Consider the following 144179-nt stretch of genomic DNA (forward strand, 5'->3'; position numbering starts at 1 on the left):
ATCCTTAGACATTTACTTCTTTGTGACATCTTCCCAGTTACCCGAGCTCACAAACTAGGCGTCATTCTGAGCTCTCATCCTTCCTCTCTCTATATTCGGTTGTTAATCTTGTTGATTTAACCTTTGTAGCATCTCTCTTAAATGCCCCTTCTCTCCTTTTACACAGCCACCACCACCCTGGTTCAGGTTCTCCTTGTCTCATGACCAGCCTGTTGCAAGGCCTGCTGGTTATTCTGTCTGTCACTTCACTATTCACTCCAGGTTATCCTTCGCTCAGCTGTCAAACCGACCTTCCTAAAGCACAAGACTGACCCTATCGTTCCTCCTTCCTCTGTGTAATCAGTGCCAGTGGCTGGTGGCTCTGGTATCCCCAGAGCTTGGTATGGTACCTGGCATGTGGCAGTTGTTTATTAACTGTTAGGTGCCTGACTAAGGAAGGATAGTAATTGGAGTTACAAAAATCTTCAGTAACTAACAGATTCCTCATACTGGAGCATAGATTCAGAAGTAATGGATCTTAGAAGTCATTGAGTCTAATCTTCTTATTTTACAGATGAGATACTGTATTTCACCACATAATCATTGCAGATTTTCTGTCAAAAAAATTTTTTTGCACAAAAGTGGGGTGTGATCATTACGTGAAGCTTTTAAAAATGTGCCAATATTACTAAAAATCGTTTATTACTACGCTGTATTGCTGACAAATGAACTGTGCAGTTTAGTTAGCCCGGGAAGATGCAAGTCTTACTGTATCATGTGACTCACTCATGGCTCTTCATTGGGTTGAGTGACAATACAGTTCGTACTGCCGCACTCTAAACAAGCCATGCAAGTTGGCTTTCGGAAATATATTGACGATGCATACGTGCTGAGAATTCTAGCCTTGTAGCTCATAATGGGCGAGAGATAAAATACATATCTATATGCTACTGGTGCACATGCTATGTGCTGTAGGTACCTTTTAAGCAGCATAACAAACAGAATTTATACTGTGCAAAGATTATGCAATGAAAGGTTATAAACTAATTTTTGAACTGAAAAAACAGGGCACAACTATGATGCAGTGGTGATGACTATGTGGCAAAATACAGTAACCGAGGCACAGAGAGGTTATGTGACTTGTTCAGTAGCTATCTGAGGCAGGATTTGAACCCAGGTCTTCCTGGCTCAAAGTCTAGTGCCCTATCCATTATGCTATGTTCTTCTTATATACATAATGGGAAGGACTACAGTAGCCAAAGATAAGACTTTATGGAATATATTGTGGAAATCACAACTAATTTGGTTCTAATGTAAGGATCCTTGGGTTGAGGAAGCATGCACCAGAGAGTGAGAATTGTAATGACTGTTTAGGAGCTTCTGTGACTTGTTTATGCTGTTTTGCATTTTCTGAGAGCTGTCCTATATTTTATATGCATTGTTATTTTGGGTTGTTGCATGGGAACTGGGAACCCTTTTAGCTTTAGTAGAGATCTAGACATAAGCTATAATTTGAGAGTCCCAGAAGAAATTATGTATGGAAGAAATCAAATCAGCCGACAGGCATTTAAGTCCTTATGTGCTAAATATTATGCTAAGCTCTGTGGCTGTAAAGAAATACGGATAAAAAAGTTCTTTCCCTCAAGGAGCTTACATTTTAACGAGGGAGACAAAATATACACAAATAATAAATATTCACACAAAGGAGAAACAAGGTAACCTCAGTGGGAAGGCTCTAAAATGGAGAAACTGGGAAAGACTTCCTTCAAAACGTAACACTTGAGTTGAGTCTTCAAGGAAGCCAGAAATTTTAAGGGTTGGAGATGAAAAGAGCATTCCTAGCATGGTGGATGGTCAGTGCAAATTCATAGAGATTCATATGAGGAAAACAGGAGGCCAGTATGGTTTGAACATAAAATAAGTATAAGGGAGAAATGTATAAGAAGGCTAGAAAGAGAGGAAGGGGCAACCTATGAACATTTTAAACAAAGGAATTTATATTTGATTCAAGAGATGATAGGTGGACCCATTGAAGCTTATTGGATAGGAAGATGAGATGATCAGCCTTGTGCTTTTAAGAAAATCACCTGGGGGCAGCTAGGTGGCACAGTGAGTAGAGTACCGGCCCTGAAATCAGGAGGACCTGAGTTCAAATCCAGCCTCAGACACTTCACACACTAGCTGTGTGACCTTGGGCAAGTCACTTAACCCCAATTGCCCTGCCTTCCCCCCTGGAAACAAAACAAAACAGAAAATCACCTTGTTGGCTGTGTGGAGGATGGATTGGAGTGGGGAAAAACAATGCAAGGAGACCAATTAGAAGGCTCTTACAATCCATAAAGGAAGTACAGAGATACTGAATTAGAATGTTAGTTGTGTGAATGGAAAGAAGAGGACTTGTAGGAGAAATGTTGTAGAAATAGAAATGGCAAGATTTGCCAACTTATTATATATATATGGTGAGGCAGAGGGAAAACACATGTATGACATTGAGGTTGTAAATCTGGGTGACTAGTAGAATGGAATTAGGGAAATTTAGAAGTGGAGTAGATGAATATTAAGGGAATGTGAGTTGAGAAGAGGAAAACGGGAGGTTTATGGCAAATGGCCTGGATTTTTTGGGTCAAGTATAAGGTGAGGTTCTCAACTGAAAATGTAGGAGAACTGTGGAAAGCATCAGGAGAGAAGATAAAGTTAGCAATAGCTGCTGGGGTGAATCAGATAATGAACCCATAGGAAAATAGTAGGAAAAATAGAAATCTGTAATGGACACAGGCAACAAAATGTTGAGACTTCCTCTACCTCTTTTCAGCAGAATTTAAGTAGGAACAAAGAAGACAGATGATGGGTAGTAATCCAGTGTTGGAATTTGGCAAGGCATGAATGGTAATAGGACAAAGGATTAAGGGTTTTGAGGGTGGAGGATAACGGAGGGTTGATCTGGTACCCCAAGGGTTCAACATTGGGAAGGATGTAAAGCATAGTCAGAACAGGGACTTAGTAAAGTCCTGAAGGGACTTTGGAATGCATCCTAATAAAGAAGAATATGTTTAAGAATAGTAAGGGGTACAGAGAAATGTAATGACAAAAGATAATGATTGGATAAAGGCATTTCAGAGTTTTTGAACTCGGAAGTGGAATTGTGAGTGGTGGCAAGATCAGGGGAATGATCATCTTTGTGTGTGACGGAAATGGAATAGAAGAGTAGATTATGGGAGCTAAGTAATTCAAGGAACTGGAAAATTGCAACATATATGTTGAAATTGTTACTATGAAGTCAGAAATCTGAGTAAAGAGGAAAATGGTAGGTCAGGCCCTGAATTTAAGAAAAGAGGAAGAATATCCAGAGTTGGGGTGGGGGTGGGGAGGTCAGTAGATAATTGTTGCCAGGACCTGAATTGGGTCAGAAATTTGGATAAAATGAACCTTTATTCAAAGGCCTGGAAAGAGAAGATGGAATGTCTCATATGGCAAAAAGCTAACAGCATAATTTAACTGCAATTTAATGTTATTAACTTCTATTCTGATGTCTCAATGTGATGTGCAGGTGACCCTGGGATCTCAATGATACTCCATTGGAATACAAACTCTGGTTAGTGCAAACCGGAGGGACTCCAAGAACATCTAACTTAAAGCTTAGCTAAGCTTAGGACGTTCATCATCTGATTGTAGTGTGACAAATTTTTTGGCTCTGTCAAGGAAGACAGAGATTGTGATCTACATTAGTATATAAAGCACCAATGAAACCACAGACCCTTGGAGTTTTAAAATAAGTGTCACATAATGCATGTTTATATTACCAAAATAGAAGGGTTAACCCTTACATGTAGATTAAGCATCCTCATAAAATTTTTATAAAACTGAATAAGTAGTAATGTAGACCAATAACATTTTTTTGGAGGGGGTAAGGCCAGGCAATTGGGGTTAAGTGACTCGCTCAAGGTCACACAGAGTAAGTGTGTCAAGTGTCTGAGGCTGGATTTGAACTCAGGTCCTCCTGACTCCAGGGCTGGTGCTCTACTCACTGTGCCACCTAGCTGCCCCTCAGAACAATAATTTTTGATATTTTCTTTGTAATTTTTTTTTCAGAGGGAAGAGATCTTTGATCTTCTCCAGTTTGGGGGAATAGTCTAAAATTTGTATTGTCATTATCATGGATTTCCTTTGTATATATTTAATCTCATCTAGCCTCTTTTTTCAACTTCATCTTAAATACCATTGTAATATCCTAACGTCATGAATTAGGCACCGAGGTAGCAGAGTCCAAATGGTATGATTTCACTATCACTAATGTTGAGAATGGAGGACTATTGAAATATTGGTAAATCTGTTACATTTCCTGTTCTCTTTTTTCTTCATTAAGATCCATCTCTCATTATACTCGTTAAACCTGGTCTCACTTCAAGCTTCCTAGGTTTTTTCCTTTCCTTTCCTTTTTGCTATTTTGTGATAAATCGTGTCTGATGTTTTTATTTTCCTGTTTTTCAGATAAAAATTTTATTCATGTTATCTTGAAATGTCAGTTTTCAATAACTTCCTATTCCACTTCCAGCAGAACAAGATGTACATATAAAAGTAAATGTAAACCATATACAAATCAATACAAGATAATTGGGGGTGTATAGGAGATGAGGCATTAAGAATTATAGGATTCAGGAAAAGCCTCCTCAAACCTCTGTAGTCACAGCCAGTCACTGCCTCGATCAGAATTCTAATTGTTTTCCTTTACAGTATTGTGATTATTGGGTAAATTCTCCTGGTTTTCTTTATACTTCATCAGTTAATGTAAATCTTCCAAAGTTTCTCCAATTCCTCATATTAATCATTTTTATAGTATAATTACATTTTGTTATTTTCTTATAAAAATCTTTTTTCTCTCTAAAGCCTTTCTCTCTGTCATTGACTTAATGGTCAAACAGGTATGTACAATTTAGTAACATCATTAGTACAAGTCCACTTATTTTCTAGAATGATTGGACCAAATCATGATACTATCAATAGTGCATGAGTATGCCTGTCTTCCCACAATCCATCCGATATTTACCTTTTCATTTCTATCTTTTTTCATTTTCACCAATCTTATGTGTGATATGAAACTCACTCATAAGTGTTTTAATTTTAATTTATCTAATTATTAGTGTTTTGGAATATTTTCTAATTTGGTTTTGATGGTTCTCATTTCTTCTTTTGAAACTATTTGGTCACATCTTTTGACCACTTGAAATAGTTCAAGACCATTTATATATTTCTAAGAATTCTCTATACATTTTGATATAATACCTCTATTAAAAATAAATGCTATGAAAATTTTGGGGAGATAATTAAAAGTTTCCCTTTTATTAAGTTTTATTCATAGAAAAGTTTTTAAATTTCATGTAATCACAATTGTCTACTTCATCTTTTGCGATCACCTCCATTTCTAGCTTCATTTGGTTAAAAAAATTCTCTTAGTCATTATTGTGCCAGGCACCTTTGACCATTTGCCTCTGTTTTAAAAAACTGATGTGACATTCTATAATTAGTTCCTGTATATATTTGCAGCTAATTCACATAGGTGACACATTCTTTTGGAATTACTTTCTGCCAAGCTACTTTCTAATTTTTAATTGGTTCTTGTTGAATAGGTAGTCCTTGATGAAATAAGCAAACTGAATGATTCTTGGATTTATCAAGTACTGGGCAATTATATTTGATTTCTTCTGGATGTTGTTTACCTGGTTTGTTCCATTGATCAACATTTGCTATTTTTTAATCAGTGTCAAATAGTTTTGATGATTGTTATCTTATAGTATATTTTGAGATCTAGTAATGCTAGGCCTCCCATATTTCTATGTTTTAATTATTTTCCTTGAGATTCTCAATCTTTCGTTGCTTCAGATGGTTTTTCTTGCTATTTTGTCTAGTCCTATACAGTAACTTCTTGGGAGTTTGATTGACAGGGCATTAAATTTGTAAAACAATTTAGGTGCTATTATTTATTATTATTAATGAGCATTAAATATCTTGTTAATTATTTGTATACATTTGTTTCTCCGAAGAGTTGCTTTCATATAGATCCTAGTATCTTAAATCCCAAATGTTTCGTCTGGTAGTTGTTTTGAATGGATTTTTTTCTGTCTCCTCCTTCTTGATTTTACTGGTAATATTCACAAAATTGATGATTTTGTGAATTTTTTACAACTTGTTCTTTTACTGAAATTATCAATTATTTAATTTAATTATATTTTGTAACTGGACCTCTTTGATTAGCTAAGTAAGCCATCATTACACCTCTAAATAGACATAACTTTGCCTATGTGAAATTCCTCAATTTCTTTCTTGTCTTACTGATATAGCTAAAAATTTAAAATGACATAAAGTAATATTGATGACAATGTACATCATTGCTTTACTTATGATCTTATTGCAAAAGCTTCAAATACTTCTCAATTACAAATAGTGCTCACTTTTGGTTTTAGATAGATAATATTTACAATTAAGGAAAGTGTCATATTTCTATGACTTTTAATATTTTAAACATAAATTAGTGCTATATTTTGTTGTTTTATTTATTGATACAATCATTCAATTTGTATTATTTTTACTATTAATATGATATATAAAGCTTATTGTTTTCTTAAATCTAAACTAGTCTTGTATTCTTGCAATAAATCTAGCCTAATCACAGAGAATATACACACAAATACACATATTAGTTATAGCCATGTTTCTAATATTCAATATTTTTCAACAATATTCATTAATAATATTAGTCTATAGTTTTGTCTCTCTCTTTGATTATAAATACCATAGCAAAAGTTGGTAAGGGGATTTTTTATCTCAATTTTAAAAATTACTCAATATAGAAGTTAGTTGGTTTTTAAAAGCTTGATAGAATTTATGATTCCACTTGGCCCAGAATTAAAAAACATTTTTTTGGTAGTTCATTTGACTTCTCTTTTGGAGATCAAGTTATTTAAAATCTCTATTGTTCTGTTAAATATGGATATTTTATATTTATGCAGATATTCACCTATTTCATTTAAATTTTCCTTTTCTTTCATTTAATTCAAAATATTAGGCTCTGACAATTTCTTTCATTTTATCTTCCTATGTTATAAATTCTCTATATACAGTTTTGATTTTGGTAAGTTAGTTTCTCTTTGTCTCTCAAATTAATTACTTTTTACTATTTTTTTTGGTCTTTAAAAGTAGTTTTTTGTTTTATCATCTCACTATTTTTTTTCTTGGGGTGGATTTCAAATTTTATTTATCTCAATCAACAAGCATTAAGTGATATACAGTTTCAGTTAGTATATATACAAAGTCAATCATTTAACAAGTATTTATTAAGGGCTAGCTGCTGCTCACTAAGGGTGAGGGCAGGATATAACATATTCACTGAGAAGTAATGATAGGCTATATGGGCAGTTTACAGTAATGGCAGTATTGTATGGTGATCAGCTGTGAATTACTTAGTGATTTTCAGCAATACAATGATACAAAACAATTCTGAAGCCTTATGATGAAAAATGCTATATACTGCTAGAGAAGGAACTGGTGGAGTCTGAATGCAGATCAAAGCATATTTTTTTTTTACTTTATTATTGTTGGAGTTTTTTGGTCCACATTTTCTTTTGAAACATGGCTGCACATGTATAATCTATACCAAATTACTTGCCTTCTCAATGAGGGGCAAGGGAAGGAGAAAGGAAAAGAATATGGAACTAAAAATTTTAAAAAATGAGCTAAAATTTTTTTGTTTACATGTAATTAAGAAAAAATAAAATAAAAATTAAAAGTAAAAAAAGAATATCTATTTTAAGACTATCTACTTTATTTATGAAGGATTGGAGACAAGAGAGACAGGTGGAGGACAACCAATTAGCTTGTGCTGAAACTTGTCAAAGTTCTTCCAAAATGTGTTGTCCAGCACTGAATAGATGTGGCCTGACTGGAAGCAAAGGCAGGGATTCCACAAGCATTTTTTAATTGCCTACATTTGACAGGCATTGTGTTAAGTGCTAGGGGTGCCCAAAAAAGGACAATCCCCCAACAAACCAGTTTCTGCTTTCAAGGAGATCATAGTCGATTGGAGGAGACCACATACAAACAACTCTGTCGAAACCAGATATGGAAATAATCATAGTACCAGAGAGAAGGTACTAGCATTAATGGGGATCAGAATTGGTGCAACTAAATGACTACCTCCTTTGTGATGGACACAGTTTCTACTAATAGCCCTAATATCAGGTGAACTTTGCTGGTCTCCATGCCATGAGGCTGACTTATTTGAGTTTGCACTCTAGTAAACTGTCCAAATCTTTTTTCACATGAGGCACATGTTCCTTATTCTTTATTTGTTCAGCTTACTTCAAATTAAGAGCCTCCTCTAGTCACCCATTGTCTTCCTAGTTTCTCTGGTTCTGTAGTAAGGCTTGTTTAAATCCTAATACTATCTCTGGAGTTCATCTTCACTTTTAAGGTGAATTAGCTTCCCAAAATGCTATCTTATGACATAAGTTGCTAAGAAAAGTCAATGTTGATAGATGTTCCTGGAAGTTAGAATCAAGAGCCAAGATTGAGTTCTCTGAAAATTCATCAGGCAATATTCTTAATTTTCTAAAAATAAGTTTTTCATACCCATTTTCCTTGCTAGCTAATAAGTAGTACCATCTGGCAACCATAGATGAAAAGATAAGATTTATGTGTTAAAGAATATAATTTCTTAAAATTCACAATTTTCTCCTAAGGGAAACCAGTTAGGGAACAGCCAAGGAAATGATTCCATTTGAATATGAGAGGAAGTGTTGAGAATCTATTGAATTGTTCGTTAGTCTGTTTCTATTTTTTGTCCTTTTACTCAATCTGCTCTCATATTACTTCCTTTTATATACTCTATGCTTCAGCCAAACTGGGCTAATCTCCATTCCCCAAAGTTGTCCCACCCTTTCCTGACTGTGTCTTTGCTTACAATGTCTGCTAAGCCTGGGATGTACTTTCCTTCTATTTTCACCATCTGTAATCCCCTGCCCCCTTTAAGACCTCTTTTTTTGCTCAGTTTCCACCTCCCTATGAAGCCCTTCTAGATTCTCCTAGCTGGAATCTTGCTACCTTCTGGATCCTCTTAGCTCATACACTTCTCAGAGTCTATTTTTGCATTACAGTTATTTGTACCTCTGTCTCACCTTCCCCACTGGATTTTAAATATATTAAGAACAGGGATCTCATCTCATTGTATCACACACAGCACCTTGCACAATTCCTAACACATAGAAGGTGCTAAATAAATGTTTGCTGGCTTCAGTAGATTAGCAAATGGTGTAAAGGAGCTGTAATCATAGTCCTGTTTACTCTCACTGAGACCAAAGCTATACCAGAGACTGGTAACAAAGGGAGTGCTCTGAAAAGAAGTGAACTAGTCTGCTATGTGATCTGCAGAGCACAATCCCAGCCTCCTGTCTCCCTCCTCTTCCCCCCACCCCAGCACCGACTCTGCTTTTTGGGGCTTCTTTTGCATATTAGAGAGCCCCTGCGCAGTCCTTTCACCTCCTGCCTACTTTTGGAGGTCCAGGCTCCAAGGTATGGGTACATACCTGTTCGTCCTTCATTTCCGAAGAAGATCCATGACATCACAGGGTGATGCCTTGACTTGTGCATGAATTTGATTTAAATGAGGCAGAGTTGCACAAAGTTGTCAGCCTCACTTTCTCCTCCAGAATCATCAAAGTCCAGTGGCAGGACAAAAGTCAGGACAACTGATGCTGGCCCAGGATGCAGTGGGTGACCTTGGCTTCTTCAATGTCTGACCAAGCTCCAAGCACTCCAAAGCACCTGCTTCAGGCACCTTCATCACCCCTGGAACAAATTATTCTCATACACCCATTCCACCGGGGCAAGTCTTCACCGGCTTGGGATAGATACCTCCCTAACTCATAGACCAGGTTTGTGGTCTATTGTTGGTTACCCTCAACTAAGTTTAGCCAGTCTGCTGAGAGAGTTTACTGGGGTATGACTGCTGCATAGGCTTTAGCTTCTTGAAGGCCCAGGTGAGAGTTGAGTGCCAGGTGGACACAAAGGTAGATGAGCAGCCCTGAAAAGGGCTCAACAAGTCTTCACACCAGAGGTTCTAGTCCCCTTGGAGCAGCCATATACTCCTGGGGTACATAAATAGATGATATAGAACCAATACAATCTTGGATTTGAAAGACCTTAGAAGTGTACTAATTGGGGATGTATTAGTCAATTCTGCCTCCATCTGCTTCTGTCCACTCACATGTCCCACTCTAGCTTAGGCCCTTATCACCTGGACTACTGTAATAGATATCTTCCTACTCAATTTTCATTTAGGTACCAAAATCATCTTGATAAATACAGGTCTGACCATGTCTCTCTTTTGCTCAAGAAGCTTGAATGGCTTTGCCTCTAGGATAAAATTCAAACCCTTTTGCCTGGCACTTAAAGTCCTTTATAATCTGTCTATATTCTACTCTTCCAAACTGATTCACAATACTCTTTCAAAAACTCTGTATTCTGGCCCAACTTGTCTATTTGCTATTTCTCAAACCTGACATTCCATCTCCTAATTCTATATCTTAGCATAGACTGTTGTGGAAATGCCCTCCCTCCTTGCCTTAACTGCCTAGAATCCTTAGTTTTCTTCAAGGCCTGTCTCAGCTGCTACTTCCTAAAGGAAGGCTTTCTTGAATCTCTTAGGTGTTAGTACTTTCTCCTATCTCAAGTTATATTGTATTTACTTATCAGTACTAATGTTAGATATTCCCAGGAGAATATTTGCACCTTGAGGGCCAAGACTATTTTTCAGTTGGTTGATAAATATTTATTAACCCCTGTTATGTGCTAGGCTTTCAAAGAAAGGTAAAAGACAGTCTCTGCTGTTAAGGACCTCACAGTCTAATATGGAAAACAACATTTAAACAACTATGTACAAACAAACTATATTACAGGACAAATTGGAAATAATTAATAGAAGGAAGGCATTATTAGCATTAAGAGGGATTTAGAGAGGCTTCCTGTAGAAGGTGGGATTTTGGCTGGTGCTTGGAGGAAGCCAGGGAAGCCAGGAGGTGGGGATGAGGAGGGAGAACATTCTAGGCATGGGGGACAGCCAGCAAAAAGACCCAGAATCAGAAGATGGAGTGTTTTCTTTGAGGAACAGCAAGGAAGCCAGTGTTATGGGACTGCAGAGTATGTGAGGGAAGTGGGTATAAGGTATAAGAAAACTGGAAAAATGATGAATTCAGTTTTGCTCATGTTGAGTTTAAGACGACTACATGACATCCAGCTCAAGATGTCAAATAGGCATCTGGAGATATGAGACTGGAGGTCAGCAGAGAGGTTAGGGCTGAATGAGTAGATTTGAAAATCATCAGCCTAGACATGATAACTGAAGACACAGGAGCTGATGAGATTACCAAGTAAAATAGCATAGATCCAGTGGTTCTCAATCTTGGACTTGTGTAGTGGATACTATCAGATTCCTATGTCTGAGGAAGAGAAGGAAAAGACTGTTTTTACCTGTCTAGGGACTCATAAGTTAGCCAACCCATGGAAAGGTAACCCACACAAAGTTATTGAGAGACTGGGCAACTTGCCTGTTTACAAAATAGCCCCACTGAATGGAGGAGGTCCCATCAGTACTATTGACTGCAACCACCTATTTCCCATGGAAGAATTAGTTGGACTTTCCAATTAGCAGGAAGAGAGAACTGATTGAAACTCACATAGAAAAAGTCTAAGAAAAAAAGAGACAGTCCACCTGCTGTACAAAGACTTTGGACCCAGATATGGGAAGATGAAAGTGATGCCTCCAGTGAAGAAAACTCTGTGTATTACTATAGGGTGGGAGAACTAAACACAAAGGCCACTCCTTTCCTGCCCAAAACTGCTACAGAGACTGCTAGGGTAGGGATTCAACCCACAGAATTAGAAAATACTGATAGCCAACCTGGAATGGTTGACATCCCAGGTGTAAACATATGAGTTTGTAATGATTCTGATGATTAGTCCGTACCAACTGTTAGCTCTAGCACAGGAACAGAGAGATCAATCCGTAACAGGAGAACTAGGCCTATTAGACTAGTCAGCAGGCTAAGTTAGGATGTTATAGGTCAATCTGAAGATACAGGCAACAGTACCAGAGATTGTCTATATGAAAAGTGTTTTACATGTAACTGCATATGTTTACTGTGGTAGATGTGAAATATTTCATGTTTGGGCATGCGTATTTTTAATTTTGCTATTAATCTTCATTATGTTTTAAATTCTGTTCATGCTATAGCAATATCTGTTAATCGTTGTGCCTACGTGCTTTTGTTTACAGTTAAGTTGTGATATATACATATATATGTTTGTTGTCGGCATTTACATATAAACGCTTTTCCATAGTATTGTTGCAACTAGCTGGCTTTGCTTTGTTAGTTAGCAATGCTTATTGTTTTTGACTGATTGCTGTATATTATGCATATGCATGTGCCTTCAGAATGTAAATGTGCTATGTCTTTTATGTAGTTAGGCTTACTGTCACTGTAGTATCCTCCCAGGTGATGCTCTGTATATTACCATGTTACCATATGTAATGTTAATGGGCATTTATTTCAGTTTCAACAGTACTTAAAGTCATTTACTTGGGATGCCAGGAAAATCATCTTTGTTGTTTTAAAGCACTGATGGCTGTGTTTATATTGTATATTTACAAGTTTTGAACTTAGCCCGATTTATTTTTGCAAGGGACTGCAAAGAGTGTCAGCCCAGGGGAGGTATGTCACCCTGGTTCCAAAGTCCACTGGTATGGGATTCTTTCCTTATTGGGGTACATCAATGCTCTGTACCTATGTGAAGGGTGGAATGAAGTTGGCAAGAATGGAAGAGAGGAGAGCTCTTCACTCTTCTTTGAGTTGCTGAGTCTCTTCAGACTTCGGGTGCTTCTAACTTCAAGAGAGAAAATGGAAGATGCTAACCTCACTTCAGGTTGTTGAAGGAAAAGACTAGGGGAAGAAGCTGAAATGAGAAGAGGTGGCTCCATCATGTCCCTATCCCCAGCTGGCTACACTAGAGACTCCAGGGAATTTCCTTTTAAATAAGACCTGGGACTTTCTCTCTCGATTGAGCCAAGTTACCTCACTCCCAAAGGGAGAGCTCCTTCATTCTGTTTTCTGATATATACTCTCCTATCTATACTTTGATTTATTTTTTCCCTATGATTTGGATTTTTTTTTGCATTTGCCATATGTGTATTCATTATGGAATGAGTATTTAGTGTGAAAGGGGTCAAGCCTTGGATATAAAACTTGGGGTCCTACTTTCCCCAACTAATAAAACAATGATGAGAAGTTAAACATCTCCTACACTAATAATATTTAAGGGAGCACACAGGTATTATTCTAGTCTGTTGCCCCTTCTCTCTGAGGAGAGCAGAGTGGTGGCCTTTGGTCCCAACTTTTTGCTCCCCATCTTGACAAGAATTAAAGTCTCCATTGGAGGGGAGTTGGGGAGAGAAGAGGCTAGAGAAGTCTATTATGCTTGTATGCAAGCCATACAATGACATCCCCATGCTATACATGGGGTACAGCACTCAATACACATTGAGTCCTTGCAACGGAAGGAGAAGAGAAGAGGGCCCAGGCCAGAGGCTTGTGGGATGTCCATGTTTATCAGTCATGACTTAGATGAAGATCAACTGAACAAGAAAGAACAGTCATATAGGCAGGAGAACCAGGAGTGTCACAAAAGCCTAGAGAGAAGAGAGCATTAAGTAGAAGAGGATGATTGGTGGCATAGAAGGCTGCAGAGAGAATGAAAACCAAGAAGTTGATGTTAGGTGTATCAATTAAGAAATCATTCCTAATGTTAGAAAGAGTAGTTTTGGTGGAATGAGGTTGGAATCCAGAATGGAGTTAAGAAGAGAGTAAGAGGAAAGGAAGTGGAAGGACTAAATTGTAGATGGCCTTCTCAAGAAATGTAGCCAACCATAAATGTGGACATCTTGGGGTCAAGTCAAGAGGCATTTATTAAACTCCTACCACGTGTGAGACACGGTGCTCAGCACTGATAGATAGACAAGGAAAAACATCCAGCTCTTGATGAACTTACAGTCGAATGCGATGGACAGCAGGCAAAAAACCATGCTCAAGGAAGATACGTTATGTGTAAACATAGTGATTGAGGACAGTGTTTCAGAGTAGGAAACTGTTTTAATGGGCCTGACTCATTAAAGACTGTGAAGAGATTGCCCCTGGAATAGAGCGGGCTAGATAGATCCACTTCTAGATACTTTTAGGACCTCGCTAGCTTCGCTTCCTGGTAAGATCAACCAATTTTCTTTGGCTCTGTCTATGGTGCTTCTTGATGGCCCTGGCATTTAATCAAGTCACCTAGCCATGATCTCCTGCTTGATTCTATATAGATCTCATCTTGTGGCTTCGCTTCTTTTGCCTTACATTTTTTTTCTCTGGAGCGAGTGACCTCTTTCTGTATTGACCACACTTGGGTCTCCCAGAGAACCAAACCCACTCTCCACTGATGGCATGGTATCCCAGGATCTCAGAGTTAGAAGGAGGCATAGATATCTTCCAGTCCAACTTGGGCCTGAATAAGAATCTCCTCTCCAACATCTCTGAAAGGTGGTTATCTAGTCTCCATTTGAAAGACCTCCAATGATAAGGAAGAGAGCAAGCATACAAGTGACTACTGTGCACCATGCAATACGCCAAGTGCTTTAAAAATATTATCTCTTTTGATCCTTACAATAACTCTGTGAGGGAGATCCTATTATTTCCATTTCATAGCTGAGGAAACAGAGACCGAGGTTAAGTGATTGCTTAGGGTTACACGGGTAGTAAGTGTCTGAGGCTGGATTTGAACCCGGATTTTCCAGGCCCAGCATTCTAACTACTTATTGAGGCACCAAGTACACCTACTATGTGCTACACACTATGCTAATCACTGGAGATACAAAGAAAAACAAAAGACACTTCTTGACCCTGAGAAGCTCACAACTGAATGGAGGAGACAACATACAAATAAGCTATATATGGAGGATAGATTGGAGCTAATCAGCTGAGGGAGGGCACTGGAATTAAGTGGGATTGAGACAGGTTTCCTGTAGCTGAAGAACACAAGAAGCTCTCCAGCACTTACAAATCAGATGATACATCATGAGCTTAAAAGATGTGCATCATAACAATTATCAATAGCAACCATTCTAGAATCAAAAGACAGGAAATAAGTTCCTCATGGGCAGGAGCTTCATTTAAAAAAAATTGTGTTTTCCCAGCAGATAGCATAGTTTAGAAAGCGGATAAATATTTGTCAAATTGAAAATGTTTATTGTGTTGCTCAATGGATCCCTGAGTAGTCACTTGAATAACGCTCTCACAATCTAAAGTCCCTCTGTGTACACACATGACCCTGAGTTTTCAAAAATCACGTCAATGGAGCAAAATCTCTCATTGACCTTATTAATGCTGAAAGGCTTCAAGTATGGTTTGAGTGATGGCCTGTCTGTCTATCTTTCAGAAAAGGGTGTTTCAACAATCCAGCTAGCAGCTTCCGTGGGGGTGTAAGATCCACCCATAGCCAGCACCCAGAAAGCTGCCAACAGCACAGGTTCTTTTGATCTGCCTTAATAAGGAAAGCAAGGTGAAGGGGTTGACAAGTTTACTTTAATCCAGCATACAGACAGCATTCACTTAGTTCAGGGGAAAAACCCAGCACCCTGAACTTCAGAACAAAATACAAACAAAGTAGAAACATCAACAGACAGACCCAATACAATTCATAGTTACCAACATCTAGGTTTAGCCCAGGAGCTCAGAACAAGGGCTGGCCCACAGTCATGCGCCACCACTGTTGCAGCAAAGAGCTCCAAAGAACAGACACCCAACCCCTGGTTTTTATATCTTTTTCAGCGTCAGGCATGAGTCACACATGTGACTCACCTATGTGACTTAGAATCGTCACAAAGAGGCGGACTTAAACCCATGTGGTTTAAAAGCCTCTGCTGTCCCAGACATGTAAACTAGGCCCTCCCTGGAGTTAGCTCCACCTTGGGCCCCACCTTAGTTGCCAATCCACACCCACTAAGGTTTTACACCCAATAGGGGTTTGGGCCTGGGGCTTAGCACCTAGCAAGGCTCAATGAATTACTCAAAGGGAACAAAAGCCAAACTATTCAAGGGCACTTGCTGAACTAAGTGCTAAGAAGCCCATTTTTGGTTACCAACACAAAGGGCCAGCCTAGCTAATTTCAGAGATGCTCATCATTATGTGATTGTACACCAGGTAACAATGATTTTGGTCAGGGCGCTCATGAATCATGGAAGTATTCTCACTTGCCTTGCTAAAGGAGAGTGCCTTTGAAATCAACGAAAGCATGGGAGAGGACCAAGACTCTTGGCTGATGGATCGTTACCTTGAAGAGTGAAGAAAGTGGTAGAAAATTTGTAGTTTTGAATGGTGATACATATTCCTTTAATTTCTTTTTCTTACCTTGTTAGTATTGCTAAAATGCCTAAAACTATATTAAACAGAAGTGATGAGACTGGACATCCTAATTTAAAATCTGTTTTTCAGAGAATGCTTCGAGGATTTCTCAACCGTATTTATATTAGCACTTGGTTTCCAACATATGTCAAGTCATGTGCAACAGTATTTGCTAATCCCCAACTCCCTGTTTTCCAGTAGTCAAATGATGCAAAGAGCAGATTTGTTTTTTTAATTGTGTGCTTTATTTTAAATCTGTATAAATAAATACAAAATGACAAAGAGGTTTATGTTTACTAAACATTGCATTTGATTGTATGACGTTACACAGTGTGTCACAATACTTCAACTTGTAATTGTGTCCTTTAGCTGTTGGTGCATAATTCTATAACTTGTAGGATACAATGAGTCCAGAAGCTGTATCCGACCACCCTTTAGTGGAACCCCTGAGTGCTTACAACTGCAAAAGTGTGTTTGGGGAGCCATTGAGCCACACTGGCCAAAGTCTGGGAATTTCTTGAGACATCTGAGACACAGCAAAGGAAAATAGAGTGGAGAAGGGCTTCTCTAGAAAGAAAACATTCAAGTAAATGCAATGCTTAAAATATTTTTACTTTTGCAGATCCACAACCCCCAACCTTTAACAATGAAAAGGGGAAAAAACCCAAACCCTAAAGAAATTAAAAGCAAATGGATGAGTTCGATTTCATTCTATTGTTCCATTTCCATTATCTCTTCTCATGGTCATGTAAAGTCTCCAGTTGCTAATATTGTACTTCCTATTCCTAATATAAAAACTGGGGTGTGTGTGTGTGTGTGTGTCTGTGTGTGTGTGTGTGTACAGAATTTATTCAGCAGTACCCAGTCTTCTAAAATTCATTATTATTACCCATAGAAGGTCAACTGGCAAGGCCCAATAAGTATCAAATAAGAAAACATATGTACAATGCTTTGTAAACACCAAAGAGCTATATTTAAATGCTAGCTATTATTGTTTTCTTCATTTTTACTCAGGGACACTTTGCATTTGTCATTACTAAGGTGGTACTAAGGTGGTAGAGTGTTTTTGACTAATGTAAGAAACAGAATGGTCCTATCCCAAATAGTGTCACAGAATCCTTACACTTCATATTAGTAATGAAAAACACAATTGATATCCATGAATTCCTTGGGTCCTGATGTTTGCTGATTGAATCCTGCAGCATTCATGCAAGCATGCTGTCTAGATATCCTTGTCTACTTTGTAAAGATGGGTATTAGTTGCAGTTGATTCTATAATATTCTTTAGATAGGTATGTATGAACACATTGACTTAAGCTCAGTGACCCAAAGGGGGATAGCCTTATATTAATGTGGACAATGGTAGTCCCTTAGAAATGAAGAATTCTACCCAAGTGATGGCACGTTGGTTCAATACCCTATTCCACGAAAGAGAAGTGAGGTTGATTGGATTATCCAAAGATCCATCTGGTAAAACCAGGTAACTCACTTGAATCATAACTTTCTCATCCCTCACTCTCCTCTAATTTTTAAAAAATCTAGACAATACTGTTTCAAATTTACCAAATAAAAATTATTTCCCCCTTCAATATCCCAATCTGAGACTTTGCACTTAGGGAGCATTTTCTGAGCCTCCCTTCAGCTCACCAGCCAACCAGGAATGGAATATGGATCAAAACACACTGCAATGAGGTAAACAGTTTATTTTTTATGGCCAAACCCTGTTGACCTTTCCCAGCAGCAACACAGAGCTGGCTATCTCCTGTACTGAATGCCAGCAAAAGCTAAATGCCGTATGAGGCACACAGTATAAAAGAGAGATTCAACTTTCCCCCATCAGAGGGATGGAAAGAAGGAACCTGATGAAAGATGTAGCAAGATCACCTTTTCTGAAACATTTTCCTAAAATGTAAGGACACTTAAGCGGAAGAAAGCCCACTTTTAAAAAGTTGTTTACGTGGTTTAATTTGTCTATGAAAGAACAAAAGAGGGAAGTTAAGAGTGTTTTCTCCTGTCAAAAATGGTGTACCAGCTCTAAAGTGCTTGATGACTTTGCTTGGGGAACCTGGAGCATCCTTCTGTTCCTAATATAAATAAATGCTTAAGTGATGCAATTCTCCCTCACCCCTCCAACTTCCATCAGTTGAAACAAGAGTCTCTCTTCAGAAATTAAAGTGAAATAATTTCTTATAAAATATATTCATATAAATGTAATGAATACACATAGTTCTTCACTTCTGTGGAAACCTTTTTCCACAATTGAATATGAATTATTGGAAATCGAGTCATTCAATTTCTTTCCACTCATAACTAGGGTATTTCTTTTTTGGAAAGGGAGATGTTGATATTTATAGAGAGGCAGTATCGTACAGTGGATAGGGATCTCCTCTCAGAGTCAGGAAGATTTGTGTCCAAAGTCTGGCTCTAATATGTACTCATGATGTATGTGACCACTGGAAAATCAATTAACATCATAGTACCCCAGACTTAGAGAAGACTCTAAGATGTAGAGAAGATGGCAATCTGCATTGGTAGAGGGAGTTCCCTTACTGGGACTTCCCTATATCAAGGAAATCACAGGGATTGTTCTCCCCCATCCCTTCCCACTCCTATGCTTATATGTAAAGCACTGCATGGAGAAAAAACAAAACTCTAAGAAACAGATTAGCCCCACTGTATGCTCCTCACTAAAAAATTCTTTCAATTTTCAATGAATACGACAGATGGACAGCTAAAACACAAATGAACTCTCCAAGTTATTTGAAGCCTCATACTCAATACTGACTACTACGGACTGCATTTTCTCTCTGGTTTTTTGTTTTGTTTTGTTTTTTAGCATTGATGGTTTGATTAAAAAATTAGCCTATGTCCCTGACCTTGTTTTTCTTTGTATAGATGTCCACTAAATGAGATGAAGTGTGGGAAAGGCCATTGATGATTCTTTAAAGAAATGTAACCATTTTCTTTCTTTTTCTTGGTGATCTGATTTTAGTTTCCATGGAAATAGGCTAAGTGAGGACTTCAGCACACAGGAGAAAGAGGAAGACTTCTTTGTTGTTCCAAATTGTCAGATTATCTAAACTCAGAACTACTGTGGCAAAATATAAAGATATGCAAAGACTTATACAGGAAAATGAAAGTTCTAATTTAGTACCTGTAACCCAAATCTAAATTTGGTTTTGGTTTTCTGCAACCATATACATTGTGTCTCCATTCAATTAAATATGTAGATGGGTTAAATGACATCTTTGGCCTTGGGGGAAAAAAGCATACTAATCCTTAGTGTTTGCAATTATGCCTTCCATAAATACTTCTGTCATTTCTTCCCCAATAACATGCAAGCTGTGATGCCTAACAAATATGCCCAGTCCTCTCCCACAAGTGCAAATGGATGTGGAAGCCCAAGGAAGAGGGAACCAAAAGGACTATTGCTGATTTCCTTTAGCTGTGTGTGCATACACCCTATTAGGCAAAGAATTTTCTTGCAACCTTCATGACCATATGTTGAACCAACCCCGAAACCCCACATTTGTATAGTACTTTGCAATTTACAAAGCACTTTCCCTCAAAACAACCCTGTGAGGTAGGTAGTACAAGTGCCCTCCGTTACAAAGGAGACTCAAAAGAGACAGAAGGATGTGCCAACTCTCAGTCGGTTGGTGAGAATTTGAACTCAAATGTCTACATCTCACAACCACATCCTCCAGATCGAGGTATTAAAATGAGGGCTGAGAAGCTGAATAACACAAAAAGCTTATGGAAGTATTGTGCAAATAAAAGAAAAGTAGGGATATAAGGCAAGTGGACAAACTTGAGTGTTGGAAGTCTTGGGGATATCTCCTACAAGAGGTAGGAGGCTCAACCTTCCAGATTACACATTTGGAAACAGGGAAGAAAGAAAATGTTCATTGTTGACAAAGCACATGGCTTTTGAATAAACTGAATAATAATCAAAGAGAGATACTCTACATTTCCCTAACTATAACAACATTACTAAAGTCACATTAAAAATATTACTCAGACCCAATGCCATTAAAAAAAGTCTGTTAGTGGATTAGAAAACAGGATGAAAAAGTGTCTGAAGTAAGATTGAAGTCTTCTTTACTATTGAAATTTGACATCAAGATAGAAGTCTTTTGCATTCTATGCAAAAGAAGAACTCCTAGTGTACTTGACATTTACAATTTTCAATGCTGATATAATAAGGAAACTGGAGGTTTTTATGGTATATAAAACCCTCTTTAGAGAGGAATTTTGGCCCAATGCTTACTAGATCACTAGTCACCATTGAGATTCTGCCTTACATTGTGTGCGTGCGTTTGTGTGTGTATGTGTGCATGCACACACACACCTGCATGCAGTTGAGAGAGACAGACATTTAGGAAAACAGTAAGCTTACCTGGTGCAAAATATCTAGTTTTGAGGTGATAATTTCAATATTGTTATTTTTGCTACAAATTTGTATGGTTTTATTCCATAGATGATATTCAATCTTTAAAGTGGTATTTGAAATTAGTTATGTTCACATTCTGGCCTAATTAGCCTAATAGATTTCTTTCCCATATAAATGTTTTAACTCATTGTGGAAAATTGTTTTACCCAAGTTTTCTCTCAATTTCACCTAAGTACGTGCCCTTCTATACCTGTTAGGGTTGTCTAGCTGACCTATTGTCAGTAGGGTGAGTAGTTGGAGTTGCTTTGTGGTTAGCACCTGTCCTGAAATTTGCTACTTTGAACTCACTGCCTACCTTGGTACATGCGATTCCATTCATAATTTATTGCTTTCTGACTCCTTATTTTCCTAGTCAATAGGAATCCATTTAAATTAATGGTAAATGTAGATGACATCAAATTTGTTTCCAGAAAACAAACCATAAAATTCTTGAACACTGCCATATTGTTTACTCTATTATCAACAAGCTCGGTAGTCTTATGGTTTATTTACCTTTGAAACAATTTAAATATACATCATGATGACAGCAGAATATCACATATTAAAAAAGCAAACGTAGGTACCTCTTTAAGTATAGATTACAATGAGGAAGGAGTAGTATTTTTAGGTTTCAAATTCTGTTATTTCAAGGTTCAATACCATGATTTTGAAAGAACTATTATGTGTACTTTTCTTCTTTTTCCTTCCCCTGAAAATTAATTGAGAAAGCATCATTTCAAAAGCTAATAATTAATTCAACAATTATTTATTAACCCCCCCCCCCATTTGCCAGGTCCAATGCCAGGCTAATAACATAAAGACAAATGTAATATAGTCCTTGTCCTCAAGGAACTTACATTCTGTTTAATATTGGTAAAAAGTGCTTATCTCAGTACCTGACACAGTGCTGAGGCCTTGTATAAATGCTTACTCCCTCCTTCCCTGCTAAGAATAAGAAGTTCTAGTAAGGGGAGGGTGTTAAAAAGTTAAATTAGTTCAATTACTGCCTAATAATCCTTTTTTAAGTTTTGAAATATTTGCATGCTGATAAGAATGGGGTTGGCTAAAGGACTTCAGAAGTTAGACTGAAAATTACCTAGTTTGATCCTGGCAGTCAGTAATACTGGTCTCTGCTTCCAACCTAGACTATAAAAACATAGTAAATGATTGGCAACTGAATTATGGGTTCATACATAAGAGCAACAGACCCTGGGTGTTTTCTGAAGTGACCAAATTTCTGAGGTGGAATTATAGGTCAGTAATTCAAAATATGTTTTAGCTCATACAAAAAATGTTCAAGTCCTATTAACTCTCCCTTACGTGAATCTCCAAATATACTCACTATCTTTTAAGCCTCCTTTTTCACCTTCAACCTCTTTTCATAACTGGACATTCCTTCAACTTTCTACCAATTTTTGCCATCTAGCTTATTTTTTTCCCCTTCAGTGACTGTACTTGCTCTTCACTTACTTAGGTTCTTTAGAAGCCTGCTTGTCCTTCTCCCATGGAGGAGGAGTGCCAGGTATCTCCTCAACCCCCTTCCTACCCCCACCTCCTCTTCCTATTCATTTGTGTGCTTTTGTGGTTTACTTGGGCAGATTTTCCATCAGAAGGATTTTCTCCATCTCCTTGCTTTCCTAAGTTCTTTCCCTGAGGTAGCTGGAAGTGCATTTAGTGTTACTATCAAACACATGATAGTGATAAATGAGGTTTGTGGCTGTTTCTGCAGACAGCTAGCTAGAAAGGTAGGATGCCAGCCTACAAGGAGACTAGTCAAATTCCCATGAGGCCCTGCCAATGGGAGAATTTCTGGAGGTTAAAGGTAACTACTCCTGTAACTTGGAAATGTAAAGAAAGTGCTTTATATCCCACAGGCAACTAAGAAAATACATAATAGTGTGATATCCAACTGTATTTACTTAATAAGGCGAGAAGATTTTTGCATGCAATATGGCTAAATATGAACTGGAAATTCTGTAGTATGCCTTTTACTCTGGCATTTTCCAGCCTGTAATGATGGCATAGGCCAGCTAGGTGGCACAGTGGATAGTGCTGAGTCTGAAGTCAGAAAGACATCTTCTTGAGCTCAAATCCAGTTTCAGACACTTACTAGCTGTGTGACTCTGGGCAAGTCACTTAACCGTGTTGTCGTCAGTTTCCTCATCTGTAAAATTAGCTGAAGAAGGAAATGGCAAGCCACTCTATTATCTCTGCCAATAGAATCCCAAATGGATTCACAAAGAGTTGGACATGACTGAAAATGCCAGAACAACGAAAGCGATGGCATATGTATAGATCTATTCTAACACCTTTGGCTGACTTTATACATACAATACACACCGGATGGAAAGAGGACACACTTTGGTGCCTTCTTGAAAGGAATCTATCGAGGCTGAAGAAGTGGTCCTCTCACACAACACTGCAGCAGTTGTATCAATTATCATAGACACTCAGGACTAGGTCTTCAAAGAAAGTGATCAGGCTGTGAACAGGTAATTTTATAACAATGGAAAACGGAGCCTTCAGCAGTGCTGTTGCTTTGGTGGGCTCCTAACACCCACCTCCACTACACTGATGAATGTGAGAAAAGCTGGTCATTTTTGGGTTTGTTTTTTGATAACTTTTTCAAAATGTCTTGGACATCTGCAAAACAATTCCATTCCTATCCGAAATTTACCTTAAAATGAACAATTTTGAGAAATGGGAGTTTCTCAGGAAGCAACAGTTAAGTGGAAGATTACAAGTCATTGCTGTCTTAGTCAGAAACTAATGAGCACAGTGCAAAGAGGTTACCAGATTGCTGGTTCTCTGTTCTCCTTTTGAACTGATGAAACACTGGGAATGAGAAAGCACACAGAAGGCTTGATTTCCCTGTGATAACCACTGACACTCATGTTCTAGATCTCACAGAATTATTCTAGGAGAAGAAACGATGACCAGGCACTGCCCCCCTCTCCATTAGGGCTTTCAGCAGTATCATATTTAGGCGCGCTTACCTCACAGCCATCATTCTCAGTCTCTTTCTTCTCCTCTTTTTTGGATGCTGAGTCTTGTGGCCGCTCAGTGGTCTGATGCATACAGAAGCTTGCTTTGTTTCTGACCTAGGTCAGTGCACCCTTCTCCAAATGGCGGTGGCTACCTGCTGGCTTCCCTACTCTCCAGGGTTCACTCTATTGCTTTGGCCTCTGTGTCATCACTTAATCAGCTTTAGCCACATTGTAGCCCAGAAGCATCAAGTCCAAGTGACCCAGTAGCCTCAGCTTCCCCCAGTAGCAGAATTCACAGGCATGTACCATCTTGTTTGTCTTGCAGTTATTCTCAGTGGCTTTGCATTTAAGTTAATCCACTATTCATTTTCACCATCCTACTGCCCTTTATGGGGTACTTTAGGGTGGACAAGAAAAAAGAGGAGAAGCAGGCTTAATGAAAATTTGATTTCTATGTCAGCTTTTGTGATTGAGACAGCAAGCTCTATACGTAGAGCACAACTGTGGCTGAAAGACAAGACACCTGGGTTTATGCTTGCCATTAAGAGAACTGGAGCCCAGCCAAGGCAGGTTACTGTGGTTGTAAGGGTGCATAAGAGTGCTTAGCAATATACCTTTATATGAAGGGGTAGATGGGGGCTTATCTTTGGGAAGGATTGCCCTGCTTGGGATGTGGTGTACACTGCCATCATTTGGTGTTGTTTTTTCAGTTGAAGTGCATGGAAGCCATGTGATCCCTGAAAGAGGTTATGGCCTGGGACACAGGGATACACTTGCCCTCACCCCTAGTAATATCTCGAGGGACTTTCTTCAATGACACCTGTAAAGGACACTGAGGTATTCTGCTGTAAAGGAGAAAAAGAAGTTCTGAGTGCAATGAACATAACTTTTTTTGGTGTATTTCCCATTGTAGCAATGGAAATTGAGAAGACAAGAAGCAGCATTATAGCATTCTCCCTGACATAAAGAATTTGTTCCAGGACTCATCCTCTCTGTTTGGGACTTGAAGGAGAGGACCAACATCAAGAAACATTTTCAGCAGGTTTTATCATGTAGCTCCCTAGCTCAAGAAGCATCTAGGGCTACCTACTGTGTATAAAAATACAAACTTGCCAGCTTGACATTTAAAGCTCTTTATTACTCAGGCTACCTTTCCAGACTTACTTCATGTTGCTCAATTCCACGGACCCTATGATCCAGTCAAATTGGCCCCTTGCCCTTTACTTAAATTCACCATTTTACAGGGTGTGCCTAAAGTCTGAACACATGGGCAATGTGGAGTTACTGCATCTAGTTCATGTGAATCTTGCAAAGCACATCAACCTTTGCATCACAAAGGATGGAATCATATTGAAGATGTTATTTGTTAATATTCCAATTAAATAAAATGTTGTTGAAAATTTCATTCATTTCATTTCTTGAAAATATGCATTTTTGCCTATTTAGACTTCAGGAACACCCCATATTGCTCGGTCCTGTGCCTTCAAATGGCCAGTATTCCATATTTGGAATGCCCTCCCCTCATTCATCCCTTGACTTCCATCAGGCATCAGTTTAAACACTGCCTCCTAAGAAAGCCTTTTCTAACCCCTCAAGTTGTTAGAATTCTGCCCTCCTCAAATTATTTCATGGTCATTTATATGTTTACATGGATCTGTTGTATTGCCCAGAAGGACATAGACTTTCTGAGGGCAGGGACTGATTTTCTTTTCTTTCTTTCTTTCTTTGTTGTCTCTGTGTCACCACACCTGATAATACCAATAGGCACTATATACTATAAATTCTAATTAAACTGAATGTTTGTTGGTGATGTCATGCATATGTGTAATTACTTCATTAGCCAGAATGAGGACACTTGAATAAGACATTTAATGTTTACAATTTGACTAGAAAATTGAATTCTAACAGTGTGTGAACCTGGGCTATCAGTTAACAGTATTGAGCTCTTGCGACACAACCTGGATTCTAGTCATTGACCGTCCTCATCTATTTAAAAAAAGAGTGGGGAGATCATCCAGACCCCCTTCAGTTCTGCCATTCTATTATTTGGAACAATGACGTAGAAGCTGGCGTGTTTCACAGGAACATCCACTCATGTCAGCATGGGGCAAGGCTGTGTGCCTTTCCTCCTTTATACTTGTAAAGCAAGCTTGTTTTCCATGCCAGGAAGGCTTCTCCATGCTCTCACAGCGCTAATTTTAATCTGACTAGAAAATCCTCTCAGAGGGCAATTCTCTGGTGCTATACTTTTCCTGACTAGAAAGGAGCTCTAAGGGACATCAAAGGGACTTCAAAGAGAACACCTGGGGGAAAGGGGGAAACAGTGAGAGAAAAACTGGGGAGAAAAATCTGACACTGGCCATTCATACCAACAGTGAAATGATTCTAGCTCATTCAGGCTTCCTTCTTTCATTCTCCTGGAATGGCATGAAATAGAAACAAACAGTTGTAACCACCACAGGGAGTATTGCTGCAATGTCCTGGCTGCTCTCATTCAGATTTCTTTTCCTGTGGATTCAGAAGTATTAATGTTATATTATCATTTTGAAGGTCTGATTTCTCCCCTGCCCTTAAATCTGTGCTCTTCAAATAACAGTAGAAAAGCATATTTTATTTAGTACTGATTAAAGACTAAGTTTTACAGGGAATTTTCCTCAGATAAGGACTGTGAAATTGATGCTTGCAAAACTGTCTATCTCCACCAAGCCAAGCCTATCCACAATCTTTGGTCCATTCAGATGACTATCCTTTGTCCCCTTCCTAAGTCTTTCTTGAAGCTATCAATTAAGCTGTCTGCATTTTAAAAGGAGCCTCTAGAAGATGGAAAATGCTTCAAGATTTAAAGGACTATGTCTATGACATTAAACTAATTGGCCATAAGGTCAGTATTATTGAGTAAGGCTGAATGAGGTTCCTTCAAATCACAACCCCTACAAGGTCTCCTGTCTCATATTTGTTAAGATTTGCCACTACATAGGCTTGTCACTACATCTGGATTTAAAAACATATACATATACGTATATGTGTGTATGTGTATATAGTTTATATATGTATGTATATACGTGTGTGTATACACACACATACATGTCTGTTAGATGTGCAAAAAATATGGAATATTCTTGAGGGTTGAGAGAACCAGGCAACTTTATTTTCCATAACTGCACTTGAGCATTCTTAAGCTACACTGTAGTAAACATGGCCAGATGCATTCTGCTTATGTTAGAGAGCAAAAGGGCTATGCCATATACTGGTAGGAATAGTTCATGAATAGCTCATTGAGGCAATGCTTTAAATGAGGATCTCAAAACAATTATGTCAGATAGATACTGTACAATTAAATTAGAAACAGATTAAATATAGTCAAAGGTAATATAGTGCTCCCAGGATGCCTTGAGACAATTAGGTGGTATAAAAATCCAAGGATGGTCTAGCAAATGAAAAATCCATCTAAAGGATAATTTATTTAAAGCATTACAAAAGTGAGTGTCTTTTTCAGAAGTGGATATGAAATATGGATACACTATGGATACTCAATGGAGACACTGAGCGTCTCACACAGAGCACACAGAAGACATTTGAGTGAGAGCTGAGGAGACAGAAGACTGGCAGAGGTTGATGGACAATCTCATTTAATATGAAACATTGGAGAAAAAGTCTTTGGAGCTTTTCCTGTTGGTTTTTTCCCCCCCACAAAAACAAAATGTAATATTTTGTTTTCTTGGTCTGGGAAATTCAGATACCATTTAAATTGGAGAAGTGTTTCACAACAGGGCATGAATGCCCTACTTCCATTATAATTCTGCCCTGCTTCTATCCCCCAGTCTCTGGTGAGTTCATGGTATCTTCTGTTGTATATTACCAGATAAACCATCACCTTGATGAATTCTCTCCCCCTGCTCCCTTTACGAGGCCTTAACATCAAATAGTTACACAGCTGAGGAAAGAAATATATTTGAAGAGCAGAATATTTTCTTTGGCAAAAAAACCAAACCAAACCCAATGTTGGCTCTCTCCACCCCAACCAAAAAACAATGACAAAGTTTCTTTGGTTAAACTGAAATAGCAAAATTTCAGATGGAATCTGAACTTAAAAAATTTGTAAGCATTTCTAGGAATCTATTTTTCCCCTCCGTGTAACAATCTAATGCATAAAATTTCAAAAACTGAAAGCTAGTAAGTATTCTCAGTTTTGTAAGAGTGTGATTCTGAATAACGGTTAAGGAAACCTTCTCTGTGGAGCTTAATCATTTCACAAATTAAAGCCTATTCAATAATCTCAGAATATAAATTTCCATGCCTAGATGGAGCCATTCCACAGGTCACCTAAAATACCAGCCAGAGGTTTGTAAGCCTTGATTTTAGGTGATGATTAGAATGGTTGAAAAGTCTTAAAATGCCCTTTATTTCCAAATAAATATAGCTCCCAAAGGTACAGGGACTCAATACAGTTAGAGGAACATTTGTCATAAAATAATGCTCCATAAAAAGTCATTTTGGTTGACCAAATCGAATGATTAATTCTCAACAAAATCCATTTAATTGGTTTGGCTGTTGTGTCAGTTTTGTTGGGTCCTTTTAGCCACATTACTTCATGTTAGCAACACTAAATCAATTGCTGATTTAGAACATCCTGTTCAGAAAACGATTCAGTAATGCAGGATTTAAAAAATCAAACCAATTCCCTCTTTGCACTGTTTTATAAATACTGACTTCTTACAAACCCCTTGGAGAGATAATTGATCTCAATTCCATTATGCAACCTGCCCTTTTCTTAGGGCCAAACTCTCATATTAAGACCCATTATCTTCTGCTCAAGTGCATAAATGTATGGCCTATTGCTTAGTATGTCTGCACAATGAACTAAGGGAATGAGTTGTGCGTTAGAAGAAATCACTGATTTATTTCTTTAGACTATGTCTACACAGATGAATGAAATATTGGGGAAGCTCATCAATTTAGAATGGATAGGGACCTTAGAGGTAATGAAGTTGAACTCCCTTATGTTACAGATGAGGAAATTGAGGCACAGTGAGATTATATGACTTGACCAGGGTCATACAGTTAGTAAGTGTCTGAGATTCCACACTCAACACTCTACCCACTGCACCACCTACCTAACTCAAGGAATATGAGTTTATCCAATATATCTTTGTGTGGAAATTACCTGAACTTCCAGGAAATTTTTACTAAGTGGCATCTTTTGAATGTACTTGGGCCAACTTAATTACAAAGGTGCTTCTGGCACAAGTTTCTATGAGATGGTCACTGAAGCTTATAAACAAAATCCAAGAAAATTTCCTATAGATGTAGATAGAAAGGATAATAGCATTCCAGTGAAACCATGTTAAAAAGATAAAGATGAAGGGAAAATTTCCATTTGAAACTTTGTCAGAAGAGTAAGCAGCTTGGTCTGTTGAGATAAAAAGTGAGTAAATAAAATGTTTGCTGAGTAAGACATATTTGGAAGATGCTCACCAGTGTTGATATCTACTCAGGATAACATCTACATAAGGGACTTGCATTGCAATATTTTTCTCAAACTTTCCTTGGCCTCTACTTTTATTTCTACAGAGTCAAAGAAAAACAGGACCTGGGAACCAAACACAATTCGTGAGCACGACTATTTTTAGATCAGACCAATTTTGACTAGATCTGTTAACAATTCCTCTTCATCCAACCTTTGGTCAACAGCACAAAAACCCAGGAGTGTCAACACAAGTAAAGGTCTTGTCCAACAGTCTGGGAAAAACAGGATCCAGGAACCACCCACAATTTATAAGCACAGCTATTTTCAGAGCAAAACAATTCTTACTCGATTCATTAACAATTTTTCTTCATTCAGCCTTTGGTCAACTGCACCCAAACCCAGGAATGCCAACATATGGGAAGGTATTGTCATTAAGAGGAGGGACACTAAAGAGAGATGGGCCAGAGAGATGGAAAAGAATATCACTTAGAAATGGAATGAAAGTTCCAAAGAACAGGGGAAAGCTGATAGAGGCCATCAATTGCTTTGTGTTTATAACTCATTGAGCTGCCTTCTACATCCTGTTTGCCCCTTTCCCACCCTGTAATGCTACAGCATTTGCCCTTTCCAGGCTCAATTGTTGGGCTAAGCCCCTTTCTGTCCCTAGTCTCTCCTCTTTTGGCATACAATATTGAAACTAACAGTTAAAGCATGACAATGCCTAATAGGCAAGGTAGGTTGGCACCATAAACTGGAAACTATTGCAAGTAATCACTTAGTTTTTCCTCCTTAGCAATGGATCTCCCCCCCCACCCCTTTCCCCAATATTCCTAAGACCAACAGAATGAACTGTTATGACCATGCTACAAACAACTTCAGCACTGTCCCTTCCCAAAATGGAATGCCGCTGAAATGTGGATGCAGCCTCAGTGGCAGTCTCTGTGAATGGAGAAATGCATAAACATTTGGGTTTTGCACTGTTATTGACAGACAATGGTTACTTGCAAAGTGGTAATTGATAGATCTCTCTCATGAGAAGCTACTAAACATTCTAGAGCAGAATGACACAGATTTCAGAATGCTGAAGACAATCAAATTCAAAAAACATACACTGATCAAAATACAAGTTATTAAAAATATTGGCAAGGATACAAATTACCTTTTAGAAAACAAATTTACCTCATTCAAGTAATTTTTTTGGGGGGGTAGGGAAATACATTCTAACTTAGCAAATGAGAGATGGCATTTCTAGCTTGTTTTTGTTGGGGGGAAAGTTTCATAAACTTTTCCATTGAAGGAAAAAATAAAAATTATACACAATGGCTAAGATCTCAAATAGCTGACTCACTGACTTGAATTATTGCTCTGCAGAAAGTTGGTAAAGCTAAACTACTCCAGCCTTGACAGTTGACCTTTCAATCAGTGGGGCTCAGTCACAACACAACAGTGGCAGCTATGGCATAAAGTAGGATCCTGCTTCCTAATGCATTTCCCCTTATTAGATATTATTTTAGGGACTAAAAGTCGTGTGTGTGTGTGTGTGTGTGCGCGCGCGTGCATTTGTGTGTGTGCGTGCATGGTGAGTCTTTGTGCATGTGGTATTTGGAGGTGTGTGTGTGTGTGTATGTGTGTATTAATTCTTTCTGATCACATCCCTTTATTTTAGAGACAGACAACATGACATACTCATTTTCCCTTTCCCTCCACTGTTTTAGATCTACCTATTTCTGAGAGAGAGAGAGACAGACAGAGACAGAGGGACAGAGAGAAAGAGAGAGAGGGAGACAGAGAGACAGAGAGATATGGAAGGGGTGTCAGAGAAAGAGAGAGAGAGAGAGGAGAGAGGAGAGAGGAAAGAGAGAGAGAGAGAGAGAGAGAGAGAGAGAGAGAGAGAGAGAGAGAGAGAGAGAGAGAACAAACTAATCATTTCACCAACATAATCTCTTTGCTCTCAATAAGACCTAGGGTGAAAAAGCAAAAAAATAGCCACAGTCAGACTGTTGTAATTTGGTCAACCACTCGGGTACTATCCATATCCACCATTTCGACACACTCAATTTCCTCCCGATTTTCGGGATTTTTCTTCTCTTTCCTTTTTTTCTTGGAGGGTGGTAGGAAAGTCAGTATCACAGGTAAAATGGCAAAGCAGTGAAAGAAGGTGACAAATGCTATTAAAAATAAGCACCTGAACAGTGTACAGGTCAGATTTGAAGGCACAGCTGCAAGAGGAATCAGACCAACAATATAGCAGAGGTAACTCTGTAAAATAGCTACCCCATGCATTTCCAGGGCATTTTTTACCCATTTAGTTCTTGTGAAATCCTTGCCCAGGACAAATGTTGATAACAGTGGAGCACAGTTGTCAATTGTGTGGTTAATTCCATATATTAAGCACAGCATCGAAATGCAGTCCAGTTCTACTTTCCACAATGTCATGAAGCCTATAACTCCAAACTCAACCGACGCAACGGTTAGAGTGATCCAGACATTAATGAGGGAGTCCGCCACCAGGAACGCAGAGAAGAAGAGCAAGAATAAAGCACTAATGCAGGAGTTCTGCAAGGGGGCTCCCAGAGAGGAAGAATACCGGTCCATGAACACAAAGGATGGATTGAACACTATGAATTTCACCTTGGAGGTGACAGAAAGTCTTCTTAGGGTCTCTAAGAGATCATAGAGCTCTTCTCTGTTGGTTTCCATGGTCTTGGCTACCAGGAACATCCTGGAAGCCACGACATCAACCTCATTGTTAAACTTTTTGGAGAAGATGATGTCCTCTGAAAAATGTGAGAACTGGGGGGCTTTCAGGAAGGAATTTCTCAACATGTCTGTAAAATTTTTCTTGGGCAAGCCAGTGGATGCATTGAGTTTCCTAAGATAATTCAAGTAGCTTTCAAACCATGATATTCTCACAAACCCCTTGGTATACTCTAGCACGTCTTCTTGGACACTCGTATTCCAGTATTCTATCGACTCATAGATATAAAACCCAATCACCGGGCTGTAGTTACTAAAATACTTTTGCTGGGCAGTAGTGAACTCAATGGTTCTTGTCGCCGTTGCTACGATGTTACTAAGGTCTGACCCTTCCCTGACCTGCAGGTAGCCCATTAAGGCAAAGGAAATATAAATAAGGTAAAAGAGCACTACAAAAGGCTTAACGTAAGTGTTGGTTATCCAGTCACAGTAATAGCGTTTGAGGAAACATACCAACAGGTGACTTTCATACGTGTTCGCTTCCTCTCCATCCGCCGTATCCTCGCTGAATCTGGCCGTCAGAAGAAACCTGTACCACGCAGGCTTCTCTTGCAACACCTCTGGCTTTGGGACTTTTCTGCAGAAGAGACTATGCTGGTAATTGTTTTCTATGTAGCCAGTAAACACCAGGCTGGAACCATAAAATGAGAGTACATAGAGGTAGTTGAAGAAGATTGCAATACAGGAATTACAGCAGAAAATTCTGGCTGCTTCAATGTTAGTGAAAGGGCTGGCACCGATCCCAAAGGTGACCAGGTACATGGCAGTGGTGAGAGAAAAGGAGAGCATGGAGTCTGCATAGACAGCTGCAGTTCTCTCTTTAACATGTTGGTCTTCTCTAGTTTTCCTCCAGGAGGATAACATTTCAAAAGTCCCGTATAATCCATGACCTGGGGGGTGCAAAAAAGATCAAAGGGAGAGTTTAAGGTATTTATCCTTGGAGTGTGGAATGAGCTGACTTGAACATTGGGAGAGGACAAGGCAAAAGCAAATAAGGATACCTGACTTTAAGAGTGAGAGGTTCAAACAGTGGAGATTTCTGCAAAGGGATTTAGTAAATTATAACACTTCTATAAGTTATGAGAATCAAAGGGGGGGTATGGAGCTAATATTTTCACTTTGGTACTTTATTCTGCCAAAAAGAACAGCAGCAACTTTAATGAGAGTTGGGAAAGCTATCCCTTTAGGGGCCCAGAAGGATTTTCATAATCAATACCAACCATTAGATTATTTGCACAGTATAGATGATATTTAAGTTTCTCTCATATTTCAGGATGTCCACGTTAGAGCATGGTCTGACTTTACTACCCTGTGCATTATCCCTGCAGGTTAGCAAGCAGGATAGAAATGGGCAGAATCTTTTGGGTTAGTATTCACGTGATCTCTTATTGAAAATTGCCTTAGGACTGGACTTCACTGGGAAACAAGTCCCTAGATTTCATAAGCTCTTGATAGATAACCTACTTTCCAACCCCTTTTGTTCCTCTTCAACTACCAAGAAGCAGGAAACTATAAATCAAAAATGCTGAGGAAGTAAAATAAGTCCAAACAAATGCACTCAAAATTAAAAGGTGGAATTGGCAAAAAGGGTAAGATTCAGAATGTGAAATTTTATTTGTATTTAAAATGAAATAGTCTGAAGCCATTTTCATCTTTGTGTTAACAAATATAAAGCAAAGTGAAGCAGCTATGATTTCATCAGTGTGGGGGAAGCTCCTGGGGTGTGTGAGAACTCCCGCTACCAATGCATTTGGGATCCTGTTTATGAATGAATAAATCAGTCTTGAGGGATTTGCTTGAAGTTACTAAATATCAAACCCGGTGTACTTGATTTCAAGCTGAGCACACTCTCCACTGTGCCATGTGACCTCTGAGTGTGTGCTTTTGCAACTGTGTCTATGTTTTACTGTGGCACCTTTTAATAGACTTGTACAAAAAGAATTTTCTTTTGGAGAGGACCTCTGATTTCAGTGCCATAAGGAACACCCAATGAGAAAACTCCCTGGATCAAAACAGATCCACCCCTGGCCTAGTCCTCCTGCACACCTGCATTAGTCCATTCATCGTGGCAGAACATTGCTTGGGGTATAGAGGAATTACAGTGACTTAACCAGAGACTTAACCAGCAGTTGAACTGAGGTCATCCTGATTTGGAGGCCAACTCTCTTCTCCATACTGGCTCTCTTAATAAAAAATGATACTTATTTAAATGATATACTAAGATACAGAATGATAATTACTTACATATACTTTCCATATAATTTAATTACTATAATAATAGTAATAATAAAAATTATGTTTTCATAGCACTTTAGGGCTCCCAAAGTGCTTTTGTTACAACAGTTTTGTGAGCCAGGAAATGTACTTACATAAATGTTTGGTTTTTGTATCCCATTTTAAAAGATTTTTAAAAAAAACAAGGTCTAATTACCCACAGATTCTATATTGGACAGGCAATACCATGCTGAGCTTCTCTTCGTGCTTGGCAATGGAACCTGACCCAATGATGGTTAAGCCCAAGGCAAGAGTTCATTAAATTCTTTGCCATTCTCATTAGTCCATCGGCAATATCGGGAAGGTGGCATTTGGTGTAGCCACTGCTTCCTTTCTACTCTTGAACCTGAGTTTTCTTCCTGCCCCTTCAATCTTACTCAAGAGTCTTGTCACCGCCACCCCAGTGACCTGATCCAGTAGGAAGTAACCCTCAGTCTTTGCACGAGGATCAACAGATCTAATTTTATGCTTCCATGCCTTGGGATATTCAATCCCATTATTGAGGATAATAAAATCTTTACCCTGTGGTACAATAGTCTTGTTTTTAAAAAGGAATTTCAAATCTTCAGCCAAGCAGAGTGTGGAGCGGAATGAGTCATCACCTTCCGTGTACAATAACAAAGTTTGAGTCTGCCCCTCATGCCCAGGACAGTATTTATATCCTGACTGTGAAGTTCTGACTAAAACACCAACACCCGTTTTACAGTAATGACACAGACTTGTTTCTGCAGAGGAATTTGGCATTTATCTTAATTTACCCAGCACTGTTTTATAGCAGCTTTCTGGGGGCAGGTCAAGAGCATCAATTTGATAACTAGCACTGTGCCCTCTATTAAAACAGATGCGTCGCAACTCCCCAGACAGAAAGTAAAAACTACAATCAGGGAATGACATTCTGTTGTTAATTATGTTTTAAATAGTTATGTTCTCTAGTCTCAGTGGGAAAACTATTAAGCTTGTTTCAGATGTGGCCTTCTGAAAAGACAGAGTGACCTTTGTTTAAAAATAAATGATCGTGAGCTGAAGGAAAGGCTTAGGCTCCGTAGTGCCTCCAAGTTGTGGAGATGGGAAGCAATTGCGTATGAAGCCAGTGTCCGGCAAATAAAACAGTCGAAGGAAGGTTTACTTAAAAGCAAATAACTTTTCACCACGAGCATTTTTTTTAACTAAAATATGACCCCAAGACAGTTTGAGCCATTAAATATAGGAGAGGGATAGGAACTGAACCCGTGAGTATAATAAAAAAGCTACATTCATTTATCAGGTTTTATGATTCTTAATTCAATGTAGTTAATTTATTAATGGTGTTCATCTATTTTTATTGATGTAATTTTTTTGGATAATGGCTTTAATTGATATTGCTTCTTGTTTTCCTGAGTACCTCGCATATACTATAACCTATTAAACTCTAAGGAAAATACAACCAAACCCTTAAGGACTAATTTCTTGCTTTGCTGTTGTACAATTTTAGAAGCTAATCTGAAAAAGGAAATTTGTACTAACTGAACTATTACATGAAATGAGTGGGGGCACGTAATAATACCCATCCTGCTCAAGAAAGGTGGTGGTAGGTTATTATCTTGTTTCCACTAAATCTTTATTGCAGCATACTAAGTACCCTGCACTTCCACAGGCATCAGATAATTGTCTTCAGTTTTGAAAATCTTTTGAGTATAAGTTGTGCATGTGCTAATAGAAAAGAGGCAGTCAAGGAATAAACTGAACTTATAAGTCTTGGGGCTGAATTTGGTTTTTTCTTGCCTCCATCAATAGGAGCTCATTGAAAAAAAATTAAGGAGAAAGAAGAAAGTCTGTCCCCAAAACCTTTTATATCATATGTTGCTTTGTTTTTGGTAATGAACACAGGAAGGCTGAAGGGAGGTGGTGAAAATGAACTTGAGCTATTACTTGGGCCTGTTATTTTGATAGTCTGTTCTCCAAGGTCCCTTTACCACTATTCTTTTGCTTCTCCAATGTATTAGTCTTCCAATGATCCAAACCCAAGTTTCTTAAGTTCCTGTTTCCATAAAGAGTTTCTAGGCCCTTAGACTCCTCAGATAGGGCCTTTAGGGTCTTCCTGGCACTTGGTGATATCAGAGGGGGAGCTTACTTTCTGGAGCTCAGTCTTGGTAAAGGAAAAAAGAAAAGACGATGCAGGTTTTGCTGCTAATGAAGCACTAGCAATGCAGGCTTGTAGACCCATATTTCCTGTTTACAAATTTGGCAGCATAATATATTAGAAAGAATAGTGCAATTGGAGTGTACAAGTATGGAAGAGGCCACGTCTCATTTAAACTAGATTATCTTCTCAGGCTAAGCACAGCGCTTTACTGAATGCTATTATACCCAGGTACTCATACACGTGTTACACAGATATATAGTGTGCACACTCACACAAAGTATAGATATACATACACATGCATGGTTCCCAGTGTGCCACAGGGCCTCTGTGTGTATATATGTGTATGTGTATACACACAGAAAAATCATGGGTCTTGGATAAACACACATTACCTGGAGATGTATACATATATAAAATATAGATATATATGAGACATATACAGACATTTCCTTCCCAAATGGTCACATGGACTATTTGTGCCCAGCCTGTGGTAGAGCCAAATTGGTTTGATCAGCCACAGCTGGACACACTGCACACTGACTCTGACATCGTGATGTCATTTTGGTCCTTTTCGAGCAGGAAGGACAAACAACGACAACTATGATAATACCACACGCACATATGTGTGTATTTGTGTGTGTGTGTGTGTGTGTGTGTGTGTGTGTCTGTGTGTCTTATTTAAACTAAATTACCTCCTCAGACTAAGCACGGTGCTCTGCTGAATACTACTACATACACACATATATACAATGCTACACGAATATGTCCATCCATCCATGTAATGTGTGCATATACTACACACACACACACACACACACACACACATATGCACTATGTGTATATGCAATACATATTCAAATTGTACCACAGGGCTGTGCTTATGTACAAACATGCACGTGTGTGTGTATGTATATCTATATCTGTATCTGTATCTGTATCTGTATCTGTATATGTGTATGTGCATAGGTCTGGACAAATACATACTACATACAAATAGATATATGATCTAGATCTAGATACAGATATTTCCAGACATAGATTCTAGCTATCTATCTAGCTAACATTACACACGCATACATATATGTGTGCTTTCATTGGTACAGGAAAATCCCAGTGAGAAAACTCACTCTCTCAGTGGTGTCACAACCATGCAAGGAGGGAGAGTCTTAATAATCTGAAGTGACTTTCCTAAGGTCATACAGCAAATGACAGAGTTAGAACTTGAACACGGACACTCTGTCTCAAGGTTCGGCCCATTCAGCCACATTGCCTCTTTACTGTCCCCAAATAACACATGAGAAAACTGAACCTCAGAAAGGGGGAGCTAATTTGGCCAAATTCACACAATCACAACTTCACTCCAGGTAGTCTGCCTCCATGTCCAGTGCCCATTATATTAACGTCACAGTAGCCTTGACAGAACAGAAATGAGATGGGCAAATTTCCCTATTTAATCTTGTTAAGGGGCCTTTGCCCTGGACATAAAACATGATCTCTATGCTGCAGAGTTCCTATCTCCATTCAAATGACCTCATGCTGAAAATTCTGCTAACTTGGATGCTAACACCTCCTTAATAAGCTTCGTACTATGCTTAGGACTTAGTGAAAAATGATAAATTCCAGAAAGAAATGAAACATCACCTCCTCTTCAGATCTCCATACTTTGGTCAGTGACCTAGAATAACTCAGTAATGGTCTTATGAAGTGACTCCTTCTCTGATATCCACAGGTAAACAAGGACAAAGAGTTGCTAAACTGAACTCAGAAGCATAGACTCACATTACCAAATTCTTTTTTTTTTTGGGAGGGAGAGGGCAGGGCAGTTGGGGTTGAGTGACTTGCCCAGGGTCACACAGCTATAAGTGTGTCAAGCATCTGAGGTCGGATTTGACATGACTAAAGTCTAATGAATAGGTAGTTTAACAAAATTCATAGGGTATCCGCAAGATCCAAATCTGGATACCTGCATATCTGTCAGTCTATAGCAAGAATTGGCAAACTACTGCTCACAGGACAAATCCAATCCACTGCATTTAAAAATGTAAAAACCATTCTTAGCTCATGGGACATCTAAAAAAAAAAACAAAACCAAAACCCTAAACAGGCAGCAGGCCAGATCTGGCCTACAGGACATAGTTTGCCAATCTCTATAAGTCAATACTGAGCCAACTCTCACTTGGGTCAATGTGTTATTTTCTTCAGTATGTTGGGATCTCTCCTCAGCCAGGCCCTGAGGAGCAATTTGGTTCAGTGGAAAAAGTGTTAGATTCTGAGTTAGAGGACTTGGGTTCAAATCCTAGCTGTCCCACCACCTACCTGGGTAAGCTGTGCAAGTGATAACTTCCTCCCTGAGGGAGTTAGGTTGAAACGGCCTCTAAGATTTCACTCAACTCTAAATGGCTGATTGTTGGCTCCTCTAGGGAATGAGAGAGGGGTCACCCAAACACTGAGAATATCTAAGCGCCAACTGAGGGGGCATTTGTGATCATATTCTAGCGGCAAATAAAAAAGGAACTGACAGATTATCCAATTATTGAAATTATTAAGCTTTCTTTGATGAGGATAAGGAGTTAATGGTGTGAAAGAATGAGATTATTAAGAGATGAAAAGGGTCCTAGCAGTTATCTGGTTCAGCCCCCAATAATTTTACAGAGGAGCTAACTGAGGCCAGGAGAGGTTAAGTGACTTAATGAGTCTCTATCCAAATGCCTCCTCTTAGTCATGCCACGGATTACAGAATTAGAGCCGGATGAAAGGCCTACTCCTTCCTCTTACAGAAGAGCCAGCTAAGGCCAAGAGAAGTTGAGGTTACATAAGTAGTAAATGGGAGAGCTGGTATTTGTATGCGGATTCTCTGACTCAAAATCTAGCATTAAACTTTCCCCTGAATCATACTCTTTCCACTGAACTACTCTCAAGGTCTGGCTGAGGAGAGATCCCAAGATATAGCAGAAAATCTATATTTATATTAACAAGAGCTGGCTTACTATAGACCTGTAGCTATATTTAGCCACATCTAGCCAGGCTGGCCCTTGGATGATGGGCATATATAGTCTGTCACTGGCCCCTTAATAAAAACCTTTCCAGGGGGGCGGAGCCAAGATGGCAGCTGGTAAGCAGGGACTAGAGTGAGCTCCGTTACCGAGACCCTCCAAAAACCTATAAAAAATGGCTCTGAACCAATTCTAGAACAGCAGAACCCACAGAACAGCAGAGGGAAGCAGGGCTCCAGCCCAGGACAGCCTGGATGGTCTCTGGGTGAGGTCTATTCCACACGGAGCTGGGAGCTGGGAGCTGGGAACGGAGTGGAGCAGAGCCCAGCCTGAGCGGCGTGGAACAACCAAACTTGGAGTTGGGTGGATGGGGCCCCTAGCGCCCTGAATATGTGAGCTGCGGCAGTTACCAGACCCCTCGACCCAGAAACACCAAAGACTGCGGAGAAGGTTAGTGGGAAAAGCTGCGGGAGTGGAAGGAGTTCGCGGTTCAGCTTCCAGCCCTGGGGGCAGCTACAGCTGTTGTTACTTCCGGCTCCAGGCCCACCTGGTGGGAGGAATTAAGTGGCGGATCAGAGCAGGGGTGCACAGCCTGCTGAAGATCTAAGCCCAGTTCGGGTTGGGGGTTCTTGGGGAAGGAGCAGTGCGGGTCTGACAGAGCTGGCACCTCCCCCCCAAACGTGGAACATAGAACTCGTTAGTCTACAAGCAGTCATACCCCACTGAAAAACTCAAGGGTCAAGTTAGTTGGTTGGGAATATGGCCAGGCAGCGAAAACGCGCCCAGATTCAGTTTCAGACTTTGGATTCTTTCTTTGGTGACAAAGAAGACCGAAACATACAGCCTAAAGAAGACAACAAAGTCATAGAGCCTACAACAAAAGCCTCCAAGAAAAACATGAATTGGCCCCAGGCCATAGAAGAACTCAAAAAGGAGTTGGAAAAGCAAGTTAGAGAAGTAGAGGAAAAATTGGGAAGAGAAATGAGAAGGATGCGAGAAAACCATGAAAAACAAGTCAATGACTTGCTAAAGGAGACCCAAAAAAATACTGAAAAATACACTGAAGAAAACAACACCTTAAAAAACAGACTAACTCAAATGGCAAAAGAGCTCCAAAAAGCCAATGAGGAGAAGAATGCCTTGAAAGGCAGAATTAGCCAAATGGAAAAGGAGGTCCAAAAGACCACTGAAGAAAATACTACTTTAAAAATTAGATTGGAGCAAGTGGAAGCTAGTGACTTTATGAGAAATCAGGATATTATAAAACAGAAACAAAGGAATGAAAAAATGGAAGACAATGTGAAATATCTCCTTGGAAAAACCACTGACCTGGAAAATAGATCCAGGAGAGAGAATTTAAAAATTATTGGACTACCTGAAAGCCATGATCAAAAAAAGAGCCTAGATACCATCTTTCAGGAAATTATCAAGGAGAACTGCCCTGATATTCTAGAGCCACAGGGCAAAATAGAAATTGAAAGAATCCATCGATCACCTCCTCAAATAGATCCCAAAAAGAAATCTCCTAGGAATATTGTCGCCAAATTCCAGAGCTCCCAGATCAAGGAGAAAATATTGCAAGCATCCAGAAAGAAACAATTTAAGTATTGTGGAAACCCAATCAGAATAACCCAAGATCTGGCAGCTTCTACATTAAGAGATCGAAGGGCTTGGAATGCGATATTCCGAAGGTCAATGGAGCTAGGATTAAAACCTAGAATCACCTACCCAGCAAAACTGAGTATCATGTTCCAAGGCAAAATATGGATTTTCAATAAAACAGAGGACTTTCAAGCTTTCTCAGTGAAAAGACCAGAACTGAATAGAAAATTTGACTTTCAAACACAACAATCAAGAGAAGCATGTAAAGGTAATCAAGAAACAGAAATTGCAAGGGACTTACTAAAGTTGAACTGTTTTGTTTACATTCCTACATGGAAAGATGATGTGCATGATTCATGAGACCTCAGTATTAGGGTAGTTGAAGGGAATATGCATATATATATGTATATGTTTATGTATATGTATAAGTGAATGTGTATGTATGTATATATCTATGTGTATATGTATGTATGTGTATGTACGTGTATATATATATGTCTGTTTATATATATATATGTAAAAGAAAGAGAGCAGACACAGGGTGAGTTGAAGATGAAGGGAAGATATCTAAAAGAAATAAAATGAAATTAAGGGATGAAAGAGTAACATACTGAGAGAGGGAGAGAGGGAGAGATAGAATGGGGTGGATTATCTCGCGTAAAGGTGGCAAGAGGAAGCAGTTCTGTGGGAGGAGGGGAGAGGGCAGGTGAGGGGGGGAATGAGTGAACCTTGCTCTCATCAGATTTGGCCTGAGGGGGAATACCATAATACTCAGTTGGGTATCTTACCCCACAGGAAAGAAGAGGGAGGAAGATAAAAAAAAATAAAAGGGGGGGGATGTTGGAGGGGAGGGCAGATGGGGGTGTAGGTAATCAAAACAAACACTTTGGAAAGGGGACAGGGTCAAGGGAGAAAATTCAATAAAGCGGGATGGGTTGAAAAGGAGCAAAATGTAGTTAGCCTTTCACAACATGAGTATTGTGGAAGGGTTATACATAATGATACATGTGTGGCCTAGGTTGAATTGCTCAACTTCTTAGGGAGGGTGGGTGGGAAGGGAAGAGAGGAGAGAATTTGGAACTCAAAGTTTTAAAATCAGATGTTCAAAAAAAAAGTTTTTGCATGCAACTAAAAAATAAGATACACAGGCAATGGGGCGTAGAAATTTATCTTGCCCTACAAGAAAGGAAGGGTAAAGGGGATGAGAGGAGAGGGGGGTGATAGAGGGGAGGGCTGACTGGGGAACAGGGCAACCAGAGTATAAGCCATCTTGGAGTGGGGGGGAGGGTAGAAATGGGGAGAAAATTTGTAATTCAAACTGTTGTGAAAATCAATGCTGAAAACCAAATATGTTAAATAAATAAATTTAAATTAAATTAAAAAAAAAAAACCTTTCCACCTACGTAGGACCTTCCAGGGTCATCTTCATTCCACAGTGAGGCATCAGAGTATAGGGCTTTAGCAAAAGAGGATATATTGGATTATCCAGAATCACCTTAATAAAAATATTTGCATCATATTTTATACCTTACAAAGAGTCTTCACATATAATCCTCTCAATAACGCTGTGGGGCAAAGACGGCGGGTATTATTTTACTAATTTCACAGAAAAGGAACTTGTGATTTCGAGAAGTCAACCAATGTCTCTAATATTACTCTGCTCATCGACAATGCAGCCAGAATACATATCCAAACTTTCTGGAACCAAGCCCACTGAAAATAGAATGGGGCTAGGAGTCACGGAGCCTGGCTTTTAAAGCTAATTCATCCACCAATTAGCTGGGTTGCTTTGGGAAAGTCAGAAATATTTTTGGCCAGAGAATTTAATAATGGCCGCCTTGTTCAATAAAGTCAAACAACTCCCTATTACCTCTAGGATCAACTAGAAAATGCTCTATCTGGCTTTATAACTTAGATCCTTTCTCTCTTTCTACTCTTCTCCTATTTTGCTTTCTTTTTATCCAGCAGTACTGGCCTCCTTCCTGTTCCTTGGGTAAGGCATTTCATTTCCTGACTTTTCATTGGCAGTCCCCCCACCTGGATTCCTCTCCCTCCTCATCTCTGCCTTCCCTGGCTTCCTTCAAGTCTTATCTAAAATCCCACCTTCTACAAGAAACCATTCCCGGTGCTTCTCAATGCTAATGCCTTTATTAGACCATCTCCAGTTTCTCTTGTATATGTCTTGTTTGCACATGGTGTCTCCCCCCCGCCATCAGATTGTGAGCCCCTTGAGGGAAGGGCCTGTTTTTAGGTTACTTCATATCCCCAAGTTTTAGCATAGTGTCTGGCACATGGTAAGCAGTTAATAAATAAATGCTTCCTGACTTGACATTACCCTTACGAAATAGAGGGGTGGTGATCCGCATTTGGAGAGGAGGGTACACATTACTGTGCTCACATAGAGGCGGTCAATGAACATTTATTAAGTGCCTGCTCTGTTCCAGGCCCTGTCTAAGTGTTGAGGACAGATAAATAGGCAAAGATAGTCCCTCCTGTCATGGAGCTAACAATGTGATGGGAGAAACAGCATGAAAACAGTGATGTACAAACAAGACAAAAGGGAGGTGATCAGGAGAGGGAAGGCGCTAGCATTAGGGAGGATCAGGAAAGGTTTCTTGTAGAAGATGAAATTTTAGCTGCAATTTGAAGGAAACCAAATAAATCAGGAGATGGAGATGAGGAGGGAAAATATTTCAGGCATGAGGATTAGCATGAGAAATAAATATGACTATTCATCCACAGTGATGAATACATTTGTGCCAGGCATGTGATCTGAAGAGAATGCTGATTTTATTCATTTTACTACTGGTAGACTCAGAAAGGTAGCTGGGTGGCACAGTGGACAGCGCACTGGACGTGAAATCAAGAAGATCTGAGTCCTAATCCAGCCTCAGACACTCACTAGCTGTGTGACCCTGGCCAAGTCACCTAACCCTCCTTATCTCAATTTTCTCATCTATAAAATAAGCTAGAGAAGGAGATGGCAAACCATTCCAGGATCTTTGCCAAGAAAACTCCAGAAGGGGTCACAAGGAATCAGACATGACTGAAACGAATGAACAACAAAGCCTCAGAAGGCGTGAAGAATAGCAATGCATATGTATATGATATGAATATGTGTATATAAATATATATTAATATAATGTTGACTATAATTTATTCTTTTTTCTCCAAGGATTTGTGGCATATGGACACATATTCTCTCAAGCTAATGGGAGGAAGAAGAGGCATGGAATACTAAGGGGAAAAAATCCTCTGGAACTCGCTCAGATAAACATGCTCGTTCTGAGCCAGCCCTGATCTTGCCCCATCTGGATTTAGTCCCATTCCTAGTGGTTTGGAACCCGGATGGGTAGCACTGGGAAGGTAGCATTAGGCTATATATTCTCTGACGCAGGAAACAAACTCTGAAATAACCAAGTATTAACAATACATACAGCTACAACATTTTAGTTCATACAATAAATTGGCACCAATTTTTTTTGTAACTCGAATTTTTGTAGATGGTGCTATATTTTAAAATATGATATAAAATGCATGAATTTCTAAAGTAAAGGAATTCTGTGCTCTTGTGAAGTGAAACATTTTTTACGATCCCCGGTTTGTCAATCCAGGTTTCCCCAGAGCCAAGTACACCTGCGGAACGTACACAGACACCAAGAGCCACTGCCCAGATACTTAGAGCCTTGATGGTTTTCCTGCTTTCTTAGCCCTCACAACACAGATGATGAAGGGTTTACAAAATGGGAAGAAGAAATGGAACGGTTTGGCAATGGATCACACTTTCAGTTTCAGTGAGAAAATATTTAATAAAGAAAAACAAATAAACCCATTTACAGGAAGCCAGAGCACAGTCAGATTTCATATGGGAAGACAGAATTACTAAATTCTCCCAGAAAACTAATAGAATTCAATGTAATTTATGTGAGCCAAATCAGCTTAAAACTCATTTTTCTTCTCACCGAGTAGCTGATGTTTACAAAGTGCTTTCCTTTCAATGACCTCAACATAACATCCTGCATCCTTATAAATCTAATTAATTCAAAGATTTTTCTTTAGAGGCAGCTAGGTGGCATACTGGACATTTGGCAGTACAGCGGATAGAGCACCAGGCCTGGACTGAGTTCAAATACAGCTTTAGACACTAACTAGCTATGTGACCCTGGGCAAATCACTTACCTCTTTTTGCCTCAGTTCCCTCATCTGTAAAATGAGCTGAAGAAGGAGGTGGCAAACCGCTCTAGCACCTTTGCCAAGAAGACCCCACTTGGAGTCACAAAGCATAGGACACGGCTGAACAATGACTAACAAGGAGAGACAATCTACGTGAAGCTCACAGGTTTGCATTCTTTGCCACATCTGTTTCTTGCCACAGAATAACCCTCAGTTACAGAATTCTCAGCAACCTCCCTAAGGTGACAAAGTATCCCTCACCCAAGAGCTACAACAATTGCCCCACGTGACGGACTTTGCGAATCACTTTTCCGTGCTTGTTTCGGCTGTGAGATCTACGCACCTGTTCTGAACCCTCGCAGCATCTGTGTGGGATAGATTAGAAGCTGACATACACACACATGTACATACACACACGTGTACATACACACACATGTATATTCTCTCAGTGTGCTTTAAGGTTTGCCAAGCACCACACACGTTGTCTTATTGGAACAACAACTTTGTGTAGTTGGTGGCACTTTTATCTCAATTTTACAGATGAAGAAGCTAAAGGTAAGAAAGGTTAAGTAATCTGCCCAGGGTCACACAGTAAGCGTCTGGGGAAAGATCTGAACACAGCTCTTTATGACTGCACATCCAACACCATACCCACTGTTCCAACCGGCTGGAACAAAAAAGGAAACAGGTTCCCACTCCACGGTCTCATCTAGTATATCACAGTCCTTCCATATAAATTACTCAATTGTCCGACTCTTTGTGACCCCATTTGGAGTTTTCTTGGCAAAGATACTGGAATAGTTTGCCATTTCCTTCTCCAGTTCATTTTACAGATGAGGAAACTGAGGCAAAGTGTTAAGTGACTTGTCCAGGGTCACACAGCTGGTATATCTGAGGCTGGATTTGAACTCAGGTCTTCCTAACTCCAGGCCAGCACTCTGTCCATAAAGAACACTTTTTTTTAGTAAGATTAAAACCTCAAAGTTTTGGGGAGTTTGCATATATTTAGTATTTACTTATCTATTTTTTTGTAATCTCCTTGAAGGCTGGGCCTATCCCATTTTGGTCTTTCTATCTCTAGCTCCTGAGACATGGCAGGTTCTTCATAAATGCCTGTTGAGTTTCAGGTCACAGGGGAGCTTTACCCTTTCTATTTCATTTTGGTATCACGCTTTGAGAATCAATGGGTTTGGCTGTGAAGTTCTGACTCTGAACCACCCTCAGTCTGGGCACGTCTGTCTTTATGAGCATATTAAGCACCCATTCTATTGTGCGTGGTATTTGTTGTAAATGGCCCTAAACTACCAAAACGTGTACCATCGCTCTGTATTGTGACTCAGTAATTTGAGATCTGCTTAAGCTGGGAAATGTACAGAAAGGTGCCACACTGATTTTCAGCAGGGAAAACGGCTATCGAATCGATGAATGCAGCATTCTTCACAAATTGCAAATGAGGGAGTATGAGGCCCCCGCAGGGCTCTGCTTCTTATTGCAACTGCCAGATTTCTCGTGACTGGAAGGCTGACAGTAGTCACCAGCTCAGTGCTTCCCAAACTGCTTAGAGCTGTGGCAAATGACAGTTTGATTTTATTTTAATATCCCTCCCCTTCCTACTTAAGAAAATGCTAAGTAAAAGATACTCATTATTACGCAATTCTTCTTATGATTAATCAGTAAATAAACATTTATTAAGCACCTACTATGTGCTGGGTACTCTGTTAAGCACTAGGGACACAAAAAAAGGAAAAAGGCAGTCGCCTCAAGGATGATCAAGTGTTTAAAAAGATTCCACAGATTGGGATTTTTAAGGACTTCTTGTGGATTGCCCTTTTGTTCTTCTGGTCACTGGTTATGTCATAGAGTGTTTTCTAGGTGGGGTTGACATTCCTCGGTCTTGTTATGGAGGCATGGGTTTAGAATCAGATGGTTTGGGCTAAAATCTTGTCTGTGCTACCAGTATAACTTTGGGCAAATCATCTCTCCTATTCGGGCCTCAGTTTCCTAATATGTAAAATGAAGACCAGATGGTCTTTAAGGTCTCTTCCACCTCTAAATTTACGATCCTATGATCCCATGATCTCTAGGGTCCCTTTCAGCTCCAAATCTTGTAATTCTATTCCTAAAAGGCACATTGCCCTCATTGGACGACTTTATTCTTTCCCCTTATCCTCCTACTAACTGCCCCCTTTTTATTTATCTTATAAATTCCCAAATTGAGGCAGCTAGGTGGTGCAGTGGATAGAACACCAGGCCTAGAGTTAGGAAGACCTGAGTTCAAATCCAGCCTTGGATACTTCCCCGCTGTGTGACCCTCGTTAAGTCACTTGAGCCTGTTTGCCTCAGTTTCCTCATCTGTAAAATGAGCTAGAGAAGGAAATGGCAAACCACTCCAGTATCTCCGCCAAGCAAACCCCAAATGAGATGATGAAGAGTCAGATATGGCTGAAATGACTGAACCACAACAATTTCTATGGAAGTGACTTAAGATTGGGAAATATATTTAATAGATGAACTCTATTATGCTATTACTAAAGTTATGCTATCACTTTTCCTGAAGGACAGATTGTTGTTTCCTCTTTACAAGTTAGTTATTGGATCTAGAAAGAAAGGAAGGCTGTGTGTGCATGTGTGTGTGGGCATCTGTGTTGGTTAAACTCATCTGGTAAATTCTTATACTTTGCAACCCCACCAGAGTAATCCTTGCAAAAGCTTCAATTGTGTTGTACGTGACTTGACCAGACCTAAACTTCTGCAGGGGCAGAATCTAATTCTGGTACCTTGCAGTCCCGCCAGCATGCCTATCGTTAAACCATAACACATAATGGAAAGTAATTTCCAATGCCACCATGACATACAGGGCATAAGGCATGCTAATGAGACAAGATGCAGTGATTTTTTCAGTCCACTAAAAATGCTGCTTCGTCCATCATGATGGTATCAGATTCCAAATGACATTTTAATTTTTCCAAAGGAAGTATTGAAATGGGGGGGGGGAAGCAAACCCATTCTTTCTAAATCCTAGGTCCTGGGGAAAGCTACACTGAGCAGTCTAGCTTCTATACCATGCTTTCTTGGTTACCAGAGAGCCAACGCATCCTATCAGACAATATTACTGGAAAGGACCATGATGATATGGATATTTCTATAGAATCTTAGAGATGTAAGGGACCTTAGAAATCATCTAAGCTGATCCAATCTAAATTAATCCAACACTAACAAATATTAATTACCTATTATGTTCAAGACAAGAAGCAGCATTACATGGTGAATAGAGATCTGGTCTCATATCAGGAAGACCTGAGTTCATCTTCTGCCTTTGACATACATGGGGTAAGTGATCTGAGGTATCATTGAATCTGTCAGTGCTCCAGGCTAGTGCTCAAACTCAGCTAGAAAGAGGGACCACTGAACTGTATGTGAGGATCCCCGTGGGCTGCATCTTGACTTAGAAAAACACATATTAATATTATCTGCGTTTTATTGTATTTTTATTTATTTTCTAAAATATTTCCCAATTACATTTTAATCTGGTTTGGGTTGTTCTCAGGAGTGCCATGGGCTGTATATGGCCCATAGGCCACGTTTGACATCATGTTCTAGAGGCAACTCTCTAAGGCCCTACTGTGCAGATCTGTACAGAGAGAGGGAGTTATTTATACCAGTGAAATCATAGGATGGGAGCCCGTTCCTTCCCTTTACTCCCTCCCTACAATGTGCAAAATACTCTACTAGGTACTGGAGATACAAAGATGAAATAAGGCAGAGTTCTTACCTTAAAGAACTTACACTGTTACAGTTAAAGAACTAACAGAGGGGATATAACAGACCCCCAAGTAACCATGAGCAAAATGTAATATGTCTGAGAATCAATTGAAAGAACAAGAGACACTTTATTTTGAGAAGTCCCGGGAGGGAAATGGTAGCTGCCTCCAAGTGTGTGAAGGACTGTCATATGTAAGAAAAATTAGATCCAACAGGATTTAAGCTACTTGAGGGCAAGGACTGGTCCATTTTTATCTTTGTACCCACAGTGCCTAGCATAGTATCCGGCACATAGTAGGTGCTTAATAAATCTTGTTGATTGGTTGGTTGGTTATTTTGCTTGACTCTGAAGCACAAAACTAAGAACAGTAGGTAAAAGTTACAGACATGTAGAATTCAAATCACATAAGGAAAAACCCCCTAATAGAGCTGTCCAAAAGTGGCCTGGGCTGTTTTGGGAATCTGAAATGCCTATCAAGAAAGGTCTTAAAGCAGTTGGGATTCTCCTTTACAGGGAAGTTATATAGGGGATATTTACTTAAGTATACATTAGACAGTCTCTAAGGACATTTCCAATTCTATGATCATTATATAATCATAGATCATATAAGAGGTGTAAGGCATACCCTTAAAAATCTGAATAGGTAGAGCTCATTATTAACTGGAGGAAGTGGGGGAAGGATCAGGAATGGTTTTATGAAAAAGCTGGGCCTAGAAGGGAAGAATTTGAATAAGTGGATATATGTATGTCTCTAGGGGTAGGGGAGTAAAGGGGAAACCAATTCAAGGCAAGGGAGAAAGCATGAGCAAAGACATGGAGGTAAGAAAGGCACGAGGACTGGAGAATAGTCTAGTTTGGGTGAAATAAAGCTTGAAAGGCAGGTGAGAACCAGTTTGTGAATAACTAATTGAGACTTTATTTGCTATGTAAATGGGATGTTACCGAAGATTTCTGAGTAAAGAAATGCAATCATATAGCCAGAACTAAAACCCATATCATCTGGCTGCTAGCCTAAGACCCTTCCACTAAATCATACCATTTTTTGTGGAGCTCAAGTGCCAGACACATTCTTGAGTAAATGGAATTGATCCCAGTGCATCACTGAGCTCTGCTTGGAAATACCTGCCGTCTTCGGGAATGAATAAACTCTGAACGTACTGTCACTATAATAAATTTAAATTGGTTAATAAGGAGGATTAGGATTACAACACCACCTTGAATTTATTTACACTTTTAATTTTCAAAGCACTTTTATATCTACCATCTCATTTTATCTGATCCTTATAACAACTCTGTGACTCGAAAAGGAAAATACTATTTCTCTTCATTTTATAAATGGGGAACTTGAAGCATAGAACAGTTTAGTATTTTTCTGAATGTCAAGCAACACTTGGGGGAAAAGGCAGGATTAAAATTTGGGTCCGCTAACTCCTACCTCAAGGTTCCTTCTATTAGACTTCTTATTGAGTATAATTGACATGTGATAAAACTGGCATATCCTAGGGCACAGGAGCAAAATTGGGCTGCTTCATGTGAAAAGGAGACTTGAGAGGAAAACACATACACACACACACACTCTCTCTCTTTCTCTCTCTGTCTCTTTCTCTCTCTCTGTCTCTCTCAGTCTCTCCCTCTGTCTCTATCTCTCCCTCCCTCTCTCTCTCTCTCTCTCTCTCTGTCTCTCCAACTCTCATTCCTGAAAGAAGCTATTCACAACCACTGCAAGAAGGATAAAGAGAAAGAAAGAATTATAATTACCTAGCATGACGAAGGGGACTCCCAGGAAGGTGGAATTATATTTCCCACCAGTCAGATTGATGATCCCGGCTGCAGTTAGTGTGGCCAGGCTTACTGTGACCAATCCAAGGAGGCCCAGCCAGGGTTTGCTGCGGACACAGTCCTGCATGGAGCAACAGAGGACAGCCATAGTGACCATTAGGACCAGGCTCGTGATCAGGTAACGTTCAGATACGCGGCTGGTCTTCTGAAAGTCTTCCCTCAGTGTCGAGGATGTGTAAGGGTACATTTTGATTTTCCCGTTAGATTTCTGGAAAAGTTTGACTGTGTCACAAAAGTTGGACTCCCACCTCTCTGCCACCATGTCGTTTAGAGAGTTGAGTGTCTGCAGATAATAGGTGAGCTGGACGGCTTGTGCGGATTTGACCTGATCTTTGCTGTGCACGGTGACACCACCCAGCTGGTGTCCGTTATACACTTCCCTCCCATCTTTTAAGTGAGTGATGGGGTATGTGATTGCAAAGTTGGTCCGGTTGGTGGCACGAGCAGTCTTTAATTCCTCCAGGACATGCACTATGTCATCCACTATGCAAGTCTTATCGTTATTCAGGATACATATATGAGCGAATGTGTAATTAAAACCAGGCCTTTGTACTTGCATCCTGGTCACAGCAGAGTGCAGCTATGGGGGGAGAAAGGACAGTCATTACTGCTGATCAAAGTCTATATCACAACAGGCACACAGACATTAGCTTTGCTGACTCAGTCTTCATTATTTGTTCACCCATTTGGTTTAAGTGGAAAAAAGTTCTGATTAATGCTCTGATACAAAATCACGAGTGATAGAAAGCATGCCTTAAATACTGCTGTGGCTCCCCAAATGTACTTTACTCATAACTCAATTAGGCTTTGATTTATGGAAATGGCGTATCCACCGCTCTTCAATTCCCCTCTAGTATAAAAATAGTCTAGTGAGCTACGGTGCTTCATTTCCAAATGACCGGCTGAAAGTGCGAAGGACTTCTGTAGATCAGTCCTGTACAGGCAATTCACGGAGAAGCAGAATGGCTAAATGGTCAGCCCATCGGCTTAAATCATTTTAGATCATAAAAGTAATGAAATGTTCACCTTGTTGCTAGTACAATTCATGGTCTGTTCTTAATGTCTGGGCAAGTGAAAGGAGGCTATAGAGATAATAGCTTTAAATGTTACTAAGCATCAGGGAACATTGGCATTATTCAAAAGCCATGTTAGCAATGATGTGTCTAATATTCAAATAAACTCTTGGTGTCCAAGATTTTCCTGTACTTCACCACAGTGTCCCAGAAACAAAGTTATACACATAGACTCATTGATGTAGAACTGAGAGGGACTTTCAGAGGTCTTTTAGCCCAACTCACTTTACAAATGAGTAAACTGAGTCCTGGAGAAGTTTTCATGCCTCCCACTCCTATGTCTCCTTCCCAGTAGTACGTAAGCTCCTTGAGGTCAGAAACGATTTTGTTTTGGTCTTTGCATTGCTAGTGCCTGGCACATAATAGGCACTTAATAGATGCTATTTAGCAGCAGCTAGGTGGTGCCATAGTGCACAGAGCATAAGGCCTGGAGTCAAGAAGACTCATCTTTCTGAGTTTAAATCTGGCCTCAGACACTTACTAGCTGTGTGACCCTGGGCAAGTCACTATACCCTGTTTGCCCAAGTTTCCTCATCTGTAAAATGAACTGGAGAAGGAAATGGCAAACCATTCTGGTATCTTTGCCAAGAAAACCCCAAACGGGGTCACAAAGAGTGGGGCACGACCGAAAACGACTAAACAACAAAGATGCTAGTTAACTGAATTGCCCAGGGTCACACATAGTCATAGAGCCAAGATACACATTCAGGTTTTTTGCTTTCAGATCTAGGGCTTTTTCTACTAGGGCATGCACAATGGCTTTAAGGTTGCTGACAGCAAAAATTTCTGCATTTGAGTTCTCGTGGCTCTAGCTCTAAACTCTGCAAAGGTTCAAGTTGAGACTCATACTCCTTGATTCACTTGGTACTCGGTCTGTGCTTACAAAGGCTCTCCTTATTTAACTCTTCTCATAGAACTGATCGGCCACTTAACTCAAGCAAACCAGAAGTCGGAATCCTTTTTACTGTTTTTTGTTTAAGGGAATTTTCAGTTGTTTTGGTATAAAGTTTGAATGTGTAAGGCATTGTGCTGGCCATCATAAGGGAAGCAAAGATATGATTTCTACACACAAAGAGCTTGAAATGTAGTGCTTTGTACAGTTCCGAATTGACTTCTGAAATAATTTTTAAACCCATAATGAGATGTGTGATTAACTGTTTAGAGTAAAAAAAAAGGTAAAAACTGGAAAATCTGGTTCATACCATCTACAGTTAGACTTGTAAAATCAGCACCTAGAAATTTACTTTTTGAGTTGTTTCAGTTGTGTCCCACTCTCCATGACGCCAACTGGGGTTTTCTTGGCCAAGATAGTGGAATGGTGTTGCCATTTCCTTCTCTAGTTCACTTTGTCCGGGGTCAAACAGGTAGTAAGTGTCTGAGGCTGGATTTGAACTCAGGTTCTCCTGTCTCTAGGCCCAGTACTCTGTCCACTGCACCACCTAGCTGCTGGGTTAGTATTATGAAAGGTACACTAACTTTTACTGGATTTCAATTTTCCATATATCTATTTCACAGAATTACAGATTTCTAGTTTGAAGGGAAGTTAGAAGCTATTGGACAAGAATCCTCTCTACAGCGTAATCAAACAAGTGGTCATCTAGCCTCTGCTTGAAGATGTCCAGTGTATGAAAACCCACCACCTCTCGGGGCTTTTGGATAGCTTGGTTAGGAAGTTCTTTACATCGAGGCAGAATCTGCCTTTTTCCACCTTCAATACCTTGTTCCTTGTTCTGCCCTCTGGGGCCGTGCAGAATAAGCTGGATCACACAGGTAATGCAACAGCCTTTAAATATTTAGAGCCACTAGTTCAGCTCTGGAAGGGACCTCAGAAGCTATCTCAAACCACTCATTTTACAGGTGAGGAAACAGAGTTCCACAGAGGTGAAGTCATTTGCCCAAAGTCATACCAGTGGCAGAGCCAGGTCCTCTGGCTCCAAATACAGTGCTCTGAACAGTGCTACTTAGCGATAATGATCATGCCCCTCCCTCCCCTTCTCCCCACCCCGCCAAGTCTCCTCTTCTCCAAGCTAAACAGCTTATGTTCCAGAGATACTTCCTTATTCAGCCTTATCTCAAGGCCCTTCACCAACCCCTAGATGCTTTCCAGCTTATTAATGTCCTTCCTAAAATGTTTTAATCCAATCTGAAAACAATACTCCAGATCTGGTCTGACTGTATCAGTTCCATTTTGTCCTCAGTGTCCAGACCACAGCAGATATTTAAGTTTGTTGAACCGAATTAATTTCTTTCTTAAAAAGGACATGTAGCAGTCACTGTCTCACTAAAACAGAAAGGAAAGATATTTAATGTGTAAAATAAAGTACAAAGTCTGCACAGTTGGGAATATTGCAGTCTTAGTGTTCCATGCTCTGTGATTTTTAAGCACAGATTCCCCTGCCCCTTATACCCTGGCTTGGCAGTTTGGGAAGAAATTTTGCTTTATGTGTATCAGTGTGAGTGTGACATTTATAACTGCCTTTCAAGAAGTCAGGAGGCAGGAGTTGCCAAGGTTTGTGCCAGCCTATAGGAAACCTGGAGCTAGGAATGTTAGCGCCCGTTCTTCCATGCTGCTTGGCCCATGGACTCCAGGCTCCTACGTCGGCGAGAACCCCGCTAGTTTATTACGCTATTTAGAATTCCTCACTCCCCCGAGTCTCACGGAGGCGCGTCCTCCTCACCCCTCTTCAGAATGAGCTAGGAGACCATTCCTTGCAGAAGTCTAACCATATGCTAAATTTTTGTTTGGATTAGTGATGAGCAAAATGTCTTCAATGTTTTTAAGCTGTGACAGTGTATTTATATCCAATCTTCTGCAACTCAGAGAAACGACTGGGTGGATTTTCATTAAAAATAACAACACACACACACACACACACACACACACACACACACACACACACACACCCCTTTCCAAAATATAAAAGGCTATTTTGAGGGCAGAGAATAATAAAAAGCAAATTTAAGGAAAAATTTTTTGGTGAGAAGTAAAAATTCTGAAGGTGAGAAGTGACAGTGGAAGGCAGAGTGACAGAGGAGGAGAGTGTGGCTGATAGCACAGATAGAAATATTTGGTGTGGTTTTTTGTGACCATATATATTTTAATAGATGATAAGCTATAGGTTTGAAATCCATTATGGGATGGGGACTTTTTCATTAATCCTCTGGGGCCATGAGGATGTTCTGCCAAAGGTGGTCCTGGGGAAGGGAACGGCTTTAAAATGCTTAGTGAGGCACCTATTTTGGATAGATACCGATGAATAGGGAACCGTGATTTACAGGACCACATGTTTGGGGAAATAAGCCATATGTTCACTTCACTACCATGGGTCTGTGCTAGTTCATAGAAGGTAAACTGAATACATGAGAATGGCAGACCTCACTGAAGTCTGAGAGAGAGGCCTCCACCTCCTTAGTAAAACACGCAGCTATTTTGAATTTCTCACAGAGAAGTGGGGAGATCATATGTCATTCTTGCTGGTGGGTGGCAGGGAAAGCAATCCCAGAAGGGCTGGTCTCTTAGGACACCTGGCAAGGGAGGTGAGGATGGTCCGATTTATCTATAGTAGCTGCAGCTTTATTGTAGGAGAAGAAGATGGGATGATATGATGAAGGTCATGGAAAAGAGAAGGCAGATGAAAGTCCTGTTTCCTGAAAAGCAGCAGCCATGATGCTTGAGAATTACATTATGAATTACTTGCTTAAAGAGAAAAGTGTTTACTTTGCACACCTAGTAAACTTTTTATTATGTACACTAACATAGTAGTTAGTTGGGAAGTAGGAGTTAGTTTGGGAATGCAATAAATAATGTATTTTCCTAATGATTCTTCCTGTACTTAAGATAAGGTTAACGAACATTTCTTGAAGCCAAAGTGGGGCCTTGAAGCATACTTATGGCTAAGAGAAGAGAACCTGAGAGGGAAAAAACAAACAAACAAGAAGCCATCGTGGTGGATAATCCATCCAATGGATGCTCTTTTTTCCATAAAGGACACTCAACTCAGTTAAAGAAGAAACCCTTGATTTCTCTTGCTGACCTCTATTCATAGAAGTGGGGAGAAGAAAGAGGAAAAATAGAAAAAAGAAAACTTCGTAAAGTAGGAGAGGTCACAAAAATACTATAGAAAAAATATAAGGTAAACATGAAAGAAAATTGTGTCATATTTTTCCTTCAGTAATAGAAAAACAAATGTGTGGACGGGTGGACATAACAGCTAGCTTTAATAGGTCATTTAACTTACATGAGAGGCAGAGTAACACCATGGAAAGAGTGTCAGAGGATGTGGATTTTTTTTTAAATTTTTTTAATTTTTTGAGGGGGGAAGGCAGGGCAATTGGGGTTAAGTGACTTGCCCAAGGTCACACAGCTAATAAGTCTGTCAAGTGTCTGAGGCTGGATTTGAACTCCGGTCCTCCTAATTCCAGGGTTGGTGCTCTACTCACTGCACCATGTAGATGCCCCAAGGATGTGGATTCTAATCTCGGCTTTGCTACTAACTATTTGTGTGACTCTCAGCCAGCTACTTATGTCTCTGTGTCTCAGCTTCCTCACCTTCAAAATGAGGGGTTTGGGACTATATGGTCTCCTGAGTTCCCTTCTAGCTCTGTATCTACAATTCTATGATCTGGACTTTAATTTCCTCATCTGTAAACAAACAAAAACCCCACAGAGTTGGAAAGGATAATCTCTTAGGTCATGTTCACTAATATTTTATGACTTTATAGGCCTGGACCTTAATAAAGTTATCAGTCTGCCACAGAATCATAAGATCATGGAATTAGGGCTGAAATGGACCTTTCAGGGTACTAAATCAAATTCCCTCATTTTACAAGTGAGGAAACTGAGGCCCAGGTGAGGTGAAGTGATTGGCCCAACAAATAGCAGTGATTGATAGATCTTAGATTTGCCTCCTGACTCTTTCGGGGACCTTGGACTCCAGGTTAAGAATCCCTGACCTCTAAGATCCCTTCCAGCACTGTAGCCTCATGAATAATAGAAAGTAACTAAATATACATATCTCAAGATTCATTTACATCTGTTTGAAGTATATCAAGTTCTGATTTTTAAAAAAGATTGATAATAAATCTATTGGTGCATTAAAAACCAGAAAGAGGCAGTATAGGTCAGTATGATTGACTAGATAGACAGGGGGAAAACAGTCATCATTTTTTGAAGCATTTCACATTCTGGGAAGCCACACACTGGTTCTTAATAAACACACACACACACACACACACACACACACACACACACACACACACGATATCCTCTTCTGTCACAGAAACTTGAAACAAAGCCATATAGAGGTTGTTAATACAGTTTGTGGCTACCCTTCACTACAGGTTAGATTCTAATTTCCTCTTTCCATCTCCCTGGCACACACAGATCTTCCTTTGAAAACAACAGGAGTTCCACACATAAGAGAGATAGGATGATGTTAGTGCATTCCTTCAGATACATGACATAAATGACTATTTTCTGTGCAATCTGCATATCTCCTCTAGCATATTTTAGTTTCCACTCCCTGTGTAAGTTTCTTCTAATTTTAATTTAAAAAGGAAAGAAAATAAGTAGTTTCCATTCTAATTTTAAGTATTTGCTTTTCACTCCCAAATATCCTCCTCGAAGAGACACCTAATCTAAACATTTTTAAGTGCTTTCAAGGAATACTTGTGTTTAATTACAGAATGAAAAAGAAACTGTTAGATTTTACTGAGTTAAAACCAGATTTCTATAAATAGTACAAATTATTTTGTATCAACAGGCACACAGTTGTTCAGCGCTCAGTATTAACTTGCATGCCATTTGCAACCATCATGGGAACACACTTTGAGTTGGACGGGTTTGTCTTCCTAAACTTCACAAAGTACAATAAATTCCCTCTGTTATGATCTGCCTTTGCATGTTAATTGCTTTCTCTCTTTCCCTTTCTTTTAATAGAAGTGCATTACATGAGGACTCTAATAGTCACAAATCAGGGAATGCTTCCATGATTCATTTCTAGTGTAGCCACAAAGCAAGTTAGTCATGCCTTACTTAATAGGTGAACAAAAATATAATACTGTCTTTAAACATTATATTTTCACATTATACTAAACTAAATTTGGGATCAAGTCAATTAAGAGAGTACCTATCGATTTCTTCTTGATGTATCTGCTCCCTGTGTCCGTGAGTTCACTTTAGTGACAAAAAAATCATTCCACTGGTTAGCGCTGTGGAAATAGTGCAATTTTGGGAGGAAGGACCAAGCTTATTTTAGCTGAGGTCCCTTGCATAGTTTAAGAAGAAAAGAAAACTACAAAACCCACTAATCTCAAATGGCAGAATTTTTATGGAAGATGATGATGTTAAGAGGCAGGAAAAGCCACCACCACACTGTAATTTTCCAATCAATCTTAGTTTGACTTTGAAGCCCTGGCTGAAGAAAAAAGCAGCTTTGGACCTGAAGGGAGTAAATTTGAGATGGAAATAGAAGCTGTGGATTGAAAGTAAGTATGGAACTCTAATACTACTGTTTCTTGGCTACATAAGAATGAACAGTTTGAAAGCAAAAGGGAAACTAGTTGAGCATCGAGAAAAAGAATGTGCTTCTTTCAAATAAACAGGGACAAATCTGATCTGGTCTGGTTTCTATTGTCGCTGCTGTTGTTGGGGGTGTTAGGTGGCACAGTGGATAGAGCGCCAGACCTCAGGAAGTCTCACCTCCTTGAGTTCAAATCCGGACTCAGACACTTACTAGCTGTGTCTGAGTTCAAATGTGACTTCAGACATTTACTAGCTATGGGTACCTGGGCAAGTCACTTAAATCTATTTATCTAGTTTCTCATGAGCCAGAGAAGGAAATGGCAAAGCATTCTAGGATCTTTGCCAAGAAAACCCCAAATGGGGTCAGGAAGAGTCAGGTGTGATTGAAAAATGGCTAAACAACAACAAGAACCAGGAACTTGTAAATCTGAACTTATCGGCCAGAGTAGTTGTTTTTAAGTTTATCCAATACTAGGTTCATCTCCAGAGTCAGAGTTAAGTCTTGTGTCGCTGAGAGCTCCTATGAGTGATGTCTTGCCTGATAGCTTTAAAAAGGTAACCAGCAGATTTTAATGAAATTTACAGACAGCATCAAATGGGGAAGTGTCATAGTTGAGACTGCAAAATACTGAAGACATGGGCAGCACAGACAGGTGTTATGATGGAAATTTGTTAGGAAACATATAAGCAACTATGCTGGAGATTGCAGAAGAAAACAATAATGCTTCAAGAGGCACTGAGAAATAAAGTTAGAGCTGGGGCATGCTTCTCTTTGCAGTGAAAACTACAAAGAGGCAGTGAAGACACCTTCAACCCAAATGGATCTCCTGATCCTTCCTTAAATGCATCCCTTATCTTGAGGGTGGTTTTTTAGTGACGTTGATGTCTGCATGATTGCAATAACCTCGTGGTTGGCTGTCCTGCTTCAAATTTCTCCCCATTCCTGTCCATCCTTCACTCAGTTGTCAAGGTGATATTCTTAAAGCAGATGTCTGACTATATTGCCCTCTGATTAAAAAAAAATGTCAGAGGTTCCCTATTACCTCTAGGATCAAAAATAAAATCCCCTATTTGATGTTTAAAGGCCCTTCCTCACTTGCCCCTTTCCTACTTCTCCAGTCTTCCTACACCTTTTTTTCCTCCACATACTCTATGATCCAGTGAGGTTAGCCTCCTTGTTCTTCCAGCTCTGCACCTTTTCACTGGCTTGTTTCTTAAGCCTGAGATTCTACCTCCCCTCTTCTGTATCTACTGGCTTTTCTGGCTTCCTTCAAGTTCCAGCTAAACTCCGACCTTTTACAAAAAGTTTTTCTCCCTTAATTCTAGTGCCTTCCCTCTATTGATTACCTCTGATCTATCCCCTATATATCTTGTTTGTACATGGTTGTTTACGTGTTACCTCCCTCATTAGACTGTGAGTTCCTTGAGGGCAGGGACTGTTTTTCCTTTTTTTTTTGTATCTTCAGAGCTTAGCACAATGCCTGGCACATAGTAGGTGCTTGACTGAATACTACTAGAAATACAAGAGTAACTGCTTGGGGCCCAAGAGATAACCTGTATGGCAGCACCATTTGGTGCTTGTAACAGATCTTGGAATGCACCAAATATCTTACCGTATTTTCATTGTTTATGAGTCATTGGTGTTACCTACGGAAGCTGTTGTTTTATTGTATATTAAATTGCATGCATACTTAAAAAATACAGTATAACTCCCAACATCAAGGTCACACAACCTTTTCAAAACAGCCTGGGGAAATTTCCTATGATGGCAGGACATGACAGAACATTTGTTTGGCGATGCTGAACTACTTTTTAAAAAATTCTTTAATACTAGAGATGACTTTTTAGGTAAGAAAGGGGGAAGGGATATGCTTGGAAATGAAGGTGATGTAAATACAAAAGATAATAAATTTTTTTGAAAATATTTGCCGAACTGAACTGTTCACATTAGGAAAGGCAGCATTCAAGATACGTTATCTTGAGTATGACTGAATTGCAAAATCTGAGAGTTGGAAGGGACTTTAGATATCTAGTGTGACTTGTATCTGAACAAGAATTCATTCAACAGCAGCAACCCCCAGCCCCAATATAATAATCCAGCCTTTAATTGAAGACTACCAGTGAGGAAGGAATGCACTACCACCCAGAACAGTCCATTCCACTTTTGGACTGGTTTTTTGGCGTCTTTTGGTATCCCCAGTGCTTAGCACAGTGCCTGGTACACAGCAGGTACATAATAAATGCTTACTGACTATTGGCTGACTAAGTATTTTGTTAAATTCTGTTATTCTAATTGTTAAGTTCTTGAAGTTCTAGCTATTCTTGAAGTTCTAATTGTTAAGAAGTTTTTCCTGACACCAAACCCACATCTACCTCCATCACTTCTTCCCAGTCCTACTAGTTCTGTCTTCTGGAACCAAGTGGAACAAGTCTACCATATCTTCCATGTGATAGCTCTTCAGATACTTAAGGAGAATCATCACATTTCCCCAAGATTTTTCTTTTTTAGGCTAAATATTTCTAATTCACTCAGCTAGTTTTCATATGGTAGCTTTCACCATTGTGGTCACCCTCTTCTTTACTTATAAGCTTAATGTCCTTACTAAAATGTGAACCCTAGAACTGAACATGATATTCTAGATGTGTTCTAACCGGGGAATAAAATAAAACAGTAGGACTACAACCTTCCAGTCTGGGATACTATACTTCTCTTAACATAATCTACAATTGCATTCACTTTCTCAACTAACATAGCACATAATTCACTTCAAATGGGCACGTAGTCCATTAAAACCCCCAGACTTTTTTTTTCAGAACTGCTAACTAGGTACTCCTTCCTCATCTTTTAAATTTGACTTTTTGAAACCAAAAATGACTTTATGTTCATCTCTGTTACATTTCATCTTACTAGACATAACCCAATGTTCTAGCTTGGCATAATCTTTTTAGATCCTATCATCTGACATATTACCTAGTTTCCCTTATCTTGGGTCATTAGAAAATCTGACAAATATACCATCTACAAAGCCAAGGACAATTCCTTGGTAAACTCTACTAAACATAACCTTTACTTGACATTCCATTAAGACTACTCTTTGGATCTGGTCATTAAACCAGTCCCAAACCATGCGATTGCTAAAATATAGGCGAAGTGTATCTACACCATTCCCTTACACACCACACACGCACACACACACACTCCAGATCCGTTAATTCATTGACTTTCAGTGGGAAACTCTTTACCAGCATAGCTCTAAAACTATTCTACAGCTTAAAGTTCTCAACTGGGCTTAGAAAGTTACCTGGGGGCACCAAGATGTTAGGTAAGTTGCCCAGGATCATAGAATCAGCATATGTCAAAGGTGACTGGCTCCAAGGCTGGCTCTCTATGCACTATTTCATTCTATCTCTGACAGCACATGAACCCTGCTAAAAATGAAATGTTTAGTCTGTCATGACATCTTCTTTAATACTCCATTTCACCTCTTGGTGTCCACCATTTGCTTTTTCCAAATGCTCAATAACCATTCTTTTAGTAATATGTCAAATCATTTTGCCAGGCCAGTTATCTGTTTCCTGAACTCCTTATCTATTTCTCTTTCTGTCCAGGGAGTCTACAGTACACTGCAATGATAATGTGCCTTCCTTTTTAGTTTCCATTTAGTTTCCAAAGGTCTTCACCATGTTTTCTCTCTTTGGTTTCTGGATATTCTTACACTAGTATATCTTCTTAAAATACCATCCTACTAGGAACTCTCCCTATTATCTTATTACCTACTCTAAAGAGTTAAGAATACGATTTCAGTAATGCTCTAGTCATGACTCCCATCCTACCAATTCTCAGCGATCCCCATAAAGTCAAATTTGCTTCTTGCATCCAAATCTCTAGTTAAGCTTGCTAAATATCCATATTTTATACATCTGTGCAGACGTAATGGTAAGACATCTGAGATTTTATTGCTAGATCCTTTCTTTTTCCTATTTAGTTACTGATGCTATCTATGGGACTTGAATTTGTAGATATACATAGGCATTTAAAAAAAGCCTTTTTGATCAGATGCATAGGACTCCAGACAAACATATCTTTACCATTTCTTGTTGGATGTATGCCATCCCTGACCAGGAGTACATCATTATTTTAAAACTTTGGTTCCCAATATGATTTTCAGACACCACCTTCTTAACCAGCTGTTCACTTTCCATGTCTGTTTTTCTTTTCCAAAGCTCCTGCCTTAAACTGTCAGCAGTGATGAAACAACTCCTAAGGTCTTCAATTTCTTTCCTGGGGCTACATAATCTTTGGCAATACTTACTAAATTTCTTATGGCAATGTCATTTGTTTCTACTTAAATCATTAAAAGAAAGTAATGTTCATCAAGTTTGATAATCTTAAGAACCTCTCCAAACTCTCTCTTAAGGGCAGCAAGGTGGCCTAAAACCAGAAAGACTCATCTTCATGAGTTCAAATCCAGCCTCAGGTACTTACTAGCTGTGTGACCCTGGGCAAGCCATTTAGCCCTGTTTGCCTCAGATTACTCATCTATAAAATGAGATGAAGGAAATGGTGAACCACTCCAGTATCTTTGTCAAGAAAATCCCAAATGGGGTCATGGAGGGTTGGATATGACTGAACAAAAATGACTTAACAGAAAGAAGCTCTCTATCTATCCCAGACACATGCCTAACGAGAGACTTCTATTCGGTCAACAAATAGTTATGTCAGACCCCATTCAGTGGGGAGTAAACAACCACGAATATTTGTCTTTTCTTCTTCTAACCTTTATTGGATATTCTATTTCCTGATGGCACCTATGGAGCTACAACATCATTATTTGGAGTGCAAACAGTTATCTTCTCTTTTCTTCCCTTTATGGGAAGAATCCTCTATCTATTATTTATGTCCAAGCATTCATTTGCTTTTGAGCCTGGCACAGTGCAAAGAATGGTAGCTTTGGAGAAGTCCCATCTCTGACACTTGCCACCTGTGTGACCTTGGGCCATAGTTTCCTCAACTGTAAAATGGGGAGTTTGGATCTGGTTTTCCCTTCCATCTGTAGACCTACAATCTTTTCCTTTACATCCTTCCATTCTGCAATAGTTTGACAGAAACCAGGATTCTCTTCCATGTCTTCAGATCCTCTTTCTTATTTGTTTTTACCTAGAAGACATTTTTCCCCCAAAAGTACTTTATTCTTTCTGATAGCATGGAGGAAGGAGAGGTCTTTGTGGAGTCCTTTTATGTTGTCTTCCTGGAGGGAGACCAGTCTGTACTTTGAGCACAGATAACAAATGCTTCCCTGTTTCAGAAAGATAAACCTTGCACACACTCTAAGCAAGTCACTGCACGTTTATCCCTACTTTCCAAACTTGGGAGCAAAATCCTTTGTTCTTTGTTATTCTTGCTAATCATGCTGAGAAATGTTTTTAATACTTTCTCATGCAATTTGAGATATGTGAAAACTTGGGACAAAATGAATTCATGTATTCAACTATTTGCTTATGCAAAGCTAAGTGTTTATATTATTATCTTTATTCACTAAACAGATATTTAAAATACTTAATAATATGAACCATAAATATTTATAAAATGAGCAAAATGTTTTATTTCATGTGCTATTTCAAAAATTTTTTGTGTGAATAAACTGGGCAAATATGTAATGGAGCCTGGGTTTGAAAGCAATGGAAATTATAACTTATAACAGAATGAAATAAAAGGAAGCTCTACTTAATGCTATCTTGACAGATATTCTGAATGATGAAAGATGAACCTCATAAGTTTGAATTTTTCACATAATTCAGAAAAGACTTTAGTGCAGTGCAAGTATTACCAACTAGAACATTTCTGAAGTCAGAGAATTGTTCACTAGCTCTTTTATTTTCTAGGCTCCTCAGTAGTTCTTTTCAGTCATTCAATAAGTGTGTGTAGAGCACCATGAAAGGTAGCATCATTGCAATTAAGACTGGAAAGAATCTTGCAGATTATCAGAGATATATGTGTTCCATTCCCTCATGGAGCTTACATATAGTAGAAGGATAAGGCCCTAATACAGATGACTATAATACATAACATGACACTGTGTTTGAATTAGAGAGTTATAAAATGAAGCACTATACGAAGTCTAGGAAGGAAAGTAGTTACCGATTATGGGATTCAGGGAAAACTTCATGGTGAACGTGACAGGAATGAAGTCTGAAGGAAGGTAGGGACTGAATGAGCAAAGAGCCGTTCCAGAGTAATGGAAGAGTGTGAATATAGACTATAGAAGAGGAGGTTCCGTGGTCAAAAGAACATTTTAGAGAAAACACAGCACATGTGACGGATAATACGACATAAAATTAGAAAGGCGGGCGTTGCTAGATCACGGTGGGCCTTGGGTAAAAAAACTGTTCTGAGTTTTACTTGAGAAACAGGATGGCAATGGAAGTTTTTTGAGCACAGAAGTTACACGAACAGTTGCTGTCGCTCAGGCTTTTCAGTCACGGTCAACTCTTTGTGACCACGTTTGGGGTTTTTCTTAGCAAAGATACTGGAGCGGTTTGCCAATTCCTTCTCTGGCTCATTTTGTAGATGAGGAAAACTGAGGCAAAGAGGGTTAAGTGACTTGCCCAGGGTCACACAGCTAGGAAGTGTTTGAAGTCAGATTTGGACTCAAGTCTTCCTGACTGCAGGCTATCTATCTCTCTATCTATCTATATTCTGGACATAGTAAAAAGGACAGATTGGAGCAGAGAATACGGAGAAGAGAAAAGCTCTATCATCAGGTTATTACAATAGACCAGGTCGGGGTTGAATGAGTCTGCATACAGGGACTGTGGCAGTGGGAACAGGGAGGAAATGAAGGATGCAAGAGATGTTGTAAAAGCAGAACTAAGAGCATTTGGCTATTGATGGGATATGAGTGGGAAGAAGAAGCGGATTTATACAGCACCTCCTCTGGGTTAGACACAGTGCTGAGGGCTTTATGAAAATTATCTCATTTGACCCTCAGAACCCTGAAAGGCAGGCGCTGTTATTATTCCTGGTTTACAGCTGAAAATATGACTGAAGTTAAATGATTTTGCCAAGGTCACACAACTAGTATGTCTTTGAGGTTGGATTTGAACTAAGGTCTTCCTGACCCCAGCCCCTGCTCTCTCTCCGCTGAGCCACCTAGTGGCCTAGAGGTAAAAGGGAAGCAAGAGTCAAAGATATTTGGTCAGTGACTGTCTCTCAATTCACAAGAAATTCCCCAAAGTCGTACTTTTCTTCTCAATCAATCTAGAGGCCTCTAGCCTAAAAGACTATAAAATTCAGAGGTGCTAATCTTCAGGATCCAGTAACAAATTCCCCAGAACTTTTAGACATAAAAGAAACTTGTTGGAGAGGAAGCAATACTTGTTACTATTTTCTACTCATCTCCTCTAAATTTACTTTTACCCATCCCTTATAAAAGAGCAATATTCAAATGTAAATGCAACATTGTTTTGCATATATTACAGAATCACAGAATTTCAGAGCGGGGAGCCACCTTAGAGGCCTGCTGCTTCCTCAAGCAACCCATTCTACCTTGGGAGAGTTCTAATTTTTAGACATCTTTTCTTGGGATCAAGGCTAACCTTTCATCCTTGCAATATCAACATTCATTCATTCATTCAGCAAACATTTATGGGAATCCTACCCACTGTTCCTTGTTCTATCTTCTGGGGCAAAGGAGACAAGTCTAACAACCTCTCTTCTACGTGAAACACAGCAAATACTGAAAGACGGTTAAGTATTCCCTAGATCTTTTGTTCTCCAGGCAAAACATTCTCTGTTCCTTCAACTGCACCTCCTATGGCCTAGCCTTGTCGTCTCTGGACACAATCTAACTTATCAATGTCCTTCCTAAAATGTGCCATCGAGAACCAACACAATAGTACGGATGTGGTCTTACTTGCCTAGAGAACAGGAAGGTAATCACCTCCTTATTTTTGCACCTTATTTATGCCTGCCCCTTTTAAGGAAGCCTAGGATTCCCATTAGTTATTTTGGTTGACCTGCAGGACACTAAAAGCCCTAGGCATTGTATTCTTTATGGCTCAATTTCAGGGCGTAACTGATTCTAATTATATTTGCCAATTCAGATATATTTATGATAAGAATTAAATAATTCCTAATAACTGGTTCTCTTTAATTTCAAATATAGCCCCCCCCTGTTTGGAAATCTAACTGAATTCATTAATACTAAATGTAAGTCTCAGTATCATTTTGAGTATTCGTGTGCCTCAATCTCTGGAAATATAACAGCATTTACTCCTTCAAGAAATCAGCCCATGCTACAAAATACCCCTTATTTCATAGAAATAAAAGTTCACTACAAGTTATCTGCAAAATCTGCATTTAGATCGAATATTTCAAGTAGGCAAGAGGATCTGATTATTTGAGGAATCCGATCAGTAATCCCTTCATACAGTGAACACTAATACTCTAACTGAAAGTTTGGAAAGATGGGTATATATACACACACACACACACACACACACACACACACACACACACACACGCATATGTGTGTGTGTGTGTGTATAGTGTGTGTTTGTATACATATGTAAATACACACACATTTATGTATCTTAAAACAAGGCGTGCCGATTAAAACAGACTGGTTAGAAGCAGCAAGAAAAAGAAGCAATTCACAGTTATCCATTGTGAAGAAAAGAGATTTCCTAGCAAAACAATGCAAGAGAACAGGAGGTTGCAATTGAGCAGTCCAGAGGTAACTATCTTAGCAGAAAGCACTGAAAACACTAAATTTATCCGATAATGAAAGCAGGATTCTGCAGCAAACACTGCAACCTCCCACACAATCAAAGTCTGAAACATATGAAATACCTAATAATAGGAACGTGACTCAATGAGCAGGACTGGTTCCATTATGAATAACTCAAAACAATGTAAAGGGCTGAGAAATGAATGAACTAGCATTTCTTCATGGTTACAAATAGTACAAGATGCATATTTCTTACCCCGTCAAAACACATGCATTTAGAATAATGACATATTTTTGGAACTGGACATTTGCAGAGTTTAGTCAGAGTTAGGCAGAGAAGAGGTAATGAAGAGTTCAGGTCCCCAATTTTCCCCCAACCAAAAAAAAAACTAGTTGAAAGCCTAACTCTTGTTCCTTATTTCAGCTGGTGTTATGGAATGATTTTATATGCAAACCCAGGGACACTGGATATTCTCTATATGATGGATTTTGCCCAGTCATTTAACAATCTACCAAGAAATGACTGTTCTCATTGGACAGATGGATACATCTGGATGGACCACAGTGTAATTAGAAAAGTAAAGATACAAATTAGGAAGTGAGATCTAGCCCTTAAACACAGACAATGACAGTAGTTGTGTGCTATTAACAATAAGGGTAGACTGACTTTATCATATGTATTTCAGAATTCTTCTTCTGTTAATGTTATCTCTTCTAGGTGAGAGACTGATGAGAACTGACCAGTCCCTTCCACAACAAACGTGTGAAAAACTGTCCTTTCGTTTGTTTACTACTCTTCGTGGGGTCTGATACATTATTTGTAGAACTGCCTCTTCATCTTAGAGGTTACAAGGAAAAGGGATCAAAAATAACCATCTCATGTTTCATGCCAAGTTATTATTCTCTCTGCTGCTTGCTATTCCCTCACTTTCCACAACTAGGCCATTCTGTAAGATGCAGTCCATTACACAAACATGCTTTACTCTCTACAATTGATCGGGAAATGAACCTAGCGCACCTTTATGACATCTTATCTGCCTGCCCTCAGTACAACTGCTCCATTTAAGCTGACAGATTGCTGCTACCTGTGAAGCTGGCTTCTGGAAATGTCCTACCCAGCACAGCTGTATCATTGGCCACCATACTGGCAGACAACGTCCTTTAATAGTCACAAAGTCTTCATGGAAATTTTAAAGAACATCTCTGTCTGTCTGTCTGTCTACCTATCTATCTGTGGCGGGTTAGGTCAAATTGTAGGTCAAAGTATTTATTAAAAGCTTAACATGTGTCAGGCACCATGCTAGGTGCTGGAAATACAAATAAAAGCAAAAATAAAGACAGTATCTGCCCTCAAGGAGTTTACATTCAAATGGAGGAAGATAACCCATAAAATGGAGCTAAAAAGCAAGGGGGGGCTGGGGAGAGAGGTCCAGAGAGTTAGGAGTGGATCTGGGAGAGAAATGAAGGAGTGAGAATGTGTCTTAGGTACTTCTTCATAATTGAGGTTATGGGAGGAACCCATCAATTAGAAGAAGAAGCTGTAGGGTGGAGGAATCTTCTAGAGTGAGAAGGCCTCAAGAAACAGTGAGAAAGCTGTTGGGACCTGGTGGGAAAGTCAGGTCAGGATTGGAGTCAGGTGAGGATGAAGGGAATGAGGACAGTTGGACTGGGCATTTCATAAAAACGGAGGTTCTGGGAGACACTCATCAATTGGAGGGAAGAAGGGAATATCTAGGATTCGAAAGTAGCCGGGAAATAGAGAAGTCTGGAGAGTCAGGAGAGGAGAGAAGGAGTGAACATAGCTGTCCTACGTATGTCAGCTCCAATGTTTTTGGTCGCAGGACAGGTTGGACACTGCCAGAACTCATGGTCCTTTAGTTTTGTTTGGAGTCTCTTAAAGCAGTATTTTGAAACACTTATTTTTTCCTAATTTGGCTGAAAAGACATATTTGAACTCTTTGATGCTCATCCCATGATACCCAGGGAGCTATGTAGGTAACAGAATCTAGTGACAAATTCTACACTGTACCATTAATGAAATGGGTTGGCTGAATTTGCCCAGTGTAGGTCTTAATATTACCTCAGTCACACTTAGGTTTCTAGTTAGACCACAGAGCTTTGTTAACTTTGTCAATCTTTGATATTTCATTTTTTAAAAAAGTACGTTTCTAGAGGTAGTCATACAAGTGCAGAAGCTCCTGGCTGATTGCTTCAATCACTTTTAATAATGCTTAAGGCCTTTTGAATTAGAAGAATATCCTGGAGGTCCTAATACAGTCTATCACCAGCTTCCAGATTCCTTGCTGTGTTTTCAAACATGACTATTAGAGAGTAAAAGCCAGCCTTATTACTTAACACTGAATTTTGTTCTACTGTTGAGAGAGAATGGAGCAGATGTGGGATCATTAACTGTGGCATAACCAGTCATATATCATCAGGCAGTAATATTAAGATCTCATGAACTTCTCTAAACATTCACATCAGCTGATGGATTTCAGGTTGCCTTGATGGTACCAAATCTTGTAAATGTAAACCCTACAGAAGTGTTTGTTGATTTGTAAGTATGCTGTATCCCATGTTTCACATCTGATAAGCCATAATGTGACCCTGCCCTGCAATTCTAGGTTTGAGATATACTCCTAACAACGATGCTTAACAGCCTACTCTGAAAGGACAACCCACCTTGTCTGCAATGGAAGGACCAGAGAGATGGTGTGATCATTGCTCCAGTCCTATCTTTCACCTTTCAACTTGCTTCACTAACAGCATTGCCCTCTTTAATACTGGATGATATTTATTTGGCACTCGATATATTGAGGAAAAAGCTTAGGTGATAATTTTAATTGCTTATACCTTTACCCTCTTTTTTCTTAAAAGCCTCAATAAGTATACTATCAGGTCTGGGTCTTACATTCTTTCCTTTTGCTGCAAATGTTGGAGGAGTTTCAAAATTGGAATGAAGTCCACATCTTCATATCTCTGAGGGTTTCATCTTTGAAGGTAACCAGTGTGTAAATACTCGCTGAAAACGTTAAGCACCAGTAAAATTCCTTTCCAGTTTATGACAAGGTATCTTTAGGAGTGATGCCCCGATGGTATTTTTTGATCTACATAGATTCTCTATGTTTTGACGTTAAAAAGTCATTTTGCCTCTACTTTGGTTTCCTCATAAAGCAAAATGAAGGAGTCTGACTACAATGATCTCTAAAGTCCTAATTCTAACATTCTATATGCATCAAGCTTTTCTTTTCTTTTTTAATCTATGGTTTCATTGGCAAAGGAATGACCAGTCATCTCTCAAAGCAGATCAGTGCTTTAACTGTCACTATGGCTTAGATAGTTGCCTGGTGCATTGAGAAGTTAACTGGTTTGGGCATGTTCACACACTGAGGCACGTATCAGAAGCAGGCCTAGAACCCAAATCTTTCTGACTCCATTCTGATTCTCTTGATTCAGTAAATGCATTAAGAAGTTCCTCATGATAACTGTTATAAGGATGTCAGTTACTGCTGCTTCCAATTTGTTTGTCAGGATTCTATAGCCCTTCTTCTCTCTCTATCCTTTCCTATCTTCTAGCCCATATCATCTGTTTTACTTGTAGGGTCCTCCGAATATCCATTAGTGCCTCTTGGTAATTCACAAGCTTTTAATCAAATTATTCTGCTTACAAATATGGCTGTGAAGTACCATCCCTCTAAAGAGGGACTATCTCTCAGTAAGAAATTGTAATTGACACCATTTCCTTTGAGCTGTTCTTCCTAAGAATCCTCCTTGGAACAATTGTGATTTCCTATGAGAACAGCTTACATCGCTTCTAGCGCCATCATTATTTCTAGGTGGCTGGTTTGGTTACTGTCACATGGCAATGTTGTTCCATGATATGATGTGGTATTATGGTTATAGTCCACTCTATTCTTTGTGTGAAAGCGGTGCTTCCTTCTGATGTTAAAGATTAAGTCCATAAGATGTGATAGTCTGTTTTTCATTTTGTGTGAAACAGATAGGGCCAAATTCCTGGAACTTAGGAACTGAGGATTTTTCTATTTTCATCTCTACTTGATGGTGTTTTTAAATAGGACTATCTTGATTCTGAGAATGTTGCTGCGTGGAGCTTCCTATTGCACAACCTAAGAACCAATATTCCAGACCACTTCAGTGGGTAAGACATTGGATTTGAGGCATCCCACTAGCAGTGTAACAAAATCCAGCTCTTTCTTTAGGAGGCTGGACCGCATGTTTTGGGAAACTCAACCCAATCTTATCTAGCACTCTTGTCATCAATAAGATGCACCCCAAACCAGCTTCAAGTAACATCCTTCTCCTTGACTTCTCAGACACGAACCTCACTCTCTGGAATGCCTTGTAACTTGTTATAAAATGAAAGTTGATTAAATACAAGCATTAGCTCTCAAGGACACAGAACAACTGACAGATCAGAACATCCGAATATATAAGCAAAGGTAATTTTAAAATATGCATGTGTCAATATATTTGCCAAAGTGAAAAGGCTGAAGCAATTTTTAAAAAATTGCCAATACTTTTTAGTCTATACATATAAGATACACAAGAGACAAATATTTATTTATGAGGGCCTGGACGGAACATGGAACTAAAGGGGAAAAGGGAGAGAGAGAGACTTTTTACCCTTTGGTCTTGTTTATTCACCTTTCTCATTCCAATTTGAAGCACCTTTGTCAGAAGCAATAACCAACCTATAGATAACATTTCATTATAAAATAATACAAACTAAGATGGCTAAGGTGTTACATAGTCAATTTGTAACAAATCTAGTAGAAGAATACGATGTTACAACATAGTAAATAAAACAGCAAAAAACTGAAATATGAGACCATGACTGAGAACAGATAGCTGAACCTAATCAATAAATCAACTAATTAATATTTACTAAATGTTTATGATGTTTCAAGCACTGGGGATACAAAGATAAAAATGAAATAGTTCCCGACTTAAAGGAGCTAACATCTTAATGATTTAAAATCGTTTTCACTGTTTATTATGTACTTACGTACAATTATATGTGATACAAGATGGACCTTGTAACTAGGAGATGTCAGCAATTTTTGTACACTGCAATAAAAAAACATTCCTAAAATTCAAGGAATCACAGGAGATATAAATACCCAAATGCATTCTGTGCTAAACTGGAAAGATCTATACAGTTTTTTGAACATAGCCCATCTTCCTCAGAAAAGGAGTTCCCATAAATGTCAAGTCTCCATGGGGAAATCCCAGATCCATCTTTAATGAAATGGGACCTTGAGGTAGTAAGAAGGGACAATCTAACTAGCTTTGGTAGGACACAAAAGAAGAGACGATCCATCAGCCACTTCTCCTGTGCACGACTGAAGATGTCTAAATAAATCTTAAATTGAATTTGAGGGCTTATCAGCAGCCAGAGCAGGCTACAAAGGCCTGGCACTTCTGGCTCCTTTGCCCTGACACGAAGGAGTAACAAGCATTTCCATTCTGCATCTTCTGTGGATTCTAGATTAATTTCAAGGAAAAGTCCATGTCGGAGTGAATTACATCTTAAGTCTAGTGGCAGTAGGAGGATGATCCACCGCCCTGCGGTCAGCAGAACAGATGGGTATTCAAGATAATATGGAAGTGGTAATAACAAAACCAAAGAATGTCACCCACATCCTCAATCCTAGACTTCTGGAGAGTTTTTAAATGCTCCAAATATTTCAGAATTTGAGGTTACATTAAAGGTGTGTATGTGTACGTACGTATGCGTAACCATAAAGTATTTTAGGAATCAGATAATTTATTTTGCCCTAATATTCTCCCCCTGATATGTTTGTTTTTGCTTCAGTAGGATTTCTGGCAGGTACCCAGACTCAAAGAAAGTGGACTGACGTATTTTTAGCTAGACAACATGGTCTAGTGTTAGAACTGCCTCAGCAAGAATGTTTAATCATTGGTCATTCTAAACAAATTATCTTGGTTATAGCTCTACCTTCAGCAGGGGTGTGCCTTAATTTCATCTGAAGTGATGCTTATTTATTATCTCCCTTGGAAAATTGGCCATTTTATTTTTACAACCTCTACAGAAAATTGTGAATGAAAATCCTTTCTCTTTCAGATCAAGACCTTTTACTTGAACCTGTTTTTTTCCCCCTCAGAGAAAACGGACAAAATCTATTCTCTATCCTTTGTATTGTTTTCCCACGAGCTTGAAGCAGTTTTAAACTTACTTCTTTGCCTTTCTTTTTCATGGACATATCATATAATCAGTAGGCTGGCAGGGACCTTGAGGAGCCACTTCATCCATACTTTCACCTAAACCAGTCTCAAATAGGATATAGCTTGCTTATACCTAATATTATTCAATGATGAGTATACATCAGCCTCTTCTGCTAAGTCTTCCCCAAAATGTTGGAAATTCTTTTTATGTCTAAGATGCTTCCACCTGAAGTGACAGAATATTTTCTTTTATTCTGCCCCAATAGTGTGAAAAACAAACAAATAAAACATCAGCTGGTCAGAGATCTACTGAATTGTATCTTTATTTACTTAACGGATGGAAAGTTACATAGAAAACTCTTCATCATTATCTTAAAACAATATGAATTCCAATCATCTCTTTCATAAAAAATAAAGGTAATCTCCATTCTTAGTATTTGTGAGTTGAACATTTTTTTTAGTGTTAGGAGGCAAGGAAATGATACAAGTTCCAGCAGCAGTAGCAGAGAAACACCAAGGCTTTATGACAGCGACTCAGAGAGTCTCTGAAATACCTCCAGGCTATTCTATACATTGATGCAAGTAAAGTAAAAAGGGAAAAAGTAACTTGAAAACTAAGATTTTCAAGTTTTTAAAAATGGCAACTCCAATGCAGGCACTGATTATCTGACTTTATATCATTTTGATCTAATAGTAAGGAAAAAAATCCACTATCGCTTCCAAAGGGGTTTCATTTAAAACAAGCAAGTAGTGAGAATATATTGGTTTAGGGATGTTGGATTAATATGTACAAGGAAATGATCAACTTCAGAATCCAGAAGCACTTCTAAGAGAAACAGCATGGAAAGAAATGGTGTTGCCACTGCAAGTGGGTAATACCATTAATAGGTCACGTTTATGTAGTACTTTAAAGCTCACAAAGCCCATTTCTCCACAGCTACCCTGTAAGATAGGGAATGTATTATATTCCCCTTTTACTGGTAGAGGAATTAAGACTTAGGAAGGCTGAATGACTTACCTAGTGTTTGACAGCAAGATTCAAACCCAGCTCTTCTGATGCCAGGCTGCATACTCTTTCTACTAGATACTGTTAAACTGTGGGTTTCTTGAGGCCAGAGACTGTTTTTGCCTTTCTTTGTAAACCCAGGGCTTACTACAATACTTGGCACAGTTGGTACTTAATAAGTACTTGGGACTTTGTCTGGACAATACTTCAAAGGTTTGGTTTAGAAAAGTGAGCAACTTCAGGGAGCTGCCAGTCCAAATTGAGTGGATGACAAACACCTCGAAATTCTAGCACAAGTCTTTACAGCTTTCAACATCCCTCCAAATCCCTAGGCACTGCCTTTTCTTACCCATTAAACAGAGATGGGGGTGAAGAGGTGAAGCAAACATAGTATTTCACAGTCTTACAAGGCTGTTTAAGGCAAAGCTCTACATACTATAATAAAAATGAAATAAAGAGATAGAGTTGTCAGTAAGCAGAAATTAATGGCACACACCTGAGGAACAATTTGAAGATGATCACTGTAAATCATTTTAAAAATATTATTATGTCAATGACAGTGATCAATGGGAGGGCACAAAGCAATGATTTGATAACATAAAATGACTGCTTATTCCATGACAAGCCAATTAACATTTCTTAAGCATGTATTTTGTACCAGTCACTGAGCCAGTTGCTGGGAATACAAACGTAAGCAAAAAGAAAAACAGTTTCTGCCCTCAAGAAGCTTACCTTCCAATGGGGGAGGAAAACCCATGGGTGGGGAACTGTGTGCAATTTACCTCTCCCAACTTGAACATTCCTTTCTGATTCTCTTTCTCTCTGCCTGTATTGAACCCTATCCCATTCTCTAAGGAGCCCTACACAAATATGTGCCTGCCATCATCTTGCTAACTATCCGGCATCACTGGCTTCCAGTGCTGACATGGTGGGTGACTTCCCATGTTGATATTTTTTTTTTGTACTGAAATTACTTTCTGAGAGGTTACCATCAGTCTCTTAATTTCTCCATCTAATGAGCTTTTCATAGTTCTCATTTTTTTTAACCCCCGTGCTGCATTTGAAATTGTTGGCTGGCTCCCTTCTGGATATGCTATCCTCTAGCATTTAGCACAATTCCTGGAACATAGCAGACATTTAATAAAGGCTTGTTGATTTGGCTCCCTGAGTTTTCATGACACTTTTCTTTCCTGGTTCTTCTGTCAGTCTGGCTGCTCCTCAGTGTTCTTTGCTATGTCATTATCCATGTCCTACCCCCCCTAAATGGGTGTGATCCAGGGCTCTTTCCTAGGCATTGTGCGCTTTTTTTCTCTCCTCTCCTTTTCTTTTTGTCACCTCAACTCTCCTCTCCTCTTTCCTCCCAAATCCCCCCTCTCCTTTCCCCTCCTCTTCTCTTCATATTCTCATTCTTGGCGATCTCATGAATTCTCAGGGGACCAATTATTATACAAATACCTAGCTCCCATATCATTCTTGAGCTCTAGTTTCACAGCTGCTGGACATCTTCATCAGAATTTCTTATAGACCACTCAAACTAAACATGTCTGAAACATAACTCATTATCCGGCCCCTTTAGATCCTTGTTCCACAACTTGCTTATTTCTGTTGAGATTCTCACTACTCTTCGAGTCATTCAGATTTCCAGTCTCAGACTTATCCTTGACTATTTAGTTTTCCTCACTTCTTATAGCCAATTAGTTGCCGCATCTCCTATTTTCCTCTCTAGAACAGAGATGATTAATCAAGGAGCCACGAATTTTTTTAAAATACATTTCGATATAGTTTTCTTTGTAATCCTATGCATTTTATTTTATGCATTTAAAAACATCGTTTCAAGACTGGACACACAGGCTTTACTAGAGTACTGGTGGCGTCTATGATACCTGAAAGGTTAAGAATCCCTGCTTTGGAATCTCTCGTGTCCACCCCTTCTCTGCTAGCACAGTTCAAGGATCACTAGCGCAGTTCAGTCCCTCATCACCTGGAGCTGGGTAGCATCTTCTACTTGTTGGTCAACTGTCCTAAAGTGAAACTCTATTTTTTGATTTCTGATTACCCCAATGTGCACTACAGCACAATGGCAATAAAATCATGCCAGGTATTGTTACAATGCAAAAAAAAAAGCAAAGAGCTTGTCTACCTATCTAGAAGCTAGACTATGGTAAATTTTCACCTCATGTTACTTGTAAGAGTTTAAATATAGACAGTTGGGCAGGTTGTGTGTGTTCAGTAAGTTGTGTCTGACTTTTTGTGATCCCCTTTGGTGTTTTCTTGGCAAAGATACTGGAGTGGTTTGTGTTTCCTTCTCCAGATCATTTTATATATGAAGAAACTGAGGCAAACGGGTTAAGTGACTTGCTCAGGATCACACAGCTAGTAAGTGTCTGAGGCCACATTTGAACTCATGAAAAGAAGTTTTCTTGATTCCAAGCCCAGTGCTCCATCCACTAAACTCCCTAGCTTCCTCTTTGGGTGGGTAGTACGAGAACTATTTTTTTTTAGTGGGGGAATCTTAGGCCTAATTATCTCTGGTTTATGATCCGAGGGAATGCTCCCTGGCACACCAGATCATTGCCAGATTCAGCAATATTAGCATAACACTTCCAGGTTTCAAAGGACCACAGTTATCACTCTACCCAGTTCTCCTGATCTCGGACAATCTTTACCACTCCCTTCTCTTTGAAGTACCTGCAGTTCTAATTACGTTGGAAAGATTTCCCAAAAGGAAACACTGTTCTAATAGAAATTAAGTGGGAGAGGAGCTTGATACAGCTCTTTCATGTAATTTGCGGGAGAATTCCTTTTTTCAGCCTGATACAACAGAACCAAATAGAACTTGGACATACTAGGACAGGCTAACTGAGCGCTTTTAATTCCAAAAAATGCTTCTTTGTACTGAAAGTAGACAGTTTCTGTTGCAAAGCTCCATCAAGCATGGAGATTGGATTCTAAACCATTAGAAACCATCCTGGTGAGAGGGGATGCAACTCACCCACCATCACGGCCATGAAGAACTTTCAGTAAGGATGGAGCTGCATGCTCAGCAGCAGGATGAGACCAATAGACTCTAATAGCTCAGATGTAGTCGTTAAAGACTAACAAATAGCTACTCTGTGAATTGAGGATATAAGTTGAGCACCCATTATGGCCTGCTGGATCTAAAAATGCCTATATATACACGTATTTACTCAATAGGCTATAATGACTGAAGGAGTGGTTCCAAAGAGTAAATAATTGGCATTTTCCAAATAAATGAGAAGGGACCATCAAATAAATCTCTGTTCAAATTGGTTATTTGCCAGAATGGTATACTTGAAAACAAAAACAGAGCCCAGTATTGATTAAGTGCCTATGTAAGAGGCATTCTGATAAGCACTGAAGCTACTTCCCCTTCTCTCCCCAAAATTACAACCCTAAGAATTGGGAGGATTTAAAAACTAAAAAACTCCACAAAATTATTATTACCCATTAGGGACCATTTAGACTTTGCCCCCCCCCAAATATCTTCATTGGTCTAAATTCCTGCCTTCCTTTAAGGGTCCAATTTAGGTGTCATTTCCTTCATGAAGCCTTCCATGATCTCCTCAGCTGAAAGTGGCCTTGCTTTCCTCAAATTTCTGAGTACCACGTTGTCCGGATCTTTCTGTTGCATTTACCTTATTTTTCTTTGTATCCTAGTTTTTAGGTACATGCTTTATTTATCAAGTTTGAGTCTAACTTCCTTAATAAAGGAATTATTTTGTCTTCATATCTCTAGCATCTAGCCAAAGAACGGACATTGATCAGCTATTTATTGAATTAAAAACTTCTACATGAGTCCTGAATCTGTCACTTACTACCTCTGTGTCTTTAGAGAACTCATTTAACCTTCTCAATACATAGTTTTCTTATCTGTCAAGTGAAGATGTTGAACTGGGGGATTTCTCATATCTCATCCACTCTATTGATTCTGTAGTCTGTACAGTCTCATACAGAAAAGAAAGAAACTGACGAATGTCAGTCAGTGTAGCCTGTTAAGTAAATACATGTGTAAATACATGAAGATTGTCTTTTTATCCCTAGATCTAGAGTACAGTATTTTTCATTAACCTTTTCCACTATTTTTGTATAGAAGAAAAATACTGAATAATGTTTCTCTCCAGTGAAGCAATTCAAAAATTTTAAATGAACCGCTAAATATTTTGCCACTTACACAACAATCGTTTTTCCAATGCAAATTCTGGTGGTGGTGGCTACCTAAGAGCAAGTATGAGTTAGGTTCTCTTACCATATTGGCAATATGGTGAAGCGATAGAAATTAATAAAAGAAAGGGCTAATAGGTTTATTATGAACATTGTTTTAATGAGAAAATAGAAAGAATAACATGGCTTAAAGTTACTGGTGAGATTTCTTCCTATTTTGTGTCAATGTCATTTTTGAAGTTCAAATAATATCATGGTTCACTTAGTAACCAATCCAATGCTAAAATGAACCAGTCTGAGCACAACACACAAAACTGGCATTAATGGAGGTAAATTTAAGTAGTCTAAGAAGCAGATAGTCTCTAGATTGCCTTCATTTTGTTTTAAAAATATTTATGTTGACCTTTTGGTGTGCCACATTCTAGTTCTCTTGGAGCCAAACAGGAAAGTCATTCTGGGAAGACCTTATTTAATAGAAACTGGGAAGCTGTTCATTTTCCCTTTTTTTTTTCATTGATCATCTCAGACTCTCCCTGGCAGAGGAAATTATTGAAAAGTCTCCTGAAGATTTCATTATTTTTTTTTAATCTGGACTTATGATTTCATTGGTATGAGGGTAACTATTTAGTAAGCAAACTGTCCACACAGATCGGCAATAATTCACCAGTAACTTAGGGTCTTAGAGAGTTTTCTGGAGGCCCTGGGAAGATAAATGACTTCTCATAGTCACACAGCTAGTTGGTGATAGAGTCAGAGCTTGAATCCAGGTCTTTCTGACTCCAAAGATTGGCCTCTATCCACTATACAATGATTTTCCTCAAGAATGTCCTTATATGTAAATACGAGTTAAGATGTCCACAAACCTTTAACATAAATTGCATGTTGCCAGCAAGTCTGAAATCAAGATTTACCAAAGAAGTTATTCAATTAAGACAATTAAGAATTACCTGTATTTGGGAGTAATGGGCTTACTTATAATAGGCTATTTCTTCCAGGGTGCAAAATAAAAAGTCTATAATAACCATTTAATAATGGATCCAGATTGGATTCTGGTTAATTTTTCTGGCACTCTGCTATCAGACAGAGGTTTGACCGGGATGTTTATATAGAATGAGCAGTAAAGAACAGTCTTCATCTGATAGTCACCTACATTTAACTAATGAACAAGTTATTTGTTAAGTGTTTACTATATGCATGACACTCTGCTAGGCTAAACCCTGTGGGGGACATGGATATAAGGCATCATCCCAGTCCTCAAGGAGATTTAATTTAGTTAGTGAATCACACCTAACATGTAGGAAACAAATAGCATCCAATTCAAAGCTATGAATCAAGTGTGAAGTTGTTTGCTATCGTGCCATATATAAATTCTAAGTATTGTAGGAGAGGGAGTTGGGGAAGAATTCATGAAGTAGGTGATACTCAAATAGATCCTAGGAATGGATATAGGATCTGCATAAGTGGAATTGAGAGAAGAGGATATTCCAAATGAGGTGGAAATGATCATGACATATTTCTGTGGCAGAAGAGAAATCCGTATGATTAAAAATCATTAGCAAAATTCACCTTATGTTACCTTGGTAATAGGAAAGGGTGGTTAGAGATATATGACTCAACTTGGGGGTGGAGGAGGGCAGGGAGGAGAGAGTAAGGGACAATTATAAGCCAAGAGCACCATGAACATCTGCTTGTGTGACGAGAATACCCAGGACTATGTCCAGGCTGACCAATGAAAGCTAGGGCCCACCTTGGGATAATCTTCAACAGAGCTGAAAAGTAAAGTGAAAGGTGATAGTTTGTTGAAATTGGAACTTTTCTATGCCGTGTAATTATTTAGAAACAAAATAATCTATGATTACAGGCATCATGATATTTGTGTGGTTGCTCGATTTGCTTTGACTGTAGTTGAAACTTACCAATCGGGTCTTTAAAACCATACTGTACCATATCCCTGGGAAGATTTTTCTTAGAAGAGGAAAATTATAGTTTGTTATATATCACAGGCTCTGACTGTGCAAAGTAGAAATCCTAATGTTTATATATGTGGTAGATCATAGAGTGTGCCCCATAATAAATAAGGACAGATAATGTTTTCCTAGTTTTTTCCTTTCATTGCAAAGGGCGGTTGGCACTTCTGCTAATCATTAAATAAATCAATATTGGCTTTTATTAAAGGATGACAGGAATCTAAGAAAATTCCATGGTTGTCAGCATGCACAAGAAATGCTAAGTTTTAGTTGGGGTGATACCAAGAAGTTGCCAATTCATTTTAAAGGTCTGCCACAACCTATCCCATAGTAGTATATAGCGCCAAACACTTATTTAGTCTATTATACAGATTAATCCATTTAGTCTAGTGTAAATATAAGAGTTGGATAGCACATCCTAAAAGGCCATGAATAAAAAGGCAAGTGTCCTAATGTATTTTTTCTCCTGTGACACAAAATGGAGCAGTCTCCTTTTTGAATCATTCTATTTGTTTGCCTTTTCCTTATTTTTTTAAAAACAACTACCAAGTAAGATGCCTGGCATACTAAAATGGAGATTATAATGCTCCATTATCCATCAAATACTCTATTTCTTCACTGGGCCTGGAGTCAAGAAGACCGGATTTCAGATCCAGCCTCTGACACTTACTAGCTGTGTGATCCTGGGGAAGTCACTTAACTTCCTTTTGCCTCAGTTTCTCCAATTATAAAATGGGGATAACAGCATCTACCTTGCAGGGTTGTTGCGAAGACCAAATGAGATATTTGCAAAGCACCTAGCACATAGTAGGCCCTATATGAATGCTGATTTCTTTCCCCCTTCTCAAGTCCTAATGTACCAATTTTTGAAATTTTTTGGACCTAATTTGATATAGATTATGATAAAATGACATAAGACATTAAGGAGGAGTTTACCTCATCTACTGGTTTAAATTACAATTTTCATTTTAATGAGCAATTCTAGTAAACGTTTTCCCAAATTGGGAAATCTACATGCAAAAAAATTGGTTATGCATATGAGTTGCCAGTCACATAACTGCATTGTGCTCCAGAGTCAGATGCCAGTTCAGCATGGAATTGTGCCTGGCACATTTGGATGTAACTCACAGTCTTCATAAAAAAGAAAACCTATTCCTTCTAAATGCCTCCTTGAATTACTCCTGAAATGTGAATAAAGTGCAAGTAGAAATTGGCTTGGGGCTGAAAAAGTTACAGGCTTAGAAAGCCTGGGCTGAATTCTTTCTCTTGGCTCCACTAATATGTCTCCCTGATTAACTCAGCTCAAAGGAACATCACTGCTAAAGGAGTTACAACATTTGTCACCAGATAGTGCATCATAAGGTCCTTGGATGCAAACTCTTTTTTGGTGACGCTGGGAAGAAAACAAAACTTATCCACCTGTCTCCTCGACTGGTTACACTATTGTTGGCTGGCAAACAACTTGTTGTCATCCAGTTGACCAAGGCGGGTAATGATTTATGCTGTGTGGCTCATAAAGCATGTTGTGTGTGTGTGTGTGTGTGTGTGTGTGTGTACATATATACACACACATATTTGGCAATTCTGAAAGGGATTCTCAAAGGACACTTCAGTTCAGCACTTTTCCCTTTCATTCTGTTAAACTAGATCCAGTTTTCAAGGTGGGTTGGTTGTTTTAGATGACTGTGGTACCACCATACTTAGAAGACAAAGGAGAAAGCTATAGAATAGAGAAAAAAGTAACGGCATTCTGGGAAATGTCTCCTGAAAAACCGGACACTGTCCAACAGGCCAACAGAGCAATATTGTCAAAGGGCCCATAACACTCGTATTGTAGACAACACTTTATAAGCACAATTATTGTACTTTTAGGGTAAGAAGAGCTGGGGGTGAGGGAGACATAAAGCAAAATAAAGCAATAGATAATGTCTCTATTATAGGTTGTTCTCCAGCACTAGTTGTCTATCACCAAAAACCAAAAAAAAAAAAAAAAACCCAACAAATTTTGAATGAACTACAGTTGCAGTAAGGATGAAGGATACTAGAGTAGGTTGGTCCCTTAATCTTTGTAATAAGGGCTGATATGATAAGTGGAAAATAACTAAGATCTTTAGATAATTTCTTACTACCTACTGTGACTTAGTGACCCTGGCAAGCATGTAAGTGTTCTTTTAAAGACGGATCCTGGCAACTCATATTGGAATATTTGTCTTTGAATTTTAGTATCCATAGAAATAAAAGATTTATATCATTAGTGTGTTGGAATGAAAAATGTACAATGAAGAATAATGAATATGGGTGCGAGAACTTCTTTTGGAAGTAATATGACATTCTGTGAGATCAGTCTTGAGAATAATACATTTTAGCATTTTTAAACAAAAAGAACACACTATTTAATATGAAAGAAAAATATTTTTGATATTTGATGTATAGAGTCCAAAAGGAATATCTTAGAAATAAAAAGATAAAAGACTTAAACACTTACTGTAGAGTCTTTTTAAAGTGAAATAGTAGTCCTGAATATGTACTTCAAACTTGCCTGGTTACTTGGTTACTGCATAGTATCTGAATGTCCTATGCTAAGCATAAGTGACAGACTACAAATATTAGAGATGCTCGGCAATCCATGCATTTTTAAAAGTCACCACATCTACAGCCATTTTCACGTAGAAAATAATAAGATACAGATTTTTGCCACAAGATAATTTTCTTTCTCTTGGTTGTGACTGACATCAAACAGAATCAGTCCCCCATGTGTTTTTATTACAGTCTTACTTGTTTTTAGACCAATGATACAGAATAAAGCAGAAATATTTTCTCAAATATTCTTCTAATTAAAACAAAAGTACGGGTAAGTCAGTCAAGTTGTTTCAACTTGGTTACAGCTGTCTCATTGAAGTGAGACATAGGGCTTGGAAAAGACAGACAAAAGATTCATCCTTAAACCTTTCTTCCTATGTTACCATCATGAAATAATGCTAGATCTTAAATCTTTTGAGAGATTAATTTATTTAAATACTTTTAAGTTTTGTTCAGAGAAAAGCACTTAATATGGACCAACTAAATTTTGTATTTGAAATTCAAATAGTCTTAAGATTCACTTCTAAGATCCACTTCCTATTCTTTCACTTGGATAAATGTGTTTTTTTTTCTTCTTCACTCCAAACAACCCAAGTTTTATACTACATTGCAGCTCTTTGTCTTCTGGCTATAAGTAGAAACATTGAGAAAAAGGCTATGTATTTCCAGACCAATTTCTACACCAAAGAAAACAGGATAAGAGGTATTAAACTGCCAAGACTTGGGCATTTGATTTTACTATGAACCAATATTGCATTTTCAAAATAAATTTCATGACCTCCCTTACAGTTGCATTTTCTTTTTCAGATTTATTTTTAATATTCGCTTCATTCACCCATTCACTCACTAGAAAACATGGAGAGCATATATGGTGTGTGCAAAACTGCTTTTCCAACAAAAAGTAAATTTAGTGGTCAGAACAGTAGATAGAATACTGAGAGAAGATGTCCTACCATGAATACAACTCAGAAATAGCATATTCTATCACTTACTGCTTTGAGACATCTCAGTCAGGTTAGCCCTGGATGCCATTTTTAATCTAAAACAAGTAGTTTTCTCTTTCCGAGTAGAACTGTAGCCTCTGTAACTAACATCTCAGGTTATTTCATAAAGTTGGTGGAATGGAAATAAATCCTCCCAGTATATTGATTTATATTAGTCTTTGTTCAATTTTTAATCTAATCTTATTCGGACAGGCAGGAACCACTTGCTATTTTGTATGGTGTGTACTCCACCTAGCAGCTTCCTGAACTATCGTTCCCACCATTATTAATTGTATGATTGTATTATCAAAATAACAAGAGTAAAAGTAAGAAGAATGACTGTTTCAACCCTAATAATTCTTGGTAATGATGTAGTTTATATTTTCGTTATAATGGCAAAAAGCAAGCAAACAAGCTGCTAACTACAATCTACCACCCTTCTATGAAGGTCCATTTCCTTGGAACTCCCTTATCCCATATCCACTAAAAATAAGTATTATAGGTGATGATTAAAAAGAAAGAGGGAAGTACTCAAAAATCTAATGGAATCCCTCCTGATGTCATCCCTAGATTTTAGAAAGTGAGTGAACTCTCTTTACGTAGATTCTCAGACAGCTTTCAGATAAGAATGACTTCTTGTCACTGTCTCATTTTGATTTTTAACCAGGTACCCAGATATTTAAAAAAATGCTCTGTACTCTTTGAAACAATTCTGATTCTCGCAGCTGTCCCTTACTTCTGATTTTTATCCACATATCCACATCCATACATCAAGCAAACTGAAAGCAAATCCAAGTATCATTCTTTGAAAAAGATTTTTCTGCACTGAAAAGTTCTGCATCAAATCAGCTAAAAGAACTGAGACAAGTATCTGATTGTGCCTATTGACTTCCCATTAACCTTGAGAGTAAACGTAGCTATGGTCAAACAAAAGAACACAGTGGTGCGATGGTTAATGAGCAAAAAGGACTGATAAACCACTGAATCAATAAATACAACGGGACATATCATTTAGTAGATTAGATCAGCCGTCTATCAGAAGGCGAGAGGCCATTTCATCCTGACAAAACTTGCTCATTTATAGTTCCTTGATAGCTATGACAAATCCTTTGCCTAAGTTTGCTTAGGGAAATATCTGGAGCAGTGTTTCTGTGTTAAAATATTTTTTAGTAAATGATGAAAAAAATACTAGTTTGGAAATACAATGAGAACAAATATCACAAAATTAATGTAGTTGCAGGCCCATGGTGAGTGAATCTGTCTGTTCATGACAAATCTATGTGCCATTCAAAAATGTTATGACCTAACAGAAGGAAGAGTTCCTCATTTCAGGGAGACTTATTTAGATTCCCCTCATTAGCTACTTACTCATTGATAATGTCAACAAACAGAATGAGATAAGTCATATATTAGTGGAAAATAAACCTACCTTCCCCTAGGGAATTAGTTTCAGAGGAAGGGACAAAGAAAAACTTACTGAGCATTGGCTGAATTCTGTGTGAATGAAAGGAATACCAGCAATCTATGTGGCTATAGTTAGACCTTAATCAGAGAGCCACATATTGTATGGCACATTCCATCCCCGTGTGTTGACTGATTTTCCCTCCATACCCTTGAGTTCTCCCATAGAGAACAAATGGAATAGTAATGTAAATTATGGTTTCTGATGGCTTATCTGCACCTTTCCTCCTTTAATCCATCACATCTTTTAGCTCACTGTCCATACTATCATTACCCACGTCTCCTCTTCTTGAAAGGTGCCCTAAAGTTATTACCATTAGCTTACTTGTCACATGGAAGTCTGACCTTTGACAATTCTAATATATGTTTGGGTGTTACACTTGGATCAATCTTTTAAGTCCTTCGACTCTAGTGACATTACCAGATACAATCCCTCCTCTGCATCATAACTCGATTTATCTATCCCCGCTCTACCCCTTATGCCCACCTGCCACCCCCCCCCCCCAAGTCCACAAAATGATAGACTGAGTCCCTCTGCCTCCTTCCAACAGGTTTTGGTTCACTGGGGGAACTGGAGGCAAGAGAAACCACTTTGAAAGAGGAAGGGACTTTACAATTTATGTTAACCATTTCCAGAAACCTGAGACATCTAGAGTTAATCCATGTAGCAGGGGGCAGCACTTTGACTTCCCCTACCCTTTAGTCGGACCACAGGAAATCTTATGGTGGGGAGATTGAGCTCCCTACGTCTCCCCAGGCAGTTTACACCTCCTACTCCAAACTCCCCATTACCCTCCCACATAAAACACATACAGAGCAGGCAGCATCTTTCAAAGCCTCCCCCAGTAACACTTCTGAAAGACAGGGAAGAAAAGGTTGGGAGTAAGTTGTCAATATTACTGAACCTCCACCCCCATTATTTTTAAGGGGTCAGAGACTTTTGTACACAAAGTTACCAGCCTTCCCAACGTATCTCCTCTTCTTCCCTAGGCAGCCTTATCATTCTCAGGACCAATACGCATCCCCGCCCCCTAACCAACAAAAACAAGCAGACCACACTGCTGCTGCTGCCACTGCCACCGCCCCAACTGTTGCAGGCACCAGGGGCGGCGGACTGGCATTTCTGTGCCATAAACACAGGATGCTCCACACTCAAGAAGGGGGAGCCCCAAGAAAGGCAGGCAGGCAAATCAAAGCAAGGCAGGCGAACCCCTAAGCATCTCGGGCGGTCTCCAGTGGGAGCGTGTGTGGTGGGGGTGGAACCAGGCTTGGGCGTGTGAGTGTGTGTATGTATGTGCGCGCGTGTGTGTGTGTGTGTGTGTGTGTGTGTGTGTGTGTAAAGGAGACAGGGGCAGGCATAGGGGTGTGTGTGTATGTGTGGGGTGATGCTTGTACACCAGATGCACCCAGAAAACCCGGTAAGAGCAGCAGGACAGCAGGAGCAGCCCGCCTGCCTGCCCTCCCGTGTCTGGTCCCCAGACCCCTTTTACCTTTAAGATCAGGTCTGTGTGGTGCTGGTCCAGCATATTCTCCTGTTGGAAGGAGGTGATGATGACCCGGCCGTAGCGCCCGGGAGTCTGCAGGTCCGAGTAGAGCCGGTGCTTGGAGCGGTTCACCGGGAAGAGACTGTTGACCAGATTCCTCTCGATCTTGGCCAGGCTGTGCTTGGGCGCCAGCAGGTGTTCCACGCTCTCCTCTATCTGGTAGCGGCTGAAGCTAGCCCCCAGGAGGATGGAGATGAGCACGGGGGCGGAGGCGAAGAAGACGGGGTGACTGGCAATGAAGTGGCCGAGCCGGGAGAAAGACGTCCTCAAGCCTCTGTGAAGAACCTGCCGCAGCATCCTAGTGCAGAGGGAGCGCAGGAGGAGGACAAGGCGCACGCACGGCTGTGGCTGTGGCGGTGGTGGTGGCGGTGGCGGCGGTGGCGGTGGCGGTGGCAGGGGTGAGATCTGAAGCTCTCTCGGAGCCCGGTCACAACCATCGGGGAGTCCCGAGCAAAACCTCGGGAGAGTCCCCTCCAGGAGGATACAGACCCTCCTCCCTCCCCCCCTCCCCCAGCCGGGCAGAAAAGGCGACCCTCCCCCCACACACCCTTCCTGCCTCCGCACCCCCTACTCCACCCTGTATCTCCTTCCCCCTCCCCCCCACCTCTTCCCAGCTAAAGGGGTTCGGGCTTGGGCGGTTGCTGCTGCTGCTGCTGCAGCTGCTTCCTTCCCTTTCAGCGCTGTCGGGCCCTGGAGAAGTCCTCCCGGCGCCTCATGATCTAACTTACCAAACCCAAATGCCATCGAAGGGGGATGGAGACAGCGACAGCAGCAGCAGCGGCAGCGGCAGCGGCAGCAGCAGCAACAGCAGCAGTAGCACCAGGGAGACGCTCGCAGGAGAGAACACGAGGGAGAGAGAATTCCAGGCTACACCCAGTCCCCTCCCCTTCCCTCTCCACTCCCCCTCCCCACAGCCCCGCCCCTCTCACGCCAGCCCCTGGCAGCCCAGGCAGAGGGAGGCAGGAAAAAAAAATAAATAAAGGGACCTTGTTTTCAAAACCAAAAAAGTAGGAGTTGGATTTGGAGACCTCTGGTTTCCTTGAGAGCCGAGAGGCGAAGGGGGGGAAAAAGAAAAGAAGGAGAGAGAGAGAGAGAAGGAGGGAGGGAGGGAGAAGGAGAGAGGGAGAGAGAGAGAGTGGGAGAGAGGGAGAGAGGGAGAGAGAGAGAGAGAGAGAGAGAGAGAGAGAGAGAGAGAGAGAGAGAGAGAGAGAGAGAGAGAGATCTATCTATCCCTCCACCTCCCCTCAGGTAGCAGCCAGGAAAGACACGTTTGCAGAAAGGACTGGGGCGGGGGGGGGGGGGTGTGGGGAGGAAGAGACAAGAACCCCAAATGCAAAACAACCTTTCTAGCAAAAAAAAAAAAAAGCAGTTCAACGAAGGTTAGGAAGGCTTGGAGGAGAGAGAAACTCCAGGTCTGCCTGTTGTTCGTCCGAGGGAGAGCTGAAGTGCCCGTGTGGGAAGCGGTAGACACCCTCGCACAGACTCAGGCACACAGGCGTACACTCTCAGAGCCCGAGCAAAGGCTCGGAGAGGAAAACCGAAGATCCTGCCCGTCCCTCCCTCAACTCGGGGGTCTCCCCCAGTGGCAGGTTGTAAGTCGCCAGCTTCACAGCAAAGCACCCACTTGGGGGAATTCAAAGCACACGCTTTCTCCTCTCTTCATCAGCAGCGCAGGGTGGAGGGGCAAGTTCTTCTTTGGGTGCCTTTATTTCTTGGGCTGTTTTAACCTCCTCTACCTACGCCATCCCCCATCCCTAGAAAAAAAGAACACCCTTCGCTCCCTTCTCTGATCCCCCCACCCCCCAACTAGGAGTGATTGATGGCAATAAATTATCAGGCAGCAGCAGCCAGTGGAGCAGCGGATCTTCCGAGCTCTCAGGCGTCCTGGGCTCGGCGCGGAGCCTTTTTCTGTCTGTGGGCAGTCCCAGATCTCAGTGACCTGTATGCCCCAGGGGACGTAGGGTCGACCCCTTGGCCAGTTTCGGAGCTGAGGAGGGGTCCGCCCACCTGACTGGCAGATAGGACCGGTAGGATGGTAAGTGTGACAAAGATGGCTAATCGCAGTAGTAAGGAAAAGAGAAAAGGGGCACCCCTCTTTCTTTCCCGACTCAGCGTCTGCTCTCCTCCTTCAAATTCACCGTATACGGAGGAAGGGAGGGCACTTGATCGTGACACCCGAGGCAGAAGCTCTCAGAAATTTAAAAAAAAAATGCTCCTTCTTGGAGGAAGGGGCTGCCAGAAAGCCTTAAAGGGCACCGACTGCTCCAGAAAGTTTTATATATACATCCATATTTATGGCTGGTTTTTTTTTCTCCCTCTCTTCCACCTCCCTCAGTTCACCTCAGCAGAAATCCCAGAGAAGACGCAAGAAGGGTGCGGATCGCCCCCCGCAGGTCCTCACGCCTCAGACCCGATTGGCACCGGAGGCGGCGGCGGCAGTAGCTGAAGGAGCAGCAACACAGAGGTACAATTTTGTGTATTTCATTGGTGCCTCAAACCCTTCGCCCCAGTGTGTCAGCGCATAAACCTGAGATCTGGACTGAGCACCCCTAGGCCAAACAACACCCACAAACAAGATTCAGCGGTGGCTGGAAGTCAGAGATAGGCGATTTCCCCTCTTTCAGGAGCAGCAGCAGCGTGCTGGGGGCAGCCCCTTTCCCAGGGTGGTCTGCCCTCCTCCTCCTTTTCCTTCTTCTCGCGTCCTTCCCACTGCTGCTCAGACTCTGGGTGCACAGCGCCCGGGTCGATGCTGTGCTCCAAGGAGGCTGTTATCAAGGGGCGACGTCCCTTGAGTTTTCCCGACGTTACTGGGCATGGTCATCCATGTTAATCAGAGCTGAAGGAAGATTGAAGGAGATGGGGGAACAGAGGAAAGGGGTGGTTCCGAAGAGCAAAGAGACAAAAGTGATAGAGAAATAGAGAGAGAGAAGACACAGAGAGACAGTGAGACAGAGGCAGAGAGACTGAGAGACAGAAACACAGAGATACACAGAGAGAACAGGGGGCTGAAGGGGTAAGCATGTGTGTGAGAATGAAGGTGGTGGGGGGAGAAGGTATCAGAAAAGAGAAAAATGTACAGGTGGTGGGGTCCTGGGAGGCAGCTCCCAATCAGTCACCCCAATGCCATGCTGTCGACTACTTCTGACTGAACTTGGGTACTTGCTTTTGGAAAGAGGGAAGCAGTGGGAGAGAAAAAAATTCTACCCTTTCTTCTATCTCTCTGTGCTCTCATCCGGGCTGACACCCTCAACCTTTCCCTTTATTGTCCGTGGCAGCTGAGAAACAGACCCCTGACGCGGTCCAGTCCATCCACCCCGGAGAAGTATCTTCTGTCTATCCTTTTCTTAATTCATTTGTGATTTCCACCGTGCCTTTCATTGTGAACACACACACACACACACACACACACACACACACACACACACACACACACTCAACACTATCCTCCCCATTTTTGGGAAAAGTACCTAAAAATGTTTGGGTCCCTTAGCTTCCAGTCGCAGCCTCTCCAGATCCAGCTGTCTTTCCTCTACGTCCCTTTTCTCCAGAGAAACAATTACAGGGTGTCCCAAAAGTCTTTGTGTAGTTCTAAGCTTTAATAACACTTAGATTTTGGGACACTGTATAGGAGGGAGAAAATGTCATCTCAAAGTATTTTTACTGATGGCACTCCCTTTTTGATTTCTGTGTACCGCCCCCCCCCCCATATCATTTCAAGGCAGCTCTTTGCTGATTCATGATTGTATGATTGTGAAGGGGAAAGGGTGTTGTGTTTTACTTATGTCCTCTGCAAAATGGGCGTGAGGAGGGAGGGAGGGAGGGAGGGAGAGAGAGAGAGTGAGAGAGAGAGAGAGAGAGAGAGAGAGAGAGAGAGAGAGAGAAAGAGAGAAAGAGAGAGAGCAAAAGCCATTCTGTTCTTGGTCTATTTTCTAAGCTGCTTTAGGAAACCACCCACCTTCAAGCAGCTGAGGAGCTAAAAAGAGATTGGAGATCCCCTGCATTACACAGAAGCAGATTGAAAGGGCAAAATGGAAAAGAAGGGGGAAAACAGAAAAGGAGCTTTTGTGTTGTGTTGTGGTGTGTGTGTGTGTAGGTGTATATCTGTGTATGTGCATGAGAGGTTGTAAGTGCTTCTTATTTGGGTAAATGGTTGAGGGCTTTTGAATAGGTTGGAGAAGAAAGCGTGAAGGCAAATAAATGACTTTATAGTTTTGTCAGAGCTTTTCAAAATTTGAATCACTATTATGCTAAAGTCTTCGGACTTTAAAATTTACCCCTCTCATCCTCAAAATTAAATTTCTGGTTCTTTTAAATCTTGGTTGTGAAATTGTGTTCTTAGACCCACTCTTACAATACAGTAAGGTCAATATTCAGCTGAATGGTGGCCCCAATATTAGCAAAGGCTCTTCTCAAAGGAAGGGCCCTTCACTTGTAAAGAGGCATTTACTTATCTTACACTTCCTTTACTGTCCTTACTCTAGTCAAAATGATCCTGAATACACAGTTCTCAAACAGGTCTGCTAAGGCAGTGGTTTCCCACCTTTATGGAGCATGTTTCCTCTTTTGCAAAACTAAGGGTGATCTCTGTATAATCCCAATTTTAATAAATCTCTGAAAATAACATTTTATATTTATATTTTTAACTTTATATTTATATTTATAACTTCTAATCATTATAACAATAATAATTAATCATTGCGGTAAGGAACAGAATTGTAATTGGTATAGGGAACACTTTGGAGAAACTTTTTGCAAATGTGTCAAGGCCAGGACCAGAACTTGAACCCAGATTTTCCTGGTTTCAAGGCAAGTTAGTGACTCACTAGGACATTCTGTTTGTCAATAATCATGATAGCAATACTATTAATGTGATTAATAGACCTTTTAAGCTCATAGCTTCTCAAAACATAATAATATACATGAAAATGAAATTGAAAATTCTCTTTCAGCTAATAAAGGAAGTTGATATTTTGTTATTTTAAAAGCTATGGCAAAAAACTTGCACACAAATAAGCTGCTTATAAAACATAACAAAACTTGTGGCTCTGAGACTAAACAGAGACTCCTTTATGGAACTATAGCCAATACTAATATTTTCATGTTTAAATGTTTCTTTCAGTGTACTATCACAAGATAAATCTATTAACCATTCTTTGGATGGACTAAGAACAAATGTATCATATGTATCCATGGCAAATGGATTCCTTGTCCATTTATACTTAGAAATATCCTGGTCTTTAAAATAAAACAATTGCTTTTGTGGACTGGTCAAGTGGCTAGTGAGCATCATTATTTTCTTTTATTTCATTTGTAGGGCAGGCTTGTAAAAATTGACAAACTATTTTGTAATTTTGAAAATTCTGCTCTTAAACTTTTTAAAAACTACTTTATTTGTATTACTCAGTTCTTTCTAGAATATCCAATAAATATGCAAATTTAGAGAAGAAATTTTTGTTATAAATGAATTTGTTTCATCTTTGATATCATAATTAAGAAAAGTAGCAGTCTTTTCTTTTAGCTCAAGGCACTTTATCATGAGAAAGCTGGCATTTCTTATAACATAGAAGTACCTTATGCTTTGTGCCTATATTGTTCCATAATTTTGTGAAGAATTTTCTTTTAATGGATTTGAAAATAAATTAATCAGCTTCTAACAACTGGAAAAGCAGTATTCAGTTTGTCATCCACATATCTCAATACAAATGATAGTGCATCATGTAATATGTCCAAACCGTATAAAGGACCACATTTTAAATTAATGTTGGTAGATCTGAGCTTTGTCCTGATAGTGACCGAATTTCGTCAGTGCAGAGTCCAGCATAATTCTTCCACTTTAAATAATTTTCACTTAAAAAATCCATTAATTATAGTGAAAATGTCACTTCATGTGTCATTGCTACTGCTATTCAGTTCTGTCCAACTCTATCCACTGCGCCACCTAGCGGCTATTATAGCAAGAATTATGGGGTCTGGCAGGTTAGCTTTCAATCCTCCTTGGCTTTCTAGAGGTTAGCTTTCAATCCTTCAGCCTTGTTAGCATATTCATTGTTGTTATCATACTCATTACCATTATACTCATTTCTAGGGTAATATATAACTTATATTTGATAATATAGAAGAATATTTGGATTATTAAAAATTCGTAATTACATGTACCTCATAAATCAGCTAGGTTCAGAGGCTCTATCCCATTTCCTTAAATATTATTTATTTAATAAAAGGGAGAGACTTCCTTTCCCAATAATACTCATTTCTCCCTCTCTCTTTCTCTCTCTTTCTCTCTCTCTCCCTCTCTCTCCCTCCCTCCCTCCTATCTTACTCTCTTTCTATATGTGTGTATATGTATCTATATTTATATCTATATTGTATGGAGTATTCAGGAGGACTAGCATCTCTGGTATAATGGCTTTCTGAGCCCTTTTCAGGGCTGGTTTCACCCAACTCTCATCTGTGGCTCCAAGAAGCTTTAGCATCCACAGTGGCCACACCCCAGTAAACCATATTGGCAGATAGGCTAAACCAGGTTGACAGTAACCAACAGACTTCAAAGTTGGGGGTGGGGCATCCTACTCCACGCATGTGAAGACTTCCCCTGGTGGAATGAGCACATGAGAACAATTTATTCCAAAGGCCATGAAAGTGGCTGAAGCAGGTTCTGTGGAGTGCTTAGAGCTTAGTCAGTCACTGAAAACTCCAAGGTCATACACGGCATCCTGGGCATCTTCACATTTGTCCTGCCACTGAACTTTGATAACTTAGGAAGAGAGAATGCGGCTGATGACTGCAACTCTGTCTCACTTAAATCCAATTCATTGGCAAGTCGAGACATCATGCCATGATGTCTTTGATCTTCTTTGAAAATTGACAAACAAACAACAACATGTATCTATATATAAATCTCCTATGGTTAATTCAATATTAAAGTTCCTGTTACACAATTTATTAAAAATTAATTGATAATAACAAGCATAATTATTTATAGTATTTTAGCTTTGGAAAAGATGGCAGCTAGAATCACCTCTCACCACACCTACAAGCATGCATCACTCTTTACATCTGAGGACAAGTACACTTTTTAATTCATTTAATATGCTGAGCAAAATCTCTTCTCAAGAATTTTCTTCATCTTCCTTGAAAGATAAAGGTTAAGACAGTCGCATAAGGAAAGGCCTCTATATTCTCTTTTTTTCTGTCTTCTACAGTTTCTGTTTAGTCATGACACGAAAACAGTCTCTTTGACTTCTCTGAAGTCATCACTGTGAACAATCTCCCCAACTTTCAATTAAGATGACCATTTCTACAACGTTCCAATTTCCTCTTGCCAATTATAGTAACAACTATAAGCATTGTAGTGGAAGGTTTTGAAACAGCAGTTGAATTTCTCCCCATGACCAAAATATTTCCAGTCCTCTGAAAATCATTCATGGGCATATAAAATCCATTTCAAGATTACATTAATAGTAATATAATTAATATTACATGTATAATATAATAATGCAAAGTACTACTTGATAAGCTGCTTTAAATAAGAGGAAAAATATAGAATGAAGAAAAGCAACAATAATATTTAAATATAATTATCTACAATGTAATGCATAATAATAATGGTAAAATAGAACAGTAATGAATACACATATCAGTACATTTGCACATCAAAATGTACAAAGCACTACTGGATATAATTCATTAGCAGTAACATCTGGCTGCATCAGTAACCACTTCTACTGTTTCTTTTGTAATTTCATTAAACTACTCAGTTTAAATAATTTGGTTCTTTTGTGACATACTGACCTTTTTGAATGTTTATTTATCTCAGCTTATTGATAGTAAATACTCCCTAACATTATGTCTAAGCTTTATAGATTGCCTTCCCTCCTCTGCATCGCCACCCCCCCGCCCCAAAAGTCTTTACAAATGAAATTTTAGGCAGGAAAGACACAGCTTCTGGATGAAGGCTTTTTCTTTGAAATGAGTTTCTCCTCAGTTCTAGACAATTTTTTCTTTTTTGTTTCTGTATGTAGTGTCTTCCTCAGTTCTTTGTACAGAGTTGTTTCAATGTTGTCTCTGCCATTAACCTTTAGAGCAGTTCTCTGGTTTTGTTTTTTGCCTTTCTTTGTATCCTTAAGTGTTTTAGCACAGTGCCTGGCACATCTTAGGCATTTAATAACTACTTGCAGAATGACTGACAGGCACTAGAAACATCACTTTAAAGTTATTATCTATTTTACATAATTCTATAGTAGCTGGTTGATAGTTTAATTGCTTATCATTACTGGTCTCTTGTTCCTTAGGACATATAACTAATTTTCCTTCAGGTTATATACGCGGTTTCTTTGAATTATTTTTGTAGAATCCCTACTTCTTTCTGGTATTTTTCTATACATTGGTAAGTTGCCTTATGCTTTTTTTTGGTGAATTTTCTTTTTTTTTCTTTTTTAAAATTTTTTAATTTAATTTTTTTATTTTTAGTTTACAACACTCGGTTCTACATAATTTTGAGTTCCAGAGTTTCTTCCCTCCCTCCCGCCCTCCCTCCCCAAGACGGCATGGAATCCCATATAACTTCCACGTATAACTTCGCATTGAATTAATTTACACACTAGTCAAGTTATGGAGAAGAATTATGACCAATGAAATGAATCATGAGAAAGAAAAAATAGGACCAAAAAAAAACCAACAACAACCTAAAAACAAAAACAAGAAAGAAAAAGAAAAAAAAGGGGGGGAAAGGCTAGCATGAAATGTGCCTCAATCTGCATTCATACTTCATAGTTCTTTCTCTGGATGTAGATAGCATTTTCCATCGTGAGTCCTTTGGAGTTGTCTTTGCACCTTGTGTTGCTGAGACAAGCAAAGTCTATCAGGGTTAGTCCTCACAGAATCCATATCTTTTAACAACTTAAAAAGCAGTTGATTTCTATCTATCTGCCAATTTGTGGTTTTCTTGAACCCCAAAGTTTCTGGGAAAAAATTGTCACCTGGCTATAGTCCTAAGTAATGTACTCAGACATTGGAACTTTGTATATTTCTGTCAGAATTTGTCTGACCTGAGGCCATAGCTTGCTTCAACTTATCTTTAAAATAAGAATTGTATTCATTATGAGCAACTTTCCATCTTCCAAGACATCTTTTTCATCCTCCAACCAAACACAAGTCAATATGTAGGCATGTTTCATATATAAAAATCAGCAAATACGGTCTCAAACTTGAGGCATCACTTCTGACGGAGCTGTTTGCATGGCTCTACTCAGATTTCTGTTCAGACTTTAATGTTCCCAGCATGTTCTTCAATTCCCGTGGGTCTCCTTGAGGAGAGAAAGTTGTGTAGTTCTTGATTTCTTAATACCTGCTGGAGCTAGTATTTCTTTAAGTAACTTTCAAAGTCTCTAATTAGGACAGAATAAATCCCCAACAGGGCAATAATAGATTAAATATAATTCTCTTATAATATTTCAGTAGCTGTGAAAGTGTCATGGTTGAATATGCACAGGTTGGATATGTCTGTGCATATCTGACGACATTCTCAGTCCCTATTAAAATATGGCTTGTATTCTACCTCCTAGTGATTAAAAAAAGAAACCCCAAGACTTATATTCTACAAGTTTATGGTACAAGTGATCGTACTTTTCTTTGAACTCAATGAACACAAGTGTCATACTTCTTAGTGACATCTGTAGTCATCTTGGGCTAATAAAATCTGTTCCTTCGTGGTTTCAGCATCTCCACTTGTTCCTTATGTCCAGTCATGACATAGAGTTTCATGGCTATAGCATGCTGAATTGTAGGTAGCACCAGTTGCTTCCTGGCACCACATGTGGGAACACTGACAATCCTGTATAGTACAACCCCAACTTCTGCCCCAGTCTCAGTGGAACTGTATCTTCTGGGTATTGTAACTAGAGTCTTTTAACATCACTGATTTCTTAGCTTGTATCACTTCTCTGCCAATCATCCATAGATAATTGCAACAAAGAGGTTTGGTTTAAGGAAACAATGTTCACACGTGTTTTTGGCATGTTATCTGGCAGAAGTCTTTTTTTGAGATTTTTTATTTTTAGTTTACAACACTCAGTTCTACATAATTTTGAGTTCCAGGTTTTCTTCCCTCCTCCCCCCTCCCTCCCCAAGACAGCATGGAATCCTATATATCTTCTACGTATAACATACTAGTCAAGTTGTGAAGAAGAATTATGACCAATGGAATGAATCATGAGAAAGAGGTAACAGAACCAAAAAAACCCCAAAAACAAAAGAGAAAAAAAGGGGAAAAAAGGAGAGCATAAAGTATGCCTCAGTCTGCATTCAGACTCCATAGTTCTTTCTCTGGATGTAGATAGCATTCTCCTTCATGAGTTCTTTGGAGTTGTCTTTGTACCTTGTGTTGCTGAGAAGAGCAAAGTCTATCAGGGTTAGTCGTCACAGAATGTATATATCTGTGGTTGTGTATAATGTTCTCCTGGTTCTGCTCTGCTCACTCAGCATTATATCGTGTAGGTTTTTCCAGGTTGTTATGAAGTCCGTATCATCCTCATTTCTTATAGCACAATAGTATTCCATTACATTCATATACCACAATTTGCTTAGCCATTCCCCAATTGATGGGCATCCCCTTGATTTCCAATTCTTAGCTACTACAAAAAGAGCTGCTATAAATATTTTTGTACATATGGGTCCTTTTCCCACTTGTGTGATCTCTTTGGGATACAACTCCAAAAGTGGTATTGCTGGGTCAAAGGGTATGAACATTTTTATAGCCCTTTGGGCATAGTTCCAAATTGCTCTCCAGAAAGGCTGGATCAGTTCACAATGCCACCAGCAACATAACAATGTTCCAATTTTCCCACATCCTCTCCAGCAATTATAATTTTCCTGTTTTGTCATTTTAGCCAATCTGACAGGAGAGATGTGGTACCTAAGAGTTGTTTTGATTTGCATTTCTCTAATCAGTAGTGATTTTGAGCATTTTTTCATATGCCTATAGATATCTTTAATTTCTTTCTGGCAGAAGTCTTGAAGTCTGAGCTACACTTCCATTTGGTGGTGCAGCTTTAATTCCTTTCTTCGGTATTAGCATCATTTTGGTATTACGTTGACCTTAACACAGAGCACCAGAATCCACATTAGTTTTCCCTGGCTATAGTGTATGCTGAATTCAACATTGGCCAATGCTACTACTGTGCTCTGCAAAAGGGCATATCATTTAGCAATAGGTAGCAGATGTCAGTGGATTGTCAGCTTATGCATGAAATTTAGCTCTAGAAACACAGTCTTAGCACACTTCAAAGAGAAGAGCTCCAAGTTTTGTTCAGGATAACAAGCCTCACTGTCAGCAAGTCCTAATCTGGAAAAGACTTGGTTTCTTATGGCCATCATTCTCTTGATACAATACTGTTTCTAATTTTTGCAAGCTGCATTTGTATGCAGAATAAAAGGCTTCTCTGGAATTGAGTAAACCAACACTGGAGCATGTGTGAGACAAATGATCACATTTCAAAAAGCTTGTTTTTATTTATCTATATAGCAATCACTGAACAAATGACTTCAAAAAATATAGAGTACATTCGTCTTCCCTGTCCTGTTCTTGATTCTCTTCAATCATATATCCATGAGTAAAATAATTCTGTGGTTTAGAAATATAATTCTTTATAAATACAAGATAGTAACCTCCATAGCCTAGAAATGCTCTTAAATCTCATAGACTTGGGGGTTTTGCCACTTAAGTAATGCTTTTATTTTTTGGGGGGGGGGTCAGTTCTCACTCCTTGCTGGTATATTGTGTGACCCACAAATTGAACAGAAGCTCTGTAAAACTGGCATTTTTAAATTGATAGTTTCAGATCAGTTTTCTCTAGTCAATCTAATACTTTCAGAAGTATCTCTTTACAGTCTTTCAGTATTTTTACAAAACAATTACATCTAGATATAAAAAAACACTTTCCAACAATTGGTATCTTGAACTACTTTCTGCATTAATTCATTTAGAAAGTGGCAAGGGTCCCCAAGATATCCTGAGGCACATTCTCAAACTCAGAAAATCCAGCCAAGCCTCTCCTTGTCTTTCTCTGCTATAAGATGGTTAGGTGGCACAGTGGATAGAACACTGGGCCTGAAGTCAAGAAGACTTGAGTTGTAATCTGTCCTTAGACACTTACCAGTTGTGACTCTGGGCAGGTAATGTAACTTTTATTTGCCTCAGTTACCTCATCTGTAAAATAGGGATAATATTATAATATGTTAAAAATAACACCTGCCTCTCTGAGTTGTTTTGAGGATCAAATAAGGTAATAAGTGTTAAGTGCTTAGGACAGTGCCTGGCACATAGTCGGCACTATGTAAATGATAGCTATTATTATCATTATTATTAATGTGTACATTATTACTAATGTTTCAATTCAACACTGAAAACCACTGGCTATTTAACATATGATCCAAAACACTTTGAATTTTTGTTATTGTGTACTGGTCTACTTTGGTAATGTTTATTCCAGGTTAGATAGGCCACACATATTTGTATCTCCCCTTTTTTCTCTCATACCACAACTCTAGGTGAGGCATATGGGCTACTAGAATCTTGTGGCTGTTGTTGAACCGTTTCAGTCATGTCTGACTCTTTGTGACCCCACTTCAGTTTTTTTTGGCAAAGATATTGGAATGGTTTGCTATTTCCTTCTCCAGCTTGCATTACAGATCAGGAACTGAGGCAAACAAGGTTAAGTGACTTGCCAGTGGTCACATAGTAAGTTTCTGAGGCCAGATTTAAACTCAGGTCTTCCTGGATGCAGGCGTGGTGCTCTATCAGCTCCACCACATAACTGCTAAAATTTGTGATGATGCAATTAAGCAATACTTCTTTAAGGTGATTTTATAGGTAGGCTCTTGGCACCCATCCTAATTTCATATATCAGGATGTTATAAGTGACTGATCCAACATAAGGAAGGGAACTAGAAAAGAACAGGTTTAGTTAGCTTGTAAGTCTAGTTGGCAAGGATACATGGTGGTAGTAAAGATTCAGTTTGTGTTTCTGGTTCAGTTCAGTTCAGGTGAATTGAGCACCAAGAACTTCCCTTGTCCCTCATTTCATTCACAAAGTTGATGTTTGAGTGGTGACAAATGCAGCCAGATCTGAGGAGACTGGATTGTATTTTACTGGGGGATTTTTTTGGTATCGGGAGATGCCACAGATCATGGCACCAGTGGACTACCTTCCACTTTACATAAACCAAAGACATCATTATGTTCTACCTGACTATATCACTGGGGCTACTGTCCACCAGAATCCCATAATTCCCAGTGGTTTATAACCCTATCTGCTCCACAGTGTAGGGATTTACCCTTGAAATTCAATCTATATTGCAGCCTAAGGACTTTCCCTTTGAAATCCTATCTGCTTCCTGGGGTCTGCTCCTTTCCTTATTGTCTATATTTATATATAAATAGATATAGATCTCTCTCTATGGAAAGACCTCTCTCTCTCTCTCTCTCTCTCTCTCTAACACACACACACATACACACACACACACACACACACACACACATTCTCTCACTCTCTCTTTTGCTGTACCCTACCACAGGTAAGTTCTGAGATCTTCTATCACAAATAAAGGGCTTTTCTTGGAATTGTTGTGGATCAATATGTACAAATATTGTGTTCCAGCTTTTTTCTTATAATATTGTACCAATACTTGATTTTTAAAATTTTTCAATATTTTATTTCCCTCCAATTACATATAAAAATAATTTTTAATATTAGTTGTTTTTTAATTTGAATTCCAAATTCCAACCCTCCATCCCTTTCCTCCTCCCTCCCTGAAATAATAAGCAATCTGATATAGGTTATACATGTGCAATCATGTCAAATATTTCCATATTAGTTATTTTGTGCAAGAAAACTTGAACAGAAAAAAGAAAGAAGGAAAGCAAGTGAAAAATAGTATGCTTTAGTCGGTATTCTGATAATTCGGTTCTTTCTCTGGAGATGAATAGCTTTTTTCATCATGAGTCCTTCAGGATTGTCTTATGTCATTGTATTGTTGAGATAGCCAAGTCGTTCACAGTTCTTCATTGTACAATATTGCTGTTACTATGTACAATGTTCTCCTGGTTCTGCTCACTTCATTGTACCAATACTTTAAATAAACTGGAGTTAGTCCCAATTAATGCTTACATTCGAATAATAGTTAGAGTATGCTTCATTCCGTCACACTCTCTCATTTCCACATCTTGAACTATAATCAAATAAACTCTGTCACAATTCTTGGAAAGATGTGCCATCCCTGTGATTCTCCAAAACAAAATATCTTGGCTACTGCTTCCATATATATGCTTTCTTATACTATTAGCATATAAACTTGAGGGCAGGAATTGTCTTTGTTTTTGTATTTTTATGTTTAGTATTCAGGTCATGCATGGCACATAGTAAATGCTTAATAATCCTTTTTGATTCACTCATTCATTCATTCATTCATTTATCATGAGGGGTTAGGCTCGCTTTTTACACACTTTGGCTCATTAAGTGTGCTTCTATGGAAACCTGGGAAAAATTGCTCTAGCTTTAGGTGTTGGTTTGTGTCTAGAATCTCTCCAATAGAGGGAAGTAGAAATTTACTCATTGTGCAAAGTGAATCAGGTGTGAAACAAAGATTTTTATTCTACTCACAAAAGAAATGCTCAGTAGCAAACACTCATCGATGTGTATTGATAGCTTTAAAATAGGATTCAGTAACTTATAGCTACTTTTATCATATGTTGGGAAGCTTAGACCTCAAACCACCTAAGCATGAAGCATTTTACAGTACTGATGATTAGACATACCATGTTTCTATTTGGTTCTCCACTCAAAGTCTATGTCCTTTGTTAAGCCAAACAAGGGAATGGACTCATTCTCTGATGAAAAAATTTCACTTGCTACCAGTCAACTCCACTTAATGGCCCCAGGATTTTTGGACATCTCAAACTCACAAGGTCACCTCTGAGCTCGGACTGCCTTGAGATCACTGTTTAGTCTCCTAGTTAGGAAAGAAAACACAATGCAGAAGAGATAATCAGTCTCCCAGGCACAGATTTTGCATAGTTGAGTCCCTCAGTTCTAGCTACCATGAAGGAGTAGTCACAGTGTGTGCAAAGTGGAGATGAACCAATCCTCCTCTACCCCTCAAAGGAAGTCTCAAAGTAATTATGCTAACTGGAGGGTTGAAGGAAGAAGAGAGGTGGAGTTACTCCCTTTTCAAAAGCACATGAGTCTGGCTCTTCTGACACAGTGGCCAATGAGGGGATCGCTTAATTTATCTCTGCATGTTCTATGCAGCACCATATATACATATATTTGGCTTATATCCATAGATGTATCCTAGCTTCTTAAGCGCCATGCTTACAGAATGTAAACTCTGTTAGGACCTACCAGTATTAAAAAGCTTTGAGTGACAGTTTAGTGGTATGCTTAGTGAGCCTTAGCATTGGTCATGTCTTCATTGTTATTGGGGAAGAATGTTTACTAAGTGAGGGAGTGATTCTGAACTGCACCGTTAGAGATAGTACCCATACTGACGAAATCATGTCATTCTTGAAATATCGAAGTCTATGTATGGAAACTGGGCTATTTATTCAATTCAAATTAACTGGTTACATTTAATAACCAACCACTATGTAGTATGCTAGGTGCTGGAAATACAAGGACAAAAATGAAAAAAAATTCAAGAAGCTTAAATTCTGTCGGTTGGTGGGGACAGAACAAAATGTATATGAATAAGTAAACACAAAATATAGACCAATTTCAAGACAAGAGAAAAACTAAAAACTGGGTGGAAGAGGAAAAGGAAAGGTCTTATACAGGAGCTGGTATCTGAGCTGAGCTTCAAAGGAAATTAGGACTTCCAAGAGGTAAAAGTGAGAAGAGAGCATATATCAGGCATTGAGAACAGCTTCTCTAAAGGCACAGCTATGCCAGAAGAAATACCATAAACACGTACTATATGAGGATCAGCAAGTTGGTCTGTTTAGTTAGAGCATAGAGTTGAAAAGGGAATAATATAAAATCAGCCTAGAAAGATAAGTTAGGGCCAGAGTATAAAGGATTGTAAATGCCAAGCAGAGGAATTTGCAATTTATCCTAGAGGCAATAGGAAGCCATTGAATATTTTTAAACAGGAGAATGATATGGTGACATAGGTGCTTCAGGAATATCAATTTAGCAGTCCTGTGTAGGATGGATTAGAGAGGGGAGATTGAAGTTTGGGATACAATTTAATCAATGAGGAGGTTATTGTAATGGTCTAGATCAATGATGTCAAATTCCAATAAAAATTAAGGCCATTTATCTGTACATAAGGATCTCTGTAGGACACATATTGACTCCGTTCTAAAATGTTATCTGTGGTTTATTGTATTTTTATTTATTTTGTCAAATATTTCCCAGTTACATTTGAATCTTGTTCTGGCCATATTCAGGAGTTTTGCATAGGCCATGAATTTGACACCTCTGGCCTAGGTGAGAGGTGATGAAGATTTGTACTAGGATGGTGAACATGTGAGTGGAAAGATTGATCAAGAGATGTTAGGGATATAGAATTAATGCTATTTGGCAAGTTATTGGATATGGAGGTGAAAGACAGTTGAAGAATCAATAGTGACTCAAGGTTATGAATTTGAGTAGGTAGAAGGATGATGGTGCCCTAAAGAGAAAGAAGGAAGTTAGAAAGAGCAGTGGGTTTTGGAGAGAAAGAATATTAATTATTTTGGAAAAGTGTAGCATGAGATACAATCCAGGAAGAAATGTCTAGCAGAATGGTGGTGATGTTGAATTGGAGATAAAGAGAGAGATGAAGATTGGTTATTTAGTTTGAGAATCATCTTCATAGAAAATGATCATTGCTCTTATAGGAACTGACAAGCACAAAGAAAGAAAGAAAGTACAGAAAGAAAAGAGCAGGCCCATAGTATCATCCTGTTCCCAAGCATGGTGGATAGACAGGACTTAAATGATGGAGTGGTCAACCGTGCTTAAAAGTCACAAATGTCTGGATGAGCATTCTATTGTCATATTTACATCATAATCAAATGCATTACCATTGTGCTTCTCTGAGACTGACACTAGAGAATTATTATTATTATTTTTTTACTTTTTGCCCTTCTCCTTCATCTTTCACATATCATCCATTGTTAAGCCTTGGCTATCTTTCCATTGAAATGTGTATTTTACATTTCTCTACTCCGGTGTTTCCACTAGGCCCATCTCTAGAATTTCTTGACATCTGCTGTTCTAATGTCCGGTGTTCACTACCAGATTTAGGTAAAATTGCAAAGCAGTTAAAGTTTGTTTTTGCTGTCTTCCCATCTCCCTTTCTGTGCCTTTTGGCCTATTCTCTCTTGAAGTATACCTTGTTTTAAAATTACCTCTTTATCTTCGACTAACACATGTTCATCAAAATTTCTGTTCCCTCAGTGAATTGATTTCATCTAACTGTTTGGAGGAACATGACTTTAACAAGGGGATATGCTAATCATGACTAATGGCATCCTTTACCATTTCAAGGTTATTAGCATTAAAAAAGGGAATTTCTGGTGGAATTTCGAGTATTGTTAGAGATTTTTTTTGGAGAAAGGCATCTTGGTGCTTCTGAAATCACACCATCTAGATATTTCTTCTCCTCACTTGGTGCCTGTAGGTGAAGATAGGCACTCAGTCTGTCAAAATTTTATTAATGAGGTTTTAATGGTCAGCTGTGGTCTGAGGTTGGGAGAAATCTTACTGGGAAATTAGTTCCTATAGTATTGGTAACAGAAGATTAAGTGATGGGTAAAAAAAAAACTAAGAAAGGCAAATTTAAGGAATTAGGCTGAGGTAGAAACTAAGCAGAAGCTGGGTTGAGAAAGATGCGACATTGAAAGAAGCTTACAAATTGTATAGATGAGTTAATTTGACAACTAAGTCAAAGAGCCAAAAGTAAAAAAAAATTGGAAGAAACCGGAAATATATGAGCTGGGTCTTCTGTGATGAAGACAAGTTGTCACATGACAAAGAGTACCTACCAATGGCCTACTTTTAATGCAAAACTGTATTGTGTTGGTCATGGGTACTGATGTGCTTTTAGGAAGAGAATAAATTGAAAACTAGGAACCAGAGACCATCCATACATTTACTGTACTATCTCCTCTACTGTCTGTCACAATTAGAGACAATTATTTTCCAGAAGCCAGTACTAGTGGCTTCTTAAAACAGAATCTAGTTATTTTTCAGAAACCAGTAGGGAGTGATTCAGTTGAAGTATTCTTCAGTCATTCTGGAGAGCAATTTGGAATTATGCCTAAAGGGCTATAAAACTGTGCATACCCTTTGATCAAGCAATACTACTACTGGGTCTCTATTCCAAAAAGATCCAAAAAAGGTGAAAAGGACCTATTTGTACATATATATATATATATATATATATATATTTGTACATATATGCATTTGTGTATAGATATGTAGCAGCTTTTTTTGGGTGGTGACCCGGAATTAGAAATCAAGGGGATACCCATTAATTGGGGAATGACTGAAGTTGTGGTGTATGATTGTGATAGAATATTATTGTGCTATAAGAAACGACAAGTAGGATGATTTCAGAAAAACTTGGAAAGACTTACATGAACTGATGCAAGGTGAAGTTAGCAGAACCAGGATGTTTGGCTCTAGCCATCCATGGGTTAGAGGACAGTTCTGTCCTGTTGACATTAATTGGCATCAGAAATGGGATTGGATATGGAACTGTCCCATTGGACTCTGATACCAATAGAAAGGGACTAGGTGGCACCACAAAACGATTGGATCAGTTCACAACTCTACCAACAGTGCATTACTATCTCAGTTTTCTCACATCCCTTCCAACATTTATCATTTTCCTTTTCTGTCATATTAGCCAAATTGATATGTGTGAGATGGTACCTTGGAGTTGTTTTAATTTGCATTTCTTTAATCAATAGTGATTTTGAGCATTTTTATATGACTATATATAGCTTTGATTTCTTTGTCAGAAAACTGCCTGTTCATATCCTTTGACCATTTGTCAATTGGGAAATGACTTGAATTCTTACAAATTTGACTCAGTTCTCTATATATTTGAGAAATGAGACTTTTATTGGAGATACTTGCTGCAAAATCCCCTCTCCCCCAGTTTTTTGCTTTCCTTTAAATTTTGGTCACATTGGTTTTGTTTGTGCAAAACCCCTAGATTATATTTCTTAAAATACTCTTTGACATCTCTTGATCTTTTGGTGTTGTCTTATCTTTCTGATCTGGACCTTAGCTCCTGCCTCTAGATGCTGTTTGCTTATTACTATCGGTCTTTTATGCTCGTTATTCTATCTCTTTGGGAATCAATCATAGCTCTTTACAATCAATTCAATGCTTCTGACCCTTCCCAGAGAAGGAACCTGCTAGCCTTTTTGGGGGAGTGGGATCACAGAAGAGGTTTTTCCTGCTCTCTTTTTCAAGAAGCCTGAGGTTACAATAGGAAGGAGATCCAGGCACGGTCCAAAATTGGAACTGAGTCTCTCTCCACCCCTAGATGAGGCTAGAATGGACTCATCTACCCCTCTCTATCTTTCTAAATTCTACCCATCCTTCAAACCCCAGCTTAAGTCCTAGCTCCTTAATGCAACCTTGACTGATTGTAGTAGGCTTGATTAATCTTTTTTTCCTTTGAAATTGTGTAATTCAGTATAGTCAGTAAAATCCAATTTTGTGCTTATTTTCAGATTATTTTATGTGTGTTAATTTTATCTCTTGATCCATGAGTAAAGTGTCTTAGAGCAGGGACTATGGTCTAGATGACCTTTGTATGTCACACACAGTATGGGTTCAGAAGCTTTGCACACCTCCAAAGCTTCTTCGATATGTCAAACATCCAAGCTTTTGTTAGACAATCTCTGAAAGCTGCTATGGCCAAAAGCTTTATTATCCTGAATCCTACCTAGTGATAATCCTTTCCTAATTTAGTTTGTCTGGCCTCTTGATGACAATTCTACAATCCATCTATGGGTACATACCTGAAGCCCTTACTGTTTGATAACATTTATCAGAGCTTGGGTTCTACCTCATAAGGGAAAAAGGAAGGAACCACAAACAAGCATTTTATTAAACACCTGCTATGTGCCAGGTACTATGCTAAATGCTTTACAAATATTTTCCTACTTGATTCTCACAACAACTGTAGGAGGTAAGTATTTTTATCCTCATTTTACATTTGAAGAAACTGAGGCAAACAGAGATTTAAGTGATTTTCACAGAGTTAGTAAATGTCTGGGGCTGGATTTCAGGTCTTCCTAACTCTAAGTCCAGTCTACCATCGAAAACCTAGGGGCATCTCTATACCATATGGGTACATAAAATGTCTTTTGGTGGTATTTTAAATTGCCACACAAATATGAAGTATTACCTAGCATTGTTCTATGTACATAGTAGATATCATCACTTTGTTCTTATAATAATGGTGGTGGTAATGTTGCCTATGGTGGTGTTGGTAGAAGTTGGGTCTTCTTACTGAATACTGTGCTTGAGACATGACATATATAAGTGTGCAAGTGTTGCCATGTTAAAAAAATAATTTTTAAAGATTAGAAAATAAGGGAGAGTGAATACATTAAAATCTCAGTAACTCCTTAATTTTAATTTCACTAATTCAGAAATTGTGGTAATTCAGACAGGAGTTGGGGTAAAGGCTACCTTTACTCTCAGAGTTTACTTACCAAATTAGGAGAAAAAAATTAAGGATATTAATCACATTGTGTGTATACAAATGAAGCTGCTAATTATAAATGAATCTTACCTATTTTATTAAAACAGATTCAGTGGGATTTCTATTTAAAATCCTTTTGTAAGCAGTATTTTGAATTACTATATATACTTGAAAGTAATAGAGCTGTATTTTTAAAAATATATTTTATAATTCAGGCTTTTTATAGATTCAAGCTGGCTTAAATTAGTGAGGTTTTGAGGCTATTTATTTCTAGGACCTGAAATAGATGCATTCTCCAAATAGCCTTTCCTATACAACACCTAATCATAAAATCAGGGAATTTTTATAATTAAAAGATACTTTTATATAATTTAATTCAGAGGTACTCAACTCTTCTGTAAGACAGGGAAGATATCAAGACAAAATTCTTATATTTACTTTTGCTTTTATAAAGAATATTTACTGAGAAGATAGAGGAAAAATAGAAGTTACAAAGCATTTGTCCCACAAATCCAGGTGTTTAATCTCCAGGAATACTATCTTGGTCCATGGGGAAGTTGGGCTTAAACACAAAGCAGTTGCTTCATAGCAACTGCTTTATAGCATTTGTCTCCCCAAGTTCACTTTCAAATATGCATAGCTAATAGATGAGTTAATATCTCTCCTTCTTGGTGGCCTCTGGTTTACGATTATGCAGGGTTGATCAGATCATCAGGAGTTTGTTCTTCACTGGGTTTGGTTGTCTGAAAAATCTGGAATGGACTCCAGCTGTTAAACCTCTGGCAGTTTGTTTTCCTGACCTTCTGAAACTTGCAAGGTCACAGCCTGGTCTGATACTCTTGCACTTAAGAGCAAGAAAGATTGAACACAAAAAGACAAGGACAGAGGCACATTTAAGCTTAGGTGGGGAGAGGGTAAAGCCTGAGGACTTTCTACCCATCCAGAGGCTTATAACATATTTTCCTCACTCACATGAGCCATGCAGAAAAAGAAAACCAGACCACTTTCCTAATATCCCAAAACATCAGGTTTAAATATGTACAAATTATTTATTGTTCCTCCATGAAACACATTTTGGTATTGTAAGAAGCACTGTGCTTTTGGATTGCATTGACCTGATTTTGAATCTTAACTGTTCTGTGTTTTTCCCCCACGTGTGATGTTGGGTAAACCAAAAGAGAGGGCCATATTAGGATACATACTTTAAATCTATCACCTAATGTACAAATGCAAAGCTTTTTACAGCCTTTAGGCCTTAGGCTTTGTTGTGTTACAGTTAGCTTCCTGGGGTACCAGATCTTCCTCTAGGCATCAATCTGGGGGACTGTGACTTGAGCCCCCAGGACTTTGACCTTTTCATACTTTCTTAACCTCTTTCATTACTGAATTCTAAATCAGCATACTGGACTCTTCAGATCTGTTGCAACCAAGTTCAAACCACATATTCTTCTTCAAGCATAAATGCTGAATCTTGTTGTCCTTTTTCTGGAGCTCTGTTCTTTACCTTTTTCAGAGAAAAGAAGATCTATTCAGATATGATATAGAAGCATAAGGTAATTAGAAGTGCATGGAAAATAAGCCTACTGTTTTAGAATGAGTGGCACCTAAGCTTGCTAATTTAATACTCAACTAAAGTTTCTTATCCCAAGTTCCTTTAAACTAGATGATTTAGAATTACCTTTTTATGAAGTTTCTTCCAACACTGCAAAAATATCTGAATTCATCTTTATACACAGATCACTCTAAAATTCACAAAACATAGCTCCTGTAACTACAGTGAGAAATGTTGGACTAAAGCCTAAAAGAACATCTTGTTTTATATCATTGTGCTTTAGTCACTTAGTAAATCAATTAACATTTATTAAGTGCTGACTATGTGGTAGGCACTGTGATAAATATTGGAGGTTGTAAAGTAAGGTAAAGGGCAGTCCTTGCTCTTGAGGAGCTCACAATCCAACGGGGGAGACAAAATGCAAATATTTATGTATAAATAAGGTAAAATTAAGAGGGATTGGGAAAGGCTTCTTGTAGAAAGTGGGATTTTATGTGGGACTTCAAGGAAGCCAGAGAAGCTAAGAAGTAAAGATGAAGAGGGAGGACATTCCAGGAATGGGGGATAGCCAGGGAAAATGCCCCAAGCCTTGTAGTGGAGTGTCTTGTTTGTGTAACAGCAAAGAGGGCAGTGTCACTAGATAGAAGAGTATGCGGTGGGAGAAAGGGGTTATAATGTATAAGAAGACTGGAAAGGTTGGGGGAAGACTAGGTTTTGGAAGGCTTTGAATGGTGGTGTTAGGGAGCCATTGGAGTTTATTAAATTGGAGGGGGTGGCATTGTCAGATTTATGCTTTGGGAAGATGACTTTGGCAGCTGAGTAGAGGGTAGGCTGGAGTAGAGAGAGACTTGTGGCAGAATGACTAACCAGCAAGCCATTGCAATAATTCAGCCATGAGGACATGAAGGCCTGCATCAAGATGGTGACAACGTCAGAGGAAAGAAAGGGGACTATTTGAGAGATATTGCAAAGATGAAATTGACTGACCTTGACAACATGTATTGGATTATAGGGGTTGTGAGTTAGAGGAGTAGAGGATGGCATGTAGGTTGCAAGCCTGGGAAACTGAGGATGGTGGCATCCTCAATATTAATAGGGATATTTGGAAGGAGAAAGGATTTAGGAAGGAAGATGAGTCCAGTTTTGGACATGTTGAATTTAAGATGTCTACTGGACATCCAATTCAAGATGCCTGAAAGGCAGATGGGGATGTGAGACTGAAAGTCAGCATAGAGGTTGTGGAAGGATAAGTAGATTTTAGAGTCATCAACACAGATATTATAATCCTTGGGAGCCGATGAGATTACCAAGTGAAGTAGTATAGTGGGAGAAGAGAAGAGGGCCCAGGACAAAATCCTAAGGGATTAATGGGCATGACTTGGATGAAGATGATCAGGAGACTGAAGAGTGGGCATATAGGTGGGAAGAGAAGCTAAAGAGTGAAAAACCTAGGGAGAAGAGGAGAAGAAGGAGATGGACAGGGTCAAAGGTTACAGAGAGATCAAGAAAGATGAGTATTAAGACAAGGACACTGCATTTTTACAATGAAGAAATCATTGGTAACTTTTCAGAAAGCACTTTCAGTTGAATGAGGTTAGAAAGCCAAAGTGCAGAGAATTAAGAGGGGAAGCAACTACTATAGATGGTGCTCTCAAGGAGTTTCACCAGAAAAGGCAGAAGAGACATGGCACAATAATTAGATAACCCTAAAGTTTAGTGAAGCCCCTTTCTGACTATCTTGATGCCATCTGATGTGCTCTTTGAGACATCATCCTCATTCTCCTCCCCCCAAAACCTTGGACTCTGTTCTTTGATTTGCCAATTCTGATTGCTGAACAAATTGCCTTTTCTTGATAAGGCCTTGGCCTCTATGCCATTTACTTCCCCTCCTTTATTTCTACCACCTCTTTATATGTTATCTTCTCTTATTAAAATGCAAACTCTTTGAAGACAGACTAACTTGCTTGCTGATATTTGTATCACCAATACTCAGCATGGTACCTCACGTGTGCTAAGGGTTTAATAAATATTCTATCTATCTATCTATCTGTCTGTCTATCTAATCTACATCATCCGTTTATCTCTCCAAAATTGAATTTCCTCTGACATTGTCACCATCCAGATGCAAGCCTTTGTGTCCTCATGGCTGAATTATTGCAATAGTTTGCTGGTTAGTCACCCTGCCACAAGTCTCTCTCCATTCCAGCCTACCCTCTACTCAGCTGCCAAAGTCATCTTCCCAAAGCACAAATATGACCATGTCACCCCCTTCAATTTAATAAACTCCAATGGCTCCCTAACACCACCATTCAAAGTCCTCCATAACCTAGCCTTCCCTCAACCTTTCCAGTCTTCTTATACATTATACCCTCTTTCTCCCACCATACACTCTTCTGTCTAGTGATAACACCCTCTTTGCTGTTACACAAATAAGCAAATTTTTTTTAAAAAAATCAAGAGACTTGAACTTTAATGGAAAACAATGAAACAAAACAAAGTATTGGATTATGTGGATGATTTTTTGAAATTGGCATATTTAGGTTCAGCTCCAGGGTCATAAAAATGTTGTTGTGGTCGACAAATAGTTTTCTGTCCTTGTTCTAGCCCAACCTCTCCATTTTAAATGTAAGGAAACCTCTTTACTGATAGTCTGGATCCTACAAGAAAAAAACCCACACCTCAAAACAGTCAAATGTTAAAATGAAAAACTGCTGAACTGCCAAAAAATCTATATCAAAAAAGCAACCAGGTAGAGTCTGACCTTCTTCTTCCATCAGGACTGAAATGTTTCCCTTTGCCAGTGGCTCACTAGTGCTTTATTTTCTAAAAAGAGTCATCATGTAGTTGTGGGAATGCTCTTTCCATTCTTTTTATCCCCAGAATCTTGTGTAAAGTGAACAAAAGCAGTGATTACCACAAGATCCATTATCTTATGTATGAAACTCCGGGGAAATAAGAGGGTGGGGGGGCATGTTCTGAAGACATAGAGTTTAAAGGGCAGCCTGTCTTTGATGTTCATATATATAAGGAAAAAAATGTACTTCAGAGCATATCTGAGAACAAAGTACTTTATTCCTTCTTTGAGAACTGTGAACTTTCTGCTGTGACTTTTTAAAAACTACAGTTACACAAGACATTTTTTTTCTCATGGTAGGTAATTTCCTTCTAGTGAATTGTATCATGTGGATGAATATGACATATATTTACAAATATTGGAAATGGAGCAGCATGATGCTAGGAGAGGGTGAGGGGATAGAAAAATCAATGAATCCTTTGCAGACAAAGCACAGGCCTTGGCATTTCTAGGCCTGATATTGTTACAGTCCCCAACCCCCATTCCCCAGGCAACTTAAACAAATTTTTTTTTGAATTTTTTCACCACACAACTTTTGAATATTGTAAAGGGGATTATCCCAGACAAAGGAAGATTTGTTTTGATAAAGGTAGAAGGATATAGCCTCAGTTGAATGCCATTAACTTCTGGAATGCTTAAACTGACCAAAGACAACCCAACATTCCACCCAAGTCTTGGAGTAGGAGTCAGAAGAGCTGGGTTCTAATTCTGATTCTGTCCTTAATTATTGTAAGAATTTGAGTGTACCACATTACCTCTCAGTTTTCTTATCTGATAATCTGGTATGTTAATCCTTTATAGAACTTGTTTGCACATAATTGTTTGCATGTTTCTTCCCCATTATACCATAAGCTTCTGGAGAGCAGGGACTATTTTTTTTAATCTTTCTTTGTATGTCCAGCATTTAGCACAGTGCCTGGCACACAGTAGCCACTTAATAAATATTTGTTGCCTGACTGAATAACTAGACCTGGAAGGGAACTTAGAGGCTATGTGGTCTGACTCCTGTCAGTTCAAACTGAGACTTAGAGGGGAAGTGACTTTCTCAAGGTTGGAAATCTAGTAAGTGACAAAGCCGGAGGGTCTTCTTACTCTAAGACCAGTGGTCTTTCTTTCCTTTCCTTGTGATAATAATAGAAACAGCAATGATGATTATAACAACACTAGCTAGCTTTTGTATGAAGCTTTGAGATTTGCAGAACCCTTTACAGACATCTTATCTGATCCTCACGACAGCCCTGGAGGTAGGTGCCATTATTAACTCCATTTTACAGATGAACAAACTGAGGTAGACAGGGTTTAAGTGACTGGCTCAGAGTCACACAGTTCGTATATGTCTGAGGGAGGATTGAAACTCAGGTCTTTCTGACTTCAGATCCAGCGCTCCGTCTATCCACTGCTCTACTTAGCTGCCTCTAGGAGCATAGGTCTAGTCTCTCTTCCACGTGACAGTCACTCCAATGCGTGAGGACTGTGATCATATCCCCCCTAAAATTTCTTCTCCCTTGGCTAAGTATTCTCAATTCCTCCTAGTGATCTATATTTAGTATGGACTCAAGGTCTTTTATTGTCCTAGTTGCCTTGTTCTGGACACATCCCGGTTTGTCAATGTCCTTAAAATCTAGACCTCAGAACTGAACATAATAGTCCTGATAAGATCTGACTTGGCCACAGTACATTGGGCCCATTAGTTAGTCAGTCAGGGGATAAACATTGAAGTGCCTGCCATATGCCAGGCATTGTGCTAAATGCTGGTAATATGAAGAAAAATAAAAATTAGCTCCTTCCCTCTAGGACCTCACATTCTAATTTGGGAAGACAATACAATGTGGTGAGAGAGAGAAGGGGAGGTAAGTTCCCCTTTCAGTGATACATTGGGAAAGTCTGGAAGAGCATAGCCCTGAGGGAAATGAAGAGTTGGCTAGTGTGGCCTTCAATGGAAGTTCCGAGAGGAGTTTTCTATCCTCTAATAGAGTTACTGATGAGGTGGGAGCTCCAGGGATGAAGTGATCTTGAAGGGTGAAGAAGTTCCTAGAGAAGTCCAGAGGTGTATAGCCTAGTGGGAAATAAGTGCTTTCTTTTTAATACAGTCTAAGATTGCATTGGTGTGTGTGTGTGTGTGTGTGTGTGTGTGTGTGTTTGCACATTTGCCCATGTGCTGTATCACACTATTGAGATATTGATCTTATAGTTCACTGGAATAGCACAGTATCTTTTTTTAAACTAATATTCTGGGTCAGGGTAACTGGAATTAATCGCACATGTAAGTGCTTTGTAAAAACATGCAGTATAAATTCAATATATTATCATTAGTTCAATGTCATCCATTTCTGTGTGGGGAATAACTATTATTTCTATTTTATTCCAGGAATAATATTTTAGAAGGAAGGAAGAGATTTTTAGACAGATGCCTAGAATAGGCATGGATGATCTGGAGATTTCCTGTCTAAAAATCTCTCTCACTCATTCTATCAAATAGAGATTTATTTTTATTGATAAACTCTTCCTAGGGACACAACATGCTCTTGGGTGGTTAAGTCTATGGCTTATTCACAACACATTGCTATTTCCTTTAAGAAGTTTAGTGCCATCAACAAGCCACTGAGATCAGCATCAACCACAGTCTCATACTTTATACTATGACTTAGAGAATTTTTTTAAGACACTGGAGTGGGGTAGAAAGAAGGGGGTAAGGAAAGAGAGAAACTAAGAGGAGATGTGTGCCAACATAACTGAAACTTATATGCCAACATGGAACTTTTACTTTCACTGGTCCTTCCTCTGGTGTCCCCTTCCCTTCCTGCTCCATCTTTCTTGTGGGTACTTCCAGATTATGGTTTTTGGTGTCTGGAGAAAGTCACCAGAAAGGAAATGGCAGCAAAGAGTAGAAGAAAAAGGGTGGAGTGGGGGAGAAAAAGGAAAAAATATTATTTCTTTCTATAAAAATGTATGCTGGCTTTAGAATCCGTGGGGTATTTAGATTTCTTTAGAAATTAAATCCTCTTGGAGGGGGTCCAAGGTGCACCTACCTCATATGAAATTGTCTCTAGTAATGATGTAGTTTGTTTCTTAATGTTATATGACCCTTGTATGAGAGGCTTTTCCCTGACATGACCAATCTGGGTTCGCTTTGGGGACTTCCTGTTTTTCTAGCTCATTGCTCCCACTCACACATCGAGTGGGCCAATTTCAGTATCTGGTTCTTCTGAAGGGTAGCCACCAGCTCTCCTTATAAGCAAGTTATAAAAGTCCTCAACGTTTCAAAATACTGAATATCTTTATTTATATAGTAAGAGAAACAAAATAATCATACCCAAGCTCACAGAGTCACAAAAACATGCAAATGCCTATGACATATGTTATTATTATAGGAAGCCTCCATTTTTGGAGTCTCCTACTGTCATAGTGATGTAGTTCTGGGAATTCCTTAGGTCAGCCTTAGCAAGGTGGGGGGGAGGTGACGCTTCACTCTCCCCTGTCAGTGCCCTAACACCATGTGTTTTGATGGCAGCTCTCTTTTCATCTCTGTTCTCCATTGGTGCTCCACTGTGATTCTACTCTGTTTCCAGGAGAAGTGGTGGGTTTTTTCCACTCCTGTGGCTCTCCTTAGCTCTGTTTTCCTTTTCTTCAGATCTCTCCCAGAGGATGGTGCTCATTATCTCTTCTCTAGGGAAGAGCTTTGCAGCAGCTGGCCAGTGAAGCAATTGCATCGGAACATCAACTAACCATCCTAGATAGCTCTCTTCCACCTCTGAGGGCCAGAATGACTCGGCCTTATTTAAATCTGTGGTTGCTTTACATTTGGTTCCCCATAGTCCCATACCTCAAGCAGCTGGTTATGAGAATGCCTCTTCTTGGATCATTCAATTGGAAGTCCTTATTTTCTACTCTGGCATGGTCTGTGTTGAATGCAGTGTCTAAACAACTTGCTTCTATCTTGATAGTGTCATCACTTCCCATTTTTTTTTTGTCCACCTTTGCTCTACCAATTCACTTATCATTCGCCTTTTCATTTACCGATTTCCTTTGGGGAAGCTGGGTGATACTATTTAAGCTACTCCTGATCAAGTTCTCCAGAAGAAGAAAAGGAGCCTTGGGGATGACTCCTAATGAATGGTTTCCTCCAGCACAGGCACCTATGACTCAGAAGGAGAGGTGCAATATCTCACTACAGTTATGGAAATAGGAGGGGGTGAATGTATTTTGTGGAGTGTTAAGTGAAGATTACACACGAAAGTTCCCTGTCTGGCTGGGTGGAGGGGAGAGAAAGATTGAAACTGTTCTTCAAGATATGTTTTTTGATTATCTGGGGATAAAATAATCCATGTTATCTATGTTTTCTGTTAGCACAGGTGATTGAAAACTGGCAGCACATTTTAAATATCTCTTTTTATTTTCTATTCTCGTATCTACTACTCAACCTTTGCTGATAGCCTGTCCAGCTGGTACTTCTTCATCTGGAATTGCTTGAGTTTTTATAATGTGGTGGAATTGTATTTTTAACATGTTCCATGTTAGCTGTGTTTTTTCAAAGAAACATGATGAATATGGCATGTATAGCCTCTTTCTGAGTTTTCCAAATATTATATCCAGAGGTGTGATAGAGTCAGACCTAGCTCCCAAAGAGCCAATTGTCAGATTTTTAATGTGAGCATTTACTCATCGGAAATGGGCAAATGCCACAAATCAGGTCTTGATTTATGATTTTGTTGATTGCAAAGACTTAAAAAAGTGATGGAGGATGGAGTAAATGTTAATAATGAAGATTAAACTTAAAAATGTGTCATATATACATACCTCTCCCCTCCCCCCTCGAACTGGTTGTTAAACATTTACTAGCATACCCTTGGTTCTATTCTTCACAACCTGTGGCAAATTTTAATGCCCAACAAAAATTTCACAAAAGTTTCTAAGGAAAAGTCATTTCAATTTTCTGGAAAATTTATTGAACTGAGCAAAAGTACTAGGTTAGATAATATTATATTAGCTGGCATTTATATAGTGCTTTAAAGTTTGTAAAGTGCTTTATGCATTATTTAATTTTTGCCCTTGTAAAGTAATTACTAATATTATTATGGTCCCAATTTTCAGATGAGGAAAAGAAGCTCCAAAGGGTAGGTGATTTATCCATTGTAATTCAGTTAGCAAGTGTCAGAAGTAGAGTTTGAACCCAGGGCTTGTCTTGGTAGTATACTATCCCCTATACCAGGTTACATTTTTGGTAGGTAGATGCAAGAGGTCCTACTTTCAAATGTCTGATTTACAGGTTTAGTTCTTCACTGTTTGCTATGGCCGCTCAGATTCTCTCTCATGTCAAAGATTCCTTGTTTTTATTGACCTCAATGGACTTGCAAAAGTGAGAGGAAATGAATGGTGATTACAAGCATTTTAATCTATCACTCACTAAGGAAGGAGATGGTGGCATGGAATTATAAAATCCAAGAAAGAATTCATAAAGAGAGGTAAGAAGATGGCAAAGATGAACTTTATTACTTTGAGATTTTTCCTAGTGGCATGTTGACTGCTAGTATGACAGTGTTTGGTTGAAGATACAGAATGAGTTAGGAAGGCTGCAAATGTCAGTATTCCCCAGTAAGTCTAGTCTATTTTGTGGGGTGTACTGGGTATTAAAGGAGAACTAGCACCTCTTTAATGAGGGCTTATGGAGTCTTTTTCAGGGCTGTTCATCCACCTTTGGTGACTCTCTGGCACTCAAATCTCACACGTGGCTCCAAGAAGTTACAGCATGAGCAGTGGCCACACTTCAGCAAACCATCTCAGCAGACTGGCTAAACCAGGATGAGGGTAACTTACAGGCCTCAAACCCATCGGTGAGTTAGTGGGGTGTCTATCCCAAGCGTGTGAAGACTTCTGCTGTGGAATGAGAGGGTGAGAACAATTTCTTCCAACAGCCATGAAGGTGGCTGAAGCAGGTGCTGTGGAGTGCTTGGAGGTGGGTCAGGCATTGAAGGCACCAAGGTCATCCACTGCATCCCAGGCCATCACCAGTTGTCTTCGTTGTTTTCCTGCCACTGGACTTTGATAATTCTGGAAGAGAGAGTGAGTCTGATGACTTTGTAGAACTCTGCCTCTCTTAAATCCAATTCACGCATGAGTTATTACATCATCCTGTGAATGTCATTGGTCCTTTTCAAAAATGAAGGACAAACAACAGTTTAGTTTAGTATTTTAGTTTATTTAATCTGGTGTCTCTATTTCTAACCTCTAATACTAAGCTTTTTTTGACTGGGAAGCAAGGAGAAAATGAGGTGGAGGAAGAAATATTTTCATAGAATGTGAGAGTTATCCATTTAGTCTAACCTATATATGAAAGAAATACCCACTCTAAATTACCTGACAAGTGCTTGCCCACTTCTCTGCTTGATGACCTTCAAAGAGGGTGAACCTATCACCTCTGGAAGTAGTCTTTTCCATGTTTTTATTAGTTACCACCTCCCTTTTCATTATCAGTACAATAAAGGGTAGTTTTGCCTCACCTAGGGTGATAATACTTTCATTTCTATGAAGCAATAGGGTAACCTGAGCAGTGGTAATGAGCTCTCTTAAAGAAAGATAAAGGTGAAGTAAGCTGGTAACAGAGTCCCCCAGGAAGGACTATTAAATAATATTATTAAGCTATGCTTTTCTAGTGAAACATTTTTACCACAGTGATATTTCATTATTAATAGTCCTTGGTAGTGGAAAAAAAACTTTTATTTTTATGACTTGGTCTCTGGGCGCTCATAAAAGAAAAAAGGCTATGTCTTTGTGATGCCAAAACCACCAGTCAATTCAATCAATTCATTTGGAAAAAAAAGCCCCAGTAACAGTCAACCAATTATATGATATCACAAAGACAAAACAATCACTGGATTGACAGAACTTTAAAAATTTTAATCAGTTCTGGTTTTCTATGCACACAGCTTAAGTCAATATTTAAATATTAATTTCTTTTTTCCAGATTATGCATTTTTATTTTTTTTGGTTTCATATTTTATGATTTAATATTTTAGTTTTCAATATTGATTTCCACAAGATTTTTAGTTACAAATTTTCTCCCAATTTCTACCTTCCCTCCACTCCAAGATGGCATATATTCTGATTGCCCTGTTCCCCAGTCAGCTCTCCCTTCTGTCACCCTACTCCCCACACCATCCCTTTTCCCTTTACTTTCTTGCAGGGCAGGATAGATTTCTATGCCCCATTCCCTATATATCTTATTTCCCAGTTGCATGCAAAAACAACTTTTTTTTAGCACCTGCTTTTAAAATTTTGAGTTCCAAATTCTCTCCCTTCTTCCCTTCCCACCCACCCTTCCAAAGAAGGCAAGCAATTCAACATCACACATGTATCATTATGCAAAACATTTCCACAATAGTCATGTTGTAAAAGACTATTTTTCCCTCCATCTTATCCTGTGCCCCTTTATTCACTTTTCTCCCTTGACTCTGTCCCTTTTCAAAAGTGTTTGGGTTTGATTACCTCCTCCCCCATCTGCCCTTCTTTCTATCATCCCCCTTTTTTTATCCCCTTCCCCCTACTTTCCTGTGGGGTAAGGTACCCAATTGAGTGTGTATGTTATTCCCTCCTCAAGTCAAATCCAATGAGAGCAAGATTCACTCATTCCCCCTCCCCTGCCCCCTCTTCCCTTCCAATGGAACTGCTTTTTCTTGCCTCTTTATATATATATATATATATATATATATATATATATATATATATACATACACACACACATATATGTATACATATATACATTATATATACACATATATATGTATATGTATATTCCCTTCAACTCCCCTAATACTGAGAAAGGTCTCATCAATTACAAACATCATCTTTTCATGTAGGAATGTAAAAAAGCAGTTCAACTTTAGTAAGTCCCTTATGATTTCTCTTTTTTGTTTACCTTTTCATGGTTCTCTTGATTCTTGTATTTGAAAGTCAAATTTTCTATTCAGCTCTGGTCTTTTCACTGAGAAAGCTTGAAAGTCCTCTATTTTATTGAAAATCCGTATTTTGCCTTGGAGCATTATACTCAGTTTTGCTGGGTAGGTGATTCTTGGTTTTAATCCTAGCTCCTTTGACCTCCTGAATATCATATTCCAGGCCCTTTAATCCCTTAATGTAGAAGCTGCTAGATCTTGTATTATCCTGATTATGTTTCCACAATACTAAAATTGTTTCGTTCTGGCTGCTTGTGGTATTTTCTCCTTGACCTGAGAACTCTGGAATTTGGCGATAATATTCCTAGGAGTTTTCTTTTTGGGATCTTTTTCAAGAGGTGGTAGGTGGATTCTTTCAATTTCTATTTTACCCTCTGGTTCTAGAATATCAAGGCAGTTCTCTTTGGTAATTTCTTGAAAGATGATGTCTAGGCTCATTTTTTATCATGGCTTTCAGGTAGTCCAATAATTTTAAAATTATCTCTCCTTTATCTATTCTCCAGGTTAGTGGTTTTTCCAATAAGATATTTCACATTATCTTCCATTTTTTCATTCCTTTGGTTCTGTTTTATAATATCCTAATTTGTTGTAAATTCCCTAGCTTCCACTTGCACCAATCTAATTTTTAAGGTGGTATTTTCTTCAGTGGTCTTTTGGACTTCCTTTTCCATTTGGCTAATTCTGCCTTTCAAGGCATTCTTCTCCTCGTTGGTTTTTTTGGAGCTCTTTTGACACGTGGGTTAGTCTATTTTTTAAGGTGTTATTTTTCTTCAGTGTTTTTTTTGGGTCTCATTTAGCAAGTCATTGACTTGTTTTTTCATGGTTTTCTTGCATCTCTCTCATTTCTCTTCCCAATTTTCCCCCTACTTCTCTTATTTGCTTTTCCAAATCCTTTTTGAGCTCTTCCATGGCCTGAGACCAATTCATATTTTTCTTGGAGGCTCTTTGACTTTGTTGACTTCTTCTGGCTGTGTGTTTTGATCTTCTTTGTCACCAAAAAAAGATTCTAGAGTCTGAGTCTGAGTTTGTGTCCTTTTTCTGCTGCCTGGCCATGTGCCCAGCCAACTACTGGACCTTTGAGCTTTTTGTCAGGGTATGACTGCTCGTAGAGTAGAGAATGTTTTGTCCCAAGCTTTAGGGGCTGTGCTGCTATTTTCAGAGCTACTTCTACTCCACCATCACTGCAAGCTCTGCCACAGCAGCAGTTATTCTCCCCCAAGAACCACCAACCAGAATCGCAACCCAGATCCAAACAGGGCACAGCAAGAGAACCTGCCTCTTCGCCAGCAAAGCCCTCGCATTTCTGCTCTGATCCGCTGCTTGATTCCTCCTACCATGTGAGCCAGGGACTCTGGAAGCAGCTGATGCAGGAGCTCTGGAAGCAGCCACAGGTGTTTCCTGCTGCTGCTGCTGCTACCACTGTGCGACCTCTGCCACCCCCAGGGCTGGAGCCGGACCACTCTCTAACCTGATCTGGCAGTTTTCCCACTAACTTGCTCAGTGGTCTTTGGCATTTGTGGGTTAAAAATTCTGGTAACTACTACAGCTCAGTGATTCATGGCCCTCAGGCCTGCTCCACCCAACTCCTGGTCTGGCTGGTCCTGGCACCCACACTGGGCTGTGCTCTGCTCTCAGCACCATGTGATAAACCCATCCCAGCAACCATCCAGGCTGTCGTGGGCTGGTGACCTGCTTCCCTCTGCTATTTTGTGGGTTCTGCGGCTCTAGAATTTGCTCAGAGCCATTTTTTACAAGTGTTTGGAGGGATTTCAGGGAGAGCTTAAGCAAGTCCCTGCTTTCTAGCCACCATCTTAAAAATCTCTCATTTAGCAGATGCTTCTTGTATCACATCATTAAAAATGAGTCCACATAGATTTTCCTAGATGCAGAAGAGAAATGAGTAGTGAATAATTAACTTAGAGGGTTCTATCAGAAAGATAAAGCTAAGGAGGATCATGGGATACAATGGAAACAGTACTGAGTTTGGAGTCAGAGGACCTGGGTTCAAATTCTGGCCTTCATTTGTTACGCAAGTGACCTTGGGCTAGTCATATAATTTCCCCGGTCTCTATTTCATCAACTTGAAAATGGCGGGGGAGGGGAAGCCAGATTAAATAATCTCAAAGAATTCTTCAATCGCTGAGTGATTTCATACATTTAGAGTGGAAATGGGCCCTAGAGGAAATGCAATCCAGACTCTTGATTTCACAGATGAAGAAAATGTCCCTATGGAAGTGACTTGTCCAGCATCAAACAGGTAGTAAGTGAAAGAGCTGGAACTGAAAACTCAGGTATTTATTTTGACTTTGCCATGCTGCCTGCCTCAATGAAACTTTTTCGAAGAGAAAATAATTCTGAAAATCAGGGCAAATTGAACTCAGTAGGATGGGAAGGCAGTGTATCTGGGAGAAGGAACTCTGAAAACAATCCTTTAGATGCAACTGCAGCTAATTTAATAAGGAAGCACCAGTAAACCATCGTACTACATTCATTGATAGCTAAGGCAGATATGGGGCCTGCATACCTATTGCTAGATTCATGAAGCATGTGGCAAATGAAGGGAGGATGAAGCAGGGATCAAAACCTGAAAGAAGAAGAAGCGGACACCAAAGTATTGACTGGTTGGTGAGATATGACAGAGTAAGAAGACACGTAGACAAACAAAGTCGAGAACCAACCTGGGAGCTCCTAATCAGGATTCAAAATTTGGGCTGACATGGGAAAAGAAGAAATGAAATGGATTCAGCATGGTTTCATTTTATCAGCGATTTAGGATGTGTCTGCCATGTATGCATCCTTTTTGCAACTTAAAGGGAGCAGATCTTAAGGATTCAGGAACTGGGAAATGGTGACCATACTTGGAAGGAATCTCAGAGGTCATATGCAGTAGCACACTCTGCAATATCATGGAAAAGTGGGCTTATCATTCAGCCTCTGTTTGAGGATCTCTAGGGAGCATAAATCTGCTGCCTTCATAGTAAGCCAATACACTTTTGGTTAGCAACAACTGTTATGTTTTCCGTATATAATGGGGCATTGGTCAATGACCCCAGTCTCTATGAGCATGTGCAGTGTATTTTGCATATATAGTCCCCACCTGGTCTTTGGAGCATATGCAGACCATCAGTCATAGTCTGCTAGCCGTGTAAGAAAGCTTTTGGATTGGCAGTGTTGACAGACCTGGGGGGCAGGGTGCACTTAAAAGGTATTAGTGAGTCATGATATCCTTTTCTTGGTCAGTATGACTCCTTCTTGCCTGGAAGCATTTTGGTGAATGAAGTGAGATAGTAATATAAAGAAAGAAGCCTCAGGTCTTCACCATCTGAGACCAATGCTTGGCCTTTGAATATGGGCCTCAGTTCTTTGCTTCAGAATTTTTTCTTTCACTTTAGGTGAAGGAAAATGGAGATAAAGATCTAAGACTATACTTGAGGCTGGATTTTGCGTCCAGTCCTGCAGCAATGCTCTGAGAAGAGAGGAACAATCTTTGGGATCTTTTGTATCAGTACCTGAAAAAGTTACTCATCTAATATCATAGCTACCCCTACTAGCTCTGTGCCCGGAGCAAATCTGCTAAGCATGCCATCTATGATTACATCCAAGTCATTGACAAAATTGTTGAATGCCAAAAGGCTGAGAGCATGTTCTTGGGAGCCCTTCATGAGACACCTCCCTGAAAGTTGACCATAGTTTGTTAATGACTACTGTTTGCATCTGTTCATTGTTGTCTAGCCCACAGGAGAATATCCTTCAAAAGGATAGAATGGAAGATTTTGTTGAATGTCTAATTGTAATCCAGGTATATTATATCTATGGCATTTTTCTCTTCAGTCTAGTAATCAAGTCTATATATATGTGTGTGTGTGTGTGTGTGTGTGTGTGTGTGTGTATATGTGTATATGTATATATGTATATATGTATAATTTGTTTGGCATGACCTGTTCTTGAGGCAAGATGTGGCTCAGTGGATAGAGAGCTGGGCTTAGAGTCAGGAAGACCTGATTTAAAATCCTACCTTAGACAATTACGGCTTGTATGACCCTGGGCAAGTTATTTATCCTGCGTCTGCCTCAATTTCCTTAACTGTAAAATGGGGATATGTTTTAAGAATCCGGCTAGCAGCTTCTATGGGGGTATAAGATTCACCCACAGCCAGCACCCAGAAAGCTGCCAACAGCACAGGTTCTTCTGATCTGCTTAATTAAGGAAAGCAAGGTGAAGGGGTTGACAAACTTACTTTAATCCAGCATTCAAATATCATTCAGTTAGTTCAGGGGAAAAAGCCAGCACCCTGAACTTCAAAACAAAATGCAAACAAATTTCAAACATCAACAGACTTTCTCTGATTCAAATCCCAACACATAGTTACCAGAGTTCAACAAAGTTTCAGCATCCGGGTTTACAAGCTGGAGGGCTCCTTAGCTACAGCTGCCCGGAGTCTCCTCATCAACACCATCTCCAGAGCCCCGCACAAATGGCTCTGTCCTCCCTTCTTATATGGCTTCAGACATCATCAAACATCATCTGAATCACCAGAGCTCAGGCTCTGGTGATTGGTTCTTGAGTTGGCCCCTCCCCTTAGGACCCTGGGAGGTTCACATCCACATGGATTACGTTAACACCTAATGGAGTTTGGGCCTGGGGCTTAGCACCTAGTAAAGCTGACTGAGATAAATTGAGTCACTCAAAGAAAACAAAGGCCATTCTGGTTACACTAATAATAGCACCTATTTCATAGGGGTGTTGTGAGGATCAAATACTATTGGTAAAGCATTTAGCACCATGCTTGGCACTTAATAGATGCTTGTTTCCTTCCTTTCTTGATGGCTCATTGGCTCATAGGTTTTTGCTTCATTTTCCAAATGTTCCAAAAAAAGGAATTTAATAAAACATTCTAGAATTTTGGTTGAAATCAGAATCAGAAAGTCAAGCTCATTGGCCTGTGGTTGTCAGTCATTCTTTTTTCTTTTTTGTAAACAGGAATATTTGAAACATTATGAAAAAAATTATAGTAATTTATATTTTTCTGATCAGGCTATAGCATTATATTTACTAGAGGACTGGAAATTATGTAGTAAATTTAGATTGCTTTTCTTTACTTCTGGCTTATTAGTATAAGCCAGGCTCAAGCCCATTTGTATAAGACTCTCCTCATTGGTGGAAAATGATCACTGGACCCGTTGTGCTTACATAAGGATTAGAGCTGGTAAGAGCTTGGGAAAGGAGAGATCTTAGTTCTTCTGGCTTCAAGAATGGACACACATGGCTCCAGATTGTCTTCCGGGAGAGGTCCCCAGGGGAGAGAAAGTCTCCAGGAAACATCAAAACATAGTTAACCTGGTACCTTGGTCATGTCCCCAAGAGATTTTGAGGAATTTTCCCTTGGGTGAGACAAGGGACTCTTTCTCTTGGTTGAACTGGGATTTTTTCCAGTAGGAGAGTTCGTTATCTTTACAGTCTGGTGGTATACTCCAATCTGTATACCTTCTCTGATTTCTATTTACTATCTGTTTGGAGAAATAGGTTTACTGGCTATTCACTATCTGTAATGGTTTTTGTATAAGTGACATTTGATGAGAAGGGAGTCATACCTTCTGATATACCTTTAAGCACTCTTTCCACATTAAAGGGAGAGAAATTAGGAGAGAGGTGTAAACCTAAAATTATTTGCTTTCAATGAACAATATTGAAGGAGTGTATAGATGTTATTCTATATTTCATGTTTTATTATATAGAATCTATATTATGTAGATAGATGTTATATTCTCTCTCAGAGGAGGCAGAGCAACCAGTCTTAAGGCACTAATCTGCTCTGTTGTGGGTAGGAAGACTCCCTTGGAGAGGGGTGGATAGAGGAGCAGCTAGATTCATCTATTCTTGACTCCCTTAATCTGCATTTAAACCCACCTAGGTGAATACATATAACTACTAAGTGGGTACCACATACCCTATATTAGTTTACATTAATCATGCACTTAAAACTAGAAGTCTGATACACCACTTGAGAAGTTGAGGCAAATCATTGAATTCCTGGATTGTTCTTGTGACATTCTCCTGCTCTTGTTGCAATTCATTAATTCACTTAAAAATTTGCTGTGAGAAGATTGAGGGGTTGTAAGAATCTAACGTATACAATGTGCTTTGCAAACCTTAAAGCACAGTCAATCAACATGCTTTTCTTCACCTACTAATGTGTTAAAGTGCTATGCTAGACTTTGGGCATACAAGTGCAAAAAGGTAAATAATCCCTACTTTAAGGTTACTTATAGTCTTTCAGTGGAGAAATCATGGACATATATGAATATATACAGAATGAAATTATGCAAAATAAATAGAAGATATTTAAATCTAAGAGAAGGATGGTATTAGCAGTTGGGAGGTTCAGGAAGGATTTTGTGGAGATAGTAGGATTTGAGCTAAGCCTTGAAGGAAAGGAGTGATCATATAAAGCTGACATGAGGAGGGGGGATATTTCAGGAATGGGGTTCAGCCAGTGCAAATGCACAGGGATGAATAATAGAGACTGGGCCACTTTGGGTGGATTGTAGAGTGTGGGAGGAGGATTAATTTATAATGATTCTTGAAAGATAGGTTCGAGCCAGGTTGTAAAGTGCTTTCAAATTTAAATAGAGGAATTCATACTTTATTCTAGAGGAAATGTGAGGAGCCACAGAGTTTATTGAGTAGGAGGATGACACAGTAAGATCTGTTCTTAAGAAAAATCACTTTGGCAGCTCTATATCCACGTCAGCTATCAGTACAAAGGTATTGGAATTGTATATATAAGAGATGCATTCCTATATTCTAGGAGCTTGAAATCTAGTGAAGGGGGTAAGACATAACACACGTTAAAGAGTTAAGGAGTAGTGCTGGGTAGTAGGTAATTAAGAGCAAAAATGAAGAGCCCTTCATGAATTGATGTGCTCCTTTTGTGCAGGGGACCTATAATTCTATCTTGCCATCATCCACCTTGTGCTTTCTTTGTACTATTCCCTCATATTGGAGCTGAGCAGGACCTCTGATTTGAGGGCTGAGAAAACCTGAATCTATTCAAGATTTTAATTTGGGTAAATCTCTTGCATATTTTGACAGCTACTACTGGTTTCACTATAATTCTAGTTCTGAAGTTGTAGGGAGGGGAATCTATCATCCCGGCCATATTTTTCCATCTTGTACACATGGATATAGAGAGAAACTTTGTCAAGTGCCTTGTTGAAATGATATACTATGGGCACAGCATTCCCTGATCTATCAGTTTGTCAAAAAGTCAAAGCCTCTGGGTTGGATGGAGGAGGGGAAGGCCTTGTTTGAGAATAGCAGATGCACAGCCAGCAACTGAATCCCTGAGCGTGTTATGATTTCCCCAGTGTCTGCTTACCCCCAGGGCTGCTCTGCTTGCCTCTGTAGGCCTAGTCATTCAAGTCAAAGGCTACTTCTGCAGCCACTGCCCTCAGAACTACATGTAACACCAGGCATCCTCTGGACTACTTCTTCAATCAAAAGGTGCTGCAGAGAATGCTAGAAAATGGAAACACAAAGGGAGGAACCAGAATCCCTCAAGGAGATCTATCTATCCTGACAAACATTTATGAAATGCCAACTATGTACAAAGTCCTAGGCATCCAAAACAAAATGGAAAATAGTCCTTGGCTTTATGGAGATTGTATTTTAATGTGGGACATATAACATGTAAATAGATAAACATGGACAAGATAATTTGAGGAGGAAGAGAGACTGAGAACAAGGGGGGTCAGGGCAGGCTTCTTGTTGAAATGTATGATCTGAACCTTGAAGGTTGCAAGGGATTCTACGAGGCAGAGGAGGACAGAGGGCATTCTAGGTATGGGAAAGCATTTACAAAAGCACGGAGGCTGGAGGAAGAATGCTGAGTTCAGGAAGGAGGTCAAATCACCTCACCTCTCTCCATTATAACTGGCTGTAATGGTCATCAGGATGGGACTTTCTTACTGTTTTCTCTTTTGGAATGCTAAGGCAGTCAAGTGCCTTTAATGAGTCTTGCCTTTGTTTGAATGGGGCAGGTAAAGTGAGACCTTTTGTCTTTTGTTTTGGAGTGCTTCTCAGCACTGAGGTAATCAAGTATCTTTGATGAGTCTTGCCTTTCAAATGTAATGGCAAGTAAAGTGGGACCTTTTGTTGTCTTTGAGTGCTTCTTAGAACTGAGACTTCCTTGAGTCTTGTCTTTGAATCAAGAGTCATTGATTGGAAACAATGTATATGATGTGGTGCTAATGATTAAAGATCTTTCCCACACCCCTTTTTGGTAGTAGGTGCTGAGCCTTCAGGGCCCTGAGCAGGGATATGAGCTCTGAGATTGGCATTTTGCTTTTGGGCGCACACTCATTGGAAGAGCGTTGGTGTGGAGATTCTGGGTAGCAGTCAAGGAACTCTGCCCCCCCCCCCCCCCCCCCCCCCGCCCCCAGCTTTGCAAACCCAGATGTTGGTGCTTCTCTTTTTGGTAAGTATGCATATATGCTATAGTCAGACAAAAGCCTGTATGTTGATCTGTTTATATTGTCTCTGTAATTTCTGTTTATATTTGCTCTGAAGTTCAAGGTTCTGACTTTTCCCCCTGAACTAAGTGAATTATATGTATGTGTGTGTGTGTGTGTGTGTGTGTGTGTGTGTTTAAAGTGAGCTTGTTAACCCCTTAAAGTTGCTTTTCTTAGAAAAGCAGATCAAAGAACCTGTGCTAGCAGCCCTCCTGTGTGCTGGTGTTGTTGGGCTTATACAACCACAGTAGTGGCAAGCAGCATTGTTGTTACATTGGCTCCTCTGTGAAATGAAGGGGATGGATTAAATGATCTCTAAATTCCCATTTAGCTTTAAACCCATGGTCCTATCAATCTGAGTGGACAGGTTTGGTTAGGATATAGTCACTGAAGGGTAATAATACGCAATAAATCTAGAAAGGGAGCCTTAAGCCTTGTGTCGCCTAATTGGATGGCCTTTAGTCGATTCTCATTCTCCTTGACCTATCTGCAGCCTTTCATGCTATTAATCACTCTCTCTTCCCTGAAACTCTCTTCTCTCTAGGTTTTCAGGATACCACCCTCTCCTGGTTTTCCTCCTACTTTTCTGACGGGTCCTCAGTCTTCTTTGCTGGATCCTTTTCCAGGGCCTGCCCTCTAACCATAGGTATCACTCTGGGTCCTGTGCTGGGCCCTCCTCTCGTCTCCTTCTATATTCTTATCAGGTGTCATGGATTTAATTACCATCCCTATGCTGATGATTCTCAGATCCACCTTTCTTGCCTCAGTCTCTCTGCTGACTTCTAGTCGCACATGTCCTTTCACATCTCGCCTTTCAGACATCTTGAACTAAATGTCCAGTAGATATCTTATACTCAGTATCCAAAACAGAACTTATTACCTTTCCCCCTAAACCTTCCCCACCTTCCTTATTATTATAGAGGGCAATTCTATCCTCCCAGTTCTTCAGATTACAACCTAGGAGTCATTCTGGATTCCTCACTATCTCTCACCCCCCATATCCAAGCTGTTGCCACAACTTATTGATTTCACCTTTTGAATGTATCCCCTCCTCTCCTCTGACAACTGCCACTGCTCTTGTGCAGGTCCCCATCACCTCATGCTTTATTATTGTAATAGCCTGCTGGTGAGTCTCCCTGACTCTAATCTCTCCCCACTCCAATACATTCTCCATTCAGCCACTAAAGTGAGTTTCCTAAAACACAGGTCTGATCATGTCACCCAATAAACTCTAATGGCTTCCTATTGCCTCTAGGATCTGTTTGGCATTCAAAGCCCTCTATAACATAGCCTCCTCCTACTCTAAAGTCTTCTTACACCTTACTCCCCAATATGTACTTCATGGGAGAGAATCCTAAGTAAAAGCCTAGTTCACAAGCAGATAACTCAACAAAGAGGCTTATAAACTCTCCAGGAAACTGGAGTTAAAATGCCAGATGAGGCCAGAGCACAATGAACAAGTATCATAATGTGAAAGAAAATGAACCAAATTTCCCTGATTAAAAAGGAGAAGTCTTTAGACTCCAAGAGATTCTGCAGAAAACTCAGGAATGGTTCAAAGAGAAACATTTTTCTTCTTTTTAGGATATTAGAAAAGGAATTGGGCAGCTAAGTGGCACAGAAGATAGAGTACTGGGTCTGGAGTCAGGAAGACTATCTCTTTAAGTTCAAATCTGGCCTCAAATGATTACTAGTTGTGTGACCCTGGGTAAGTCATTTAACCCTGTTTGCCTCAATTTTCTCATCTATAAAATGAGCTGGAGAAGGAAATGGCAAGCTCTCTTTGTCAAGAAAACCCTAAATGGGGTCGCAAAGGTCAGACACAACTGAGAAAACTCAACAACAACAGAAGAAATTAAGTCAGGAATCAGAGCTTTTACAACACAGTATTAATAGACAAAAACAGTTGGCTAGAAAAAAATAGCAAACATGATGGAGGATTTCCTCAAAGAAGTAAAGGCTCAGGAGAGAAAAGCATATTTGGAATACAAAAATACAGAAGTGGAAGAAAACTTAACAGATGGGAAGTAAAGGGGAATAATCTGAAAATACCATATGGCTGGAAACATAGGAGGGTGCAAGGTTATAAAGGGCTTTGAATGCCAAACAGAACATTTTGTATTTGATCCTAGAGGCAATAGGAAGCCACTGGAATTTATTGAATGTGTGAGTGTGGGTATGTGGGGAGGGAAACGGGTGACATGATCAGACCTGCATTTTACGAAAATCATTTTAGTAGCTGAATGGAGAGGGAATTAGAGTTGGAAGAGACTAGACGCAGGCATGGGGAACCTGCAGCCTCAAGACCTTCTAGGTCCTTGGGTGTGGCCTTTTGACTGAGTCCAAGTTATGTAGAACAAATCCTTTTATTAAGGGGATTTGTTCTGTGAAGTTTGGGTTCAGTCAAAGGGCCTCACTTGAGGACCTAGAGGACCACATGTGGCCTCAAGACTGCAGGTTTCCCACCTCTGGACAAGAGGCAGGCACATTCACCATCAGGCTATTGCAGTTAATCAAGATATGAAATGATGGGGGCCTGCACCAGAATGATAGCAATGTCAAAAGGGAGAAGGGGATATATTCAAGAGATGGTGTAAAGGTGAAATCAACAGGCTTTGGCAACAGCTTGGTTGTAGGGTGAGAGAGAGAGAGAGAGAGAGAGAGAGAGAGAGAGAGAGAGAGAGAGGGAGGGAGAGCAAAGAGTACAGAATAACTCTCAGCTTGTAAGCATGAAGGACTCAGAAGATAATGTTGGCCTCTGCAGTAATAGGGAAGGTAGGAGTAGGGGAGGGTTTAGGAGGAAAGATGACATGTTCTGTTTTGGACATATTGAGTTTAAGATGTCTACTGTCTATCCAGTTCAAGGTATCTAAAAAACACTTGGAGATGTAAGATTGGAGGTCAGCAGAGAAGTTAGGGCAAGATAGTTAAATTTGAGAATCATTTTAAATTCAGGGAAACTGATGAGATCACCAAATGAAGTAGTAGAGAGGAAGAAGAGAAGGGCCTGGGACAGAACTCTGAGGGTTACCTAAGGTTAGATGGCATGATCTTGAAGAGCAGCCATCAAAAGAAACTGAGATGTTAGAAAGGTAGGAATGTGTTTTTGAGGGCTTCCTAACTCCTCTTCCCCCACCCCAACTTTTTTGAGAGTTACTGGTTGTGGAACTAAACTCATCTTTTCTCGAAATTTTTAAAAATCTGCTCTCTCTGAGTCTGGGTCTATATCTGACCTGGGATAACATAGCCCTTTCATCATAGGAAAACGAGGGAAGTTTATCTCAATTTTTCATTGTTTTCACTTCACCAGCCAATTCCTCCATGTTGGTTAGAATCCTATCCAAAGGAGCAATTGACACTTTTGATTCCTGTACCTTCTGAGAGGTAAAGTCAGCAAGGTAAGTTGAAAATGTCTTGTACCATCTTAGTGGAATAAGATCTCCAACAGTTTCCTTTGTATTTGAACTTCACAACAAGTACTAGTTCTTGTCCCTGTGGCATTCTTGTGATCCATGTGATAAAATAATATAATTTTTGAGTTTGAAAAGACCTTAGAGATGGCTGTTTTACAGATGGAGAAACTGAGGTCCAAAGCAGTTGATAGTAGAGTGACATCTAGAAAAACAAGCTTCCTGACTTCTAATCCAGTGCTCTTTTCACTCTACCAGAATGCCTCCTATAAACTTTCCTTATTTCCTGCATCTGGTCAGACAGTCCATATTATTCTCCCATGATTCTAGCAATTCTGTTATTTTCTTTTCTATTTTCACCCAGTTGAACTCTACAATTGATTTGCCACTCGGATCTGTGGCTTTCCAAACAATTGTACATCTTCTTGACATAGAGTACTATTCTGTAACACTTCCTATTATAGCTGTTTCCTTCTGAGCAAAGCACATAACCTTGCATTGCCATATTCTAGTTGTGAGTTCTATTGCTAAGAGTCTCACTGATTCCCGAGAGGTCATATTTACTTGTGTTCAAACCTCAAGTTCACTTTGTTTACACTCATAATCAGTTCAATTGGTCTATAATTCAGCTGAGCTAGTAGGTAGAACTACTGACCTCATCCTGAGCTATTTCCTTCTGATTCTTAATGGATATTTCTTCTACTTTTATTCTTTCTTGTTGTACTTAGCATCCTTCATAATTTCCACATTTACAATTTTATCTGAGTATTTTCATCCCCTGCCCCATTTCCATTTTAAAACTCTTTATCTGATCCCTCTGGTACAGTGCTACTCTAATGCATTATCTTGGTGTAGAGGTGGCCTTTATTTCCTGAAGACTGTGACAGAAAAGCAAAAGCTCTGTCAGGTTCAATCAGTCTAGAAGGGTGGTGAGTATGCAGCCCATGATGCACTGCTCATCTGTTGTCCAGTGACTAGCCTAGCTGAGTTCACAAAGGCTCTTTGCCAAGTAGGTCACAGGATGATGAATTGTTTAGTTATGGTAGCTGTTAATGATAATCTGATAGATTGTAGAAGAGTTATAATCTGAATTGGTGGAGGGATTACATACATTGTTGAAATTATAGAGCCTCAAACATGTATTGGAGTAAGAGTTAATCAGCAAATCTCCAGCCAGACATAGTTTTACCACTCCTTCAGATGCACTCGCTTACTAACCCATAATTCTGGTATTGTAAATTGCAGTTGAGAAAATCAAGCCTGGTTCTTTGACACTGTCTAGAATTATAATAGGATCACAGATATAGAGGCTGGAAGGCATTCTGGAGGTCATTCACTCCAGCTATTCATTTTACAGATGAAGAAACTGAGGGACAGAGGTAAAATATTGTGCTACAAAGCCACTTGTTCAATTCCCATGTCCCTTCTCTTCTAAAGTCTCAAACCCACCATTACTTGGAAATCCTCAACCTATATAATATTGACCAGTGACATTCTTCCCTTGGATTGTTCTCCTGTTATTCTCCTCTCTGCCCTCCCTGTGACCTCTAGGCCCTTTCTGTTCTTACATATCAACCCTCTTCTGACTTTACTTCTCTCTCTGTACAGTCTTGACCCAACAAAATGGCCAGTTATTCATTTATTATCAGTCTCTTCTACCTCTGATCTCATCACTTGCTTGTGTACCTGCTGCTCTTGCCTTTCTAATTCCATACCTACCACCTCCCAACCTACCATCACTTTGTTGCTATTATCATTCCTAAGCAGTACAGTGCTGGTGAAGGAACTCATGGAATTGTGTTGACTTGGTCTACTACAAATTTATGCTATCTAACCTCCACAGGAAACTCACTGTTGCAGAATAATACTTTTATTTGTATTCTGAGACGAAATGTTGCCCCAGAAGGCTACTATTAAAATATACACTTTCTTTGGTCATGGCATAGCGAAGTTCAGTTTGTTGTGTTAGCTAGGTTTCATTTAGCCATGAGAGACCTGCTAAGGGACTCTTGCCTGTTATGGGCAAGAGGACAGGTGAGTTTTACTGAGGGAAGGGGAATCTAAGAAAGATAAAGGTTTGGGAGGACAATACTGGAGCAGGTCATACAGTGCATAAAAGGGATAGGGCTTGCACCCAGAACTTTATTCCATGGCTAGCCCTCTATTCAGCTTTGGGAATTTAGGTGCTGTGCCAATCTAGGGGTAAAAATATTTTTGGTAGCAGGCTCCTTTCCAGACTGCCTCCACCCCTTGGAACATATATGTCATTCAGGCAGCCACCTACAACATCAGAGTAAAGCTAGTTCTGATAGCCAATGAAATCAATCTTACTACTTATCTTTCTAGGTGAGAAAACCTGAACAACTGTTCTTTCCCTCAGATCAGTGGTCCTGCTAGCTGCCCACAAAAGCAGTTTCCTTGTTGCAAACCTAACTCAAGGAAACTGGTGCTAGATGGGTGCAGATGTTTGCTTGGGACTATAAGATTTTATGCCATGCTCATTCATGAGCCCCAGATCCACTGTGTGCTAGCCTAGCATATATCCTATGAACTTTGCACCAAGTGTGTCTCTGTATAACTATATACATATATGCTTGCATGCTTGTCTGAACGTGAGTGTAGGGATATCGTGTCTATTAGGAGAAGCTGATAAGGAGAATACGTTTTTACTTTTCTAAGATTTCTGCTACTGGAAACAAAAGAATGTGGTCATCATTACCATTACAATTAGAACCATTACTATTCACTATTACTATCTTCCTATTATTATTCTATTTAGGGCAAATAGGTAGCACAGTAGTTAGAGCACCAGACCTGGAGTTAGGGAGATTCATCTTCCAGAGTTCAAATCTGGCCTCAGACATTTACCAGCTATGTGATGCTGCGCAAGTCACTTAACCATGTTTGTCTCAGTTTCCTCATCTGTAAAATGATCTGGAGAAGGAAATGGCAGAGCACACCAGTATCTTTGCCAAGAAAACCCCAAATGGGCTCAGAAAGAATCAGACATGACTGAACAGCAACAATAACAGATAATGCATTGGGTAAAGTGCTAGACTTAGAGGTGGAAAGAGCCAAGTTCAAATCCTGCCTCAAACATTTAGTAGCTATGTCACCCAGATCTGTTATTTGACATTTCCTGTTCCTGTTTTCCTCCTCTGTAAAAGGAGGAGGTTGGATTCAATAGCCTCTGAGGTCCCTTTCAACTATAAATTTATGACCATATGAAAAGTAATAAAGAATGAAGAAAACAGAACAGAGAAAACAACACATGTGACTATGAAGATTTAAATAAAAGCACCAAGAGACATTCATCTCATATTAATGGCAATAAACGATCTTGATCCTGGTGGAGAGGACGAAAAATACATCGCTCCTCTTAATAGGCTATGGGTATAGAATGTGGTATATGTTGTTGGGCATGTTTGCTTTGTTTAACTATTCTCTGGTAAAAGGAAGGGTTAATGGGAGAGGATATATGAGGAAATGACTGTGATACTAAAAATATAAAAGTCATAAATAATATTTTTAAAAAGGAATTATGAGTGAAACTAGAATGTATGTTTTAATCTCACCATCTGTAGAAAGGAAGTTGATTCAGTGAGCTAAATCATTATTATAAATATTATACTTTTTAACTTGAATTCTTGGCTAGGCTATGCCAATATGATGAGAATTACAATACTACCTAAATTTAATTAGATGTATAGTGGTATGTAAATTAAACTACAAATGGGTTGCTTCATATAACTAGATAAAATAATAGCAAAATTTATTTGGGTGGATAAAAAGACAAGAATCTCAAAGGAAATAATGAAAAACTAGGTATAGAGGGAGTCTAGCATGAATAGATTAGGCTCTATTTTGTAATCATTAAACCACTTGTTACTAGTTAAAAATTAGAAAAGTTGATCAGTGCAATCCGTTAAATAAGTAATGGCCAGAAGCAGTCATACCCAGGAGCCTAGAGTTCAGTATACCTAAGAAAACAAGCTACTAGAGCAAGAATTCCCAATTTGATAAAAAAAAATATAAGGAAACCTTGAAAGGAGTCTGGAAGAAATTAAATTTAGACCTACATCTTACACGATACACTATAACAAGCTCCCATTGATTCTTGAAAAAACCAAAGCCAAAACCAAAATGGATAATGGAAGGATGTCCCTTTCACAATTGTGGCTCTGGATGATTGTTTTGAAGGGATAGTTGTTATTATAAAATATAAAATAGACAATTTTTATGATGTGGAATTGAATGCTTTTGCATGAACAAAATCAATGGTGCTAGAATGAGAAGGGAAGCTGTTGGTCGGGGAAAAAAATCATTGCCCCAAATTTCTCTGATAAAAGTCTGTGAGTCAAGATGTGTAGGGGACTGATTTAAATAAGAATAAGAACAAGAACCTCTCCTGAAAGATATGGTGGCCAAATGAACAGATGATTTTCTTGATTTTTTCCCTTTTAAATTAATTAATTAATTTTTAGTTTACAACAGTTCCACAAGCTTTTGAGTTCCAAATTTTTCTCCCCCCACCCTTTTCCTAACCTGCCTCCCCAAGACAGCATGCAATCCAATATAGGCTCTACATATACATTCACATCAAACATATTTTGACATTAGTCATGTTGCAAAGAAGAATTATAACCAATGGAATAAACCATGAGAAAGAAGAAACAAACCAAAAAAGAGAGAGCAAATAGTTTGCTTCGATCTGCATTCAGACTCCAAAGTTCTTTCTCTGGATGTGGATAGCATTTTCCTTCATGAGTCTTTTGGAGTTGTCTTAGAACCTTGCATTGTTGAGAAGAGCCAAGTCTATCAAAGTTAGTCATCACACAGTGTATCTGTAACTGTTTGTAGTGTTCTCCTGGTTCTGCTCCCCTCACACAGCATCAGTTCATATAAGTCTTTCCAGGTTTATCTGAAGTCCATCTGCTCCTCATTTCTTATAGCACAATAGTATTCTATTACATTCCAATACCACAACTTGTTCAGCAATTCCCCAGTTGAAGGGCAATCCTCAATTTCCAATTCTTTGCCACCACAAAAAGAACTGTTACAAATATTTTTATATATGTGAGTCCTTTTCCCATTTGTGTGATGTCTTTGGGATATATCCCTAGAATAGGTATTGCTGGGTCAAAGGGTATGCACATTTTTATGGCCCTTTGGGCCTGGTTCCAAATTGCTCTCCGGAATACTTGGATCATTTCACAATTCCACCAACAATGCATTAGTGTTCCAGTTTTCCCACATCTCCAGCATTTATCATTTTCCTGTTTTCTTATGTTAGCCAATCTGACAGGTGTGATGTGGTACCTAAGAGGGAACAGGTGATTTTCAAAAGAAGAAATGTCAGCTATCAACAACTATAATTAATGAATATTCTATATTTTTGCTAGTAAAATAAATGCAAGTTAAAACAGCTCTAAAGTTTTAGCTCACACTTAATAGATTGGCAAATGTAATGACAATTAAAAATGTAATTGATGGTGAAGCTGTGTGAAGACAAGAGCACTAAGGCACTCTTGGTGGAGTTGTGAATTGGTACAATTTTTCTGGAAAACAATTTAAAACTATGTAAGAAAAGTAGATTGGTTTTGTCACAATAACATTTTGTTAGAATAACATTGCTTGGGTCTGTAATTCTAAGTAATATTAAAGAATTTAACATAGGGAGTAAGATGAATTTATGAGAAATCAACAATTGTCTTAAGAAATTTATAAATAGATTGCCACAAGTTTTTTTAAGTCTCATTCCCTAATGCTCTTATGTGATTTAAAATGCTTTCCCACAAAGTTAAAAGCAAAGAAGATTTGTTTACTTAAAAATCATTCATCAGTGTAAGGTCTTTAACTGCCATGCACAAATGTGCTCTCGAGGCACAAGGAAAAGGCTATTTACTTTCCTAGCTTGTATGTAGCTTTGGTTTGTACTGAAAACCATTAATATTCCTCCTTTCTCCTTTTTATTCCCTCTGAACAAGGAACTGAGGACAAATTTCATTCTCTTGGGTCATATTCACTCCAGGGAAGAAGGGCTTAAGGAATGCTCTGAAGTGGGACAAATAACACGACCACTAACGAGTTAGGGAGCTTAATTTTCAAAGGCTTTCCTCAGTTCCTTATATTAAACAGGTTTTTTTTTTTAGCAAGTGCTACTTTTACTAGGGAGATTTACCTAAGGAAACATCTCATATTTCTTGAAATATTTGTTGTTAATATTTAATCAAAATATAAGACAATCAATGCACTAGAGAGAGATACCCTACAGATATGACAACACAATCGCATTAATATATAACAGCCAATACTGAAGAGTTTCCAATTTTCCAGATCTTGGCTAAAATCTAAGACCATAACATATTGGACCTGGTCCTCTAATCTGGAATCATAGAACCACAGAATTTTGGAGAATGAAGGAACCTTAGAATTCAATCCCCTCATTTTTCAAGTGAGGAAAACAAGATGCAGAGGGTCAAATGACTTGCCCAAAGTCACATTAGTTAAGGGCAGAACTGGCACTAGAACTCAGGTCTTTCAACTCAGACTAATGTTGCAACACACTGCCTCTGTCAGGCTGTCTGATTATCAACCAAGGGTTGGCAACCTTTTGAAAGTGATGTGTCAAGGATCTGTCTTTATGGTGGGTGTGTATAAGGATGGCAGACACCCTATGCCATCTTGCAAGAAGGGGAAGTTGTAACTGCAGACCAGTCACTTGATGGGTATTCTCAAAAGGAGTAAGATTTCAGTTGGCTTCACGTCACTAAAAACTGCCACCAATTTCCATAGCTGATTCATAAAAGGAAATTTTAGACAGATTTTCATGGAGATGAGAATTGAATCTCCCATTTTAGGAAGTGGTTTTCATTTAATTCATCTGTGAAAGAACTTGTTTATGACTGGAAAAAGGGGAGGGCTGAACCTGTAATGAGAGTAACATATAGCAGATGGGAAACCTGAATGCGTCACTGGAACCCATACAGTGTTCTAAGAACCAGAAGCCTCCAGCCTATTATATGGATCTTTTGGACAATTTATGAAAGGCCCCAGGCAGGAATTCCATGAGACAAAAAGTTTTGGCTAGTTTCAGTCTAACCTCATGGAAGGCATACCCAAATGCATGATATCACAGCTCTAGCCAAGTATTACATAGTGAATAATTTATTCAGTCCTGTCTAACTTATTTTTGAACAAAGTAGCAGGTAATAAAATTGCTTTTTAGTCTATGAATGCAAAGTGACTTTTAGAGTTGTACAGGTGGCAATGGATTTTTCCAGCTGCACAGGGATATATTCTTAATTATACATGGTATTATTAAAAGGATCCATCTTATATGGTGTTATGAAGAACTCATAATTTTGGTAAGTCATTTAAAGAAAGCAGACTTGAGATTGTAGATAAATATTCACATACACATTTGAAATTGTGTCAGCAAGGCAATAATCACAATATAGATAACTGTCAAAACCTAAATTACTACTACAGAAATGCATTTCCAAAAATCTGTAATTTGACAATATAGAAATTACAATTCATAGTAATTCCTTTGCATGGCCTAGGTATAAAATATATTTTTAAAATAATATGTTTTTAGTAGTGCAAGGTTTTTTCTTCTTAAAAGATTTTAAAATTCTGCCCATTTTAATGAAAATCTTTCTGCTCTCTGAAATAGCATTTTAATACTTTCTTGATAGTTTAGTCAACACTGTGTCAACAGTGTGTATTTTTAGATAAAATATGCTTTCCCCTAAGAAATAGTAGTGGGGTAGCAAGGGGAAAGTGAGAGCAGGAGAGGGAAAATAATTAACAGGGGAGTTATCAGGTTGGATATCTTTTCAATAAGATTTTTATGAAATACTGGGACTGATAAACTCTTCTTTCTTGTGCCTGAAATTCATGGGCATTGATTTCATATCACACCATCATAGGAAATATGAAACTGTGCTCAGAGATTGTCATTGCATGCTTTCCCCCTTTCATTCTGTGGGTGGCTCCCCTGCTTCACTGCTTCCCCCCCTCCCTCTGTCTACTGAAAGGGACTTCTGACATGTTTTGTTCATCTTACCTATTTCATGCCCTGGGTGTAAATGTATCCTCAATCAGCCCCCGAAGCCTAAATGCTCTTTGCTCATCTTGCTAGGCTTGCAGGTTTTTGTTCTTTTATCAATCGAGGTTTTACCAATAGAGGATGTAGGAAGTGGTGGCACAGTTTCTGGGTCAAGGTATTCCTCTTTCTAAACTTCTCCCTTGATTAGCCCCTAGAGACAGAAACATGCTGAGATAGGTTTTCTCAATACCACAAATCCTCCCTTGATTATAAAATACACAATTTTGAAAACTGGATTAACCCTTTGAAGCCTGCAGTTAAGGAGAGCCAGTAATTTTTGCTAAATAAAAAGTCTAGGAGGGAGGCCGTGTGGTATTTTAGAAAGAATTGTGGAATTGGAATCAGAGGATGGAAATTCACATGTAGGCTCTGCCACACTATCTTTTGGGTCTAGGTCAAATCACTTAACCTTTTGGGTCCTCAATTTCCTGATCTGTAAATTAAGAGAGTTGGACTAGATGACCTTTTTGTTATCTTCCAGCTCTATATCTACATGATTATAAATCTGAATGAAAGATCCTGGCCTATTAGCTCAAATGGTAATAAGTATCATATTGGAGAGTGGCGGTGGCAAGTCTAAACCAGCAGATACTGTATAATAATAAGTACTCTCCAATTTATCCTGTGTGTGTGTATATACATATATAATATATATGTATATGTATGTGTGTATCTATCTATCTGTATCTCTCTCTATATCTTGTTTGAACATAGTTGTTTGCATATTTTCTCCTCCATTAGACTGTGAACCCCTTGAGTATAGGAACCATTTTTGTTTTTGTTTTTCCTTTCTTTGTATTCTCAACACTTAACAGTGCCTAGAACTTAGTAGGTTCATAATAAAAGATAGTTGCCTTACTGACAGATAATTCTGAAGCATTGTGGTGCTAATGTGATCAAAGATCTTCCCCACCCATTCAGTAGGCTTCAGGTGGAGCTAGTTAAGGGAAACTTGATTAGGAGAGGCCTGTTTGTAGGAAGGTCCATTTGCTAAGTGGGTGCTAAGCCCCAGGGCCCTAAACAAAGTATATATGTGTGTGTATATATATATATATATATATATATATACACGCGTGGGTAGCCATTAAGCTCAGACTAGAGAGCTGAAGAGACTATAAGAGCTGTGAGAAGAAGACAGAGTAGAGAGAGAGAGCTGCGAGTGATGGAGAACTGGAAGAGATGCAGAGATGAAGACAGAGAGAGAACTGGAAGGGCTCTGAGAACTGCAAGAGCTTTCAGAACTGTAGGAGGAGAGGACGCAGGCACGCAGAGAGTTAGGATTCATTCACGAGTGTTTACGAGAGGTCCCTAGCAGAAGGGAAGGTTGCAGGACGGCTTGGCTCTTTGCTGTGATACTATGTTTTAATTTCCTTGCTGTTGCATTGAGGCGGACTTACTGGTTTTGGGATACAATTACTGCTATGTCAAATTGGGGTTATTGGTTCTGGAATTTGATCCTCCAGTATCTGAATAAATGTTTTACTTCTTCTGCCTTCTGTGCGGAAAGTCTCTTATACTTTGTGATTCTGAACTATACAGGCACATTCATGGTCACCATGAATATCGTGAATCTTGCCTTACTGATGAAAGCATTCATAATCAGCTCTGGAAAGAGGTAAATCTTGTGTATCCTATTTTGGTATATTAGAAGAGAATGGGGACTATGGCATTGAGGGGTTTAATCTTTTGATAGGTTTCATAACAGGAAGACCCTTGAAGTCCTCAAGGTTAATCCTCTCATTTTCCATGTGAGGAAAGAATGGCACAGAGAGGAAAAAGGCCATGCTTGAAGTCACGTAAACGTGGAGCCAAGATCTAAACCTAGGTCCACTGAGTCAAAACCCATTATTCTTTCTACTGTACCAGAAAACTAGCCCCAGATTTTGGTGGGAGTTCTGCTATTTCCTTCTGTGACTTTAGACAAACCACTGACTTGTCTGACTAATCTGTTAACATTTATCTAACAAATCTCCTTTAAAAATGAAAGTTTTATTGCTGCCTTTTGTTTTTATGCCAGTGATTCCCAAACTGCATCCTTTCCCTGAATTGTGCCTTTTCAAAGAAAAACAGCTGATACAGTGACCGTGTCTGATGAAATATGCGACATTCTATATCTAGAGTCCCAAATTTCTACACAGTGTGTTTTGTAAGAAGATTTTGGGGACCTAAATTGGCCATTCAACAGAGTTGGACTCCCTTTCAGTTATGTTAATTTATACTATTGTAGTAAGTTTATTTGTTGTTCTCCTGATTCTGCTTATTTCACTTCTTATCAATCCACATAAGTCTTTCCATATTTTCCTAAATGACTCATGTTTGTTGTTCCTTGTATTATAGCATCTCATTGCACAATACGTTCAGCCATTCCCCAAATAATGGGTACCCTTTTTGTTTCCATTTTTTGCAACATCCATTTTGTAATTATCTTTTGTTTTTTCAGGGGGAGTTTAATCCACTTGAGGGGCAGTTAGGTGGCACCATGGATAGAGTGCAGGGCCTGAAGTTAGGAACACTTATCTTCCTGAGCTCACATCCAGCCTCATACTTTTACTAGCTGTGTGACCCTATGTTTGTCTCAGTTCCTCATCTGTAAAATGAGCTGCTGTCTTCGCTGAGAATACCCCAAATGGGGTCACAAAGAGTTGGACACAACTGAAAAATCACTGAACAATAATCCATTTGACTTTTGGTTTATAATGGCTAGATATATATTTTATTCCATTGAATTTTTTAATAGATTACATTCCCTTTAAAATTAGCATTTACTCCTTATGATTAGTTTTGCTTATAGTAATTAGATCTCATTCTTCTCCCACAAGCTCTCCCTGCCTCCCCTTTAAATTATTAGTCTCTCTTTTTATTTATTATTTTCTCTTTTAATTTTCCCTCTCCTAGCCCATATAAGACTGTGAATTAAAATCCTCCCTTCCTCTCCCCCACCAAACCCCCAACTTTTTAACTTACATAATATTAATTTGTATTACCTTTTTCTGAGAAGAGTTAATTCACTTTCCCTCAACCCTTCCCACCCCCCCCCCACCCCATTTCTTCCTTAGATTTTCCCCCAATGTAGGCCCTTATGAAATGTAGTATACCTTCATGGGCTTACACATTTTTTCTTAATTCATTTTATTCACTTTATGTCCCTCATAAAAATAGAGCTGAGAGACCAAAACTATGCTCACTTCTCTGTTTCACTTATCCATTAGTATGGTTTGCATATGTTACCTGTTCCTCCTATATTTTATTTTTTATATATTTTTGGGAGCCTTCTGATGAACTTCACTTCTAGAAATATCAGTTAATGAAGATGACAACATGGTACAGTGGAAGTTGCTTTGCATTCCATGTCAGAGGTTTCAGTTCTACTGCTGTCCTCACTTACAACAGGGACATAGTAGTATCAGTGTATCCTATATCTGGACCTATGTCTGCACCCCTCTTTTCCTGGGATACTGGATTGTTGTATTGATCAGGACTTTGTCTTCTGCTTTTAATATTTCTGGGTAATTTTCTTGTGTGACTTCTCACATTAAGACAATCAGGCTTATTAACTTACCACACTTTTTCTTAGTTACTTAAGTCATGTGTTTGCATATACTGTCTTCTAGCTTGGTCAGTTTGGCTCTTGTAGAATTCACTTCCTTCAAACATTGATGTCTTTTGATTCCGTTATAGTGACGTTTGTTCCAGTTCTTTATTTTGGAGCTCCAAATCAGCTAGTTTCTTTCTTAAGTGCTACTATTTTAGAGATAACTTTCCACTATAATGTTAGCTCTATTCAATCCAACAAGCTCTTGTTACATACCGAAGTATGCTTAAGACACTGTGATAGTCATTGGGGGAGAAACAAAGAAAACTGAAACAGTCTTCCTCCCACCTCATGGAGTTTCTTCTCTTTATAAGTGGCTCCACCCTGCAGGATCTCTACTTTCCCTTCATAAATACACTCTCTTT

At 39.2% G+C, this 144179-nt stretch overlaps 1 protein-coding gene across 1 annotated transcript; it reads right to left on the reverse strand.

Annotated features, from left to right (window-relative positions):
• Positions 1–31339: 31339 nt before the first annotated feature.
• PTCHD1 (patched domain containing 1) lies at positions 31340–87422 on the reverse strand. The gene is made up of 3 exons (XM_036747118.1): positions 87072–87422; positions 50790–51450; positions 31340–32994 (listed from the first exon to the last, which is right to left on the reverse strand). Exons 1-3 carry the CDS (start codon positions 87420–87422, stop codon positions 31340–31342), a joined length of 2667 nt encoding a protein of 888 aa, XP_036603013.1.
• Between the last annotated feature and the right edge of the window lie 56757 nt (positions 87423–144179).

The sequence above is a fragment of the Trichosurus vulpecula genome, chromosome 2, assembly GCF_011100635.1.
Source record: "Trichosurus vulpecula isolate mTriVul1 chromosome 2, mTriVul1.pri, whole genome shotgun sequence".
In the NCBI taxonomy this organism is placed as follows: domain Eukaryota; kingdom Metazoa; phylum Chordata; class Mammalia; order Diprotodontia; family Phalangeridae; genus Trichosurus; species Trichosurus vulpecula.

Coding starts and splice junctions, on each gene's coding strand:
- PTCHD1 (XM_036747118.1), bottom strand. CDS start 87,422: ATGCTGCGGCAGGTTCTTCACAGAGGCTTGAGGACGTCTTTCTCCCGG. Junction 51,451..87,071: donor ACACAGACCTGATCTTAAAG/GTAAAAGGGGTC, acceptor CTCCCCCCATAG/CTGCACTCTGCTGTGACCAG. Junction 32,995..50,789: donor AGTCCCCTTCGTCATGCTAG/GTAATTATAATT, acceptor TGCACCCCCCAG/GTCATGGATTATACGGGACT.